The sequence below is a fragment of the Spea bombifrons genome, chromosome 6 (genome assembly GCF_027358695.1).
Source record: "Spea bombifrons isolate aSpeBom1 chromosome 6, aSpeBom1.2.pri, whole genome shotgun sequence".
Classification (NCBI taxonomy): Eukaryota; Metazoa; Chordata; class Amphibia; order Anura; family Pelobatidae; genus Spea; species Spea bombifrons.
In genome coordinates, this window is record NC_071092.1 from 19,188,493 (window position 1) to 19,332,671 (window position 144,179).

At 42.2% G+C, this 144,179-nt stretch overlaps 1 protein-coding gene and 1 non-coding gene across 2 annotated transcripts; one reads left to right on the forward strand and one right to left on the reverse strand.

Annotated features, from left to right (window-relative positions):
- The first annotated feature begins 26,907 nt into the window (after positions 1–26,907).
- On the forward strand, positions 26,908–115,451 carry CHADL (chondroadherin like). Its single transcript, XM_053469059.1, has 5 exons — positions 26,908–27,050; positions 70,708–70,868; positions 72,103–73,758; positions 90,753–90,919; positions 115,080–115,451. Exons 2-5 carry the CDS (start codon positions 70,716–70,718, stop codon positions 115,204–115,206), a joined length of 2,103 nt encoding a protein of 700 aa, XP_053325034.1. The 5' UTR covers positions 26,908–27,050; positions 70,708–70,715; the 3' UTR covers positions 115,207–115,451.
- LOC128501077 (small nucleolar RNA SNORA35) lies at positions 61,807–61,936 on the reverse strand. The gene has a single exon (XR_008355016.1). It is a non-coding gene; the product is annotated as a small nucleolar RNA SNORA35 (small nucleolar RNA).
- Positions 115,452–144,179: the final 28,728 nt, after the last annotated feature.

The following is a 144,179-nucleotide window of genomic DNA, read 5'->3' on the forward strand; positions in this document are numbered from 1 at the left end:
ATAGGGCCGGTCTCGACTCGCCCATCAGTTTGGAGGAGATAGGTAGGGCTATCAAGTCTCTCCCGAAGGGTAAGTGTCCGGGCCCGGATGGCTTCACTCCGCTATATTATAGTAAATTCTTTGCAACCTTGGGCCCCCACATCACCATGTGGGGGCCCAAGGTTGCAAAGAATTTACTATAATATATCTGATGCCATCAGATCAAGTCACCACTCTTTTTAATGCCTTGGCGACTGGGGCACCCCTAGACCCACACACCAACACCGCCCACATCACAGTCGTCCCAAAACCCGGTAAAGATGCGGAGATATGTGGTAATTATCGTCCCATATCGCTCATCAATACTGACCTTAAAATTCTAGCCAAAGTGCTCTCCTCGAGGCTAAATCCCCTCCTCCCCGGTCTTATCCATAGTGACCAGGTCGGCTTCGTCCCCGGCCGGGAGGCCAGAGATAATACCCTCAAGGTCCTTGATCTGATGGCGCTGGCTCAGTCACGCCGCACTCCTCTGCTTTTGGTCTCCATGGACGCCGAGAAGGCCTTCGATCGGGTGTCGTGGGCCTTCTTGTTTAAGGTGTTGGAGCGGCTGGCCATGGGCCCTAGGTTCCTACAACTCGTACGCGCCCTTTATTCCTCGCCCTCTGCCCATGTTCGTGTCAATGGGACCCTTTCTGATAAAATCGCCCTGGCCAATGGCACCAGGCAGGGATGCCCGCTCTCCCCTATGGTTTTCATCTTGATGCTGGAGCCCCTGGCCAATGCTATCCGGACGAACCCATCCATCTCTGGCCTCTCGGTCGCGGGTGCGGAGTATAAACTCTCCATCTATGCGGACGACATGCTTTGCCTGGTCACTGATCCTTTAACCTCCCTCTCACACCTCACTGCCGAATTAAGTAGGTTCCAAGACATTTCCCTCTATAAGATAAATTAGCAAAAATCTGGGCTTGCGTGTCCCTCCCCCTCTGCAGACGCAGATCGGTCGCACATACCCCTTTCGTTGGGCTGCTTCTTCTATACCTTGGGGTCCTTCTTCTGCTTCTTCTATACCTTGGGGTCCGCCTCCCGGCAGATCTGTCCTCCCTGGTGGAGGTTAACTACGTTCCGCTCCTGTCCTCTGTCACGGCCGTCCTTCGGAGGTGGTCATTCGGTCACATCTCCTGGTTCGGCAAGGTGAAAGATGAATATCCTCCCTCGTCTTCTCTATCTCTTTCAAACCCTCCCTGTCTTCCTCTCCCGATCCCTTCTTAAGCAGTGGACTAGGCTTTTTACTAGGTATGTCTGGTCCAACCGCTCTCCTAGATTGGCGCACTCTTATCTAATTGGCACTAAGGACCAAGCTGGCCTCGGTCTCCCGGATGTGGAGGGGTATTGGATTTCTTCCCACCTGCGACGGGTCGTGGAGTTGGTTTCATGTCCACACAAACAGTGGGTGCGCATCGAGAACTCCCTTTTTCCTACCGATATCGCGGCGATACCCTGGCTCCCGCCGGTGTACCGCAGGCTAACCGAACCGGGGCATCCGACCGACAGGTCGACGCTCCGTGTCCTCTCCAGGTCCCTGGCCAGGTATCCCCTTATGGCCTGTGCTGACATAGCGCCCCTGCTCCCGGAGGGGGAGAGGGTACCCCGCGTCACTCACCTATACGCAGAGGACTCTGTTCGCTCCATCTCAGATTTTGTTTCCACGACACCCGTGCCCTTTAGGCTGACTTTTCTCTTTCATCAGATTCGGCACTTTCTCTCCTCCCTGTCCCCCGCTTCTGCCGCCACCAAGCCCCTGACCCCGTTCGAACTTCTGTGTTCGGACTCTGCTGGTCGTTCACATCTCCTATCTATCATTTATAAACTCCTGCTGGCACACCGTACCTCTAAAAAGCCTTACTTCCTTAGTTTATGGGAAAGGGATTTGAACCGTACATTCGAGACCGATGAGTGGGATCAGATGATCTCTCTCACGCTGCGGGGGGTTACGTCTAGTAGGTTACAGGAATCTGCATACAAGCTCCTCACTAGATGGTATAGGGTTCCTGCTGATCTCCATCATTTCCTCCCGGACGTACCTTCCCATTGTTGGCGCTGTGAGTCCGATGTCGGTACTTACCTGCATCTTTGGTGGACTTTGGTCCTCTGATACGTCCTCTGTGGGAGGCTGTAACCGCGGTCATACGGGCCATAGACGATCCCAGTTTCCAGGCCACTCCTGAATTGTTTTTGCTGCACCACACGTCCTCCAGCGTGGGCTCCTACAAGAGATCTCTGTCCATCCATTTCGTTACTGCCGCCAAGGCTGTTATCCCTCAGTTTTGGAAGCAACCCAGGACCCCTCCCGTGTCAGTATGGCTCCGGAGGGTCAATTTTATCTGCCAGATGGAGGACCTAGTCATGACCTCTAGGGGCTTTGGTTATAAAAACGGCCTGAAGTGGCTTCCCTGGAGGCAGTTCCTGGCTTCCCCAACTTTCCAGACTGTTCTGGGTCGCTTTCTTGACGAACCCCCTGACTTGGACTTGGACATGTGACAACTGGGTCTTCTCCCCCGTCCCTGGCACCCTTCCAGTTTCTGGCCCCTGTCTATTTTAGCCCTTCCCGTCCTCCTCTGGGATACCATCTACCTGGCGAACCTAGCTTCCATTTATTTCCGTGCATTGTTTTGTTCGGTTTTGTTTACTTTTGGTTTTTTTTTTTGCTCTTTTCTCCATTGTGGTGCTCCTCATATCACAGTCTTCTGTACTGCCTCCCTGGTGGGGCATTTGTTCCTGGACCTGTATGCATTGTGCCTCTTATTGTTGTTTTTTTTTTGTAAGCTCTGGAGGTATCTGCTGTACGATGTGCGTTTTTTCACATGTGAACTGTTTTCTCGTCTGTATACCTTGCCTGATGTATACTGCTCTGTTACGATGCCTTGTGTACCGGTCCTTGTGTTTATTGCATCACTTTCTTTTCCTTCAATAAACGGAGATTTGATAAAAAAAAAAAATAGCTAAGTATAGTTATATAACTTGTAACTTAGGCATCAGACACATCCCGTAGGTGCTCTATTGGATTGAGATCTGGTGACTGTGGAGGCCATTGGACTACAGTGAACTCATTGTCATGTTCAAGAAACCAGTTTGAGATGATGTGAGCTATCTGACAGGGTGCATTATCCTAGTGGAAGTATCCATCAAAAGATGGGTACACTGTGGTCATAAAGGGTTGGACATGGTCAGCAACAATACTCAGGTAGGCTGTTGCATTTAAATGATGCTCAATTGGTACTAAGGGGCCCAAAGTGTGCCAAGAAAATGTCCCCCCACACCATTACACCACCAGCAGCATCCTGAACCGTTGATACAAGGCAGGATGGATCAATTTTTTCATGTTGTTTACGCCAAAGTCTGACCCTGCCATCTGAATGTCGCAACTGGAATTGACAGGCAACGTTCTTCCAGTCTTCAATTGTCCAGTTTTGGTGTGCCTGTGTGAATTGTAGCCTCAGTTTCCTGTTCTTAGCTGACAGGAGTGGCACCTGGTGTGGTCTTCTGCTGCTGTAGCCCATCTGCTTGAAGGTTTTACATGTTGTGCTTTCAGAGATGGTATTCTGAACACCTTGGTTGTAACGAGTGGTTATTTGAGTTACTGTTGCCTTTCTGTCATCTCGAACCAAACTGCCTATTCTCCTCTTACCTCTGACAGCAACACAGCAATTTTGTCCACACAACTGGTGCTCACTGGATATTTTCTTTTTTTCGGACCATTCTCTGTAAACTGTAGAGATGGTTGAGCTTGAAAATCCCAGTAGATTAGAAGTTTCTGAAATACCCAGACCAGCCCATCTGGCACTAGCAGCCATACCACACTCAAAGTCACTGAAATTCCCTTTCTTCATCATTCTAATGCTCGGTTTCAACTTCAGCAAGTTGTCTTGACCATGTTTAGATGCCTAAATGCTGCCATGTAATTGGCTGATTAGCTATTTGTGTTAACAAGCAATTAAACAGGTGTACCTAATAAAGTGACCAGTGTGTGTGTGTGTGTGTGTGTGTGTGTGTGTGTGTGTGTGTGTGTGTGTGTGTGTGTGTGTGTGTGTGTGTGTGTGTGTGTGTGTGTGTGTGTGTGTGTGTGTGTGTGTGTGTGTGTGTGTGTGTGTATATATATATATATGCCAGGGCCTCAAATTGCATTTTTTTACTGGGCTAGAAAGTAAATAAATGACACAGTTGTGGCCAAAAGTTTTGAGAATTACATTGTCAGAAAGCACAAAACCAGATGAAGACGAGAGTGCAGTTAAATCACATATTTTATTAAAAATAAATAAAAAGACAAAGAACAATCCAGAGATGTGGTAAAAATACACAGCCAGGAGTCAGGAGGCAAAATGGGAATAGTCAGGATACCAGAAAGCAGCAAATACAGGAACAAAGCCAGGCATCAGGATAACAGAGAGCAGAATACACAGGAACAAAGCCAGGGATCAGGATACCGTAGAGCAGCATACACGCGATAAAGCCAGAGATCAGGAACCAGAGTGGGAAGTTAGCCAGGCAGTGATGGGAAGTTCAGATCATTAAAGTGAATCGGATCATTTCGACTCATTCATTGAAATGATCCGAGTCTTCGGATCACTCAGTGTGACTCACAGGAGTTACTGTTTCCCAGTCCCTCCATGCAGGCACACCAACGATTGGCCCGCCCCTTTCATTAGTCAATGAACCCTCCCGCCTGCCTACTCTAGTGATGTCAATGAAGGCTGAGAGTCGTTCAAAGATTCGGATCTTACAGTGATCTGGATCTTACAGGGATCCGGATCTTACAGGGATTGGAATCATTCAGAGAATTTCACCATACTTTTATAAATAAATACATTAATAATCACTGACCCCAGGATTTAGATTCCCCCTTTACCTGTAACTGCACCTTAAGTTAACTTTATTAAATTAATTAAATTAACCCTCAGCATTAAATTAACCCTTAACACTCCATCAACCATAACTGCCCCTAAATTAACCCTAAACACCCCATTAACCATAACTGCCCCTAAATTAACCCGAAACACCCCATTAACCATAACTACCCCTAACTTAACACTAAAGACCCCATCAACCATACCAATTTATTAGGTAATTTATCTGGAGTACATGCAATTAATTTAGGGGCAGTTATGGTTTTTCCACACAAATTGTACTTCAGGTACAATTTATAGCTCCAGGTATATGTCATAAACACAAACAACACCCAAATATGTATTCAGCCATATCTCCCGAGTACCCATGAATGGATTTGTCTGGTGTTTGGGGGCTAAAAGGCCACATTTGGTGAAGCTTTTCTTCCCCCCATTTTGGTCAGTCTGTGCCTATGCCTTATCTTTGAACCTGGCCACTCCAATTTACCCCATCAAACCTTTTTTTTTAAATTAGACACCCCTTGGATATTTGAAATGCTTTTACTTCAACCCTTTCCATGTCTGTTGGAAATAGGAATATTGACCCCTCACTGTATCGGTCCTGTGTTTCAGCAGTGAAAAAAGGAGCTTTCCAAGGCTGATGGTCAGTGTGTACATTTCACAACAGATTTTTGGAGTGCATTTCTTTCCTTGACATTATACTGGTGGCAGCCCTGTGTGTCAAAGGAAGCTGCTGCAGGAGGCTACCGATCATTCCTTCTCCATGCACACTTTCAAAAATATTCTGCATGCAATAAGGAAAATGTTTTCCTTTATCGGTGGAAGCAGAGGCAGGCACCAATGTTGAAGTGGGGTTTGTGGTAACTGATGGAGGTGCAAACATGGTGAAAGCACTGTGAGATGGTCATATTGTTGGTGTGCGCTGTGCAGCACACATCATCCATTTTATAGTCAAGGCAGCAATGGCAGAAGGAAGTGATTTAGCAGCAGTAGTTCTGTCATGCTGTAGGAAGATTGCTGGGCACTTCCACCACAGTGTTAAGGCTAGCCAACTTTTGAGGGAAGAGCAAGAGAGGGCAGGTCTTCCCGTACACTGTCTATGACAAGATGTGAGTATGCGGTGGAACTCCAACTTAGATATGCTGGGGGGAATCCATAATATTGCATCAGAGCACAACATTGGGATTACATCTCCATTGAATAGGGAGGATTGGACAGTGATCGCTCAGCTAGTGGCTGTCCTTAAACCATTCAGGGATGCCACTGAGAATTTAAAAACTGTTTATCGCCCTCGCCCCCCCCCCGTGGTCTCTTACCTGTCTCTGCAGCGGTTCGTTTCCTGTTGGTGGCCGTTCTCTGCGGTGTGAAGGTGACCCCCTCTCCTCTCGAGAGTGACCCCCTTTTCTCCCGAGGGTGACCCGTGTGCGCACACTGGCTGACGATTCTCCTTCAGCCGGTGCTGTCTGTCTGATCGTCTCTGTCTGTATCATTTTCAATAAAGTTCACACACAAAAAAATAAATAAAATAATAAAAATAAGGATACTTAAATATATATTTATCCTGTCCATGTTTTATTATTGTGTGATTACGCATATGCAAGCACTTTATATGTATATACACTAACTACCTCTATGTGCTTTTATGGTTGTTAACCCCTTGTGGGCAGGCCTGATTATCTAAGTACTTTACCTATGTAATTGATTGACAATATATAAGGGAGCTGTAGCTCCAGCTGAGTGTGGTGCCCCCGTGTTCTGTTTATTGAGACCAATATCAACCTCACCCCAGAGGTCTACAGGAAAAAGTTTTGTACCGTGCAAAAGGGTGCTAATGAAAGCTACACTGAGCATGTGGGACATTTAAGCAGTGGACTGGGGGTCTGAGCATCTCTACCCTCGAGGACTTAATAGTAATGGAACAGTTCCTATAGATGAGAAAACCTAAGGTCAGTAAGTAGCACCTGCCCCAAGAAGAAGAAATCTCCACCGGTGGCTGGTGGACACCCATCTGTTTTGCTTGTGTCTACAACCTATAAAAGGTGACTGTAGAGATTGTAACTGTGGGATTAAGGGATACCGGGGCTGCATGCACTTTGGTGAGGCCTGAGGTGCTGAAATCCGAAGATCTCATCCCTCGAAAAAACATGGCCATCAAAGGAATTGGCGGGGTGCACCCAGCAGTGTCAATCACACATATGTACCTGGATTGGATTGAGGTTTGCAGGAGGTGGGGGTGTCTGAGGATATTCCTGTTAATGTTTGATGACTTATTTGCCAGTATGCTCCAGAGGAGAACTCCTGAGAGCTCCTGTAAACCTGGAGGGCTGAAAGATGGCCATTGTCACGGAAGCTCCGTGACTAGGAGCCAAGAACCCTTATTTTTTCCTGACTACCTAAAATATGTAACCGGGAGAAAGAGGCTAAAATCACTAGGTCCCTTGCCCCAGGAACGTATCTCCAGCTGCCGCATACAATAAAGGTTAAGCCCGGCGGCTGGAGTACGTTCTTAGATCGAGCAAGGTAGACACATCTGGAATTGGTCGCTCGGATCACCATATATGGAGCAGGACGTAGCTCCTATTTTCATTGGTCGCTACGTCTGCGCCCCCGGAACTCCATGTCGGGTAGCTCCCTACCTGATTGGCCGAGAGTTTAAAGGGACGACCATGAATACAAATACCTGCCCCTCTAAAGTGATCGGTCGCTACCTTACCTTAGGCTGCAGTGATTGGTGCCAGGCAGGCCCGGACTGGCCATCGGGCACACCGGGCATTTGCCCGGTGGGCCGGGCCACGGCAGGACCGCATTGATTTAGGGACTGATGGAGCTGCAGCTCCAGGCCCCTACCCTACCTACGGCCATATTAACGCAGGGCATAAGGGGCACCTGCCCCTTAAGCCCGCCGCAACTGCGACCGGGTCCGCCACTCTAAGGGGCCGGGAAGTCCCCACCAAGGCCGGCCTTACGGGTCTGCGGCCGCACAGGGTTTAAATTAAAACATCGGGGTTTTTTTAACTTTAGTTAACATCCTCCATGTTAAATAAAGTTTTTTTTAACTTTACACTCCAGGGGGGCGCGATGGGGGGGCGGTCCGCACCGGGTGCCGCTCATCAGGGGGTGCCGCTCATCAGGGGGTGCCAACTTGCGGCACCCCTCCAGAGACGGACAGTTATGTCCGCCGCTGGAGGAGCAGGCTCGCAAGGGAGCGGTATCGGAGGTCTTTAACAGACCTCCGGTTCCCTTGAGTGATTTTAAGCCGGATTCAACCCGGCTTAAAATCACTCAAGGGAGCCGGAGGTCTGTTAAAGACCTCCGATACCGCTCCCTTGTGATCCGCGCGGCAACAGCTGCTGTGCGCCGGGGTTTGTTGTCAGATCCCGGCGCACAACACTGAAGCCGTGCCCACCGCTGTCCGTGCCCTCTGAACCGGAAGAAGACAGAGAAGACAGAAGAACTGAAGAAGAGGAGCGAAGAGGAGGAAAAGGAGCTGTAAGGAGAAAAGAGGAAAGGTAGGAAAACATTCAGTGAGGGTGGATTGGTATATATGTGTGGATTGGTGTATATGTGTGTGGATTGGTGTATATGTGTGTGGATTGGTGTATATGTGTGTGGATTGGTGTATATGTGTGTGGATTGGTGTATATGTGTGGATTGGTGTATATGTGTGGATTGGTGTATATGTGTGGATTGGTGTATATGTGTGGATTGGTATATATGTGTGGATTGGTGTATATGTGAGGATTGGGGTATATGTGTGGATTGGTATATATGTGTGGATTGGTATATATGTGTGGATTGGTATATGTGTGGATTGGTATATGTGTGGATTGGTATATGTGTGTGGATCGGTATATATATGTGGATTGGTATATGTGTGTGGATTGGTATATGTGTGTGGATTGGTATATATGTGTGGATTGGTATACGTGTGGATTGGTATACGTGTGGATTGGTAAGTGTGTGAGAGTGATGGGTGTTATGCTGTACCATTTCCAATGTCTTTTTCATGATCTAATTATGCTCTAAAAGTACATCATAACGCCCATCACTCTATACTGTTCCATACAGTGGCAGAGCTGGGAGGCAGAGGCATTGCAACCCCACCACAGGACTCCTGAAAGGTAAGTGAACTTCAAAGAGGGAGAGAGTAGATAGTTAGAAGGGGGTAGTTGCAGCGGGCTTAAGGGGCTCTGCGTTAATGCGGCCATATAGGACCAGTCAGTCCAGTCCTGACTGGGCCTATTTTAAGGTGGGGGCCTGGAGCTGCAGCTCCATCAGCCCCTAAGTCAATCCTGCCCTGGCACAGGCGCGGTCGCAGTTGCTGCTTGCTCCGGCAACAAGGTAAGTAGGGTGAGGGAGGGGGGTGCAGTGAGAAGGGGCAGAGGGGGGTTAGATAGTGAGAAAGGGGGAGAGGGGAAAGATAGAGGCGGTACATATTGAGAAGTGGGGAAGGGGGTTACATAGTAAAAAGGGGGAACATAGTGAGAAGGGGCAGATAAGATTAAGAGAGGGGGTAGTGTGAATGTGTATGAGAATGAATGAATAAATGTGTGGATGAATTGTGTGAATGCGTATGACAATTAATGAATTCATGTGAGGATGAATTGCTTGAATGATTTGTGAGACTGCATTAATGAATGTGTTAATGATTTGTGTGAATGATTAAATGCAAAGATGGTACGGGTGGGCTTTAACAATAAATAAATAAATAAATATGGGCTGCTCAGGCTTAAATGCCCGGGCCTATTTTTTGTCCCAGTCCGGGCCTGGTGCCAGGGGTGCTGGCACCAAATTCAATGGAAGTTACCATTGTGTTACAGTTATTCCCGTCAAAGTCCCTCTGTGTGAACTGTGTTATCAAGATAAAGTACTGTATAAATATACTGTTGTTGGGATTAATAAACTATTTGTCTGCTGAAACAAGAAAGGATTGTTTGTGTCTCTGTATACTAAGTCCTATCTATTCTATCGTGACTATTGGGGAACTGAAGGAAGAACTAACGAAGCAACGGCCAAGAGTAGCTATAGCTCTTGGGGAACCGTTACAGCCATATACACCCTAAGGTACTCCGTGGGGAGAAATGGGTGGCTGGAGGGGTACAGAAGGTAGAGGAAGGCCCGTCTGTACTAGCTCCTGAGGCTGTTTCTCCCAAAGAGGTCATGGGGGATGCAGAAGGTTTTTTGCATGCATACCAGGGGCCTAATCCCAGGGAATCAATGTTAAAGGGTTGGAGTAACTTAACCCCTGATGTGCCAGAGGTTCAGGAACAGGGAGTCTGCAGTGGCTCTTCTGGTTCTATGTCCATGATACTTAAAACCGTAGTGTAACTGTGGGTGACCTGGTGGCCACAGGATTCAGGGATGCTGGAGGTGAATGTCCTCACATGCCTACAGAATTGTGAGCCCTGAAGGTATTACCATATTTGCCCAATTATAGGCTTTAAAGTGCGGCCAAAAATCAGGGTTTAGCGCAGAGATGCCTGGGACATGCAGTTTCGGGCGCCGGGCAGGTGTTTCTTTTTTCTTTTTCATTTAGCCCTGCTGTGGGAAAGCAGCAGGGTTAGGATCCAGGTCCTCTCTTGATGCAGACAACCCCGCTGCCGGCATTTCCACTGGGGTTTCTATGATGGAGCGCCGGCGTTACCTGACCTTCCGGTGCACCACCATGGAAGCCCCATCTGACTAACTGTATAATAGATACAAAAAATGTTAAGATATATGTATTTCTGTTCATTAGATAAAATACTGTTTTACCATTCTACTCGTGTAAAATTTTTTTCTTTAAAGCAGCACCAAACTTTAAGGATGCGGCCTATAATCGAGCCAATACAGTATCTCTCAAAAAGGCGTGGCACTCACAGGAGTTTGGTACATGTGCTCTAAAATGCCTACGGCTCATAAGTACCTTTATCTGGGCAAATGTTTGAGTGAGGTAGGGGTATTAGCAGCTCCTACTGTCAGTGTGCTCCGAGAAATGTTGCCTACCAACTGGTGACCTCTTGTTCTTTGTACATTTCTGTTAATGAACAGGTCACTGAGCTCTTTATATCGGCCCTGCATATATTTATATAATGTTTTCATATCACCTCAAAGACGCATGTTTACAGTGTATATAATTTTAACTATTTTAGTCTCTTTTCATAACTAGTATCTTCCAATCCCCTTATTAATTTAGTAGCCCTCCTTTGTACTTTTTCTAGTTCCATAATGTCCTTTTTAAAGACTGGCACCCAGAATTTTACCGCATATTCAAGGTGAGGCAAGATGATATCCTCCTCCCACGACTCAATACTTCATTTGATGCATGCCAAAACCTTATTGGTCCTCGCAGCTGCTTGCTGGCATTGCGCATTGTTGTCAAGTCTATTTCTACCATTCTTCCTATGTCCTTCTCATTGCTAGTTTTCCCCAAGGATATTCCATTTATAGAATAGGTTGCATTTTTATTATTTTTACCATAATGCATAACTTTGCATTTGTCTACGTTGAACCTCATCTGCCACTTGCACGCCCAGTCCCCAATGCTGTCTAAATGCTCTTGCAACGAAGAAACATCCAGATTAGTCTGAATTGCCCTGCCTAATTTTGTGTCATGAGCAAAACCTGTGACATGGCTCTCAATGCAGCTTGAGAGATCATTTACAAATTAAAAAGAAGAGAACCCAGGACAGACCCCTGAAGCACCCCACTTAATACCTGTGTACAGTCTGAGAAACATCCATTCACAACTCTGCATTCTATCTTTTAGCCAATTTTCGATCCAAATACAGACATTTGCCCCTAAGCATCTTTCTGCTAATTTGTAGAGTAACCTTTTATGTGGAATTGTATTAAATACTTTAGCAAAGATAAATCACATCTACGGCCACACCCAGATCTATATTTTTGCTAACTTCTTCATAGAATGCTTATAAATTGGTTTGACAAGACCTGTCTTTCGCAAATCCCTGTTGACTTCTATTAATTGGATTCTGGATCAAGATATGTTCTTGAATGTATACCTTTAGCAACCCCTCAAATAATTTTCCCACTACCGATGTTAAACTTACTTGCCTGTAATTGCCCGGTTGATATTTTGATCCCTTTTTAAATATGGGCACAACATCTGCCTTGCACCAATCTAATGGAACTATGCCTGAACTGAAAGAATCCCTAAAAATCAGTAATAATGGTTGGGCCAGAATTAGGCTTATCTCCTAAAGTACCCTTGGGTGTATGCCATCCGGTCCAGGGACCTTAAAAGTATTTAATTGCTTGAGCACTTTTTCTTGCATCACCCAATACCATGTTTGCTATAATGGTTCCTTAAAATTAGCCAGCAGGGGGTCCATCATTGGTTCTTGCTTGGTATAAACAAAAGAAAAAAAACTATTTAAGATGTCAGCTTTCTCTCTGTCCTCAATAACCAAGTTTCCCATTTCAGATAATAAAGGACCAACATTCTCTACCTTAATTTTTTTCATTTACATACTTGAAACATTTCTTGGCAATCTCATTGGCAATTAGTTTCTCATTTTCCAATTTAGCCATTTTAATTGCCTTTTTGCAGGCTTTGTTGGCATTTTACTGCTGATCCCACGCTTTTATAATGCTTAAATGCATTTGCTTATTTCCTGTTTTACTTTCCTTTTTTTACCATAATATTTTTTATTGATTTTTTTTCAACTATAAAATTACAAATATTCCAAACAAAATAATTAAATAAATACATATAATAATAGTTTATAATATAATTCATTTTGTTTATAGTATTGGTTGTTAACAATAATCTTAAATTTACTATGTATAAGTTTCTTTAGCTTATATTATACCTATATGTATATATAATGATAGTGTTACATAGAAATATCTTTCAGACTCAACAGTATGTTTCATAGTAATTAGTTTTAACTCTCATTATCACATATTGCCATAACTATTATAATAAATTATATTCCTATCACATAAAAAGGGAAAGAATATGTATTTGATAAATATCATACATTCATCCTACAATCATAAAACTATAATATATTCTATATGGTAGTTGAAAATGTTTCGCCCCTCCTCTTATGGGGGACACCTCTCCTAAACCGAAAGCCTTCCGGTAGCTCTTGAGTTAATCTGCAGAACTTTCAGAGTGGCAAGCGCAGATATCTGGGAGAAGTAAATAATTCAGACACACACAAGGTGTTCGTTCTCAGTCACTTCTCAATTTATTCATTGTTGCGAGCGGGTTTAAATACTATTACAGGGGGATTGCTACAAAACCATTTACAAAGGGAAATGTAACACTCAGCATATAGTGGGTAGAACTAATCCACATCAAACATAGACTAAGGTAAAAAGTTCTTATTTACACAAGAGTAAATATCTTCCTAGCATCCAGACAGGTAAACATATGTTATCTCGTTACTTAAGGATGAGAAAGAAATCATTAACAAGACTTGTCTACGTTGGCAAAAGTGTCTACAACAACATGTATATTTAATACAAAATGGTGTTCATTTAAATTTTATATTTACAGTAGCGTCTTATTCTGTTTTACTTTCCTGATAAACCACATTGGTTCCGATTTGCTTCTTTTGTATTTGTTTCCCGTAGGTATATATTGGGATGTGTAATTTTGCAATGTGTGCTTAAAGGTATTCCATTTGTCCTCTGTGTTTAGTCCAGAGAACAATCCATCCCAGTCTATACATTCCATACAGGGGCTGAACTAGAAGCCTCAGGGCTCCGGTGTGATAATCTGTTAAGGCCCCCCACACCCAATCCAATCTATCCCCTTTTCACACCATCTATCCCCTCTCCTCCCCATTCTCACTAGCTACCCCCTTTCCCGCCCTTCTCAAGATATCTACCCCCTCTCCTACCCCATTCTCAAGCTATCTACCCCCTCTCCTACCCCCCTTCTCACTATCTACCCTCTCCCTAACCCCCTCTTCTCACTATCTACCCTCTCCCTAACCCTCCTTTCTCACTATCTACCCTCTCCCTAACCCTCCCTTCTCACTATCTACCCTCTCCCTAACCCCCTTCTCACTATCTACCCTCTCCCTAACCACCTGTTAGGGACCAGGAACCAGACGGACACGGAATGTAAAATTCAATCACCTTTATTGTCATAACATTAGTGAACAAAGCCAAATCGTGATCCAAGAGCATATACCAAAAGACAAGCCGGGGTCAGGAATACGGAGATCAGCGAAGTCAGGAACAAGCCAGGAATCAGGAGCTGTGAGGGACGTCAGAGAAAGCCAGGTCATGCACAGGAATTCAGGAACACAGAGATAGCACTTGCAGCCGGAAACAACACAAGGGCAAGGAGGAAGTGAAGTTTAGCTGCTTAAATAGCCAAAAGGGCTGGACAATGGGCTGTATAGCCTCCAGCAATGCAGCAGAAAAGCAGCTAGACCATAACACTACCCTCTCCCTAACCCCCCTTCTCACTATCTACCCTCTCTCTACCCCCCCTTTGTAGGTCACTTACCGTGTAGTCCTGTGGTGGGTGTGCGAGGCCTCTGTGTCGCTGCTCTGCTGTGGTGCGCGCGGCTTCACTGCTGAGCGCTGGCATATGACGTCATATGCCGGCGCTTAGCGTGAAGTGTCGGCACCTGAGACAGACGCCTCACGCTCCCACCACTGCAGTCGGGGCAGCGCTGAGGCAGGCGGCGGCAGGGAGCAGGTTATCTGCAACCGCACGGCACCCCTTGGGCCCCCCTGACTGGCAGAAATCCAGGGCACAGTCGCAGTCGCGACCCCGGTAGTTCTGCCACTGATTCCATAGTTGACCTTAGCCCGTCAAAGTTTGCTTTTCTGAAATTGAGTGTTTTAGTAGTAGTTACCCATTCTTTAATTGTAGTCAGAGCTACTCAATGTGTGCAAAAAAAAAAAAAAAGACAACCACAAACATTGACAAATGGTGATGGTAGAATTATTGCATACAAACTGTTAAATTACCAGAATTTGAAATACCTAAGGTTCTTGAGATTACAAGATTAACCTCTTCGTGACAATGGCGATTTTAACATTTCTGCGGTGCTCATGCTTATCTGTAATTTTCTGTACCCACACAAGTTATATATTGATTTTTTTTTCAGGACGAGAAGGGCTTTCTTGAGATGTCATTATTTGGATTGTATCATATAATTTATTATATAAAAAAAAAAGTATAAACTATGGTGAAAAATGGAGAAAGCGTATTTTTACTTGAAAAATCTTTTACTCATCCATGAAAGTTAATGTAAAAAACTGCTTAATAGATTCTACTATGTGTCCCGAGTTTAGAAACACCCAATGTTTTTCTGATAATTACAAGTAGCGTTTAACTATTTCAAAACCATTTTTTCCAAATCTGGTAATTCTGCAGCCATGTGCAATACGATTTACCCCTTTAAACCATAGATTGTTGAAAACTAGACACCCCAAGGTATTTCAAATCCTGGTATTTAAACCATTTCCAGGCACTAATTCTACAACCAGCTGTAGTCAAGGTTTGTAGTAGTAATTTTTTGTGTTTTTTTTCCCCACACACATTGTACTTTTGGTATTAATTTACCGCTCCTGGTATATGTCCCAATATGTGTTCAGCAACATCTATACAGTGATACCCCCCATGCATGGGCTTGTCGGCTTGTTTGGTGACTAAAAGCCCAAATTTGGGAAGTGTGCATTTTTCAAATTGGAATCTTGACATATTGAAAATTCTGCCCACATATACCGTATTTGCTTGATTATAAGACGACCCCAATTATAAGACGACCCTTCAAAATCTAAATATTAATTAAGGTAAAAAAGAAAAAGCCTTACTATAAGACTACCCTATAGGAAAAAACGTTTTACTATTATATATTAATTCATATAAACTATTTTTTCATATTTAATAAAAGCTATGATTGAGAAAAATATTTTGTTTTTATTTCCTTTATTTGCCAAACTGCCCCCCAGTTATACACGTCTGCCCCCAGGCTTGCCACTCTGCCCCATGATGTGCCTTTTAACCCTCTATATGCCACTCTGCCTCCAGAAATGTCTTATACCCTCCTATATGCCACTGTGCCCCATGATATGCCTTATACCCCTATATGCCACTCTGAGTGGCATACAGGGGGTTAAAAGGCATTTCTGGAGGTATATATATATAATTGCTAACAGCAATCACACTACTATCAAGCCCAGGCAGCCGGTACATGCTGAAACCTGGGGACAATAGAAGTGTGATTACAGCCTCCCTATGCCATGCTATCCCCCCCTTACACATCCATGTTATCACACACACTCATTCACAAACATTTAAATACTCATTCATTCCATTAATCACACATACTTGCTCAAAAACCCTCCCCCACCCCTTACCTGAACTCTCACTCACAGACTTCTGCAGGGGCCCGGTTGTGCGAGCAACTCCTCTGTCCCCGCTAGCATAAGAGACGCTGCTCACAACCAAAGCACCGGAAAGCAGCCTGGCCCCAGCGGACATTTTTTTCCAGCTATTTGAGGTCTGATTAGAAAATGACCTCAATTATAAGACGAGGGGTATTTTTCAAAGCATTTGCTCTGAAAAAAACCTTGTCTTATAATCGAGCAAATAGGGTAATATTTGGCATATATTTGAAGCCGGTCAGTTCAATTTACCCCATGAAATCATAGACACCCCAGGCTGGTATTTTAACCCTTTCCATGAACTAATTTTACCACCAGCCTTTGTCAAAATTTGTGGTGGTATTTCTTGTGTGTTTTTTTTCACACACATTGTACTTCAGGAATTTACCCCTCCTGGTATATGTCACTGTCAAACACCCCATCTAATCATACATTCTTTAAAAATAGACACCACATGGGCATTTAAGACGCCAATGTTTTTTATATTTTTATATATAGCGCACATTTTTTGGATTTGCTCATAAAAATTTACTTACATATATAAATATATAATATATATATAATATATAAATATATACCGCATTTGCTCGATTATAAGACAGTCCCCCAAAATTTAAATATTTGTTTTTTCATATTTAATAAAAAACTATGATTGAAAAAAAAAAATCTTTTTTGTTTTTATATCCTTTTATTTGCCAACCTGCCCCCCAGTTAGGCATATCTGCCCCATGGCTTGCTATGCAGCCCCCCAGATATGCCTCAAACCCCCCTATATGCCACTCTGTCCCCCTGATATGCCTTATACCCCTATATGCCACTCTGACACCCGGATATGCCTTATACCCCCCTATTTGCCACTCTGCCCCCTGATATGCCTTATACCCCCCTATATGCCCCCCCCAACTTACCGATGCATCCATAGACCTGTCCTCCGTGCTCCAGACTCCCTGGTGTTGAGTAGGGGCAGCCGGTGGATGTCACAAAAGCCCCGACAGAAGTGTCGGGTCCTCCTCTCTGTCAGCCGGTGAATGTCTGCTCGATGCGCTGCTGGCCCGTACTTCCCCCGGGGCATCTGTGGTGAAGCACCGAAAGATCAGTTCACGCCGGCACTCCGTCATAGAAGCCCCGGCAGAAGCAGAGGTTGAATGCGCATTTTGCACAGACGTCCACCGGCTGCCAGAGAGGCGGATCCAGATCCCCTGCAGTGCTGCGGAGGATCTGGATCTTAGTCTCGTAGTCAGACCTCTATTTGAAGTCTGGGTATAAGATGAGGGGTATTCTTCAGAGTTTTATAATCAAGCAAATACAGATTGTGTGTGTGTGTGTGTGTGTGTGTGTGTGTGTATATATATATATATACACTAGGGCTGCAACTAACGATTATTTTAATAATCGATTAGTTGGCCGATTATTTTTTCGATTAATCGGATAAAAAAAAATGAATGTAAATTTTTCATTTATTTAAAATAATTTACTAAACAAATGATGTTAAATACAAACAGCAGAATAAAAAAACTTTGATAATACATTTCTTGTCTTTATTTCCCAACCAGCCTCCCAATATATGCACATTTGAGCCCAGGCTTGCTACGCTGCCTCCCACATATACCACTCCACGCTGCCTCCCACATCTGCCACGCCACGCTGCCTCCCACATCTGCCACTCCACTCTACCCCCCACATGCCACTGTGCCTGATACGCCTTATACCCCCTGAAACACCACTCCATCCTCCCCAGACATGCCACCCTGCCCTCCCCACATATGCCACGCCACGCTGCCTCCCACATCTGCCACTGTGCCTGATACGCCTTATATGCCCTGATACCCCACTCCATCCTCCCCAGACATGCCACCCTGCCTCCCAGACATGCCACTTCTCTACCCCCAGATATGCCACTCTACCCCCAGATATGCCTTATACACCCTGATACACCACTCCGTCCTCCCCAGACATGCCACACTGCCCTCCCCACATATGCCTTATATACTGTATATGCCTTATACCCCCAGATATGTCACTTCACTGCCCCCAGGATTTAGATTCCCCTAAATTAACCCTAAACTCCCCATTAACCATAACTGCCCCTAAATTAACCCTTAACACCCCCTTAACCACAGCATCCCCTAAATTAACCCTAAAGACCCCATCAACCACAGCATCCCCTAAATTAACCCTAAACACACCATTAACCACAACTACCTCAAATTAACCCCAAACACCCCATTAACCACAGCTGCTCCTAAATTAACCCTAAACACCCTATTAACATAACTGCCCCTAAATTAACCCTAAACACCCAATTAACCATAACTGCCCCTAAATTAACCCTAAACACCCCACTAACCATAACTGCCACTAAATTAACCCCCACCTCCCCTAACTTTCAGTAGCCCAAATATATATATATATATATATTACATACATATATACATATATATATATATATATATACACATACACATTATATATATATATATATATATATATATATATATACACATATACTTACAGTTAGATGAGTGTCACAGCCATGTGGTTCTGGCCTGGAGAAGGAAGGGGCGGGGCCAGTTGTCACAGTGATTACAGGGAGGGGGAGTAAGTAGGAGCTGCTGCTGTGAGACGGTGAGTCAGACTAAACGGATTATATAATGAGGGGGATTTTTCAGAGCGTTTGCTCTGAAAAAACCCTCATTTTATAATCGATAATAATCGATTCAACTAATCGATAATGAAATTCGTTGCCAACGAATTTCATTATCGATTATTATCGATTTTATCGATTAGTTGTTGCAGCCCTAATATACACATACACACTAACTGGCCACTTTATTAGGTACACCTGTTTAATTGATTTTTCAATTCTCCGTTTATTGAAACAAGCACAATAATAAAATACAGAGGCGACAAGGACAAAGTGTACAGTATGCAACAATCACAGAGTACAGAGTAAATGACAAATACGATCCACGGTAACAAATAACCAAGTACACCAAATCCAATACAGAAGAGGATCGAGGTATGACCGCACACCAGAGTCCGTGAACACCAGCGTCGGCAGAAAACAGGAACAGTAAGTCCGTGAAGCCAATGTGGCGCCAGCAAACGGAGAAACAGGTGAAACAAAAAAAACTGGATAACAACACAAAAGAAAACTGGTCCCTCAATGCAGAGGTAGGACACCAAAAAGTAAATAATGCAATCGGACAAAGGAAGAAAGGATGTGCACACAATACAGTTAATGGTCAGAAGACGGGGTGGGTGGAGTTGTCTGAGAATCCCTGCCAGGGGGCAACCGGGGAGGACGCCCGTAACCTACATCGAAGAAACGGGCTGATGTCATGAAAGACAACCAAGGGAGCCACTTGAGGCCATTTTTGTACTCCCGCCCCCGGGACGCAGCCACAAGCTCCTCCATTTGATAAGTGAAATTAACCCTGGAAAACCAGGCATCCAGTGGAGGAGGTCCCGGCCTCTTCCAGAACCGCGGGATAATCGACTTGGCAGCCTGGAGCAGATGAATAGTTAAGGACCTCTTGCATGCACCGAAGGACATGGGAGTATGGAGAAGCAACATAGATTCAGGAGAAGCAACAAAATCCGGATCAGACACATCTACAATTACCCTGGCCACAGCCCCCCAAAACGGACGGACATCCCCACACTCCCACCACAAGTGAAGAAAGGAGCCGTCCGCCTCACCACACCTCCAACACAGGGGGGAGACCTGCGGAAGGAAGCGGTTTAGCTCCAGTGGCACCCTATACCATCGGGATAACAACTTAAAAGCACACTCCTGTACCTTAGACGAGATTACACTTTTGTGGGTGAGTAACATAATTTTCTCCCAGTCAGCGTCAGTAAACTGGATGGAGAGATCCCTCTCCCAGAGACTAAGATAAAATGGCTTCGAGGTGCAATGAGCATCAATTAAAAGTGAATAGATGTGGGAGAGCAGGTGGGACGGCTCAGTAGACAGGACACATAACTGTTCAAAATTGGTGAGCTCCCTGGTAAGAGAGGCGTTAGGAAGGAGGGAGGAGATGTAATGTTTTAGCTGATGGTGCAAGAATACCGTCCCGAAGGGGGGGTGGGCCCGACCAATCAGATCAGCAACAGGCTTAAACTCAGTGCCCTGTAAAAGGTGATAAACTCTAACAAGGTTCGTCGTCAGACGAGGGAAACACCCAGATATGCCCCGTCGGAGGTCAGCGGGTAGGACCGGATTATGGGTGAGCGGAAACAGGGGGCCCGGTGAGGTAGTAAGGAGACAACGGTTGGCGAGCCTACCCCAGACACGGAGCGTAGCCGAAATCGTGGGATGGTTGTGCAACAGGAGCCGGCGAAATCGGTCCGGTAACCATGGCACTGCTGATATATGATGCGCCAAAAATGAATTTTCTAAAGGTACCCATAGCTTCGGAACCTCCAGCGACCACTCCACAACCCTGCGAAGATGTGAGGCCAACCAATACCACTCCAAATTGGGAACCCCTAGGCCCCCCCTATGTTTGGGTCTAACCAGATGATGGAACGATAGCCTAGGACAACGGTCCCCCCAGATAAATTTACGGAAGGCCCTATTGCAAGCCTTAAAGTAAGCCCTGGGGAGGAAGATAGGCAGACACTGTAATAGATACAAAAACCTTGGAAGTATAGTCATTTTAATCACACCTATACAACCGAACCAAGAAATATGTGGCACAGCCCATCTACGAAGGTCGCTGAGCACCGAGGAAAGTAGAGCGTCAAAATTTAAAGACCGGAGAAGGGAGAGGTCCCCTGGGATCCAAAGACCCAGATATTTGATAGCCGTGGATTGCCAGCGAAAGGGAAAGGCCTGTACCAGATGGTCACGTAGAGGGGGTGGAACATTGATACCCAGAATCTCCGATTTCTGAAGGTTGATAGCATAATTAGAGAGATCCTTAAAAATTTGTAATTCCCTAACGATGTGTGGAAGCGAAGTAGACGGGTGAGTGACCATGCAGAGCATGTCATCGGCATATATTGCAAGCTTATGTGTATGATTGGCAATATAAAGGCCAGTGATGTCGACATTCCTCCTGAGCGCGGAAGCGAGCGGCTCCATCGCCAGTATAAACAGTAGTGGGGAAAGGGGGCAGCCCTGCCTAGTACCGTTGCGAATGCGGATGCGCGCAGACAGGGTGCCATTCACCTTAATTTGTGCGGAAGGGGAGGAATAGAGGGATCTAATAAGATTGAAGAAAGTCCCCCGGAGGCCAATCGAGGACAATGACTGGAAGAGGAAAGGCCAGGCGACTCTATCAAAAGCCTTTTCGGCATCCATAGAGATTAAAGCGAGAGGTATCTTATGTTCAGACGCGTAAGCTATCAGGTTCAACACCCTGATGGTGTTATCCCTAGCCTCTCTCCCGGGGACAAATCCGACCTGGTCCTTGTGAATTAAGGAGGGAATATATGGGCGTAAGCGTAGCGCCATAACCTTGGCCAACAATTTAAGGTCGGTATTAATCAAGGATATAGGCCGATAGTTGGAGCAATGATCAGCATCCTTACCGGGCTTGGGTATGACTACAATATGAGCAAGGTTAGACTGAGGATCAAGCGCCTGGCCCTCCGCCAAGGAATTAAAGAATTTTGTCATCTGAACCCCCAGCACTGGGAAGAAGCGACGGTAATAGCCATTGGTCAAACCGTCCGGGCCCGGGCTCTTGCCCTTAGGGGATTCCTTCAGAGCAAGGGAAATCTCCTCACTAGTGATAGGGGAATTTAAGAAGTCCACAACAGAATCTTGCAATCTCTGGGGTAAGTATTCGTTCAGGTAGGCCTGAATAGAGGCTGAAGACTGTTGGCAGGGGCGGTCCGAAGGGGATAAATTGTATAGGGCCGAGTAATACTCGTGGAAGCACCTAGCAATCTCACTGGTTTCATATCTAAGCGCGCCTTTACTATCCCTAATTCTAGGTATAAAAGAGGAAGAGGCTGGCTAAGTGTTTGCCCGGCTTATCACCTAACTCATAAAAATGTCTCCTGGCCATTAGGAAAGAACGTTTCGTTCGATCCACCAGAAGGGAGGCCAACTGAGACCTCAGGGTGTGTAGTTGTGGGACTAGCTCAGGGGAAAGTGTGGCTTTGTGGGAGTGCTCAAGCCTGTGTATCTGTCTAGTGAGCGACAACAGTTCGGCCAGGCGAATTTTCTTGAGAGTAGCACCCAATTTGATAAAGTGGCCTCTCATAACGGCTTTATGAGCCTCCCAGATTGTAGGGAAGGGGATGTCAGGGGTGGCATTATCAGTAAAATAGTGCTTGAGGCATTCAGACAGGTCCGACATGTGGGACGGATTGTCTAATAAGTTCTCATTAAGCCGCCACGTCCAAGGTTTAAACCGAGGACAACGAAAGAGTAATGTGCGTAGGGGCATGATCACTGAAGGAACAAATATCTATACTAGAGGATCGCAGTTGTAGAAGGTGATGGTGTGAGAGGAAGAGCATGTCTATGCGAGTATATCTGTTGTGAACTGGAGAAAAATACGTATAGTCCCTGTCAGTAGGATGTTGGGACCTCCAGACGTCCACAAGCTGAACCTGATGGAGAGCTTGCCTAACCTTCTTGATCTGCCTAAGTGGAATATGGGAAAATTGAGCGGAGGAATCTCTGGAAGGATCCAATATCATATTGAGGTCCCCTCCAAAGATGGAGAGACCCTCCTGAAAATCCCCAAATTTCGACAGGATGCGACTCAAGAAGGTTGGTTGATTACGATTCGGCGAGTACACATTAGCAAGCGTAACCTTCTGGTTGCCTATATACCCCTTCAGAAAGATGGCTCTGCCCTCTGCGTCCCTCCACACATCCAGAAGCTTGAAGGAAAGGTGTTTATGTATGACAATGGCTACTCCCTTAGTCTTTGAGTCAAGTGAACTTGAAAGAAACACGTGGGAGAAACGGCGGTGAGTAAGTTTAAATTCCTTAGAGGATTTAAAATGGGTCTCTTGTAAAAAAGCAATGTGTGATCTGAACGAATGTAAAGTGTGCAATAACTTGGATCTTTGTTGTGGTTTGTTTAGGCCCCTCACGTTAAGTGAGGTAATTTTAATACAATCAGGAATCGACATCCCTAAGGAGACGAGGACACAAGAGGCCAAAGACACCCCTGCAGCGAGAGGACCAAAAAAAAGGAAAAACTAAACCATAACTAACGGAACAAAAACAAATAGAGTCAGATGTGTGCCAGTGTACAGCAGACATAGACTCTGGATGCCTAAGCATCAAGTAATGAGCCCAAGGACCTAGCGGTAGGTCATGAACCAACACTTCATCCCCACAAGGAAGAGAAGCGGGTCGGCTCCGGGGAGCAAACATGCGAGAAGTCAAGAGACAATAACCGGGAAACAAGTCGGACGACACACCCGGGTCACAGAGGCCACCATGGGCCACGGCGTGTATTAGTCAGGCGATTGAAGCGTCATGAGAACAACCATACACTTATCATAGAATAAAATAATAATATAAACAACGAAATAATAATCATAACAAACCCTCCCTCCCTTGAAGCCAACACGTAGTAAGGCCATCCATACCTGTCGGGGACCCGCGGGGCAAAACAGAAGCCCGCCGGGGGAAAAACGCATACCAGCGGGTAGAGAGAAACGCGGCATCCGACGAGGCGCAGCACCCACATGAAGTGAGGCGAACATACCCAGACAGGAAGATAGCAGCTAAGGCGCCTCAAGACATGTAACACCCCAAGACATGTAGCACCCGGAACCCCCCTCCCCCGAACCCCACCAAAACCTGTTAGAAAGCTGTCAAAGTTCGGCACCCAAGGTCCGCATGAAGTGGTGGAAGTCCAAAGTGTGATGGGTGCGATTATCGGAGAGAGGTATCACAGGGAGCCCTGCAGAACGCTGACAGGACGACTCCAAGAACAAACTGCATCCCCGGGAGGTAAGTCGCGAACACGGAAGGGAGAAGAGCAAGGAAACGTAGGCAAACCGGTATCAATTAGGTGGAGAGTCCTGTTGACAGGAATCATCACGGCCGCGGAACCTCTTCTTACGTTGCGGTCGTGGGGACTACGTCTTAGCCGGATCGGATAGGCTCGCAGGAGGCTGGAAAGAGAAGACCCACGATGGAATGTCACAGCTGGGGAGGCCCAATGCCTCGGTGAAGTGAGGCACATCTTCCGACTGCCTAATGACATGAGTGAGGGCCCCCCTTCGGACTATGAGGGCAAAAGGAAACCCCCATTGATAAGGAATATGTGCCGCACGTAGAGCCCGAGTGACTGGCTGGAGGGCACGACGAGACTGCAAAGTCACAGGTGAGAGATCTTGGAACACAGAGATGTCATGGGAGTCCCAAGCAAAGGTAGGTCGATTACAAAAGGCCCTCACAATGTCCTCCTTAAGCGGAATGTCCTGGAGACAACATATAACATCCCGTGGTGGTTGGGATCCGGACGGCTTTTGACGAAGGGCTCTATGAACCCTATCGAAGCGGATGAGCATAGCTGTGTCCCTATTCAGGACTGTATTAAAAATGGAGTTGAGCGTAGAAGGTAAGTCTTCGTGCGGGCTCGATTCCGGGAGACCCCGGACCCTGAGGTTGTTGCGTCTGCTCCTATTATCGAGGTCCTCAAGTTTCCTCGACAATTGCTGTATGACGACCGCTTGCTCCCGCACCTGCGACGTTAAGGAGTCGACTGTGCCAAAGACTCGAGGTTGTTCCTCTTCGAGCACCGCCACGCGTTCGCCCACGTGGCGTATGTCAGCCTGGATGGCGGTGAGGCTAGAGCGAATCCCCTGGGTAGCCCGATCCACTATATCCGCAATGTCCTTCTTCGTAGGCAGCAGATTGAGCCGTTCACGCCAGGATTCGTCCCTTGGGACCGGTGAGGTCTGTCTGATGTCCGAAACAGCCTCGTCGGCGGCATCACTCTCTGCACTTGCCACAGAAGATGGCGGCCTGTCGAGGGACTCACGAGAATCCTGATCGGCTGGAAGCTGGAAGAACGTGCGCATCGAGGTAAGTGACCCCTTTTCTTTTGACCCCGAAGGTTTTGGGGTGCCTGTAGCCTTTCCATGTTTGCCCATGGTGATCTAATACGCTTAACTGAAGCTAAATTCGGCCCGGGTGCGTCGGAGCTCAGAGATTAAGCGTCCATGTTAGTTGCCGGTCGGCCACGCCCCCGTTTAATTGATTTTTAACACAAATAGATAATCAGCCAGTCACATTTCAGCAACGAAATTCATTTAGGCATGTACACGTTGTCAAGACAACTTGAGCATCAGAATGGGGAAGAAAGGGTATTTAAATTACTTTGAACGTGGCATGGTTGTTGGTGCCAGACGGGCTGGTCAAAGTATTTCTGAAACTGCTGATCTACTGGGATTTTCACGCACAACCATCTCTAGGGTTTACAGTGAATGGTCCGAAAAAGAGAAAATATCCAGTGAGCGGCAGTTGTGTGGATGAAAATGCCTTGTCAATGTCAGAGGTCAGTGGAGAATGGGCAGACTGGTTTGAGATTACAGAAAGGCAACAGTAACTCAAATAACCACTCACTACAAGTATGCAGAATACCATCTGTGAAAGCACAACACCGGGTGCCACTCCTGTCAGGTAAGATCAGGAAACTGAGGCTACATTTCGCACCAAAATTCGACAATGGAAGACTATGGCGTAAATAACATGAAAGCATGGATCCATCCTGCCTTGTATCAACGGTTCAGACTGGTGGTGGTGTAATGGTGTGGGGGACATTTTCTTGGCACACTTTTTTTTTTTAATTAGCATGTGTAGATGAGTAAAATATTTTTTAAATGAAACAGACTTTTTTTTTCAAAATTTCAGCATATTTTACTATTGCTTTTATAGTAAATAAGATGACATGATCAAATAAATGGTATCTAAAGAAAGCTTCTTGTCCTGAAAAAAAAGCTAAGCACTAGCACCTCAACAATGTTAACAGCCTTGGTCACAAAGGGTCCAAAAGAAAAAAATAGCCCGATTCTTAAGTGGTTAAGCTGTATACTTAGTGCAGGCAGTATGTTGTTATTGTTAGTTTATCTCAACAACAGAACATTTTCAAGCCGTGCAAATGATGCATAATCCTTCCAGATTTTAGGATACTGTATGTAAAATGGATAAAACCCTCCTTGCAGAACACAAAAAATATATGCTCCATGACTTAGACTCTTTTTTAAAACCAGCCTTGCTCTCATGTGACTTTATTTAATAGTGGAGATGCTGGGGCTGAAGGCTTAAATCCAAGGACTAGGATGAAGATCTTTAATGCGGTCCTGTAAGACAAAGTCTGAATATGATAAAGGCAAAGAAAAGTTTAGGAAAAAAGATACACAGACATTACAGGAGCATAAATAGAAAAACAAATACATAGAACGAAACCCACGGAGATTGAGAGAAAAATAGAAGCACTCACGGTGTACTCACCAATATAAGTGTACTATTAACGACAACTTTATGTTCTCAATGAGATGCACTGAAAATCCTTTATAAAATCATCGTCTTACCCCTCAAAACACCTTACTTACTTTCATTCCATTCACTAACATGAATCCACATTCCACAGTAGATTTGGAAAGTGTGATTTGCATGCTTTAGATGTCAGGTGATATAGTCTCCTCCTCTTTTCAAGCTTTAGTATTGTGCCACTTTTACACTTTCTGTTGCTTCGTTTATAAGAGTACTTAGCAAATTCCTTGTCACTGGACAGAGGAAATCGTAAATCTGATCCTGCTCATCGAAACTTTTAACCCGTTTCATTTATATTGCAGCTATTGGTCGATCTCATAGTAAGTGAATAACTTTTTGTGCATGCTACGCCCTCAAATTGTAGATGAACCAGCAAGTAACATTTTAAAATTATCGGTTTAAAAAATGAAGTGTTTTAAAAACACCAAACTATATAGAGGGAAATAATATTTTATTTGTTTCAAATTGTTTGGTTCTATGAGGAACCCTTCAAAATAGCATTTAATATGGGACATAAAAAGAACTAATTAAGTCAGCTCTTTTTAATTCTGTAACTGAACAGTTTACAGATTTTGCAAATGAGCCTGTTCCTCTTGCTCAGTGTGGCAGTGATAAGGGAACACAACTAAAACTAAATGTCATAATTTTAACTTACTCCATCTGTGGCAAATTGCCAAATTAGTTGTTTCATTTTACCAGTGGATCACAATAAGAAGGGATAGTCTTAACTACATTACTGTATATACATTAATTATTTGGGGGTTTATATCAAAACGTTTCTCAAATGTATGTCGTGTTTATACGAATCATAGCATCTGTTGCGTTGCATATAAAATGTCCTCAAGGGTACAATATATAACTAACCCTAAATAAACAAGCAGCACTAATTTATTGAGATTAAAGAACCCAATGCTATTTCAAATTATTAAATATGTTTTTTTGGTCTATGGGGAGAAAAAGAAAAAAATGTCTGCAATTATTTGTCTTTAAATAAGTTATTTATTGATATTGCCAGCCTGGCACTTTTCAGGGAGTGCAGCTTACATGGAACAGTACATTGTTTGTATGAAACACACACAAGGTTCCTTCATTTTCACTTTACGGTATGACTTTTTTTTTTTTTTTTTTTACAAAGGTTTCATTCATTCAGAGAAATGTTTGGTCTACAAAAAATGTATTTAGTGTAATGTGATGCACTTATTTCACAACATTTGACAAGAAAAATAACCATATTCACATTCAGTGAATGAGCTACAGAACTAAGATTAACCCCTTTGTGACAATGACTGATTTTATTTTCTGTACCCTTCGTGACAATGGCGGTTTTAACATTTCTACGCTGCTCATGTTTAGTTGTAATTTTATTCTTTCACGTTTACCGTTTACTGAACCCACACAAGTTCTATAGAAGGGCTTTCTTTAGAGTTCGTTGGTTTGATTGTATCATATTATTTACTATAAAAAAAAGTATAAAATATGGTGAAACATTTAGAAATAAAGAGCTTTTTCTATCTTTTACTTGAAAAATCTTTTACTCTGCTGAAAAAACCTGCTGAATAGATTCTACTATTCGTCCTGAGTTTAGAAATACCCAATGTTTTTTTTTGTTTTTTTTTTTTGCCTTTTTCTGCATGTTATTGGCCAATAAGTACAGGTAGTGTTTTGCTATTTCAAAGTCATTTTTCCAAATCTGGTAATACTCCCCCCCATGTGCCCTTTCAGGTATCTTTGAAGCCGGCCACTGCAAGTTACCCCATCAAACCATGTATTTTTGAAAACTAGACACCCCAGGGTATTTCAAATGCTAGTATTTTAACTCTTTCCATGCACTAATTCTACCACCAGTCTTTGTCAAACTTTGTGGTAGTCAGCGGAAGTTGTCTACGCGAATCGCGTAGAGTTTTACACGCTGCCCGGACTAAGCACTGGGGACTCAGATGCAGGGGACCTGGATCCTCCTGTATTATGCTCCCCCCCGACTTACCGGTGCTTCTGAGCCCCCGGTGCTTAGTCCGGGCAGCGTGTAGAGCTCTACGCGATTCGCGTAGACAACTTCCGCTCAGGGAGTGCTCTGTGAAATGCCTTTTAACCCCTTTAATGCCACTCTGCCTCCAGAAATGCCTTTTAACCCTCTATACACCAGTCTACCTCCTGAAATGCCTTATACCTCCCTATATGCCACTCTGCCCCATAATATGCCTTTGAACCCCTTAAATGCCAGAGTGGCATATAGGGGTATAAGGCAGTTCTGGAGGCAGAGTGGCACATAGGGGGTCAAAAGGCATATCATTGGGCACAGTGGCATATAGAGGGTTAAAAGGCGTATCATGGGGCACAGTGGCATTTAGAGGGTTAAAAGGCATATCATGGGGCACCGTGCATTTCTGGGGCAGAGGGGCAAGCCTGGGGGCAGATGTGCATAACTGGAAATAAAAACAAAATTTTTCTCAATCGTAGCTTTTATTAACAAACAATTGTTCACATAGTTTACATGAATTAACATTTACTGGTAAAACTTTTTTCCTATAGGGTCATCTTATATTCAGGCGTTTTCTTTTTTTCATAAATTAATATTCAGATTTTGGGGGGTCGTCTTATAATCAGGGTTGTTTTATAATCTAGCAAATACAGTCGTCCGAAAAGGGCATTATCGGCAAAATGCCAAAACAAAACAAAAAAACGGCCGAAAATAATCGTCCGCAGGGGCTGGGCTGCTTACTTGTGCGTTGGTCGCACAGTGTGCGAGCAGTATCTCGGCCAGGAAAAGCAGAAACCCATCGGATTCACGCAAATGCACATCACATGACCCTGCTCAATTCCTCCTTCCACTGGGGGCGGGGCCAGAGAAGTTGCTCCTACAGCCGGGACCCTGCAGAAGTCTGCGAGTGAGAAATCTGCAGTTTAGGTTAGGTGATGGTGGACGGTGTATGAGCAAGTATGTGTGATTAAGGGAATGAGTGAGTTAGGGCTGCAACTAATGATTATTTTCATAATCGATTAGTTGGCCGATTACTTTTTCGATTAGTCGGATAAAAAAAGGAATGTAAAGATTTAATTTATTTAAAATAATTTAATAAACAAACATGATGTTAAAAACAAACAGCAGAATACATTTTTTCTTATAAAATGCATTTCTTGTTTTTATTTCCCAACCTGCCCCCCCAGTTATGCACATTTTTTTTTTAATTTTTTTTATTTTTTTTTATTTTTAATATACAAATACATAAATACATACATAAATTAGTAAAAGCAGAGTGACGCATAATACGTATAATCCATATCTTATATTATATATTTTAGTATCCGAGGAAGTGCATTATGCCTCTTTATACTTGAACTTAAATCATACATACACATATATAACATACATGTTGTTCAATATATATAGTGTTTTAATACTGGTATTTCTTATAACTCCTATCCATTTTGATACCCTTCTATCTTGCTATCTTGCTTAGTTATCCATAACAGATATTAAATAACCGATTATATAATGAGATATTATTATTATTATTATATTAGGTATCTAAACATCAGCATTCATCAAACATATAATAAATGGAAATTTTGGTATCATTTTTTTTTATTTTAAATATATATGTATTTATCTAACTACTTTTGTTTAGGAGTGTACAAAGGAGATCCATGGAGACAATATGTCTATGTAAGCCAACTTTCTACCGATACTTATAAAGTATCCCTCTTCCATCTTACGCGGAAACTGAATTTGTGTAAAAATCTCTTCCCAGGGTATTCTACCTATTTTTTTCCAGTTCCTAGCGATAACTAATTTACAGGCTAAAAGAAGTTGAATTAGTAAGTTTTTTTGTGGTTTATGTAGCTTACTAAGACCCATATGAAATAAAAATATTTGAGGGGATGGATCTATTTTACATTGTAATACTTTATTAATTACCTCAAAAAGGGTTTTTAATATTACTCCTACCTCCTCACATTCCCACCACATTTGATAAATAGTACCTTCTTTTTTTCCGCATCTCCAGCATTGCCTTGAAGCATTTTTATCAAACTTTGATATTTGGACTCGAGTTCTATACCATCTATGTATAATTTTATAATATAATTCATGCATGTTCAGGCAGTGTGAATGTTTCTTAATGTCTCTATAGGCTTGTAGCCATTCTTCTTTTAAGTATACTTCACCAGTTTCTTTTTCCCATTTTTATTTATTAAGTAAGGGATCTTCTGATTTTATACTTTCTCTCAACATTTTAACTTTATGAATTAATCTTGATGTATGTTGTTAACTGAGAAAATCCTCAAACAGTGTAGATCTTGTAATTCCTACTTGTTGAAGAAAGTGTTTAATTCTTATGTAATTATATATTTCCATATCGGGCAGCTTCCATTTCTCTCTCAGGAGAGACCATGATAGCAGCGTTTCAGAATCATAAAGATCTGATATAAATCTTATATTTAATTGACTCCATTTATTTAAAATTTAGATCTTTTATATAATTTGTTAATACTTTAATTGGAGCAGAGTATAAAACACCTTTCTTAACTTTCATGCTTAATTTCCATTTGTTTAACGATATTATTAGATCTTTAATCACCGAGTTACCAGTTTTTATATTTCTCATTATATCGTGGTTTATCCATACAGTGTCATAAAGATGTAAAGGGTATATATTTTCTTTTTCGATAGTAAACCATGCGGTGCTATCATTTCTCAATTTATCCCATAAAAGAAAATGGGTAAACATACAGTTTTCATGTAGATCTTTTATACTAGGTAGTGAGAGGCCTCCAGTTTGTATACTCTTTATTTGATTTTTAAAAGAAATTCTTGGGAGCTTATCTTGCCAAATAAATGATGTTATTAATTTTTGTATTTGGGAGAGAATCGTATATGGGACTCTCAACAGAATTGCTCTTAGAATATATAATATTTTAGGAATATAGTAGGCATTAATTGCATTTAATCTCCCCAGCCACAATATTTCTAATCCCTTCCAATCTTGTAATTTTTTTTTTCATTTTATTTATTGCTACTAGATAATTCTCTCTAACCATTTCTTTAAGATTAAATTTACAGAGCTGTTATTCCAATCCACATTAATATACGATCTCATCAATCTAGTTTGTTCCTCCGATTGATGGTTTGAAATAATTTGAGTTTTATTAATATTAAGTTTATAGTTCGAAAGATTACCAAATTCTTTAATCACTTCTAATACGTATTTTATTGATTTTTCAGGCTGAGGTAATGTCAAAATAATGTCATCAGCGAATAAAGTTATCTTAAATTCGTTCTGGTTCGTTTTAATTCCTATTATTTCTGATGAATTTCTTATTGCTTGGGCGAGTGGTTCAATTGTTAAAACATATAGTAAAGGGGATAAAGGACAGCCCTGTCTTGTTCCATTGCCTATTCTAAAACCATTTAAAGTGAACATGGGTCCTATTATTTGAGCAGAAGGAGATTTATAAAGCGCTAAGACGTTGTTTCTAAATTGCCCTGAAATGCCAAACGCTTCTAATGTTTCTGAAAGAAATTGCCAGTCCACCCGGTCAAAAGCTTTTTCGGCATCGAGTGCCAAAAATGCAGTATAGATAGAATTCTTGTTAGATAGATCTATGAGATTTATTATTTTACGGGTATTATCTGTTAATGTTCTATCTTTTATAAAACCCGCTTGATCCGGATGGATTATTTCAGGTAAATATTTTTTAAGTCTTTCAGCTAGAATCTTTGAAGATATCTTTATATCAATATTTATCAATGATATTGGCCTATAATTAGAAACGAAACTCGGATCTTTATTTGGTTTTAATATCGGGCATATTGAGGCTTGTAACATCTCAGGTGGAAAATTATTGCCCTCCATAATTTCCTCAAATTATTTAGACAGCAATGGAACAATTATTTCTTTAAATGTTAAATAGAACGCGGCCGTATAGCCATCGGGTCCTGGAGCTTTTTTTTTCTTTATGTTCTCTATTTCTTTCTGGATTTCCTCTTTATTAATTGGGGCATTTAATGTTTCTAAAGCCTCTTCATTCAATTTTGGTAATTTAAGGGAGCTAAAATAGCTCCTAATTTTACTTAATGATTTAGGAGGTCCTTCTAGATTGTAAAGCGATTTATAATAATCTTCAAAACAAATGGCTATTTGTGATGGATTTAAGAAAGTTTGATTTCCTATTACTATTTTTTTTATAACACTTTTTTTTTGATCGTACTTTAACTTGTTCGTTAGATATTTCCCCACACGGTTATTGCCATAATACCAATTTTGTTTTATTCTTGAGAGTCCCTTATTAATTCTCTCCTGTGTTTCTGTATTTATTTCTGTTCTTAATAAATTGATTTCTTTTGTATACATTATGTTGGGATTATTTTTGTTTAATCTCTCTATTTTGGCTAAATTAATATATAAATCGGCTAATTTTTGTCCCTGTTTCTTTTTTATAGTAGAGCTTGTTTTTATTATACATCCCCGCGTAAAGCATTTGAATGTATTCCAAAGCAGACTTCTCCATTATTGTTTTTTTCCATAAATAGATTGGCTTGATTACTCAGAGATTCCCGAATTTCTTCCTTATTTAATAATGAATCGTTATGCACATTTGAGCCCAGGCTTGCCACACTGCCTCCCAGATATGCCACATACCCCCAGATATGCCACACACCCCCAGATATGCCACACACCCCCAGATATGCCACACACCCCCAGATATGCCACACACCCCCAGATATGCCACATACCCCCAGATATGCCACATACCCCCAGATATGCCACATACCCCCAGATATGCCACATACCCCCAGATATGCCACTCCACCCTCCCACATATCAGAGGTCCCTGTGATCTCTGACAGCCGGTGAAGGTCTTCGCGATGGACGCAGACAACCCCCGCTGCTAACCGCACCTCCTCCCGGCTTCAGCGGATGTTGTGTACGCGAATCACGTAGAGCTCTACACGCTGCCTGGACTATGCACCGGGGACTCAGAAGTACCGGTAAATTGGGGGGGGGACAGGAGGCAGAGTCGCACATAGGGGGTCAAAAGGCATATCATGGGGCAGAGTGGCAAGCCAGGGGGCAGATGTTCATTACTGGGGGGGGAGTTTGAGAGAAAAAAAAAGGAAATAAAAACAAAATATTTTTCTCAATCATAGCTTTTATTAACCCCTTCAATCCCAGGGGTTTTTGGTACCTCAAAGCCCAGAGCAATTTTGCAATTTTTGGGGTATGTCAGTTTAGCGATTATTCTCTGTTCCTGTGAATAGTGTACCCATGTAAACTATATATTGTTTTTTCAAGGAGAGATAGAGCTTTCGTTTGATACCATAGTTGGATGATTAGCTGAAAATTTAGAATGAGAAATTTAGTAAAAACTAGGGAAGATTAGAAAAATAAACTCATTTTTTTTTACATTTTCCCTCTGAATCCTCACAAAATCCCCTCCAAGTTTATCAATTCAGGTGTCCTGATTTCAGAAATACCTAATTTATATAGATTTTCCAGACTTTCCCAGCACCAGGGAGCATACTATTAGGTGTACAATTTTGTATAATTTTTATGCCTATGGCTTAACGGGTTTGGGGGTTGTGAACGGGGGCAGGAGGGTTATACTGGCTAGATGTTATGCTAGGGCTATGGGATGTAAGGTTTTTTTAAGAATTTTTTTTAATTTTTTTTAATTTAAATTTTTTTACATTTTTTTTGTATTTTTTATATTTTTTTTTACACAGTAATGGTAAGAGGTCCTCCTAGGGACCTCCTGAACATGCCAGTGATGTCACAGTGACATCACAGCTTACAATATAATTTTTTTTTAGTATTATTTATATTATTATTTTAATGATTTATTTAATATTATTTTTAAATTACTAACCGTTTTTTCCCCCAGCTTTCCTGTTACAGGACAGGAGGGGGAGTGAGATGGTTTCTCACTCCCCTCCCCGTGATCCCCCTGCACCTATCACACTGTGACCTCACAGACCTGCATAGAGATCGTAGCGTCTCTGTGCCTCATCGGAGGGCAGGATATCCCGCATGGGATATCCTGTCCTCCGATGACCTTCCGGGTTACGTCAGCAGTGACGCAACCCGGAAGGGAAAGCCCGATCGTGTGTTTGCAACTGCACGATCATGCGTTCGGGCAGTTTACAGTGTAACAGCTTACCGGCTTTCATGCCGGAAGCTGTTACAGGCGATCGGACAGCGGAAAGCCGGCAAAGCCGGCTTCTGCTGTCAGTGGGGAGTCCAGGCTGTCAAACGACAGCCTGGTCTCCCGTGCAGCGGCAGGGATGTGTCCCTGACGCTGCACGAAGGGCTGAACGTACCGGGACGTCCATAGGGGTTTCTTTGTGGGCGTTTTTTGGACGTCCCGGTACGTCTATAGGGGAACGAAGGGGTTAACAAACAATTGTTCACATAGTTTACATGAATTAACATTTACTATAGGGTCGTCTTATATTCAGGCTTATTCTATTTTTCATAAATTAATAGTCAGATTTTGGGGGGTCGTCTTATAATTGAGCAAATGCGGTAAGTAACACACCAAAATTGGGCAGAACAAACACAATAACAATATTAATATACACAGTATTGGCTCGAATATAGGCCACACCCTAAAAGTTAGGTGTTTTTTTTAAAGAAAAAAAATTCTGCCCCCCCGAGATATGCTGCCACTCTGTCTCGAAGATGTGACCCCCGATATATGCTGCCACTCTATCCCCCCTGAGATATACTGCCACTCTGCCCCCCAAGATGTGCCCCCCTGAGATATGCTGCCACTCGATCCCCCCCCCCGCCAGACTTACCGGTGCAGACTCCACGGGGTCTTGCGGGGCCGCCGTGGGAAGTACCGACAAGGAAGATTGTTAACGTTCACCGGCTGCGGCGATGCGAGCATAAGCAACCTCTGCTGCAGGCATGTCTGCACAATGTGCTTTAACAATCTCCCTTGCCGGGAATCCCCCCGTGGGAATTCCCGGCAAAGGAGATTTTTAAAGCACATCGTGCAGACGTGCCGGCAGCGGAGGCTGTTACTGCGCATCGCCGCTGCCGGTGAACGTATGCACGATGCGCTTAGACAACCTCCCGTGCCGGCACTCCCCCTCCCCCTGTGGAAAGTGCTGGCAGGGGAGGCTGTCTCAGCGTATCCGAGAGAAGGATACAGGAACCCTGCACCGCTGTGGGGGATCTGCATCCTAACCCTGCTGCCTGCCCGGCGCCCGGAACTACATGTCCTGGGCGTCGGGCGCTAGACCGAATATAGGCCGCACTCCCACTTTAAAGACTTAAAGTGGGGGGGGGAAAGTGTGGCCTATATTCGGGCAAATACGGTAAATATGATTAACAGCAATCACACTCCTATCATGCCATGTCAGCCAGTACATGGTGGAATCTGGGTATGCCTGGGCATGATAGGAGTGTGATTGCTGTTTATCATATATATATTAATATTAATGATATTCATTTTTTTTGTCTAATTTTGGTGTGTTAATTACTTTTATTAAAAGTGTGGCTTTTTTTTTTTTTTTTTTTTAAATTTAACGGTTGGGGGGTCATTTTCGGTTTCGACCAAGTGAATCCTGAAATTTCGGTCCAGAATTTTAATTTCGGTGCATCTATATATGTGTGTGTATAATATATATAATGTGTGTAGCATTGTTCAGGACGTAGCGTTTAGAACTTAATTTGATGCAACCCAACTATTTGCTTAAAGCGGAGAAAGCCTGTATTTTATAGTTCTAAATACTAAATAAACAGTGTTTACAGGTTAAACATGCAATTTTTTGTGCATCATAGAAGCCACTCTCTTAATTCTCTGCTCTCAGAATTTGCATAATTCCTCCTCATTATGTTATCGCTCACATCATTTTAGTATATTTATCACTTTTTCCAAGTCAATATAAAATAATGTTCTTAAATATATTACTGTACATATTATTTTTTTTTATTTGGGGCTTTATATCAAAAAGTTTATCTCAAATGTATGTTTTATTAAATACATTTTTGGACTAAGGGGAGAAAAAGTCTTAATGTTTTGATTTTTTTGTCTTTAAATATGCTGTTTTGGCACTTTAGTTCGAGGGCAGTTCACTTGGAACAGTACATTATTTGAATGAAAGATACACAAAGCTACCCTTTTTTCAGTTATTATTGCTTCACTTTTATGGCACTTTTTTACAAGCAGAGGTTTCATTCATTCTGAGAAATGTTTGGTCTACAAAACACTTCATTGGTTGTAATAGTGTAGTGTAATGCGATGCACTTATTTCACATTTGACAAAAAAATAACCATATATTCAGTGAATGAGCTACAGGACTTGGTTTAAAAAGTAATTTAATGCGAGACAGAAGGGGGAGGCGTCATGACGTAGAGACGTAGAGACGCAGGGATGATTGCAGGAGCCACGGCGATGGGAGTCTGCAAGAGAGGGTAGCAGTGTCGGCACTATCTCCTCTATCACAGCTACGAGATCTTGCTCGGACATCCCTTGAAGATAAGAGACAGGAGGTTTGAAACTTGAGATCCTACTCACTAAGGAAGACGGCACAGACAATAAAAGGTCGGAGGTTAAGTGGGGGAGGGGGGGGAGTTCACGAATATATATATATTTTTTTTGGCTGCATGTTCTGATCTGCTTCATACAAATACTTATATTACCTCTGGACCTGGAACTCAGAAATACTTGCCACACTATCTGCTTTGAGGCAGGCAGAGTGAGGATTGCTCCTATTTAGAAGCAGAAATATAGTCTTGATCTTATGTATTAACTTCCATTTTATCTCACTATAAATATATCTTATTAACCATTCCGTTAAGGGTCTTTTTTACGTGCTATATGACCTGATTTTCTTCATAACAGTATCCAGATATCCAGTTTACCTACAGATTTGGAATTTAACAATATCTGCTTTACCACAAGCTTAGTGGCAGGTAGAGTGAGGACTGTTCCCTATGTGTGGAATTTATACAAACAACATAAACTCAACTGTGATCCTACAGGAAACAGTGGGATAAGAGGAAGCAACCGCAGCGAACTCTGGCCTCTATAAACCATTAATTTATGCTCTCTCAACTACAGGATTTAACTCACTTAGAATATATGAGAATTCAATAAAAACTCAACAATAACTCTCCCTCCATCCCTCCCTTCTGGTCTTACTCCTCCATCCCCCCTTCAGTGAGACGTACCATGGGCCCAAAAAGAACGCCCGAAAAAGAGAAGAGACAAAAAAAAGATAAAGAAAATAAACAAGACTTAAAACCAGAAAAACGGTTATCTACGTTCTTCTCTCCTCATGTAGAAAGAGGAGCTACTGGGAGATTGGAAGAGACCATTGGTGATTACTCTAACTTAACTGACCCGACTCCGGCTGAGGAACGGCATGGAGTCTCGCAATCTTATTTAGACCAATGCCTCGATAGACATCTTGAAAAAATTTAAATTGAATTAGGAAAGATCAAAGAAGAGAACTATATCAACACAGTTGATATAAAAAAATATATAAACCATATATTAGAACGGTTGAAAGCCTCGAAGGAAAAAGCTGACTCAGCGATATTACAACTAAAAGCACAGCAAGATGTCTACAAGGGTCTGGAAAAAAGATCAACTCCCAAGAGATAAAATTGGGAGAAATGGAGGATACATCCCGAAGGAAGAACTTGAGAATCAGAGGGATCCCTGAACATATTGCTCCCTCTAATTTAGAGGGTTATGTTGAAACTTTTTTTTCATTTTTAGGCCTGCATCCTAACAAAATTACAAATCTAATTGAAAGTTGTTACAGAATCACGAAACCATCAAACATCCCAAAATCACTCCCTAGAGATGTAATGCTGAGGTGTTACTCCCTCACGTATAGATCTCAAATTCTAAAAGCTGCGAGAGGACAAGATCTAAAAGGCTCCATGTATGAAAACCTGAAAATCTTCCAGGACCTTTCCTTTGAGACAAGAACAAAAAGAAGAACCTTTTCAATACAAACAGAAGTTCTACGAAAGGCTAATATAAAATACAGCTGGGCATATCCAACAAGACTACTCTTGATACAAGAAGGAAAAAGACTTTAATTTTCATCTCCGCAACAGTTAACGGAATGGATAGAGGAGAAGTTATAATTTTTCAACGTCTGGACTGCATTTTTGTACGCTTTTTTTTAAATTTTTTTTTTTTTAATTTTTTTTATAAGTTTATTTTATTTAGTGTAAACGTATAGGCAAAGATTAAGTCTTTTGTGATACCCTCATTGTTACAAATAATTGAGATAAAAGGGACAAGCAAAGAGTTTAATATTTATTTATTTTTTTTAATTGAGCGAAGGCTCTATTTATGGGAGCAGGGATGGGAGGGTTTATGTTTTTTTATGTGTAGTTTGTAACATATGGTTTCAGGTGTGGTCTAGCTCTTCCTTGTTTGGATATGATACAATCGGGATCAGGGAGCAGGGAGGAAATAAATTGGCTAAGCATAATAAAGGAATAAAGTCTGAATATTAAGTTAGCTTCCTTTAACATAAAAGGTCTTAACTCCCCACAGAAGAGATATAACCTACTACATTTCCTAAAGAATGAAAACATTAAGATATGTGCCCTTCAAGAAACACTCTGGAATTTACACTCCACTCCAAATGAAGTCTAAGAAATATCCAACTATAATAAGTGCTGCCCTACCGTATAAAAAGAAAAGAGGTGTAGCTATTATGCTCTCAGACTCAATCGACTTAGAAATGATCCACCTCGATATAGATCCAGAAGGCAGGTACATAATTATGGTGTGGAAATTAAATGGAGAGCTATACACTTTGACCAACCTTTATGCTCCTAATAAATCTCTATTACAATTTATAAATAAAGTTTTTAAAAAAACAGAGTTAAACAAGGCACCTTAATAGTACTGGGTCATTTTAACTGTGTTCCTGATCCAACTAGATAAAAAATCTGCTAAGAGTAAAAAGAAAGATACAAATCTCTACAGTTCTGCTAAAGGGTTCAAGGAATCGATAAAACAAAATGCCCTACTCGATATTTGGAGAATCTTCCACCCAGGTGAGATAGATTTTACTTGCTTTTCTAAAACACACATAGCCTATTCTAGAATAGATTTAGTACTGGGAGGTCTTGCCTTGGCCCAAAGAACCAAAAAATCCTCATATCAATTGTTACATGGTCAGACCATAACTCATTAATTTTTGATCTGAAGGATCAGTTTAAAAAACACAGATCACACTGGAGGCTAAATGAATGGCTTTTGGATAAAAAAATCTATCCAGGAGATGGTGTGCCTATAAAAGTTAGAGGTGAATTGATAAAGATAGGCACAATAGAAAAAAAGAAATACGGACTTAATTTAGCACAGCTATATATATCATTAGACGACCTAATAGCCAGAAACAAACATAGCCCTACTCCTGAAATAACAAATAAAATTACCGAAATCGAGACGGCTATAAATGAAAAACTAATAGACAAAGCTAAAAGAACTATGGAAGTACTTAAACGTAACTGGTACTATAAAGGCAATAGAGCAGATAATCTAATGTCATTAAGAATGAAGAAACAGCGAGCAAACAAGTTTATTGATAAAATCAGAGATGGAACAAATACAGTTCTTAAACCAGATGAAATAGGAGAGGTATTTAGGAAATTTTATTTGAAACTATATAACATTCAGAATAACACCTCCAAAACAGAGATTGAAAAATTCCTGCAGAAGATTCAGCTGCCAAAAATCTCGGAAGAACATCTATTGAAATTAAATTCCCCTATTACCCAGGGCGAAATAGCCATAAGTATTGATAAATTAAAAACAAAAAAGTCTCCAGGCCCGGATGGGTTTAGTAATATTTTTTATAAAATATTCAAAAACAACATTAAGGCAGAATTAGCTTTTAATGCTTTCGGTCAAGGTCACCAAATTCCGGCAGAACTTCTTCAAGCTAATGTGGTCCCGATTCTGAAACATGATAAAAATGCAGAACAGGTGTCAAATTACCGTCCTATTGCGCTGTTAAATGTTGATATAAAAATCTATGCAGCTGTCCTAGCCGAAAGACAGAAGATACTTCTTCCTACTCTGATGCATCAAGACCAAATCGGCTTCATCCCAGGGAGAAGTGTAGCTAATAGCATCAGGAGGTTAATAGATCTGTTTGACTCTGCTCAAAAGAAAGGATTGCCCCTATTGGCCCTTTCTTTAGACGCCGAAAAAAGGCCTTTGATAGGGTTAATTGGGACTTTCTAAGGGCCACATTAGAAAAGTTTGGTTTCAGAGAGAAAATAATAAACTATATTATGGCATTGTATTCAACTCCCTCTGCAAGAGTAGTGGGAAATGGCTTTGGATCAGACTGGTTTACTTTGTCAAACGGCACCAGACAAGGATGCCCTCTATCACCTCTTTTATATGTTCTATCGCTAGAGCCCCTAGCAGCGATGATACGATATAATGATAATATCCAAGGCTTTAGTACTTCGCGACAACATATTTAAATCAATCTATATGCCGACGACATTATTCTTTCCCTTACAGACCCGGCTAATTCTATAGATGAATTAATGAGAGTCATCAATGATTACTCCAAGGTATCAGGATATAAATTAAACCAAGATAAATCTATAATCCTTGGAGTAAATGTTGACATATATACAAAGACTAAAATTAATAAAAACCATGGCTTCCAATGGGCATCAAAGTCTATAGATTATATGGGAATCAAAATATGCTCTGATGTTTCCAAAATGTCGGAGATTAATTTTTTACCCCTATTAAAACAAACAAATAAAAACCTTAAGGAATGGAAATACTTAGAATTTTCATGGCTGGGCAGAATAAACATTATAAAATCGTATATACTTCCCAAATGGGTCTATTTGATGAGATTAATCCCAATCATAATTCCAGATAGCTGGTTAAACATGATACAATCAATCAATTAGACCCCACCAGGGCGGATTGGGTGTACCAAATATAAAAGATTACTCAAGAGCCTCTATATTATCTCAGGCCATACTTACACAACTAAAAGGGTCCGAAAGTGAAGGATGGTATGGACTGGAGCTCGACCTTTTGGGTGAGACTACTCTCCTGCACCTCTTTTGGCCAATACAAAGCTATAGGAAACGACATATAAATAGTTTTATACTCTCAGACATTCTTAAAGTATGGGAAATTTTTAAGAAAAATATAGGAATCAAAAAACATTTGTTACCTTCTCTTTCTTTATCAATTTGTTCAAACTTAGTAGACAGTCTTAATTTAAATACTTGGCAAAGATGTGGTATTTAGACTATCGGTGACATGTACGACTCAAGAAATATCAAAACGTTTGAAGCCCTAACTCAGTCATACATGATTCCTAAAACAGAGCTGTTTACGTATTTTAGACTAAAGGGCTTCTTACTCAAATACAAAAATAACAACATGTCTGAATCAACTAAAAAATTAGAACAAATGTTAGGCCTACAATTACAAAAAATTTCGGTGTCATCAGCTATGACTTTGTCATCAGCTATGGCTTTGTTGACCTTAGCCAAACATAATTCGACACATCCAGCACTGGAGAAATGGAATGAGGACCTAATGTCAGCATTTACCAGGGAAGACTGGAATAGGTCACTGAAAACAGTTCATGAATCTGTTCACTGCCTCAACTTAGTGGAGCTGCACTATAAAATATTAAATTGATGGTACTTAGTTCCCACCAGAATAGCTAAAATGTATCCGCAAGCCTCAGAGAGGTGCTGGAGATGTGAGGCTGATCAAGGTAATTTTACTCACATCTGGTGGTCCTGTTACAAATTACTAAGTTTTTGGCAAGAAATCGCCACACAACTTCGAGAAATAGTGGGAGTGAACTTGAATTTCGAACCTGCAAAGTTCTTGTTACATCTAAATTTTCCTCCCATGACAAAAGAACAAAAAGCAATAACTGTCCATTTATTAGTTACAGCTAAACTAAGCATAGCAAGGTATTGGAAATCTAAAATCACTCCATCCTGGCTCTTGGTCCGGATTCAATTGATTTATCAACTTAAAATGGAATCTGGAATCAAATACTGTAAAAGATCAGCTAAACCAACAAATTGGCACAATTGGATAAAGAAGTTTTCTCCTTTAGAGGATAGGGAGTAGAAAAAAGTGGAAAACGCTTTTTTTTCCCCTGCATACCAACCTTATTAATAGATCCAGGGACCATTACTGGAGGAGCACTTTCTTTTAACCCACCTGAACCATTTGTCTGTTTACTGTTTTTTTTATGTCTTTCTGGTTATCTCCAAATTATAGTCCCGATCTTCGTTAAAGATGTGGATAATCTGAAATAAACTCTGCAAGCATCTATAATATCTTATATAATCAATGCTTACTTGTTTGTAATATCATTTGTAACCCAATTAAAAAAAAAATCTAAAAAAAACAAAAAAAAAAGTAATTTAATGCTGAAGTATTTCTGCTGACTGCATGTACAATCATTTTACAACGTATATAATTATATTTTTTTTAACTTCATATGTCAGTATGCACTTATTTATAATATATTGTGAGCTACAATCATATAGCCACACAGTCTTAGGGCTGGAAATACCATACAAGGTTGTATCTCTCTAGAAATCATAGTCCATATATTAAAAGGTCTGTCAAACAAAACATAAATATAAAACCAACAAAAGAAAAGCATTGCTCTCTGAGCACTAACATTTGTAAATTACTATACAGTGAAGGAAAACATTATTTGATCCCCTGCTGATTTTGTACATTTGCCCACTGACAGACATGATCAGTCTATAACTTTAATGGTAGGTTTATTTGAACATTGAGAGATAGAACAAAAAAAATCCAAAATAACGCATTTCAAATAAGTTATATATTGATTTGCATTTTACTCAGTGAAATACGTTTTTGACCCCTTTGCAAAATAGTACTTGGTGGCAAAACAGTTGTTGGCAATCACAGAGGTCAGACGTTTCTTGTAGTTGGCCACCAGGTTTGCACACATCTCAGGAGGGATTTTGTCCCACTCCTCTTTGCAGATCCTCTCCAAATCATTAAGGTTTTGAGGTTTGGCAACTCGAACCTTCAGCTCCCTCCTCAGATTTTCTATTGAATTAAGGTCTGGAGACTGGCTAGGCCGCTCCAAGACCTTAGTGTCCTTCTTCTTGAGCCACTCCTTTGTTGCCTTGGCCGTGTGTTTTGGGTCATTGTCATGCTGGAATACCCATCCACGACCCATTTTCAATGCCCCGGCTGAGGGAAGAAGGTTCTTACCCCAGATTTGACTGTACATGGGCCCCATCCATCATCCCTTTGATGTGGTGAATTTGTCCTGCCCTCTTAGCAGACAAACACCCCCAAAGCATAATGTTTCCACCTCCATGTTTGACGGTGGGGATTGTGTTCTTAGGGTCAAAGGCAGCGTTCCTCCTCCTCCTCCAAACACGGAGAGTTATGAACAAGATCCTCCTGTGTAGTTCTAGGCTGATTCCTCATCGTTCTAATGGTCATTGAAACTCCATGAGGTGAGATCTTGCATGGAGCCCCAGACCTTGGGAGATTGACAGTTTTTTTGTGTTTCTTCCATTTGCGAATAATCGCACCAACTGTTAGCACATTCTCACCACATTCTCTACAGTTGTTACCTCGCCGGCGGTTCCCGTGCTGCTTCGAGCAGGGGAGCCGAGACGCAGCCCGCGCGTTCAGCCCCGTGCTCGTTCCGTTCGCGGGAGACGCGGTGAGGTCCGTTCTGCTGCTAGACGCGCGCCCCCGTGTGGATCAAAGGATCTAGACGGGACGCGCGTCTCAACGCATGCGCAAACGGCTACCTCATGAATATTCATGCCGCGTCTTAAAGGGGTATTTATCTTTTTTCCTCCTCCCCCTAATTTAGGGGGTAGGAGGATCCTGGAGCAAGAGGGATATTTAAACCCTCAGTCTGCAAGTATCCCTTGCCTGTGATAGTGCCTTTATTGCCTTCACTAGCGTTCCTGAACCTTATTTGCCTTTTCGTTGCCTGACCTCTGCTTGAACCTGACCACCCGTTGTTTGCCGCCTGCCTTTACCTGAACTCAGCTTGTACCTGACTACCCGTTGTCTGCCGCCAGCCTTGACCTTTGCTCGTGACCCCGACTATCCGATTGCCTGCTCCTAGTATCATCTGTTCCTGCATTGCTCGTCATCACCACTTGGGGGCGCCTTTCCTTGTACTGCAGCGTGGATCCACAGCCTGAACCGCCGTTCGTGACAACAGTCAACAGGTCGGGTAGGAGCCCAATTGCAGGGGATATCTGACAAGTGCAGACAAAAGATAGCAGGCACACACCAGGCTGGTATACAAGAACAGAGTAGCTATTATGATAGCTAAGGAAGTAAAATATGAACTGTTCCGTGAGATAATGGTCTCTTTTGAAATAAACTCAAAAAAGAAATTGCCCATGGGGAATACTAAAACATATAATTTTAAGAAGGCCAATTTCAATAAGATAGGGGCAGCTTTACAACTTATTGATGGGCATAAACTCTTTAGGGATAAAAACACTGAGGAAAAATTTAGTATTTTCAAACAAATATTAGCAGGGTACACTTCTCAGTATGTACCACTAGGAAACAAATATAAAAGAAACAAATTGAAACCGATGTGGCTTAGTGGGGACATTAAGCAGAAAATTAAAAATAAGAAAATGGCTTTTACAGCATTTAAATCAGACGAATCAGAGCCATCCTATATAAGATATAAGGAAGCCAATAAAGAATGCAAAAAGGTGATTAGATGGGCTAAACTAGAAAATGAGAGAGTGATAGCGGAAGAGAGCAAAACTAACCCCCCCCCAAATTCTTTAAGTACATAAATTCTAAAAAAAACAAAAAATGAAAATAAAAACAGAGATGGGAATGTTGGTTAAGGAGGACCAGGAAAAAGCAGATACTTTAAATAACTGTTTTTCCTCAGTATATATTAAGGAGGAACCTATGGCAATGGATATACATAGGACTACTGAAAAAAAATTGCAGTCAGACTGTGATTGGATGGCTCAGGACAAGGTGCTGCAGCAACTAAAGACAGTTAATTTTAACAAACCTCCGAGGCCTGACGGTATTCACCCACGAGTACTTAAGGAGCTGAGTCAGGAAATAAGTGAACCTCTGTTTCTAATCTTTCGGGATTCTTTTCTTTCAGGAATTGTACCAGATAATTGGAGGAAGGCAGATGTGGCTCCTATATTCAAAAAGGGTTCAAACTCTGTGCCCGGAAATTATAGACCTGTGAGCTTAACTGTGGTTGGGAAAGTATTTGAAGGGCTGTTTAGGGATAACATTCAAGAATTCATTGGGAAGAACAGTATTATTAGCAAAAATCAGCATGGTTCTATGAAACATAGGTCCTGTCAAACTAATTTAATTGCAAGAGCTAAGTAGAAGTGTAGATCAGGGTGTTGCAGTGGATGTAATTTACTTGGATTTTGCCAAGGCATTTGTCACGGTTCCACACAATAGCTTAGTATTCAAACTGAAGGAAACTGGTCTAGATCCAAATTCTTGTTCTTGAGTAGAACACTGGCTTAGAGATAGAGTACAGAGAGTTGTTATAAATGGTACATTTTCAAGCTGGTCAAAAGTGGTAAGTGGAGTCCCTCAGGGTTCTGTTCTGGGACCAATTTTATTCAACATATTTATAAATGACCTGGCAATAGGCGTTGAAAGGCATGTTTCTGTGTTTGCAGATGACACTAAACTATTTAACGTAATACAGTGCGAGCAGGATATTACAGTGCTGCAGAGTGATCTAGATAGACTGGGGGACTGGGCACACAAATGACAGATGAAATTCAATGTAGATAAATGTAAAGTTATGCACTTCGGGGTAGGGGAATGCACAAGCAACCTACACCCTAAACGGTAGTGAATTAGGGCTAACGACAAATGAGAAGGATTTGGGAATTGTTATAGACAACAAACTAGGCAACAATGGGCAATGTCAGTCAGCAGTTGCTAAGGCCAGTAAGGTATTGTCGTGTATAAAAAGGGGCATCAAGCCGCACCTTCAATATGCTGTGCAATTTTGGGTACCTATTCTAAAGAAGGATATCATAGCACTAGAAAGGGTGCAGAGGCGGGCTAAAAAATTAATAAAAGGAATGGAGCACTATAGTTATGAAGAAAAGTTAACAAATTCAAATCTGTTTAGTTTAGAAAAACGGCACCTCATAGGGGATATGATAGCATTATATAAATATATTCGGGGCCAATACAAACCATTGTGTGGAAATCTGTTCATAAACAGGACTATGCATAGGACACGTGGTCACACGTTTAGACTGGAAGAAAGGAGATTTAGTCTAAAGCAGAGGAAAGGGTTTTTTACAGTAAGGACAATATAGATGTGGAATTCTCTGCCTGCAGAGGTAGTTTTATCTGAGTATGTACAGACGTTTAAACTGCAACTGGATGGATACTTGAAAAAACATAATATTCGGGGATCTTTAATTATGGCGAAACTGCTTATTGATCCAAGGAGAAATCCGACTGCCATTTTGGGGTCAAGAAGGAATTTTTTCCCTGGTTAGTGCAAAATTGGAAAGAGCCAAACTGGGGTTTTTGGCCTTCTTTTGGATCAACGGCAACAAATTAACAGATATAGGAAAGGCTGAACTTGATGGACGCATGTCTTTTTTCAGCCTATTTAACTATGTAACTATATAATATATCAGGGCTTGACAAATTTGTTATAAATCCAGGAGCCAGCTAAAAAAGTTAGGAGCCAGGACTTTTTTTGCCCAGCACCCACACTTTGCCCCAGCACCCACACTTTGCCCAGCACTCAGTCTCACACTTTGCCCCAGCACTCACACTTTGCCCCAGCACTCATACTTTGCCCCAGCACTCATACTTTGCCCCAGCACTTTGCACTGCACCCACACTTTGCCCAGCACTCAGTCTCACACTTTGCCCCAGCACTCACACTTTGCCCCAGCACTCAGTCTCACACTTTGCCCCAGCACTCAGTCTCACACTTTGCCCCAGCACTCAGTCTCACACTTTGCCCCAGCACTCACACTTTGCCCCAGCACTCACGCTTTGCCCTCACACTTTGCCCCAGCACTCAGTCTCACACTTTGCCCCAGCACTCAATCTCGAGTTATTGATTTTTAACACTAATCACAGTCCTGCCCAGACATACCCAGGTTCCAGCATGTACTGGCTGACTTGGCATGATAGGAGTACATGCTGAACCCTGGCTTGCTGCCCCCCTTGTGCAGCATCAATACACATCATCTAGAGTCCCATGTGCCATGTGCCATGCTCCTCCCCCCACTTACACAACCATGCTATCACACACACATTCATCCTCCTTCACCCCCTTACCTGCGCTGCAGATCTCTCACACGCAGACTTCCATAGGGGCCCTGCTGCTTCTGTCTCTCTGCACGAACTTCTCTTGTCCCGCCCACTGGGAGGAGGAACAGAGCAGTCATGTGACTCCTCTGGTTCCCTGCTTCCTGTGGCCACTCCAGCACAAGAGACGCTGCTTGCACATTAAGAGCAACGCACAGCTAAGCAGTGCGCCCCCCGCGGGGATTATTTTCAGCCGTTTTTTTTTTTATTTCACCATTTTGCCGAATGTGGTTTGGCTCACAAACACCTAGGCGCCAGGATAAAATTATCAGTCGCCATGGCGACCTGGCGTCTGGGATTTGTCGAGCCCTGTAATATATGGAAGGAAGATATATTCTTCTAGTCTGTAAGATAAATTATAAAGTGTACTCAATTCTGAATATTTACACCAACAGAGGTCAGATTCGATTCCTGAATGGTGTCATGAATCAGATACATGACCTCATTCAGGGAACGTTAATCTTTGCTCGAGACTTTGTCTAGCTGACCCAGATATTGATAAGCTCCTAGCAAAGGGAGTAAAGATAAAATGGTCAATTTATGGCCTAGCAAGAAAATTTAAGAACTTTATAGGTAAACATAAAATATAAGACTTATGACGAATGCTTAGTACCGAGGTAAAGGAGTATACTTTTTTCTCTAAAATCTTTAATTCTTTTTCCAGACTGGCTATGGTGATAGTGAAAGATGAGACAATCAGCTCAATATCAACCCAATATCGTGGTCAGACCATAATCCAGTTATTTTAGAGCTCAAAACAAATTATAACCCTGTAAGAACAACATGGCATAAAGGGATAAAGATTATATAACAGTATTATTAAAAATATCCGATCACTTTTTTAATTTAAAACTTGACTGTGTAAGCCTAAGTAATATTTGGTGTGCTTACTTAGAGGACACTTAAGTAGTAAAACCGCATATCTCAATAAACATAAGTCCAAAACCCTGGCGGAACTATATATATTACATCTGATAATATGACCCCGGGACATGTAAAGGAACTGGCTCGTCTCAAATTAGAGGTTAATGAGCAGCTGACGAGCAAACACCATCTTACTTAGAGTTAAACAGGAACGGTATTACCAGGGAAATAAACCAGATAAATTACCGTATTTTGCTCGATTATAAGGCTAGGTTTCCACTTGGGTTTTTGTCCTGCGTTTTTTTCTTGATGAAAAACGCCAAGAAAACTGCCACTTCATTCTCCTGCGTTTTGGCGTTTTTTCTGGAGTTTTCTCTGGCGTTTTAGCCTTCCTGTGGAAATTGCTTTTTTTGACCTTAGGCAGTTTTTCCAGCCTTTACAAGTTAGAAGTTTCACCCAGCTAAAAGGGATTAGGATAAATGGCAAGTATCTGCCCCCTCCTGATGTCATTTACTTGGTAGAGTTCTACTTAAACGCCCCAGCGGACCCTTTTGTCTCTTTTCTGTGATTTGTAAGGCATGCTTTATTCCGAATGTCTGCTCCTCTAGAAAGATTGGCCCCAAATGATGGTGCAAATTGTTTGCTGTTGCTTTCGGCACGCAGGATCCAGTTGGTTTGTTTGTTTGTAATGGCATGTTTGTTCCAAATGGTGTAAAATTCAATATGAACTTTGTTTTGTGTGAAACTGTTTGTTTCCAGCCTATTTCTTGTAGGACACACAGATACTGGGTCCATCCTCTGCATTGTAACTGTGGAAAAAAACGCCATAAAAAACGCCAAGGCAAAAAACCCACCTGGCTTTTTCATGGCGTTTTTTCTCTCCCATAGACTTCTATTGGAGAAAAACGCCAAGATTTCCTTGCAAAAAACGCCAGAGTGTCAACATGCTGCGATTTTGAAAAACTGCCACAGACCCCAAAAAAGCAGAAAAACGCCAAAGAGGACTGAAAAAACGCCAAACAGAAAAACGCCAAGTGGATATGGCATTGTGCGATTTCCTATTGAAGAACAGCTAACATCTGGCTGCAGTGTTTTTTCACAAAAAAACGCCCTGTGGCTGAATTGGCGTTTTTATGGGCATTTTTAGCAAAAAAAAAACAAGTGGAAACCTAGCCTAAGACAAGTTTTTTTCAAGAGCTCAAGAGCTATCACCCAATATCTCTAACATAAAAAAGAAAATCTATTATGTGATTATATTGGAGGACTTGATGCATGGCAACCAAACAGGCTTCATTCAAGGCAGGAACTCCTATAATATTTGAAAGATGAAAAATCTTTGAGGATTCAGTCAGATCCAGGGATCCCATGTTGGCTCTGTCACTAAATGCTGAGAAGGCCTTTGACAGAGTCAGCTGGGTCTTCCTGGAGGAAACAATTAGGACTATGGAGTTTGGCCCCATAATCCTTAACACAATTTTATCAATGTATACGAATCCAACAGCAAAAATAGTGGGCCAAGGAATTGAATCAAATTGGTTTAATGTAGGCAATGGTACATGCCGGGGATGCCCCCTGGCCACAATGTTTTATATTATCTCCCTTGAGCCTTTGGCGATTAAAATAAGGGGAAACCCTCAGACAAAAGGGAAATAAAATGGAAAAGAATTAGAAATTAATGTCTTTATACGCCGACGACATGCTCTCGACGCTGGTGGATCCATGGACATCAATTCTAGCATTGATGGCCGAGATTGAATCATATGGAGCTTTATCGAGTTATAGACTAAACATAACTAAATCCCAGGCAACATGTATATCAATATCAAATGAGGAACAGGCATTAATTGAACACAAATTCCCATTTATGTGGTTGTCACGTCCTACCCAGGCTGTGGAGCTGCATATCTCACTCTTGCTTCAGTTTCCCTGTTTTGCTTCAATCCATTCCTGGATTTCCTTTTGCTTTGTTCTGATCTTCCATTCCTTGCTTCTGTTTCAGCTCTTTGCTTCAGCTTTGTTTCCTTTATAAGGTGTGTCCCACCCGTGTGTTCTGTTTGTCTGAGTCTGCAGTATAAAGGTATGTCTCAGTGCTATATGTTTGGATTTCATGTTTGGCTTGTTTCGTACCACTGTCAGCAGGGATTAGCGTTAGGACCCACCGTCATTGGAGTACTTTGGCTTAGTGGTAGGCTAAGCATACTATGGCCATAAAATGTGACGGAATCTCCAATAGTTATCAAATAGTCCTAGGCTAGTTTATGTATTTGTGTGTCAGTCTGGTATGAAACCTGTGGGGTGTCCTGTCCTGTCTTGTATCCCCGGTAGAGGGGTGTCCTGTCCTGTATCCCCGGTAGAGGGGTGTCCTGTCTTGTTCGTGTCTGATCTTGTGTATTCCTTGTCTTGTTCACTTTTGTGCCCTGTAACATGCATATCTTGTCTGTTATGTTTCTTGCCTAGTCTCCCTATACCTTGCTTGTTATGTTTCAGCTATATACTCTGCTTAGCTTCCCCTGTCCCAGCCTGCAGCATCCCGCACATGAGTCTTGTGCAATGTCTCATGCCTGTTCCAGGGTGCTTGCAGGATTTATCTTCGTTTTGGACTACATCCGCTGCTAAAGCAGGGCACTGGTATGTGTCTGCACAACCCTAGATGCTCAACACCCGGGTGAGTGCAGTCGCCCTGCACCAGGCCCTGTCCTGAGACTCCACTACTGCATACTGAACTCCTGACCTCCATCTTTGGGCGCGCTGGGTCATTACAGTTGCCTGTATGGACCCAGTTTCCTGAGAGTGGTCAAAAAACAAGATTACCTGTGTATACAAATTCAAAACTAATATTATGAATCTGAATACCCGTAATTTATATGGGAAACAATAGCTAACCTGGGAAGATGGATGAACCTCGCGATCTCTTGGATCGGAAAAGTTCATAAAATAAAGGCTTACCTCTATCATCTGGAACTGCACCATCAGCCTTCAAGGATGCGCTAATCACACCCATTCTAAAGAATCCTTCCTCAGATCCCGTCTGTTTGTCTAACTACCGCCCTATCTCTGCTTCCTTTTACCTCTAAGCTGCTTGAACGGATTGTATACAATCACCTTACTAACTTCCTCTCCTCTTGTTCCCTCCTTGACCCTCTACAGTCTGGTTTTAAACCCCTTCACTCTACTGAAACAGCTCTAACAAAAGTCTCCAATGACTTGCTCTCTGTCAAAGCAAAATGTCACTTCTCTATTCTAATACTACTGGATCTCTCTGTTGCTTTTGAGACTGTTCATCACCACCTTCTTCTAGACTCACTTGCTTCTATAGTCATTCAAGATACAAGTGTCTCCTGGATCTCCTCATATCTGTCTAACCGTTCCTTCTCTGTCAACTTCTCTGGCAAGACATCATTGCCCCTTCCACTTTCGGTTGGTGTTCTCCAAGGTTCAGTTCTTGGCCCTCTGCTGTTCTCTCTTTATACTTAATCTCTTGGCAAACTAATCAACTCATTTGGCCTCCAGTATCATCTATATGCAGATGATACCCAAATCTACCAGTCTTCTCCTGATCTCTCTCCATCTACTCATGTCCCGTAATTACCAATTGCTTGTCTGCTATTTCTTAATGGATGTCACAACACTACCTGAAACTTAATCTTTCTAAAACTGAACTTATCTTCCCTCCCTCCATCTCCACTCCACTACCTGAATTCTCTATCACCATTAACAACACGACTATCTCTCCTACTAACCAGGCCCGATGCCTTGGTGTCATCCTTGACGCTAACCTTTCCTTCATCCCTCACATTCAGTCCCTCGCCAGAACTTCCTTGTCATCGATACAACCACCACACTACCTCTCACCCTTTCTCTGTGCCTTATGTTTGTCACCCCATTTCCCTCTAGATTGTAAGCTTGCGAGCAGGGCTCTCTCCACCGAATGTATCGGTTTGTCTTGTCATATCCCTTGAATTTATGTATTGTATTAAACGCTGCGTAAACTGTTGGCGCTATATAAATAAAATATAATAATAATAATAACCTGCTCCCCAGATGGCTTTATGTCCTCCAGCTGATTCCGGGAAAGTTACATAAAGAAATGATAAGGAATTTACAAAAAAATATTTTTTAATTTATCTGGCGGGGCAAAAAACAGTTGGTACAAATACCCTATACCTTGATCTGAACAAAGGGGGGACTTGGAGTACCTAATCTTCAAGAATATTGGGAGGCCAGAAGTGAAAATGTGTTAAGTTTCAGTATTCAAGTTGCTTAGCATTAGCTAAGCAGTTAAAGATCGTTAGAGTCTGTCCCAGAGGTTAATCTACATGTATTTTATATGTATCACTGTATAAATTGATAGAAGCAGTTACTCAGAAATCCATAGACTTTCCTCTTTATACAGCAAATTGCATGTTGCATAAGCTATCTGCTCTCAGCTGAACTGACACTTAAGCGGCTAAATCACGCCAATTCGCTGTTAGGAATAAACCTTTAGTTGCGGATTTCCAGTCAGGTGAGATGTAATTAGGATGTAATTAAGATTTATACGTAGCCTGGGCTTGTGCTTTAACAACTGTAGGGGACAGCTCACGCATGGGGCGGCAATGACAGTTTCACACAGGTTTCCAACGTAAAAGCGCGTTTATTTAGATGTTGTAGTCACAGAGCACCTTGTAAACAAAACAAACTATAAGCCTGTCCGGCTCTAACTAAACAGCAGGATACCTCTCTAGCAGCCTAAGGTCTGACGCAAAGCAAAGTAACCAGTTTTGTATGGGGTAAAGCTTCATACCTGGTGAGCTGCAGCGCTGGCTGTAGCTGCTCCTTCATTCAGTTTCTCCCTTCACCTGCAAACTTAACAGCCCTCTCTTTTAAGGCTTCCTCCCCAGTAACGAGCTTAGGAAGCCTCACCTGAGAGCACCTGGGTTTGCTACCATGCCTGGCAGAGGTAACCAGGTGAGATATATATACCATCAACCACGCTCCCATACACTTTACCACATATCCCCCCCGTCGACTCCAGACCAGAGGTCTGGACAGCGTCAGCAACCATACAGTACACCCTGGACAACGCATCCGCATTCCCATGTAACTTCCCTGGTCTATGCTCCACTGTAAATCTAAAGTTTTGCAAGGAGAGAAACCATCTCGTCACTCTTGCATTCCTCTCCTTATTCTGTTTCATCCATGCCAGAGGAGCATGGTCAGTCACCAACACGAATTCCCTGCCCAGGAGATAATATCTCAGGGACTCCAACGCCCACTTGATGGCGAGACACTCCCTTTCCACTATGGCATAATTTTCCTCGGCTGGGGTCAGTTTCCTACTCAAGTACAGCACTGGGTGTTCTTCCCCATTAACCACTTGTGACAAAACTGCCCCCAAACCTCTAGCAGACGCGTCTGTCTGAACCAGAAATGGTTTCCTAAAATCAGGGGAAACGAGCACTGGCTGGTCACACAGGACAGACTTCAGACTCTGAAAAGCCCTTTCTGCCTCGGGGTTCCACTTTACCATCACTGACTTACCACCCTTTGTTAAGTCTGTCAATGGTGTGGCCATGGAGGCAAAATTGGGCACGAACCGACGGTAGTACCCGGTTATGCCAAGGAAAGCCCTCACTTGTTTCTTTGTTACTGGCCTAGGCCAGTTCTGTATCGCCTCAATCTTATTGATCTGGGGTTTAACCAGCCCCCTACCAATGATATAACCCAGGTATCTTGCTTCCTCCAGACCCACTGCACATTTTTCAGGGTTTATGGTTAGGCCTGCATCACTAATGGAGTCTAACACGCCCTGTACCTTACCGAGGTGACTTTTCCAGTCAGACGAAAAAATTACCACATCGTCCAGGTAAGCAGCGGCATAATCACGATGTGGTCTCAAAATCAGATCCATCAGCCTCTGAAAGGTAGCAGGGGCCCCATGTAACCCAAATGGCATCACAACATACTGGAACAGGCCCTCTGGAGTGGAAAAGGCAGTCTTCTCTTTAGCCTCCTCAGTTAACGGTATCTGCCAATAGCCCTTTGTAAGGTCAAGTGTTGTAATGTACCTTGCCTTCCCAAGCCTCTCAACCAGTTCATCCACTCGGGGCATGGGGTACGCATCAAACTTTGAGACCTCATTTAATCTCCTGAAGTCATTACAGAACCTCCACGTCCCGTTGGGCTTTGGGATTAGCACTATGGGGCTTGACCACTCACTAGTAGATTCCTCAATAACACCTAATTCAAGCATGCGCCTGACCTCCGTGGATACCGCCTCTCTACGGGCTTCTGGTATCCTGTATGGCTTCAGGTTCACTTTACTGTGAGGCTCAGTTTTAATATGGTGTTTTATGAGGTGGGTACGGCCAGGTAGGTCCGAAAACTTTCGTCTGTTTTCCTGCAGGAACTCCCTCACCTCCTGCTTCTGGGGCACTGACAGTGCCTCTCCTATGGTTACTGGGGGAACTGGTTACCCCACTTCTTTGACCCCTGCCTGGGTCGCCCCCAAAGACTCCCGCTCTTTCCACGGCTTGATCAGGTTTACGTGGTAAACCTGGAAGGGTTTTCTCCTGCCCGGTTGATGGACCTTGTAGTTCACCTCACTCATCTTCTCTACAACCTCATAGGGACCCTGCCACTTGGCTAAAAACTTACTTTCAACGGTGGGCACTAAAACCAGGACCCTGTCCCCAGGATTAAAGGCCCTCAACCTGGCAGATCTGTTATAAATTCTGCTCTGGGCCTCCTGCGCTCTTTGCAGATGCGTTTTAACTATAGGCATCACCGTCGCTATTTGCTCCTGCATCTGAGCCACATGTTCAATAACACTCTTATATGGGGTGGCCTCGGTCTCCCAAGTTTCTTTGGCAATATCTAACAAACCCCGTGGATGTCGGCCATACACTAACTCAAAGGGGGAAAACCCTGTAGACGCTTGGGGCACCTCCCGGATAGAGAACATGAGGTAGGGTAATAGACAGTCCCAATCCCGACCATCCCTTTCTACCACCTTTTTTAGCATATGCTTTAGGGTTTTGTTAAACCTCTCCACTAACCCGTCTGTTTGAGGGTGGTACACTGAGGTACGGAGGTGAGTGATTTTAAACAACTTACACAGGTCTTTCATGACCCGTGACATAAAGGGCGTACCCTGGTCAGTAAGAATTTCTTTAGGGATCCCCGTGCGAGAGAACATGTAAAACAACTCCCTAGCAATATTTTTGGAGGCCATGTTTCTTAAGGGTACCGCCTCTGGGTACCGGGTAGCATAATCCAAGACAACCAAAATGTATTGGTGTCCCCTAGCAGATTTGACAATGGGCCCTACCAAATCCATGGCAACTCTCTCAAATGGTACTTCAATGATGGGAAGTGGCACCAAGGGGCTACGGAAGTGTGGTGTTGGGGCACTCTTCTGGCATGTGGGGCATGACTCACAATACCTTTTTACTTCTTCATATACCCCAGGCCAATAAAACCTTTGGAGGACCCTCTCTTGTGTTTTATTAGTCCCCAAGTGCCCCCCAAACACATGGTTATGGGCTATGTCCAGCACCAGGTGTCGGTATGGTTTTGGCACCAGAAGCTGTTCCACAATTTCCCTGTTAACTTTGGTGACCCGGTACACTAGATCCCCATTCATGGCACCTCCAGCACTGGGGGGTCCCTGGCCTCCTTAGTAGGGAGCCCTTTCTAGGATTGTGGGGTCCCAGGGGTTCAGGATCAGTCTTTTGCCCTTGCCCAAACTCTAGAGCCCTGCTCTCTCTCACATTTTTCCATACACCTCCAGCTGGAACTCTCTTACCCAAAGATGTCGCGGGTCTGACAGTCTTGGAAGGTGTTGGTGCCGCAGGGACCTCACGGAGGAAGTCCTCGGTTGCTATGAACCTTTCCACCATGTTGACAAGCTGCTCAGCAGTTCTGGGGTCTCCATGCCCAACCCACCGTTGTAGCTCCGCCGGGAGGGCGCGGAGGTAGTGGTCCACTACCACCTTTTCCACAATCTGGGCTGGTGTAGTGGATTCTGGTTCCAGCCACTTGCGTACAAGATGAATCAGATCATACATCTGGGACCTGGCAGGCTTGTCCATGGTGTATTTCCAACAGTGGACTCTCTTGGCCCGAACAGCGGGCGTAACACCCAGGCGAGCAAGGATCTCCATTTTTAGTTTTGTAAAGTCCCGGACATCCTGCTCCCCGAGGTCATAGTAGGCCTTTTGCGGTTCACCAGTCAGGAAGGGTGCAATCACTTCTGCCCACTCTGCAACTGGCAGTCTCTCTCTCTCCGCCACTCTCTCAAATACGGTGAGGTATGCCTCAACGTCGTCGTCGGGTGTCATTTTTTGTAAGCCCCGCTGAACGGCCCTCCTCACGTTAACAGTCTCAAGGGGGCTTGCCTCCACTTGTTGGGACTGAGCCACAACAGTCTCTCTGAGCGCAGCAATCTGCTCCATTAACAGGCGATTCGTTTCCTGTTGTTGGGCCATAGTCTGCTGTTGCGCATGTTGCTGGGCGTGAAAAGCCTCTGCATGAAACTTCCGTTGCTGTTCCAAGGCCTGCTCATGTCTCAGGTTAGCCTGTATCAGCTGCTTTATCACTTCCTCCATTGTGCCGGATGGGCCTTACAGTGCTGCAGCCTTCACTCAGGACATATGCTTCCGGCCCTTTAAATGTCCACAAAATTCAGATGCAGTGTTTTGTCATGCCGTTGCTCCTAGCACCACTGTGCCCGCATTCTCCACCAATTGTAGGGGACAGCTCACGCATGGGGCGGCAATGACAGTTTCACACAGGTTTCCAACGTAAAAGCGCGTTTATTTAGATGTTGTAGTCACAGAGCACCTTGTAAACAAAACAAACTATAAGCCTGTCCGGCTCTAACTAAACAGCAGGATACCTCTCTAGCAGCCTAAGGTCTGACGCAAAGCAAAGTAACCAGTTTTGTATGGGGTAAAGCTTCATACCTGGTGAGCTGCAGCGCTGGCTGTAGCTGCTCCTTCATTCAGTTTCTCCCTTCACCTGCAAACTTAACAGCCCTCTCTTTTAAGGCTTCCTCCCCAGTAACGAGCTTAGGAAGCCTCACCTGAGAGCACCTGGGTTTGCTACCATGCCTGGCAGAGGTAACCAGGTGAGATATATATACCATCAACCACGCTCCCATACACTTTACCACACAACAAAGCAAATCCGTAATTAACATTATAGCTTTTAGGCTTTTTTCCGGTTTTCCCACAAGTATAATGCTTTAAGTTTCGGTATTCAAGTAACTTAAAGATTGAAGACTAATGAAGTTTGTCCCAGAGGTTGATCTACATGTGTATCTGTACAAGGCATTTAATAAGGCTGGTTACTCACAATTCCATAGACTTTCTTCAGGGAGGAGTTATTCTGCAAGTTGCATAGGGTATCAGCTTTCAGCTGCCATATCGTGGCTTTTTGTGTCATTAACAGCTGGCTCACGGCAGTAAAGCTCCCAGGGTGGGGGTGAGGGACGGCAAGGTATGAGCGGTTTTGAAAAGCAAAATGTCCTGGGCCTGACAAACGCGAGGTATTGATCGTAGCTAGACCGGCTGGGAACCGAAGGTACGCTGCATATTGCTGCGTGTTGTTGCTCGCAACAACCCCCCCCCCCGCTTGGTCGGCACTCAACCAGAAGAGGAAGGGAGGAGGTTTATTTAACTTTTATTTATTTTTTTATTATTAGTGCATTGTGGCAGTGAAGTGTGTCTTTAAACATAACATAACATAACATCTTCATACATTCCCATAGTTTGATTTTTCAGCACTCTAGATCACATATAATCCCTTAACTCAGATTTGTTGAAGATTACCCCTAAATCTCTCATAAATGCTTCCAAAAATGACAAGGAGAGAGAAGGAAAGAGACAGAGAAAAGGCTCATAACCTTAAGTCAATAATTGGATATTACTCTCCTAAAACAGACATCGCAGTAAGAAAATCACTCCGAGGTATAATGGCAACTTCTGAAAGACCCAATTTAGACCCCACTTCATACAAACCCCTTGAATCATCATTTAATACCACTTTAGAGAAAGCATTGGACAACCTCATAGAACAGATTAAAGGGGACTTTAAGGATCACTTGACAGAGTTGAAGCATGAGATCCAACTGATCTCACAAATATGTCGCACTACTGAGACACAGAACCTGAGAAGCGAAATCGATCACCTGCAACCCCAGAATAAATTATTGAAAGAGGATTTATATAAAATGGAACTCAAAGTCATGGATTTGGATGATCGCTGAAGGAAGAGAAATCTACGCATAAGAGGAATTTCGGAGTCTGTCAAAAAATTATCGATTAGATACATTTTGCAAGAAATGGATCACCACTGTGTTTAATGAAGATAAACTGGGAAGTTTCCCATTTGAACGCTTGCATCGATTATCCAGACCCAAAGGCCTTAACGCATCAGATAATCCAAGGGATGTAATTATTAGTTTTAACCCCTTAAGGACCGGGCTTTTTTTTCTTTATGTACCCTTTGGGACCGAGCCTGTTCTAACACTTTTGCGGTGTTCTATTTAAATGTAATTTTCTCCTCACCCATGTAGTGTACCCAGACAAGTTATATGTTTTTTTTTCAGGACAAGATGGGCTTTATTCAGATACCATTAGTTTGATCATATCATCTAATTTACTATTAAACAAATTAATACAACATGGTGAAAATTTGAAAAAAACACCTTTCATGACTTTTATTTGAAAAATCTTTTACTCATCTACAAAAGGAAGTAAAAAAACAGCTAAATAGATTCTACTATTTGTCCTGAGTTTACTGTAGTTTGGGGTAGCCATATTAGTCCAGGGTATAAGAATGCAAGCAGAATCTTGTAATATCTTTTTTATTGGACTAACAGTATTTAAAATAATAGACAAGCTTTCGGGAGTCCTCCCTTTATCAAGTCAAAAGCATTTCTGACCAAGCAAGTGAAAAACAGTTTAAGACTGACCAGTACATGTTCTGATACAGGGTTAAAACAGGGGTTAAAACAACAGTAGAGAATTTGCAGACAAAAAACAAGAGGGTCGTAAATAGTAAATAGTGGCATATACTGCACAGATAAGGCTGGGGGGGGAGCAGGGGTAAGCGTGTAGGAGAGAGAGAAGAAGAGAAAGAAGAAAAAAAACCACAGGTTATAGGAAGTTTTGATAGTGTGCTAAGAAGCTCAAATCCACATTAAGTCCTCTGTTTTTACAATCATAAAAATGTATCATTTTGCCTTCAAATGTCTTTCTTTCTTGGGTGTTTTTGAAATGACCTCTCAGTGTTTTGATTTTAAGGTCATATATGGAGTGACCTGTTTGGGTGAAGTGGTGCCCAACTGGAGTGCAAAGCTTTTCTTCATCATGATGTTTGATGGAGTATCTTTGCAGATTCATCCTTTTATTGAGTTGCTGGCAGGTTTCACCGATGTAACACCCTATAGTACATTTGGTGCATTGAATCATGTATACAACATTTTGTGAAGTGCATGAGTATGATCCTTTAATATTGTATGTCTTGTTGTTGTGGGTGGCTGTGTTATTGGTACAGATGTGTTGACAAAGTTTGCATCTGGCTTTGTTGCATGGTTTGCTTCCATTATCTGTGTGTGTTGTTTCAGTATGTAGTTTCCTACTCACCAGCTTTTGTTTGAGATTAGCTGGTTGTCTGAAGGCCAAGATGGGGGGTTCAGGGAAAATTTCTTTTAACACCTCATCCTCTGCTAGCATTGGCTGCGGATCCTTGATGATTTTTCGGATTTCTTCTAGGGCAGGATTGTATGTGGCTACTAGAGGTATGCGTGAGGATGATTGTTTGTGTATTGCAACAGGTGTTCACGTGGTGTTTGTAGAGCAGAGTTAATTTTCTTATTTATGATCCTAGGTTTGTATCCTTTTTTGAGTGTCTCAGACAGTGTTTTACAGTGTCATCACTGTTGGAGCAGATGCGGTGGTACCTGGTGGCTTGGCTATGGTCGATGCCTTGCTTTGTGTGGGATGGATGGAAGCTGGATTTGTGCAGGCAGTTGGATCGGTCTGTGGGTTTTCTGCATAGGGATGTATGTAGTGTGTCCTTGTTTATTCTGACAGTTGTATCCAAGAAGTTTACATTTTCTGTGGAGAAGTCCATTTTGAGTTTGATAGATGGGTGAAATGTATTAAATGCGTTATGGAACTTTCTGAGGTTTTCTTTTCCGTCCGTCCAGACAATGAAAATATCATCAATGTAGTGATAATATTTGTAGGGTTTGTGAAGTTGTGTTTCCAAGAATCGTTGTTCCAGGTCAGCCATAAATAGATTGGCATATTGTGGTGCCATTCTCATCCCCATGGCAGTGCCCATGGTTTGCAAATATATATTGTTGTTAAAACTGAAGTAGTTGTGCGTGAGGATGAATTCTATGAGTTTAGTAATGGTTTGAGGACTGTATTTCTGGTTATCTGGTCATTCTGCCTCCATCTCCTCTTCGGAACATCTTTGAAGCCGGTTAACTAAATTTATCCCCATGAAACCATATATTTTTGAAAACTAGACACCCCAGGGTATTTCAAATGCTGGTATTTGAACCCGTTCCATGCACTAATTATACAACCACACTTTGTCAAACTTTGTAATAGTCATTTTTTTTTTTTCCCCCACACAAATTGATTTTAGTTATAAAAATAAATATATATGGTGTATGTCCCTGTCAAACAACACTCCAATATGTGTTCAGCAACATCTCCTGAGTATGGTGATACCCCACATGCATGGTTTGTCAGGTTGTGTGGGGGCTAAAAGGTAACATTTGTGACATACGTAATTCACGGTTTCAATTTGAAATTTTGACATCCGTTAAAAACTTTTTTTGTACCCAACTTTCAGAAGGGGCAGGCTACGAGAAAGCCTGGCCTTTCTCCAAGAGGGGATTTGATCTAGCACCGTTAAGCGATCCCTCAGCCATGGGAAAGACACATGGGACACTTGTCAGTGCAAATAAAGGCTCAAAAATGGTGAAGCAAAAAAAGAGCAGTAAATGTACAAAAAATTCAAAAAAAATACAAAAGTGGAGTAGGAACAAAAAAAAATAAAAAATGGGCAGTTGTGTGGTACAGCTTGAAGCCGTTACCAAGACAGAGTGCAGGTTCTCCAGGGCAATCTGGACAGTAGAAAGTGGTGTCCTTTCTTTGCCCCCTGCTGTAGCATACCCTGCATCTTTTTGGGGGACTCTGCTTCTTCTTTGTAGGAGGAAGTCTAAAAATAAAATGGGTAGCCCAATTCTGCTAGACTCCATCACCGCCTGGGGAACAGGTGCATCTTGGTACAAGATACCCGAAATAACTTGAAGTTGAAACTGCAAAAAAGACAGTTGCATTCCGGGATTTGCTTTTTTGTGCAACGAAAAAGCATTGTTGGTTGCAATTTGCATGATATAAATTGCAACCTTCTTGTACCAGGCCTTTGCCTTCCTCATAATGAGGTAGGGCTGTAGGAGTTGAAGTCTCCCCCTTTAGTACTCGGGTTTGTGCCAGATCTTGTGGGAAACCCACGTGGTTCTTTCTAATAGTACCGCAAGCTACTGTGTCAAAACACAGCAGCTTGAACAAAGGGATGCTTGTATAAAAGTTGTTAACATACAAGTGGTAGCCTTTGTTCATTAGGAGGAATATTAGGTCCCACACAATCTTGGCACTGGTGCTCAGATGTTCTGGGGGGTCAAGATGGCTATCCTTTCCCTCGTATACCCCGAATGCCTGAGTATACCCAGTCTTGCTTTCGCAGAGCTTATACAATTTTATGCCATACTTGGAGCGCTTGGAAGGAATATACTGCTTGAATCCCAACCTTCCTTTATACTTCATCGGGGGATTCATCCACGCAGATATCCCTTCCAGGTGTAGAAGCCTCTGCAAACTTGGCAGCGAGATGGGTAATCAGGGGGCGGATTCTATAGAGCCTGTCAAACTGTGGGTGCTTCTTAGGGGGGCACAGGCTGTTATTGCTAAAGGGCATGAAATGAAGAATCATTTCATAATTTCTCCTACCCGTCAACTGGGTGTAAATGGGGGTACTAAGGATGGGACTGGTGCTCCAGTAGGAGTGGATGGAGGTTTTTTTTTAATAATTCCCATCAGCATAGTTAATGCCCAGAATTTAAGAAATTCTGGCACGTCAATGGGGGTCCATGGCTGCTTTGTTTTGTTTCTTAAACAAAGTTTCTAGCGGCAGAGCGCCACCATGCTTACCTTACCTTCCAAGCTTGCTTACCTTACCTTCCGAGATGGCGCCGCCATTTTTAAATGAAACTCCGTCTTTTTTATTAACGATTATAAACGCTCCGGGGAGCGATCTAACTGCTCCCGGCGTTTTTTTTCGGTGTTGCTCAATGCCTCTATGTCGAGGCATTACATCAACACCATCTGAATGAAGAAAGCAATCTTTGATTGCTTTCTGAAAAAATGTAACGCCATGACGTGTCAGGCACGTCATAGGTCGTTAACTAACCGTTTTGAATGATGTGCCCGACCCGGCAATGGACGTTAAGGGGTTAATAACGCTAATATAAAAGACCTTGATGAACGCAGCTAGGGCAAAGACGTTTGCAGACCCTTAGAGAGATCTGGTTTTATTTTCAGATATCTCTCTCATTACAAGAAATACATAGAAACATAGAAACATAGAAAGTGACGGCAGATAAGAGCCAGAAGGCCCATCCAGTCTGCCCAACCTCTGAGTACTCTCCTTTAGTACTTGCCCTTATCCTATATCTAGCTTGGCATTATGCCTATCCCATGCTTGCTTAAATAACTTTACTGTATTAACATCTACCACTTCCACTGGGAGGCTATTCCATGCGTCCACTACCCTTTCCGTAAAGTAATATTTTCTGATGTTACCATTAAACCTTTGCCCCTCTAGTTTATGCTTGTGTCCTCTTGTTGCGGTTTTATTTCTTCTTTTAAATAAACTTTCTTCCTTTACTTTGTTGATTCCCTTTAAGTATTTAAATGTTTCTATCATATCCCCCCTGTCCCGTCTTTTTTCCAGGCTATATAGGTTAAGATCCTTTAACCTGTCCTGGTAAGGTTTATTTTGTAATCCATAAACCATTTTAGTAGCCCTTCTCTGCACTTTCTCCAACATATCTATATCCTTCTGGAGATATGGTCTCCAGTACTGTACACAATACTCCAAGTGAGGTCTCACCAGTGATCTGTACAGCGGCATGAGCACTTCCCTCTTCCTACTGCTAATACCTCTCGCTATACAACCAAGCATTCTGCTAGCATTACCTGCTGCTCTACTGCATTGTCTACCTACCTTTAAATCCTCAGAAATAATTACCCCTAAATCCCTTTCCTCACACGTTGAGGTTAGGACAGTACCAAATAGTCTATACTCTGCCCTTGGGTTTTTATGCCCCAGGTGCATTACTTTGCATTTATCCACGTTAAATGCCAATTGCCACAGCTCTGACCATTTTTCCAGCTTACCTAGATCGTTTGCCATTTGGCTTCTTCCTCCAGGAACATCAACCCTGTTGCAAATTTTTGTGTCGTCGGCAAATAAACATACCTTTCCATCAACACCATCTGCAATATCACTAATGAAAATATTAAAGAGAATGGGTCCAAGTACAGATCCCTGAGGTATCCCACTGGTAACAAGACCTTGTTCTGAATATACGCCATTGACTACAACCCTCTGTTTTCTGTCACTCAGCCACTCCTTAATCCATTCAACAACATTGGGATCTAAACCCAGAGATTGCAGTTTATTTATAAGTATTCTATGTGGGACAGAGTCAAAGGCCTTACTGAAATCCAGATACGCAATGTCTACTGCACCACCTTGATCAATTACTTTAGTCACCCAATCAAAAAAATCAATAAGATTTGTTTGGCAAGATCTTCCTGAGGAAAACCCATGTTGTTTTTGATCTTGAAAGCCATGTGACTTCAGATGTTCAACAATCCTTTCCTTTAACATTGTTTCCATTAATTTTCCCACTACAGATGTAAGACTAACTGGCCTGTAGTTGCCCGACTCCTCCCTACTGCCTTTTTTGTGTATAGGCACAACATTCGCTACTTTCCAATCCCCAGGGACAACTCCCGTTACCAATGATTCGTTAAATTTATCAGTTAACGGTTTTGCTAGTACACCCCCAAGCTCTTTTAATAACTTGGGGTGTATCCCATCAGGCCCCATCGACTTATTTGTCTTTACCTTAGACAACTGAAGTAAAACCTCCGCCTCGATAAACTCACATATTTCAAATGATTCAGTCTTTTTTCCCAACTGAGGTCCCATTCCATCATTCTCATCTGTAAAAACTGAACAGAAATATTCATTGAGACAGTCAGCTAAACCTTTATCCTCTTCTACATATATGCCTTTTGTTTTTAGTCTAACTAATCCTTGTTTAACTTTCCTTTTCTCATTTATATATCTAAAAAATGTTTTATCTCCATTTTTTACTGATAGGGCAATTCGCTCTTCTGCCTGTGATTTGGCAGTTTTTATAACTTTCTTTGCCTCTTTCTGCCTAATTTTATAGATCTGTCTATCTTCCTCACTTTGGGTATTTTTGTATCTACTAAAGGCTAACTTCTTGTCTTTCACGATTTTGGCCACTTCTGCAGAGTACCACAGCGGTTTCCTTAATTTTTTACTCTTACTGACCAACCTAATACAATTTTCTGTTATCTTCAATAAAACAGCTTTTACAAAATCCCATTTCTCCTGAACACCATTTAAATTGCCCCAGTCTGATAATGACTCCTCTATACATTTTCTCATTTTAGAAAAGTCAGCTTTTCTAAAATCTAAAACTTTTGTTTTTGTGTGGTGTGACTCAGTCACTGTTTGTATATTAAACCACACAGACTGATGATCACTAGATCCCAAACTTTCACCTACAGAAATATCTGTTAACAAATCTCCATTTGTGAACACTAAATCCAATGTGGCCTCCTTACGAGTTGGTTCCTCAACCACCTGTTTTAAAGATAATCCCAATAAGGAGTTTAGAATATCCGCACTCCTGGTACAACCAGCTACTTTCGTTTTCCAGTTCACATCAGGGAGATTAAAGTCACCCATGATTATAACATCCCCCTTCACTGTCATTTTAGCTATTTCCTCCACTAGTAGATTATCGAGTTCTTCTACTTGTCCTGGGGGTCTATAAATCACACCTATGCGAGTTACTTTACTTTTGCCAAATTGTACTGTAACCCAAACCGACTCTAAGTTCTCTTCACCAACTTGTATTAAGTTAGATTTTATGTTATTTTTCACATATAGGGCCACCCCTCCCCCTTTCCTGCCCTTTCTATCTTTTCTATATAAAGAGTACCCCGGTATTGATATGTCCCAGTCATTTTTCTCATTATACCATGTCTCAGTAACAGCCACTATATCAACATTCTCAGTTGCCACAACTGTTACAAGTTCATGGATCTTATTCCCTAAACTGCGAGCATTTGTAGACATGACCTTCAGCTTGTCATTTAACACCGATGCTGCAATCACTTTCTGTCCTTGCTTTGGGGGGCAAAACATATGCTTCTCCCTATTATCTTTATAGACCAAGCCCCCAGATCCACCCACCTGGTTACTAAGTAAATCGCCTTCCCTTTCTATACTGTCTAACCCGGTATTTATTCCCTCCCCCCCCATTCCTAGTTTAAAATCTCCTCCAACCGTCTAACCATTCTCTCCCCAAGCACATTGGACCCTCTTGCATTTAGGTGCAATCCATCACGACTATAGAGATTGTACCCCAAAGCAAAATCAGCCCAGTGCTCTAAGAACCCAAAGCCCTCCTTCTTACACCAAGACTTCAGCCATGCATTTAGCTGCCTAATCTCCCGCTGCCTTTCTGGTGTAGCACATGGCACAGGTAGTATCTCTGAGAATACTACCTTGGAGGTCCTTTTCTTAATCTTACTACCCAAGTCCCTAAAATTATCTTTTAGGACACTCCATCTTCCTCTTACTATGTCATTGGTGCCAATGTGCACCAAGACAGCTGGATCCTCACCAGCCCCTCCCAATAATCTATCCACTCTGTCCGCAACATGCCGAACCCGGGCACCCGGGAGACAGCAAACCATTCGGTTGCTGCGATCAGAGCTACAGATTACCCTGTCTGTTTTCCTGATTATTGAATCCCCTACCACCACAACCTGCCTGGGCTTTCCTTCCTTTCGGATCCCCTGCACATTGGATGAGCTGCTCTCCCGGCTGTTAGGGAGAACAGCTTTTTCCGCAAAGCCTACCTCTGAGTCTGCCTCCCCAACATGCTCACTTAAAAGGGCAAATTTGTTGGGAGGGAGAGACTCTGGGCTGGCTTGCCTCTTCCTCTTCCCTTCCCCACTGCAACCACGTCTTACTGTCACCCAGCTATGTGCCTGACTCCCTTCTGACTGATCTCCTCCCTCATTGCTAGGGGCCCCATCTAAACTTTGCTCAGTGAGCAACAGACTCCTCTCAAGGTTGTCAATCTCTCTCAGTGTTTCAATGTGCCTCTTAAGAGCACCAACCTCAGCTTCCAGAGAGACCAATTGATCACACTTACCACAGCGATATGGACCCAGGAACTGCTGTTCCAAGCATGCATACATATGGCATGATGTGCACTGAGTGAAATCTCCAAGCTTGCTCATTCTTTATAAAGGGACGCGAGTATAGAATTTAAACAGTTGCTTTATGTCACTTACCTGTCAATACCATATTTGCTTGAATATAGGCTGCACCCCCCCACACACACACTTTAAGTCTTTATAGTAGGGGTGCGGCCTATATTCGGGGTTTAGCACAGGAATGCGCAATTCGTATCGCCCGGGACATGCAGTTCCGGGCGCCGAGCGGGCAGCAGGGTTAGGATACATCCTACTCTCCGATACGCTGGGACAGCCTCCCCTGCCAGCACTTCCCACAGGGGGAGTGCTGGCACGGGAGATTGTCTAAGCACAATTGCGCAAACGTTCACTGGCTGCGGCGATGCGCGTAAACAACCTCCGCTGCCGGCACGTCTGCTCAATGTGCTTTAACAATATCCCTTGCCGGGACTTCTCTAAGGCAATAAACAGTAGACACAGATTTAATAAACTCATACTTAGTAGTAAAGTACTTTTGGATCCATCTGAAATTGCTAAAACCTTTAGAGATTACTATATGTCATTATATAACCTGAGACAGAGCGATATTCCAATATCACGCATAGAACCTTCTATCTCGAAATTAAAAAAGGGGAAATTCGTGGGCCCGGACGGTTACTCAGCTTTATTTTATAAGGTACTAGACCCGCTGATTTCCTCCTTACTGTTAAGGGTGTTCAATAACATAAGTGAAAAGGGAGTCGTTGTGAAGGAGATGCTGCAGGCCCCAATCTCCAGAAATGCCTTTTAACCCTCTATACGCCACTCTGCCTCCTGAAATGCCTTATACCTCCCTATATGCCACTCTGCCCCATAATATGCCTTTTACCCCCCTTAATGCCATAGTGGTATATAGGGGTATAAGGCAGTTCTGGAGGCAGAGTGGCACATAGGGGGTCAAAAGGCATATCATGGGGCACAGTGGCATTTAGAGGGTTAAAAGGCATATCATGGGGCACAGTGGCATATAGTGGGTATAAGGCATTTCTGGGGCAGAGTGGCAAGCCCGGGGGCAGATGTGCATAACTGGGGGGGCAGGTTGAAAAAAAAGAAAATAAAAACAAAATATTTTTCTCAATCATAGCTTTTATTAACAAAAAATTGTTCACATAGTTTACATGAATTAACATTTACCGGTAAAAGTTTTTTCCTATAGGGTCGTCTTTTATTCAGGCTTTTTCTTTTTTTCATAAATTAATATTCAGATTTTGGGGGGTCGTCTTATAATCGAGCACATACGGTAATAGAGTAATTTAAGTGTGGATTGATGAACCTAGAGGATAGTCTATGGCTGGATGAAGACATGGCCAACCTATTTAGACTGGATACAATATTGGGGGAAATCTGGGATATTTGAAAACACTTTAAAAGAAAAATGGAATAGCGAACAAGATACTAAATTCAACCCCCATATCAATAGGTGAATATAATATTCCAAATATTCCAAAGTTTGAAGGGGCAGAGGGGGGGGGTAGTTTGAAGGGGCAGAGGGGGGGGTAGTTTGAAGGGGCAGAGGGGGGGGTACATTACAATTTGGTGAGCATACAGGAACCGGTGTAGGTGTGATTTATAGACCCCCTGGACAAGTAGAAGACCAGATAATCTACTAATTGAGGAAATAGCTGGAATGAAAGGGGAGGTTATAATTATAGGCGACTTTAATCTTCCTGATGTGAACTGGAAAACTAAAGTAACCAATTGTGTCTGGAGTGCAGATATTCTAAACTCCCTACCGGATATTACTCTAGGTCAGGCGTGTCCAAGTTTTTTCTGCAGTGGGCCACTTCATCAGAATTATATACATGCAAGGGCCGCGCTCATTTTTCACTGTGAGAAAATATGGCCTTTAATAAAATATTCAGATTAAAATAAAGTAAATGATACAAAACCTTTACTTTTGCTCTCATTGATTTCTGGGCTCAGAAAGTTTTATGACTACAAATTCAGGATTCTGGATAAGTAAAAATGAAATGGTTCTATTTATCCTAGGGATGCACCTAAATGAAAATTCTGGACCAAAACCAAAAATTCAGGGACCCCCCCCACCTTTAAAAATAATAAAAAATCCCACACTTTTAATAAAAGGAAGTTACACACCAAAATTGTACAAAAAATGTAATAATGTTAATATATATATATATTCCAGATAAACCATTCCAGATCCTATCCCTCCCCGTCTCTCTGCCTTCACAGCTATATACTCTCACTCATTCACACAATTCATCCACACATTAATTCATTCTCACTCATTCACACAGTTCATCCACATTAATGTATTAATTTTCTCACTCATTCACACAATTCATTCTCTTGCTCACTCTTTATTTCAATATTTTTACTACCTCCTTTCTCACTAGCTACCTCTCCTCCCTTTTCTCACTTTTTCTATCTACCCCCTCTCCCCCGTTCTTACTATCCCTCCCCTGTCTCACTATCTACTCCTTCTCCTCCCTTCCTCATGATCTACCCTAGTTCACTTACCTTGCAGAGGCCTCTGTCTCGCTGCTCTGCCACGGTGCGTGCAGCTTCACTGCTGAGCGCCGGAATATGACATCATATTCCAGCACTCAGCATGAGGAGAGTAAGGGGCACCGAGCGGTTGCTGAAAACTTATTCATGAGCGACCGCTTGGCGCCCCTCTCTCTCCTCCAAAAAATAAAATAAAAAAAATCGGGGAGGCCACTGATTCTGGGACAATGACTGGGACCCGGGACTTAAAGTCCCATTGCGGGACTGTCCCGGGCAATCTGGGAGATGTGGTCACCCTAATTCCCACAAGTAATAGGTTCTCGTGGCGCATCCATCCTAACGCTTATTGGGGCTAACTTATTATCTAAACAATGCGTGTTCCAATTTTCATGTGGTAAAATGCAATTAAGTCAATGCAACATGAATTAAACATATAATGTTGGTGACTAGACTGTTTGTTTAAACACACTACTTTGAGTACTTTATTTATATGAAAGAATAAACATGTATTATCACTAGAGCAACTATATAAGCTCTACTAACCTTTTGAATATAATTAACTACATAAGATTAACCCTTCTCAAATAATATGTTGCATCTCACATTTTTACATTTGTATGTTCTCTTTAGGTACCATCATGTTATGGCTACTTCCCACTCTTCTGGTCCTGCCTTGCATTTTACCTTTGGAAGCTGAGACCTGCCCACAGTATTGTATATGTGACAATATCCGATTGTATGTAGCATGTGCCAATAAAAACTTGACTTTAGTTCCTTCTTCCATCCCCCAGGTCAGTATGGCTTGTATCTTTTTTCTGCAATATGATTAATAATATTACATTATGTTCCATTCTATTTATAACGTACCATCATATTATGTAGTTCTATTCAAATATAGGCATAATACAAGGTTTTGCAATAATATGCAGGACATAACTGATACAGGAGGGGAAGAGTGCGGTTGTTGTAAAGGGAGAATTATTGAGATACAAGAAAAGGGGAAGACAAGGATAAGAACAGCAATAAAAGAAAATGACAGCTAGTAAGAGCAAATAAGTAAACTAAACAGAATATCTAGTCTTGCCAAAGAGAGCTGGTGTTACAGTTCCCTTGCGTTGCGCGCAGTCTGTTTGAACTTCTCTTGACCTGCCCAGGGAAGCAGGAACGGAGCAGAGTCACGTGAGGTGACGCGCATTCACGTGACTCTGCTGGGTTCCTGCTTCCCCTCGACGGAGCAAGAGATGCTGCTGAGCAACGCGGAGTGAAGCAGCAGGGCCCCTGCGTATTATTATTTTCGGTGGGTTTTTTTTTTTTTGTTTCGGAATTTTGCCAGATTAACCCTGTATTAATATGCATTATGAAGCTAAAAGGCCATATTTTCTCTCAGTGAAAAATGAGTGTGGCCCACGCACACATACATTTCTGATGAATTGGCCCACTGCAGAAAAAACTTGGACACCCCTGCTCTAGTCCTATAGGACTACATCATAGGTGGCCAGATAGGTTCAGTATATGCAAGCAGCTGATTATTCCCACCTAATCAATGAACGTATTATATAGAAGCCAGATAGGAAGGCACAAAATGTTAAACGCTTCAAATCAACAAGTAAAAGAGGCATGAGGCAGGTGATATCAACAACAAAGACAGTGTTGGAGTGTGAAATAAGGAGTTCAGAAGCAAATTAGATTTGTAAAAGTAAAATACCTGAAAACTATAGATACAGGGTGAAGAGAATAAGTGGTTCCATGTTTTCAGATTTGTCACAGGAAGAAATGCAGGCGAGCAAATTTGCAAGGTAAAACTGGAAGAAAACCTCCATACATAGACCTGTAGATAGGCCAGTGTAACGCAATCTGTTAATTTATGCTTAGCTCTTTTTTGTGAACAAGTAGGTGGGCAGGGGTTATGCATATCATACATATTGAGAAGATCTCTGTTGTTGTGTCACATACCGTAGTTGTATTGGAATGTTGCATTTCTATTAACACAGTAGAAAAAACTGTAATTTATGTATGTCTTTACAGTACACCAGAAAACTAGATCTCCGAGGCAATGATCTGAAGTTTATTCCTAGTCGAAACTTAGCAGCTGTACCTTACTTATTGCACCTTAACCTTCAAAAATGCAACATTGAAAGACTAGAGGAAGGAGCTTTTCGTGGCCTTGGGCGTTTGGTGTATCTTAATCTTGGCTTCAATCATATCCGCTTCATACTCCAGGAGTCATTTGATGGGCTATCATCCCTCCAGTATCTAAACCTGGAGAAAAATAATCTAGAAGAGATCATGCCCGGTGCATTCAGTCAATTAGGTTTTCTAAACTTTTTACATCTTGGAGATAACTACTTGGTATATTTGCCAGATATGTTATTTCAGGGACTACAGCAAGTGAAATGGATACGTCTTTCTAACAATAAGATTAACATCATAGCTAATGAGGCATTTTTAGGCCTGGCAAATCTAAAGAGGCTAAGCCTGGATCATAATGAACTTCAATTCCTGCCTACAGAACCGCTTTCAAGACTGTCCGGACTTATCAAGCTTGAAATGGGATGGAATCCAATCACCTTCGTTGGAGAGGAAGCTATTCAGATGGCATCTCTAAAACAGCTTTTTCTTAATAACATGGTACTACAAGATGTTTCCTTCAAAGCATTTGAAAATAGTCCACAACTGTCTTTGATTGACTTGAGTAATAACCAAATAAGGACAATCCAGGCCCTGGCTGGCTTGGAGAAGCTGAATCATTTGAATTTGACTGGGAATACTTTACATTGTGATTGCTACCTAAAGTCTTTCAAAGAGTGGGCCAATTTATTAAGAGTAAAGGTTGATCTTATTTGCTCTGGCCCAGTCCACTACTTTGGAGATCACTTAGATTCTCTGAGATCTAAAGATTTGAAATGTACTAGTCATTTTGATGAAGAGGATCACGTATTAACATCTATGGAAACTATAAATCAAAGTTCCTGCCCACAGGGCTGTGACTGTAAACCGGATTTAAAACACTCTAGTTGTGCAAATAAAGGTCTCAATGAGATTCCCAAAGGTTTTCCTGAGGACACAATCCTCCTTGACCTGCATGGAAATGCTTTTAACTCTGTACCCAAGAGAATGTTTTTAAAGATGAAACATGTGACATCTCTTCATCTCCAGAACAGCCAGATCAAAGAACTACGATTAGGGGCATTATTTGGTATGACCAATTTGGTCTACCTTTACTTGTCTAATAACCAGATTTCTTCTATCAATCCAGCTTTATTCCAGGACACACCTAAAATTGGCTATTTATACCTGGATCACAATAGATTCACTAGGATTCCAAAGGGAACATTCCAATTTCTTCCTAACCTTTTTTCTCTCCATATGCAGCACAATTCAGTTAGCTTACTCAATGATTACAGTATGTATGGAGCAGAAAAGCTTCACTGGATCTACTTAACAGGAAACAATATCAGCTTTGTTGCTCCTTTTGCTTTCAGAAACTTACAAATACTGAAGAAGCTTCATTTGGATGGGAACTTGTTAACAAAGGTGCCAACTGAAGCTCTTAAACAAACCTCTTTCATTGAAGAGCTAAAGCTATCAAGGAACCCCATTAAATACATAGGGAACAGTGCCTTCTTGCCAATATCTCAATCATTACAACACTTGCATCTTGATGGCATGGGGCTGGAAAAGGTAGGTGTAAGATACCAAAAGATAAAATTCAGATTCTTGTAATTTTAACCATTTCATCATATAAAATATTTCTGTACTGATGCATTGCCAAATGATTATATAAATAGCAAGTCAAATAATATCCATTTGAGTAGTTTAACTTACATACATAACTTTTTTCTATATCTTTGGGACCTCAGCGATTATAACATATGTCTTATTAAAATGTGTTTCATTAAACTTAAAGATTTATTTCATACAAAATCATTGATTTATATTATTTTTAAGTTGTGTCAACAAAGTATGCAGTGCTGTACTACCAGATTATACATTAAGTTACAAGTTAAAGCAAACAGAAGTAAATGTGGAAGACACAGTACATTAAATAAATACAATCGTCTGAACCAGATGAGGACTGGTAAGGAAGCAGATGGCATATACACCTTGAGCTGATTTGATTTGGCTCATTTCCAGGTTAATAATTCTGGAGGTTTTAAATCTAATCACACCTGTAATCACTGTGTTGTATTAAAAATCAAGGACATTGACCACATTTATGCCAAATTTGAACCTTTTTTGCTCCTGTGGGTTTTCTATGCAATTCATTTTGATGATATTGAGTTTTACAGGAGTGGGAACTGCACATGAATTATGCTGCCTCACAATTGTGTCTTTGAGCTGCTACATTAGTGGGCATTTTAGATGGGTTTGACCAGTTATCCCATGCTGTATGGAGAAGTAGTGAGATGTGGAAATCGTTAGGTAAGATTTACATTATGTAAGGCAGGGCTCGACAAATCCCAGGCGCCAGGTCGCCATGGCGACTCAGAATTTTGTCCTGGCGCCTAGGAGTTTGTCAGCCTCTTACATTCACAAAAAAATACCCCCGTGTCACCACGCAGGGGCGCTGCTGTTGCTGTCTGCCCAGGAGTCTGGGCAGACAGCACAGCCACTCCGAGCCCGCCCCCGAGCCTGTGATCACTCCCACGGAGTGATCCTGTAGGCTGAAACCGCGATTGCAGAGAAACCTGCAATAGCGTTTTCAGCTGCCACAGGCAGCTTCAGGAAAGGGGGTTCAGTGTTGATTGGGTCCCCACACAAGTGTGGGGACCTGACACAACATCCCCCTGCTGCCTGATCGCTCCATGAGAGCGACAGGGCAGCGTTAACCCCTTCAATGCCACGATCGCGGCATTTAGGGGTTAATTCCCATTTTTCAAGGGGCTCTGCTGCTGGTGGTCTGCCTGGAAGTCCAGGCAGACCAGCAACAGCAAAAAAGAGCCCCCACAAGCCCTTTGATGACTCCTGTAGGCATGGAAGCCTACAGCAGTCATCAGAGACTCCCCCCTGCAATGGCTTCTATAGACCAGCAATTGCTTCCCAGCTGCCAGAGGCAGCTTCAGTGACAGGGGGAGAGGGTTCTTTGGTCTCCACATGAGTGTGGAGACCAGCCCCAACACCCCCCTGCTGCCTGATCGCTCCATGAGAGCGACAGTGCAGCGTTAACCCCTTCAATTCCACAATTGTTTATAACACATTCGTGGCATTGCAGGGGTTAACATTTGTCCCCACAAGCTTGTGGGGACTAAATATCAATCAATGCTGTGCTCCAATGGAACATCAGCATTGAAAGTGTTAAAAAAAATATATATATCAAAAAAAATTATTTAAAAAAACCAAAAAACCCAAAAAAACAGCACTGACCTGAAAGTCCAGGGTGCTTCCAGGTCAAATGCTGTGAGTTTAGTAAGTGGGCTGATGATGATCAGAACACTCCTAACCAACTGTTAGTTTAAAAAAAATCCTGGCTCCTAACTTTTTTAGCTGGCGCCTAGATTCACAACAAATTTGTCAAGCCCTGATGTAAGGAGCAAAAGGAACTATTAGAACATAATTTTGTGGGCCTGTAGATAAAAAGGTTTTATAGCAGGCTGTAAAGATTCCTGTATAATATGCACAATTTACACTTTATACCAGAGTACAAATTGTGCATTATTAATCCCGTTCAAACTACATAATTGTGGAGACCAGCTCCGATTTTCCCCTACTGCAAAATTGCTCCATGAGAGCGAATGTGTGCTCCACCATTGAAAGAGATAATAATAATTAATTATAATAGAACAGCACCTCCAGTTCAGCAGTTCATACTGATCTAATTGCATTCACCAATGGCGGTGCCCTAAACTTGTCACTAACAAGTGATCTGATTTTTTTTTTTACTTTACAGCATATACCGTATTTGCCCGATTATAAGACAAGGTTTTTTCAGAGCAAATACTCGTCTTACTCGCAGCAGCGGAAGTTGTCTACGCGCGTCATGGAGGTTGTCTACACGCATCGTGCAGATGTTCACCGGCAGCCAGAAAGGAAGATCCCCCGCAGCTCTGCATAGGACCTAGATCCTCCTCTCTGGCAGCTGGTGAACATCTGCACTATGTGCGCAGACATCCTCCGATGGTACCTGACACTTCCGCCAGGCCTCCACAGACGGAGCACCGGTGTGACGTGAGCTTCGGGTACTCGGTCATAGCAGTCCCAGGTAGCAGCGCGGAGGTTGTCTGTGCGCATCGCGCAGATGTCCACCAGCTGCTCCCACTTGACACCAGGGAGTCTGGAGCACGGGGGACAAGTCTAGGGATGCATCGGTAAGTCGGGGGGGCATATGGGGGGGTATCAGGGGGACAGATTGGCAAATAGGGGTGGATAATGCATATCTGGGGGTCAGAGTGGCATATATGGGGTATAAGGCATATTTGGGGGAGAGTGGCATATAGGGGGTATAAGGAATATCAGGGGGGCAGATGTGCATAACTGAGGGCAGGTTGGCAAATAAAAAGGAAATAAAAACCAAAAATACATTTTTCTCAATCATAGTTTTTATTAAATATGAAAAATAGTTTACAGGGAATTAATATTTACTAATAAAACTTTTTCTTTTTTTTTCTAAGTTAATATTCAAATTTTGAGGGGTTGTTTTATGATCAGGGTAATCTTATAATTCAGCAGATACAGTATCAGCCAGGGACCTAATCTGGTAATTATACATTAAGGTGTGTACTTTATTTTTTCCAAAAAATGGAGTGTAAAGTTATACCTACACATTTGACATGAGTGGTTATTACACAAAAGATTTTAAGGTAACAGTGCCCACCACTCTATTTGGTTGGAATAAAAGTAAAGGAGCCTGCAGGAATTAAAATACCGTATTTGCTCAATTATAAGATGACTCCCCAAAATTTGAATATTAATTTAGGAAAAAAAGAAAAAGCCTGAATATCAGACTACCCTATAGGGGGGAAAAATGTTTTATTAGTAAATACTAATTCACATGTAAACTATGATTGAAGAAAAAAGTGTTTTTGTTTTTATTTCCTTTTATTTGCCACTCTGCCCTAGTTATGCACATCTGCCCCAAATATGCCTTATACCCCCTTATATGCCATTCTTCCCCCCAGAAGTGCCTTCTACCCACTATATGCCACTCTGCCTCCCTAATAAGCCACTCTCCCCTCAGATATGCCTTTTTAATTCCCTATTTGCCACTCTGCCTCCTAGATATGCCTTATACACCCATATAAATGCTACTCTGCCTTCCTTACATGCATTTTAACCCCCTATATGCCACTCTGCCTCCAGAAAACCATTGAACCCCACCGATGCCACTCTTAATCCCCCCATGCCACTCTTAACCCCCTCCCTGCCACTCTAAACCCCCCCAACTTACCAGTGCATCCCTTTACTTGTGACCCATGTTCAGACTCCCTGGTGTCTAGTGGGGCAGCCGGTGGAAGTCTGTCCGATGCAGACCTCCGCTGCTGCTGCCAGCACTTTCTCTGGGCCTTCTATGACTGAGTGCCGGCATCACATGACCTTCCGGTGCTTCACTTTAGAAGACCCAGCGGAAGTGCCGGCAGCAGCAGAGGCTGCCAGAGAGGAGGATCCGGGTCCCCTGCATCGCTGGGGATTAGAAGACTACCTTTAGCAAATACGGTACTTAAGCATTATATAAAAAAGATTCCTATGCACAGTTTACTACGATTAACAAGGTCAGAATGTTGCTGATTAGGTCAGTAAACAACCCAAGTTATTAAATCTCCATATTGACCAGTCATGGGGATCCTGTGCATTCTGACATCACATCTTTTTTTACCTCTACCTTGGGGCAGGCCTAGGCATCATTCAACATAAATACAAAGATGATACCCACTTCAGGTGGCTTCTTAGTCCTCCAACCTGTAAAAGGAAGTCTGCATTGGTGAGTCACTGATGCTATTTTGGGGTCATACTTTTAATCATACAGTGCATCCTATTATTTCACTCTAAATACGGGGAACATTTTATAAACTATGTACCTTATCTCTTGGGGTTCTCAACAAATGTAAAGGTGAGTCCATACATAAACTTTCTTGGTCTCTGTGTGGCATTAAACACATCTCCTAGTCTTTTAACCCCTTCAATCCCAGGGGTTTTTGGTACCTCAAGTCCCGGAGCAATTTTGCCATTTTTGTGCTATGCCGGTTCAGCGATTATTCTCTTTTCCTGTGAATAGTGCACCCATGTAAACTATATATTGTTTTTTTCCAAGAAGAGATAGGGCTTTCTTTTGATACCATAGTTAGATGATTAGCTGAAAATTTAGAATGAGAAATTTAGCAAAAACTAACGAAAATTAGAAAAAAACACCTAATTTTTTTAAAACTTTTCCCTCTGAATCCTCACAAAATTAGGTAAAGTGATGGAAAATCCCCTCCAAGTTTATCAATTCAGGTGTCCTGATTTCAGAAATACCTAATTTATATATGTTTTCCATACTTTCCCAGCACTTATAAGGAACATACTATAAGGTGTACATTATTCGTAGAATTTTTATGCTTATGGCTTAGTGGGTTTGGGGGTTGTGAACGGGGGCTGGAGGATTATACTGGGTAGATGTTGTGTTAGGGCAATGGGATGTAAGGTTTTTTTTCTTATATATTTTTTGTATATTTTTGTATTTTTTTTTGTATTTTTTTAATATATAATTTAAAAAAAAATGGTTAGAGGTCCTCTGAGGGACCTCTTGAACATGTTATTAATGCCAGTGATGTCACAATGACTTCACTTAGCTCACTATTTTTTTTATTATTATTATTTATTGTATTATTTTAGTGATTTTTTATTTTATTATGTTTTTTTTCAGCATGGGAGGAGAGTGAGAAACTTGGTTTCACGCTCTCCTCCCTACGATCCCCCTGCACTGATCACACTGTGATCTATATGCAAGTCCCCACAGACTTGCATAGAGATCAGTGTCTGTGCCTCATCGGACCTGATCAGGTCAGAGAAAGCTGACTTACAATCGGATCTGAAGAAAGACCTTGCACAAGTTACCACCGAGATTACAGACCTAGGCAAGAAAACACAAACCCTGGAGACCCATCAGGCCCAGCTGAAAGAGGCACAAGGGACCACGAGGGAAGATCTTCATCATTTCCACAATAAACATAGAGAGCTTCAAGATGCCTGCAAGGACCTCGATAACGGTTCCCAGCACTCCAAGAGTGTGAGGGATCCCCGAACAATTGTCAGATCGGTACTAGTTTTTTATTACTTACCTACAGAACTTCCACAATTTATGCTCCATAGGGCCCTGCGACCTAAACCCAGTCCCAATAAACAACCTAGAGACATTGTCATGAAGCTATACTCCATGCAGTGAGAGACAATACCCCAAAGCTTCAAGGAGTGACACCTCATGTCAGGCCCCACTGTGGATTGAACCAGCAAACCCGCCTTTGGTAGGCACTATACATACTAGTATATATAAATGATTGTTAACAGCAATCATGCCCCTATCATGCCCAGGCATACCCAGATTCCAGGCTGACTCACCATGATAGGAGTGTGATTGCTAACAGCAAGTACATGCTAGAACCTAGGCATGATAGGAGTGTGATTACAGGCTCCCTATGCCATCCCCCCTTCACACACACTTAGACATCCATGCTATCACACATTCATTCACATACTCATTCATTCACAGATACTCATTAATTCCCTTAATCACGCATACTTGCTGATACACCCTCCCCCACCCCCTTACCTGAACTGCTGATCTGTCACATGTAGACTTCTGCAGGGGCCCTGCTGCTTCCCTCTGTATGAACAACTTCTCTTGCCCTGCCCCCAGAGGAAGAAGGAACGGAGCAGAGTCATGTGACATGCGTTCACGTGACTCCGCTGGGTTCCTGCTTTTCCTGGCCGGCACAAGAGACACTGCTCCCACACTGTGCAAGCAACGCACAGGTAAGCAGCCTGGCCCCTGCAGACGATTATTTTCGGCCATTTTTTTTTTATTTCGGCTTTTTGCCGATAATGCCCTTTTCGGCCGATATATTTCGGCCACCGATATATCGGTGCATCCTTACAAAGTAGTATTTAATAAACAACTAAATCCTGCTGTGTACAAGCAAAGTCAAATGCCTAATACTCTGCTCTAAAAAAATGTCTGATACAGTCGTCGTATGTGGTATATATGAATTACATATGTACACTACAGTAGTACAATACAGCTTCTCCAATCCACCCCACACCAGTAAATGTTCTGCACTAAAATAACCTATTACTTTATTAATTAACTTGTAGTCTTGTTTATGAGCAATGAGCATCAATCTCATCCTCTGTTAAGCTGTCACTGTCTCACACTCCAACTCTCATCAGTCTGTAATTGCTGCTACTGACAAGTTAAAATGACGTTCCTACACATATATCTAATGCTTGTCTGTCCTTTCACTTTGTAAATTCTGATTGGCCAGAGTGAAAAAAAGTAAGGAAAAACCACAGTTGTTGGACATAGTAATCACAGCCATGACCATCAATGAGACCACCTCTCTTTTTTTGTTGGCTACTTCTACCTATCAGTCATTTATATGTACCCTCCTACAGACAGTCCCTTCTTACTTTACCTCATCAAGGAGTTACAAAATGGCTTGTAATAGCAATGGGTACATGTGGCAATAAATAATGAAATTTTTTTCCCCATATTTTACTAATCACATAGTGATTAGAAAGCTGGGCTCCATTGACTTGCATGGTTGAATGCTTTACCTGAATTCAACCTGCAAGGGGAGACAGAGCTCAAGAGGGTATGGAAACTTTCTCTTGAAAACTTTGGCAACTTGCCAGTGGCAAATTTTCCAGAGCAGTCACAGCACTTCCTGGGGTGGGTGTTCGGTGTTGCTGTATGCCTCCATTGAGCTACCCCATTGAAGTTTAGGAGGCGATTTTAAGATGAGGCATTACAGTAATTCCGTTAAAGCGAAGAAAGTGATTGTAGATCACTTTCTAAGCTTGTTTAATGCCATAACATGCCAGGCACGTCATTGGTCGTTAACTGAACATTTTTATGTGACATGTCTGACCCATCATAGGTCGTTAAGGGGTTAAATATACTCTCCTCCTTTATCATGTTGATTCGCTTTATTTACTTGAATAGCATATTAGGGCTGCAACTAACGATTATTTTCATAATCGATTAGTTGGCCGATTATTTTTTCGATTAATCGGATAAAAAAAATGAATGTAAATTTTTCATTTATTTAAAATAATTTAATAAACAAATGATGTTAAATACAAACCGCAGAATAAAAAAAACTTTGATAAAATGCATTTCTTGTCTTTATTTCCCAACTAGCCCCCCCCCCAATTTATGCACATTTGAGCCCAGGCTTGCCACACTGCCTCCCACATATGCCACGCTGCCTCCCAGACATGCCATGCTGCCTCCCAGACATGCCACACTGCCTCCCAGACATGCCACGCTGCCTCCCAGACATGCCACTCCACGCTGCCTCCCACATATGCCACTCCACGCTGCCTCCCACATTTGCCACTCCACGCTGCCTCCCACATATGCCACGCTGCCTCCCACATATGCCACTCCATGCTGCCTCCCACATATACCACTCCACCCCACCTCCCACATATGCCACTCCACCCCCACATATACCACTGTGCCTGATACGCCTTATACCCCCTGATACACCACTCCATCCTCCCCAGACATGCCACACTGCCTCCCAGACATGCCACGCTGCCCTCCCCACATATGCCACTCCACTCTACCCCCAGATATGCCACTGTGGCCCCAGATATGCCTTATACACCCTGATACACCACTCCGTCCTCCCCAGACATGCCACACTGCCCTCTCCACATATGCCTTATATAATGTATATGCCTTATACCCCCAGATATGTCCGATATCTCAAAGTCCCCTCATAGAGTCACAGACCCGTTCGCATCACACTGACACCATACTTTTATAAATAAGTACTGGGTTAATCTTCACGGCCCCCAGGATTTAGATTCCCCTTAGTCTGCCCCCGCCTTTACCTCTAACTGTGCCTTAAGTTAACTTTATTAAATTAATCAAGTTAACACTCAGTCCTCATCATTAAATTAACCCTAAACACCCCATTAACCTTAACTACCGCTAAATTAACCCTAAACACCCCATCAACCACAGCATCCCCTAAATTAACCCTAAACACCTCATTAACCATAACTGCCCCTAAATTAACCCTAAACACCCCATTAACCACAACTGCCTCAAATTAACCCCAAACACCCCATTAACCACAGCTGCTCCTAAATTAACCCTAAACACCCCATTAACCATAGCTGCCCCTAAATTAACCCTAAACACCCTATTAACCATAACTGCCCCTAAACACCCCATTAACCATAACTGCCCCTAAATTAACCGCCACCTCCCCTAACTTTCAGTAGCCCAAATATTACCGTATTTGCTCGATTATAAGACGACCCTGATTATAAGACGACCCCCCAAAATCTGAATATTAACTTAGGAAAAAAAGAAAAAGCCTGAATTTAAGACGACCCCAAAGGAAAAAAGTTTTACCAGTAAATGTTAATTCATGTAAACTATTTTTTTTAATAAAAGCTATGATTGAGAAAAATTTTTTTTTTGTTTTTATTTCTTGTATTTTCCAACCTGTCCCCCAGTTACGCACATCTGCCCCCAGGCTTGCCACTCCAATATGGCACTGTGGCCCATGATATGCCTTTTAACCCTCTATATGCCACTGTGCCCCATGGTATGCCTTTTGGCCCCCTCTGTGCCACTCTGCCTCCAGAAATGCCTTATACTCCTATATCCCATTCTGGCATTTAGGGGGTTAAAATGCATATTATGGGGCAGAGTGGCATATAGGGAGGTATAAGGCATTTCAGGAGGCAGAGTGGCATTAAGGGAGTTAAAAGGCATTGTATAGAGCACTCTGCCTCCAGAAATGCCTTATACCCCTATATGCCACTCTGGCATTTAGGGGGTTAAAAGGCATATTATGGGGCAGAGTGGCATATAGGGAGGTATAAGGCATTTCAGGAGGCAGAGTGCTCTATTAAATGCCCCCTTAACGCCACTCCAGAAATGCCCTATGCCCCCATTTAACACACACACACACCCTATACCCCCATTTAACTAACACACACACACTCTCTCTCTCCCCCCTCTCTCACCCCCCTTCCCCCTCTCTCACCCCTCTCTTACCGGTGCTTCCAGCCGGGGCAGCGGGTTGACGTCGCCTTCCGCTGCAGCCGGAAGGAGGTGGAGTTGGCAGCGGGGGTTTGTATGCGTCCGTCGCGTATACTTTCCCCGGCTGTCAGAGATCAGAGTTCCCCGCACCGGTGCGGGGAACTCTGATCTCTGACAGTCGGGGAAGGTCTACGCAACGGACGCAGACAACCCCCGCTGCTAGCCACACCTCCTTCCGGCTGCAGCGGACGTTGTCTACGCGGATCGTGTAGACGTCAACCCGCTGCCCCGGCAATACAGCAGGAAGCACCGGTAAGTGTGTGTATGATGGGGGGGGGTGAGACAGGAGGATCCAGGTCCCCTGCATCGGTGCGGGGGATCTGGATCTTAGTCTCCTAATCAGACCTCTATTTGAGGTCTGATTAGAAGACGACCCCGATTAGAAGACGAGGGGTATTTTTCGGAGCATTTGCTCTGAAAAAAACCTCGTCTTATAATCGAGCAAATACGGTAATTTTATACTTACAGTTAGATGAGTGTCACAGCCATGTGGTTCTGGCCTTCTGGGAGAAGGAAGGGGGCGGGGCCAGTTGTCACAGTGATTACAGGGAGGGACTGGTGAGTAGGAGCTGCTGCTGTGAGTCACTCAAACGGATTATATAATGAGGGGTATTTTTCAGAGCGTTTGCTCTGAAAAAACCCTCATTTTATAATCGATAATAATCGATTCAACTAATCGATAATGAAATTCGTTGGCAACGAATTTCATTATCGATTATTATCGATTTTATCGATTAGTTGTTGCAGCCATATAGCATATACCCCTGTCATGTTTTTCTTACAAGCAATACATGTTAGGATCCTTCAAACTTTCCTAGTAAGTTTTATCCTGAAATCCTTGAGTCTATTTAGTAGCCCTTCTTTGAACTCTCTCCAAAATACGCATGCAGGCAACTTCTATCCTTGTTTTGGCAATACCTCCTAGCGAGTTTGAAGTGGTATCTGAATATAAACTAAAATGCCTTCTCTTTCTATACTGTCTATACTGTCTTTCTATACTGTCTATAGAAAGAGACTGTCTATAGACAGTAAGGAATGCAAAACCTTAGTTATGAAGAATGGCTAGAGAAGTTGAATTTGTTTACATTAGAGAAAAATGTGTCAGAGTGGGATATGATAGTGTTATACAAATACATACAGGGGCACTAATAGGACTGTGCAAAGAGGCACATCCGTTCAGAATTGAGAATGGCAAAAAACGTTCTCTACAGTACAAACAACAAATACAGTATCTCACACCCCCCCACATTTTTGTAAATGTTTTATTATATCTTTTTATGTGACAACACTGAAGAAATTGCACTCTGCTACAATGTAAAGTAGTGAGTGTACGGCCTATATAACAGTGTAAATTTGCTGTTCCCTTAAAAATAACACACAGCCATTATATCTAAACCTTGGCAACAAAAGTAAGTACACCTCTAAGTGGAAATGTCCAAATTTGTCCCAATTGGACATTTTCCATCCCCGGTGTCATATGACTCCTTAGTGTTACAAGGTCTCAGGTGTGAATGGTGAGCAGGTGTGTTAAATTTGGTGTTATCGCTCTCACACTCTCGTACTGGTCACTGGAAGTTCAACATGGCACCTCATGGCAAAGAACTCTCTAAGGATCTGAAAAAAAGATGTGTTGCTCTACATAAAGATGGCCTAGGATATAATCACTACCCAAATATATTCTACAATCAATGGGGATTAGGACTGCTTTTTCAGCAGTGTTGGCTCACTTTACTCACAAGAGAAAACAGGCTGGGGTACTCATAGGGTTGGACGTTTAAAGGGCGTTTAACACAATATTCTGGGAACATTTGAGACGTATCTTAAAATACTGTTTTTTGGGGCACGATTTCTGGGATTGAGAGCCACCTTGCTATGCAATCTAAACATCTCAGACATTATCAGATAGGTGATTGAGGAATTGAGGCTTTGGAAACCACTTCATTTCTCTCTGATGGGCAGGACCCACCTTGTAAAATTGGTCAGTTTCCCAAAGCTACTGTATCCCTTGCAACAACTGCCAATACTATTGACCCCTAGGGATGTGGCCTGAGTACATAAACAATTAAATCTCTTCCTATGGAACAACTGTAGGACTAGAAGTCTGATTCCATTGGAGCAACAACAGCCAAACATTATGGACCAAATATTAACATTTATTTTCAGAGTAAACTACACTTTCTATTTTCAATGGATTGGACAAACCCTTTAAGATGCAAGGAGGAGGCAGCCAAGAGGTTTCTTGGTACCTGGAGTGCATATATTAACCCAGACACAAAAGGTCAGGTAACAACCAATGACGTGCCTGGCACATAATTTCATCATAGATCACTTTCTTCGCTTAAATGGTGTTGCTATAATTCCTTGATGTCAAGGCATTCAGCAACACATAGATCGGCATCAGGGGCTATGTCAGGGGGCGCCCATTTTAAAAGAGTTTAGGAGGCCTCCTAAACCTCAATGGTGTCGCTGAAATGCCTCAATATCGTGGCATTCATTGACACAGAACACTCACCCCAGGATGCGCCGTGACCGCTCCAGAGAGGGTCACAACCGCCAATGTGAGAGACCTTGCCACTCACAAGATGGCGCCGCGTCCATTAAAATAAATAACAAAGTTGGGAAAGTTCGCTAGAGGGTCTCCAGACTAGGGTGCCATTCAGGGACTGGCTCACATATGCATACCGTCACATACACACATAAAATACATTTTATATATTATATACATGTACACCCTGATTCACAATAACTATTACCGCATTTGCTCGATTATAAGACGACCCCCCAAAATCAAAATATGAATTTAGGAAAAAAACAAAAAGCCTGAATATAAGACTACCCTATAGGAAAAAAGTTTTACTAGTAAATATTAATTCATGTAAACTAATTTTCATATTTAATAAAAGCTATGATTGAGAAAAATATATTTTTATTTCCTTTTATTTGCCACCCTGCCCCCCCCAGTTATGCACATCTGCCCCCAGGCTTGCCACTCTGCCCCCAGAAATGCCTTATACCCTCCTATATGCCACTGTGCCCCATGATATGCCTTTTAACCCCCTATATGCCCCTCTGCCCCATGATATGCCTTATACCCCTATATGCCACTTTGGCATATAGAGGGTTAAAAGGCACATCATGGGGCTGAGTGGCATATAGGGGGTTAAAATGCATTTCTGGAGATATATATACTGCTAACAGCAATCACACTCCTATCAAGCCAAGGCAGCCAGTACATGCTGGAACCTGGGGATGTTAGAAGTATGATTACAGCCTCCCAATGCCATGCTACCACCCCCACCCCCCTTACACATCCATGCTATCACATACACACACTCATTCACAAACATTTAAATACTCATTCATTCCATTAATCACCCATACACACACATGCTCAACCCCCCCACCCCCTTACCTGAACTGCAGTTCTCCCACTCGCAGACTTCTGCAGGGGCCCGGCTGTGCGAGCAACTTCTCTGGCCCGCCCCCAGAGGAAGGAGGGGGAGGTAGATTATGTGAGGAGTTATGTGCTACCTTCCTGTTCCCCTGCTGCTAAAAGCAGAGACGCTGCTCGCGATCAAAGCCCGGTAAGCAGCACGGCCCCAGCAGAATGAGGTCTGATTAGAAGACGACCTCGATTATAAGACGAGGGGTATTTTTCAGAGCATTTGCTCTGGAAAAAACCTCGTCTTATAATCGAGCAAATACGGTATATATTAATTATTAAGAAGCCTTGGAAACCATGTTGATTTCAGATTTAATAATATACATACAATCATTACAGACATGAATAGATATAGAATGTTAACCCTTCTAATACCAGACATGAGTAGATTCAGAGAATTAACTCCTCTATTACCAGACATTACACACACAGTCACACAAACACAGTCACACACACACACACAGAGTCAAACACACATACCTGGTGCTGGCTGCAGCATACTCTGAGTTGGTGTGAAGGAGGGACTCAGCCTATCAGGAGAGGCTTCTGAACTCTCAGGCAATCAGGAGAGTTGAGAAGTCTCTCATGATTGGCTGAGTCCTCTTCACTCATTCCTCATTCCGGGACATGTGGTCACCCTCCTCCAGACCCTCTTGAGAACTCTGGCTCCACTTGCAGGTTGAATACAGGTACTGCAAATTGCAGTTTGATTAGTAAAATATTTTTAAAAAATAATGGAAAAAAAATAGCTAAAAGTTGTAACATTTAAAAGTAATTATGCAGTGATGTCACCATCAGAGGAACCATCCAGCAATTTTTTTTTTTAAAAGTCTAAATTTAAAATTAGCGCTGTATCTTCCCAAAAATCTTGACATGGAAATGAATGGTTTGAAGGGGCCGGCTGGAGTGGCCAGGTTCAAAGATAGGGCAGAATCACTCGCAGTGACGCGTCCTGGGGTGGGTGTTTGGTGTCGCTGAATGCCTCGCTATCGAGCCGTTTCAGCGACACCTTTGAGTGACACCAGCGACACACTCTTTTAAAACGGGCGTCCGTTGACTCCCCGGGGAGGGGCCAGACATGGCTCCTGATGCCGATCTCGGCGTTACTGAATGCCTCAACATCGAGGCATTACAGCAACGCCGTTTAATCGAGGAAAGTGATTGTTGATCACTTTCCAAGCTTTTTTAATTTAATGACAGTTCAGGACCGTCAAAGGTCATTAACAGACCGTTTTTGCGTGACGGCCCTGAACCGTCAAAGGTCGTTAAGGGGTTAAAGCAGGCCATCAGGTATACATACAGTGAAGGAAAAAAATTATTTGCTCCCCTGCTGATTTTGTACATTTTCCCACTGACCAAACATGATCAGTATATAATTTTAATGGTAGGTATATTTGAACAGTGAGAGACAGAATAACAACAAAAAAAAAACAGAATAATGCATTTCAAATAAGTTATAAATTGGTTTGCTTTTTACAAAAATAAGTATTTGACCCCTTTGCAAAACATGACTTAGTACTTGGTAGCAAAACCCTTGTTGGCAATCACAGAGGTCAGACCTTTCTTGTAGTTGGCCACCAGGTTTGCACACGTTTCCACTTCCATGTCTGACGGTGGGAATGTTCTTGGGGTCATAAGCAGAATCCCTCCTCCTCCAAACACAGAGAGTTGAGTTGATGCCAAATAGCTCGATTTTGGTCTCATCTGACTACAACCCTTTTACCCAGTTCTCCTCTGAATCATTCAGATGATCGTAGGGAAACTTCAGACAGGCCTGCACATGTGCTTTCTTGAGCAGGTGGGGCTTCCAGGCAATGCAGGATTTCAGTCCTTCATGGTGTAGTGTGTTACCAATTGTTTTTTTGGTGACTATGGTCCCAGCTGCCTTGAGAACATTGACAAGATCCTCCTGTATAGTTCTGGCCTGATTCCTCATCATTCTCATGATCATTGAAACTCCACAAGGTGAAATCTTGCATGGAGCCAAAGACTAAGGTAGATTGACAGTTATTTTGTGTTTCTTCCATTTGCAAATAATCGCACCAACTGTTGTCACCTTCTCACCAAGCTGCTTGGCAATGGTCTTGTAGCCCATTCCAGCCTTTTGTAGGTCTACAATCCTTGGACAGTTCTTTGGGCTTGGCTATGGTGGAGAGTTTACAATCTGATTGATTGATTGATTGCTTCTGTGGACAGGTGTCTTTTATTTAGGTAACAAACTGAGATTAGGAACACTCCCTTTAAGAGAGTGATCCTAATCTCAGTTGGTTACCTGTATAAAAAACACCTAGGAGCCAGACATCTTGCTGATTGAGCAAATACTTATTTCACTGAGTAAAATGCAAATCAATTTATAGTTTTTGTGAAATGTGTTATTCTGGATTTAAAGGCCTGCAAATCAGTCCAAGAACCGGTCCTCTTTCTTGAAACAGCGTAATGGTCCACCCCTAAAGGTACTGTGACAGAAACCTCCATCACTGGGGCCACTGGAGAGGCCTGACAGCCAGCCTCCTCCCTATTGACTATGGGCCCTGACTTTGCAAAGACTACCCCCATCAGTATCTACCCCCAGCAGTATCATCTCACCACTTGCTGAGGAGATTATCTCCGGCAGACAGCCAGGATCTGTAAGCAGGGAGTGACCAATATTGTTTCAGTTTAATATCAGACCCCCCCCCACCCCATGGTGCATTAATGTGTTTATAAGTCAGCCTTATATTTGTCTTAGATGACTGGCTTGTATGTCCATTTGGTGGTGTCAGTCTACTTCCGCTTTTTGTCTAGACCTTGCATTATGTCTCTTTCTTATGTTTTGGTAATGATTTTCTGTCCATTGTTTTTCCATATGATTTTATCACCATTTGGTAACGCAGTGAAGGAGAGGTTAACAATTTTGTGACATTCGTCAATACTAATGACTGTAATGTACAGTGTAGCTCATAAACAGATTAATTATCTAAGTATAAATTTACAGCTGATAACCATAGTGGTGTAATCTTGACACAGGTGTATTGCAAGCCAATTTAAGGCAATATATATCTTCATGCCTCTTCTCCTCATCCATAGGTATTCCTAAGGGGCAATTGAATCACCACTAATGATTTATATCAACAACATACAATACAAACAATGGAATTAGCATGAGTGTTTGAGTAAGTGTGTGTGTGTTAGCACGGGAACCAGGGAGTCTACCGGGACATCCCTGGCCTTTTGCTGCTACCTTCCATAGTGAAAACTGGTTACAAGATGAGTAGTCACTCTGGTTCTCTGAGCTCCTCTAGGGAAAAGGGTCTCCCAAAGAACTGTATCACCAGTCAACACACCAGAATGTAAAAAACACATTTTAATAGCAGGCTGGCGGCTTGCAGCAGAGGCAGGCAGATGGCAGAGGCAGACAGCAGCGCAGGCTGGCAGACAGAGTCAGATGCAATTGGGCAGTAGGGGAATGTTGAGGCTGGCAGCTGTGAACATGATCCCCGGTTTACTGGGGGGGGAGTATTTTTTTGGCATCACATACCAGGTATGTCACAGAACCAATGACTATGTGTATATGTAAATTTCCCCTCCCCTGGTAAAATGGCTATACAAACTGTGCCCAGTCCCAATAAAATGTGTTGTGTCTGGTGGTACAGTTGTTTGCTTTTTGCCTTGAGGAGCACCTTTACTCTGAGAACTGGAGCAGCTACCCATCTTGTAGCCAGCATTTGCTACATGGAAGCCGAGATCAATGGCCAGAGACTTCTTACTAGACCTACTGAGGAAATTACAACACAAATTATACCTTGTTTATAGTTATTTCAAATGGTTAACTGTTACAGGTAGGAAAAACAGCACACTAAAGCAGATGGGGTTCACTGCCATTATTTAATCGATGAGATGCAAAGGTCCTATGTTTATGGTACACATTATGTTTATTCATTAATTTTTTGTTAACATAAAAAAATGTAACATTTTTAAAATATATTTTCTTTTCAGATTTCAAAAGATGGATTTTTGGGACTAGGACAGAATATCAAAAGCCTATATTTGGAAAATAATAAATTACAGAACCTTCCCAACATGAAGAACTTTATTAATCTAGAAGTCATTAACTTGGCCAATAACCCATTTCAATGTGATTGCCAGCTTCTCCCTCTCCGTAGGTAAGCTTGTTTGATACAAATAGTTCGGTTTTAGTCATACAGTAATAACCTTAGTTTTGGGATTTAGATATTAAACCCTTTACTATTTTTTTTTTATTATGGGGGGGTAGTAATGGGGCAGGAGGAAAATTGCACTCTAATGTAAAGTAGGGTCACTACCAGAAACTCTTTACTTCAGTTGTGAGTTTATTCTATTTGTTTTTCCACATGCGGGTGACGCCTAAGATATGGAAGATTTTAGGTAACATTTGCTTTCTGTTTGGATCCCTTGGGTGCACCCTCAATGCGTTTTCCATATTTCCTAATTGGTAAATGTCCTGCGCAACCTTCTTTCAAGTGTACAAACTGCTCTCTTCATATCTGTATTATCAAACCAAGGTGCATTGTTGTACACATGCAACATGCAGGTGTACAACAAAGCACCTTGGTTTGATAATACCAAGGTGCTATACTCTCTAGGATGTCTCTCATGGTTTTGTTGTAGAGTTGGACGAAAGAGCTGGGTTCTTCACAAGTGCCCATCAGTTCACTTAGATCCACATTTGAAGTTACATGCAACTCTTTTTAATGAGCAGTGTTTGACCAGGTTCTGAAGCTGGGGTCTGGCCCATTCTGATAGATAAAACAGCATGCATGCAGGTCAGATTACGGCATTTTAAAACCAATATGCTTCAGTGCAGAATATTTTCTTCTTTCATAAGTTTTCTGAGCGTTAGGAACTGGGAAATTGAATCTGAGCATTACTGAATGAATGATCATATTGAAAACTTAATTAACAACGGGAGGGGTAGTAATACCATCCGTTAAAACTTGGTAAATGTGAAATGTGGAGTCCAAATTGGTCCTTGAATATTTGTGGTAAATTTTAAAGGTAAGGAGGTTAAAATTAACATACTTCCTGTAGCGGTCAGGAGCATGAGAAAAGTGTGGCAGCCAAAAGGGGCAACTGAAAGCATTGTCCCATGATCTCCTCACTCACCTTTCTAGGTGTAAGAAGCTATGTTGTTCGCACTTCCAACAAGCAGGTGTTACCCTCTTCTTGAACTGTTGTATCATCGAAGATGGCTGCTAAAGCTGACATTTTTTGCCTCCATTATTGAACTCCAGCAGGTAGTGAGCCTGTCTTTGGAATTCCATCCACTATTTAAAGTTCCTTGCTGGACCTACTATTTGCCTTTGCAAGGGATCTACATAGAAACACAGAAACAGATAAGAACCATTTGGCCCATCCAATCTGACCGACCTCTGAATACTTTCCTTAGTCCCTTGCCTCATCCAATATCTAGCCTAGCCTTATGCCTATCCCATGCTTGCTTAAATGTCTTCACTGTATTAACATCTATCACTTCTGCTGGAATGCTATTCCATGCATCCACTACCCTTTCAGTAAAGTAATATTTCCTGTTGTTACTTTTAAACATTTGCCTCTCTAGCTCTCTAGTCCTCTTGTTGTGGTAGTATTCCTCCTTTTAAATAAACTCTCTTCCTTTATCTTGTTGATTCCCTTTAAGTATTTAAATGTTTCTATCATATCCCCCCTGTCACATCTTTCTTCCAGGCTATATACGTTAAGATCCTTTAAACTTTCCTAGTAAGTTATTTTTTTTTTTATTTTTTTTTTAATCCTGTAATCCATGAACCATTTTAGTAGCCTTTCTCTGAACGTTCGCCAACATATCTCTATATAATTGTGGAGATACAGTCTCCACTACTCAAGTGAACTCCAAGTGAAGTCTCACCAGTGCTCTTGTAGAGCAGCATGAGCAATTCCCTCTTTCTACTGCTAATACCTCTCCCTTTACAACCAAGCATTTCCCAGTGGTGGGATTCAATTTTTTTTAGTAACCACTTCCGAGATTTCGTAATAAAAAATGAAAACCTCTCACACACACACACACAGACTCAGGCAGTCTCTCACACATGCACACAGACTCAGGCAGTCTCTCTCTCGCACACACACAGACTCGGGCAGTCTCTATCTCTCTCACTCACACACACACAGACTCAGGCAGTCTCTCTCACAGACAAAGAGACTCAGGCAGTCTCTCGTACACTCACACAGGCAGTCTCTCGCACACTCACACAGGCAGTCTCTCGCACACTCACACAGGCAGTCTCACATACACACAGACTCATGGCAGTCTCACACACACACACACAGAATCACAGTCTCTTACAGACACACACAGATTCAGGCAGTCTCTCTCTCTCTCTCTCACACACACACACACACACAGAGACTCAAGCAGTCTCTCTCACACACGCACACAGAGACTCAGGCAGTCTCTCTCTCTCTCACACACGCACACAGAGACTCAGGCAGTCTCTCTCTCACACATGCACACAGAGACTCAGGCAGTCTCTCTCTCTCTCTCACACAAGCACACACAGACTCAGGCAGTCTCTCACACATGCACACAGAGACTCAGGCAGTCTCTCTCTCGCACACACAGACTCAGGCAGTCTCTCTCACACACAAAGAGACTCAGGCAGTCTCTCATACACTCACACACAGACTCACAGTCTCTCACACACAGACTCACAGTCTCTCACAGTCTCTCACAGACGCACACAGACTCACAGTCTCTCACAGACGCACACAGATTCAGGCAGTCTCTCTCACACACGCACACAGAGACTCAGGCAGTCTCTCTCACACACGCACACAGAGACTCAGGCAGCCTCTCTCACACACGCAAACAGAGACTCAGGCAGTCTCTCAAACACACGCACACGCAGACTCAGGCAGTCTCTCACACATGCACACAAGACTCAAGCAGTCTCTCTCTCTCTCACACATGCACACAGAGACTCAGACAGTCTTTCTCTCTCTCTCTCTCTCTCTCTCACACACACAAGCACACGCAGACTCAGGCAGTCTCTCACACATGCACACAAGACTCAGGCAGTCTCTCTCTCGCACACACACACACACAGACTCAGGCAGTCTCTCTCGCACACAAAGAGACTCAGGCAGTCTCTCATACACTCACACACAGACTCACAGTCTCTTACACACAGACTCACTGTCTCTCACAGACGCACACAGATTCAGGCAGTCTCTCTCTCTCTCACACACACGCACACAGAGACTCAGACAGTCTCTCTCACACATGCACACAGAGACTCAGGCAGTCTCTCTCTCACACACACACAGAGACTCAGGCAGTCTCTCTCACACACACACACAGAGACTCAGGCAGTCTCTCTTACACGCGCACACAGTGACTCAGGCAGTCTCTCTTACACACGCACACAGAGACTCAGACAGTCACACATAAATAAGTAAAATCTACTGTAAAAAATGCACGTTGAACAATTTCAAGCTGTTTAGCATATATATATATATAATATAGCAGTTAATCAAAGTGTTCACTAGAAGTCTGGAAAAAGTATGCACTGGTGCTTTTTAGATAATTGATTGTGAATTGTTTATGTGACAAATGCTATTAATAAAACAAAAAGCCACTAAACATTTTTATAAATCTTGAATTCTTGAAAACAAGGTGAAAACTGCAAGAAACAATTTGACTCAAATTGGTATATGCCGTTTTCACCTTTTTTTCAAAAAGTATTTTTTTTTTTTTTTTTACAAATCTATGATGCCTCCTTTTGATGTTTTATCAATTGCATTTGTCACATTAAAAAAATCTCAAGCAATCATCTAAAAAGCACCAGTACATACTTTTAATTACCATTAATTAATCCCATTAATTAACTCTGTCCCCAGCTTCCCATAGGCATCTTTGTCACTAAATAGCTTCCCATAGTCCCATGTTTAGTGACAAAGATGCCTACGGGAAACCGGGGACAGAATTTGCCTTTGCCCCCAGTTTCCCATAGGCATCTTTGTCACTAAACATGGGACTATGGGAAGCAATTTAGTGACAAAGATGCCTATAGAAAACTGGGGACAAAGGCAAACTCTGCCCCCAGTTTCCCCATAGGCATCATTGTCACTAAACATGGGACTATGGGAAGCTATTTAGTGACAAAGATGCCTATAGGAAATTGGGCACAGAGTTTGACTTTGCCTGACTGAAGACCCCGATGTGCACGTTGGATTCCCGCTGTCAAACATCTGTGTGATGCAGACAACCCCGCTGCTGATGCCGGCGGCTCCACCCATCCTCCTCACAAAGGTCATTGAGCATCGCTGGTGCCGCCCACGAAAGTTATTGAGTGGCGCCGGCTGACTCACTTCTATTTCGAATCGACACGGGTGGCATTTTAGGAAGCCGTCCCCGTTGATCCAAAATAGAATTGAAACAGCTGGCCAGCGCGACTCAGTGACCTTCGTGGGCGGTGACAGCCCCGTTCAGTGAGGAGGGTGGGCAGAGCCGCCGGCAGCAGCGGGGTTGTCTGCATCGCACAGATATCCGCTGCTGCCGGAAAGGAGGATCCAAGTCCCCTGCAGCGCCGCGGGGGATCTGGATCCTAAACCCAATTATAGGCTGCACAACCACTTTAAGTGGGGGGAAAGTGCGGCCTATAATAGGGTAATTAAGAAACGTTTCACGCGAACCATCTGAATCCCACCACTGCCCTAAATCCCTTTCCTCACCAATTGAGGTTAGGACAGTATCAAATATTCTATAGTCTACCCTTGGGTTTTTATGCCCTAGATGCATTACTTTGCATTTATCCATATTAAATTCCAGTTGCCCGGCTCTGACCATATTTCCAGTTTACCTAAATCATTTGCCATTTGGCTTATCCCTCCAGGAACAACAACCCTGTTGCAAATTTTTGTGTCATCAGCAAGAAGACATACCTTACCAATATCCTTCTGCAATATCGCTAATAAAAATATTAAAGAGAATGGGTCCAAGTACAGATCCCTGAGGTATCCCACTGGTAACAAGACCTTGCTCCGAATATGCTACAGCCGCTGCCTAATCCATTCAATAACATTGGGATCTAAACTCAGAGATTGCAGTTTATTTATAAGTCTTCTATGTGGGACAGTGTTTTTTTGCATATGTTGCAATGTTGCTTTAGATTTCATATTATATTTTGTATAGAATATGTGCAACTGCCTGGGCAGACCACCAGCAGCAGAGCCCCATAAAAAATGGGAATTAACCCCTTCAATGCCACGGTCGCATTGAAGGGGTTAACGCTGCACTGACGCTCTCATGGAGCGATCAGGCAGCAGGGGGGTGTTGTGTCAGGTCCCCACCCTTGTGTGGGGACCCAATCAACACACCACCCCCTTCCCTGAAGCTGCCTGTGGCAGCTGAAAACGCGATTGCAGGTTTTTCTGCAATCACAGTTTCACCCTACAGAATCACTCCGTCGAAGTGATTGTAGGCTTGGGGGTGGGCTTAGAGAGGCTGTGCTGGTCTACTCCTGGGCAGACAGCAGCAGCAGTGCCCCCGGGATCACCACGATTGTGGCGATTTGGGGGCGGTTTTTGGGGATGACGTACCTGGTACGTCCAGGTCTACCGGTGACCTGTAACCAGGAAGTACCAGGTAAGTCCCGGACCTGAAGGGGTAAAAAAAAAAAATTATTTAACATGGAGTATGTTAAATAAAGTTACAAAAAAAACAAACAATGTTATAATTTAAGTCCCGGACGGCGCCCCTGTTGCCATGGCGCCCTGTGCGGCCGCACAGGTCGCACACCCCTAAAGCCGGCCCTGCCTGCAGCCAATATATATTAATATTAGCCCCTGCTGCCAATATGAATATTTATACTAGACCCTGCTGCCAATATATGTTAATATTAGCTCCTGCTGCCAATATATGTGAATATTAGCTCCTGCTGCCAATATATATTATCACCTGCTGCTGATATATATTAATATTAGACCCTGCTGCCAATATATAAATAAATATTAGCCCCTGCTGCCAAAACATATATAAATATTTGACCCTGTTGCCAATATATTTTATAGTGAAAAAATTTGACCCTACCCAAGCATTTCCTTGGGCCCCGCTCAATGTCCCCTTGCATGCAATCACTCCCTCCACTACCACACCAAAAAAAATATTTGCCACACTGACTGCAGATCAGGGGAAGACTGTGAGAGTCAGTCCTGCACCGAGAGGTCCTCTCCCCTGTAGAGGACCTCTCGGTGCAGGACTGACTCTCACTCTCCTTTGTCCCCTCGTTCACTAAACCATACCGCTCTTTTACTTACACCCTGTAGTTCAGGTATAGATCAAATAAACAACACATGGAAACAGCACATGCAACTGAATAAGATAAAAAAAAACTTGTATTTGCAGGTATACATAAATAATGTATGGAAACATAGCATTGCAGGTATAAACCAACAGAACACACAAACCTAGCATTGCAGGTATAGATCAACTGGAAATCACATGTACACTCAGCACTGAAGGTATAGATCAAATAAGCAACACATGGAAACAGCACTCCAGGTATTGATCAACTGAATAAGACATACAAATCCTATATTTGCAGGCAAACATAAATAATGTGTAGAAACATAGCCGATACAGAATAACACAAAACCCAGCTTTGCAGGTATATATCAATTGGAAATTACATATAAACTCTGCATTAAAAGGTATAAACCACCCTAAATTACAGGCATAGATCACTGGTCGCACACCCTAAAGCCAACCCTGGCATCCACATTGCCCACATAGAACCTGACCAGCACCTATATTACACATACATAGGATGTGACATTTTTGTCGCCAAACAGCCCAGCATGAGTCAACATTGTCCCCAAACAGCTGAACGTACGCCATGTTTGTCCCATAAACAAACTACCTGTGCCATCTTTGTCCCCAGTGCTTAAACACCCTGCTTATACCATCTTTGCTTTTTTGACAAATCAATAATACACCTATGATTCACACAAACACTTTTACAGTCACTCACTAATTCACTTTCATTCAATCACTTATTCTTTCACACAAATTATTTGCAAATATTCATTAATGCACCCACACATTAATCCATTCATTCTCTCTCTCATTCTGACTCTTTATTTCAATATTCTTGCCACCCTCCCTTCTCTCCCTCCCACCCTATCTACCCCCTCCCACCCTATCTACCCCCTCTCCCTCCCACCCTATCTACCCCCTCTCCCTCCCACCCTATCTACCCCCTCTCCCTCCTTATCTAGGGAATTTAGAGTTTACTTCTTAGAATTTAGAGTTTGTATGACCTGCACTAAGGGGCACTAATATCAACTTCTGCTCTAGTGATACATATATTGTACTTGCTTCAGCAAAAATGGAGTGGAGTAAACCAATATTTAAATGCAGTTGTTGTAATCCAAGAAAGCAACTACACAAACACTAGATAAAGAAGGTCAGTAACTAGCACTGGAGGGTCATTACAGCACAGAGGACAAGTATGACCGACATGTTCAATGTGCACCATCCAACCCTGTCCAGAACACATTTACAGAAAATGAATACCGGTACATAGAAAGTCCCCCACAATGGGGCACAGAAAGGATCCAGTCGTGCATGTCTGTCTAGAAGTGTCGCAAATGGAAAATGGGTTACCTATCTACCTCTTCTCACTCCCTATCTACCTCTTCTCACTCCCTATCTACCCCTCCTAACTTTTTACCCTCTCCCCCCTTTGAAGTTCACTTACCTTGTAGAAGTCCAGCAGTGGGATTGTGAGGCCTCCGTCTCCCTCTTCTGCCGCAATGTGCGCGGCTTCACTGCTGAGCGCCGGATATGACATCATATTCTGGCGCTCAGCTTGAAATGCCGGCACCGCGACCAAGGCAGAGGCCTCGCGTGGAACAGTGAGAGGCGCCAAACGGTTGCTGAAAACGTATTCATCAGCGACCGCTCGGTGCCTCTCTCTCTCCTCCGCGTCCAGGGCAGCCTAAGTCAACTGGCCCATTGCGCCATCAAAGCGGCTGCGAGTGACAATGAAAGGGGCCGCCGTGCGGCAGTCACTCCACCAGTGCCTAATGAAATTAAAGCGGCCGGCGTGCACGCACCGCCCAACGGCCGTGCCTCAGCTCTTCATCCCACCCCTTTTAAGACGTGGGACGAAGAGCACAGCCATGCACGATGCAGGGGTGTACCTAGAGTATTTGGCACCTGTGGCAGATCCTGTATGTGGCACCCCCCCACACACACACACTTTAAAAGTGCATAGTTTCTATGGTTAGGCAAACATTGACAGGGGTACAGCATAATTGTTATCATTATATACTTAGGGATTATGCGGTACCACCGTCAATGTGTGCCTATACATTGTGCCAGACACTGACAATACTGCAGTACAACCCCTATCTCTATATAGTAAGCCAAACATTGATGTGGGGTAGGCTTACCACTTTAGTGACTGGCATAGTATATAGTAGGGATGCACCGAAATGAAAATTCTGGACTGAAACTGAAAATTCAGCATTCACTTGGCCAAAACCGGAAAAAAAACAACAACAAAAAAACAAAACTTTAAAATACTTTATTAAAAGTAACACCAAAATTAGACAAAAAAATCAATAACAATATATATATATATATATATAAAACAACAATCACAATCCTATCATGCTCAGGTTCTAGCATGTGCTGGCTGACTTAGCATGATAGGAGTGTGATTGCCGTTTGCAATTATACATATATATATATATATATAATATAAATACTGTTATTGAATTATTCCATCCAATTAAAGTGTTAACACACCAAAGTTGGACCAAAAAAATAATTGCTGACAGCATTCACACTCCTATCATGCCTAGGCAGCCACTACATGCTGGAATCTGGGCATGAAAGGAATGTGATTACAGCCTCCCTATACCATGCTGCCCCCCCCCACACTTACACATCCATGCTATCTGAAACCTTCATTCACAAACATTCAGCATAACACCCATCACTCTCACACACTCACTAATCCACTCTCCCTGAATCTTGTCCTACCTTTCCTCTGTCACTGTCACTTTTCCTCCTTCGTTCTTCCTCTTCTTCTTCTTCTGGATCCTGGCTTGGTGGGCGTGGCTTCAGTGTTGTGTGCCGGGATTTGACATCAAGCCCCAGTTGCCGCGCCCATCTTTTCTGGAGGCGTGGTGGCACCCCTCAGATGAGCGGCAGCCGGGGCGGACCGCCCCCCCCCTGCCTACGCTACTGGCACGATGGCCGCATTCAAACCTTCTCGCAGCCGCTTAGTTTTGAACTTTGCGGCTGCGTTGAATGCTCGTCTGCCATCCGTCCGGCCCACCGGCCCGGATTTAGGGCGGCCTATTACAAAATGATGTAGGGGGGCCCCACCCTGCCGACGCCACTGTCCAGGGTGCCTGCAGGATATCTCCAAGTTTTGTTCGGATTTCCACATCCAGCCAAGTTTAGTTCTGCTTTGTTCTGGATCTTTACAGTTGTCTGTATGGACCCAGTCCCGTGACATATGGCCGCAGGCAAAAGGCCAGGAGTTTGCAGAGCGGAGACTGCAGCGCTTTCAGCTCATCTGCTTCTGTGCTATGCTGGTTCCGGTGTTTTGTCAGCTCTTCCTGCCGGTTATGATGCATACATGTTTGTGGACGTGAGTCTGCAAGAGTCGGCTTCCTCATCCCTATTCTGTTACCCTGATTACAGAGGGGTGTCTTGTCCCTATAACCTTTGTTCCTGATTCCTTTCTTGGAGGAGGTCAGTCTGCTAAGCACTGTTCTCGTCATCTGGTGGTCTCTTCTTCTGGTCTGCATGGGTTCCAGACCCATGAGTACGTGCTTCCAGTGTTTGATTCTTGTGTTTGACCCGGCCTGCCTGACTCCTATTCTGGTGCCAATTCCTGCTTGATTTTGGACTACGTGGATTTCTGGACTCCTGACCTTGGCTCGTGTGACTACCCGTTCTGGCTCCTGACCTTGGCTTGATCCACGACCATCTGCTTCTCTTGTTTTGGATTCTTATTTATTTTATTTTAATAAACATTTTCACCAGTACCTTTTTGCCTCTGTCCTGATTCACTGGTACCCTTACACTATCTTCTTTATCTTTCCCAATTCTCTTCATCTATCTTCTTTCTCTCCCGTTTTTATCTCTCCTCTTTCTATTTAACTTTTTATCTTTTGCATTTCTTTTCATCTCTCCACTTACTTCTGTCTCCCTTTTCTACCTAAACTGCCTTTCTCTTTAATCTTTCCCTTTTCGTTTTTATCTCACCTCCCCTTTTCTTTATCTCTCCCCTTTCTCCATATCTGCCTCTTGTCTCAATGTCTCTGCCTATTTTCATGATCTCACATTGTTTTATCTCTCCCTTTTCTCCATCGCCATCTCACCTCTCTCCTCATATTTCATTATCTCACTCCTTTCTCTTTTTCATCTCTCTTCTTTCTCTTTATCTCTCCCCTTTGTCCCATCCGTCTTCCTCATTATTTCTCCCCTTTCTTGTTATATTTCTCCCTACTTCCATATCTTTCTTCTTTCTCATTATCTTCCCATCTCTCCTCATATAATTTTCTTTATCTCTTACCTTTATCAAGACAGTGGGGAGAGCTCAAGATCTGTTAATACAGACCTCTGTCTCACCATTGTTGCTTCATTGTTGAGTGCTGGGATATGACCTCATATCTTGGCACTCAGCAAAAATAGTGACAGGCATTGCAAGGGAGCAGTGAAGCAGTGGTTTCTATGAACAGACCTCCCATCCCTTTAGTTAGGGATTACCTTTGGAAAGAGCTGACAAAGTGGGGGACACCGGTGTCCAGCTGCCTGCCTGCCCATGCAGAGAGAGGGATGGTGAGGGCATATCATTTGATCTCTCCAGACAGCACCTTAGGCAGAGCCCCAGAGGCTGCACATCCCTAAGACAAATAAGTGGTCCATACCTGCCGCACCTTCCTAGTGAAGCCACTGTTGCTGATGCACCAAATTATACTTTAGGTAAATCATATTTTATTGTTTTCAAAGACATAGAAACATCAAACAAATAAGTTTGGGAGAGGTAAAACAAACGGTGACTATAACAGAAAATAAAATGAAATAGACCAGAATAGGTACAAAAAAAAAATAAAAAAAAAAAATAAAAAAAAAAATGCTTGAAGTACACACTGGAGCACAGACACCGCTCTGTACTGCCAGAATAAACCAAGAATGAGCATGGTGTAAAGCATTGTGGTTAATATGTAAAGGAATCAAGCTCCAGCGAAGAGTGAGAGGATATATATATAAAAAAAAAATAATTATATACACACTGTGACACAATACCGCTTTACTTTGGTACTCTGTCCGGGAATCTTTACTTACACGCCGTCTACCAGGCTGCAGAGACGTCTCAGACACAAGGAGGGTAAAATAAAAGGCTGGGCCTGTTTTTATTTTAACACCACAGGCATTACAGGAAATAAATAAACCAAAACAAAAAGCCTTGCTCTTGTGAGCACTAACTAATACAAGGTTCTCCAACCTAACTACAGTTGGACGGCTTATCCGTTCCCAACAACAAAATAACAGATTGTATTCAATAATTGCAGCAGTCAGTATTTTTGGCAGCTCTCTCCCTCTCTCTCTCAGGGAGCCAAATGATCTCTCCTTTGCTCTGAGACCAGGAGGCTACTTAACTGCCTCTCCCATTCATTAGTGGATACAGGTGAGTGCTAGGAGAGTATCCGATAATCTCCGGACTGGATTCCCACCTGCTGGTCTTCAGCTGCTCATAAACTGTGGAGTGGAGCACTGGCCCGCCCTACTCTCCAAATGCTCCACCCCAGGGACCCAAAACACATAGATAATAACAGACATTAATAATTCCATTATTAACAAAACATCTCCCTGGGGCTAGTAAAACTATTGTGGGTAACCACCCTGCAAAATATAAGGGGATATATAAACTCCTTCCATTATCATCCCCTGCTTTCTGTCACACATCCTCCCCCCCAGCTCAGACCTGATGGGGTGAGCGACCATAGACATCAGTGAGTGCATTCTTGAGAGCCCATCAGCATTCCCCTGTTTGCATCCAGCCCTGTGTTCTACTGAAAAGTGATAGGGTTGCAAACTCAGAAACCAGCGTGTTACTCTACTGTTTTTCTCTTTGTTCTGGCACATCCATGTAAGTGGTGCATGGTCAGTTACCAGTCTAAACTTCCTCCCTAGCAGGTAATATTTAAGATGATCTACCGCCCACTTTATAGCAAGGCACTCTTTCTCTACAATAGAGTAATTCCTTTCGTGTGGGTTAAGCTTCCTGCTTATGTACAAGATCGGGTGCTCTTCCCCTCGGCTTTCCTGAGAAAGGACTGCCCCCAGTCCAACATCAGATGCATCTGTCTGCAAAATGAATTCTTTGGAGAAGTCAGGGGTTACTAACACTGGTTGGGTACAGATGATTTCTTTCAACTTTTTGAATGCTTTCTCAGTTTCTGGGGACCATTTTACCAACACCGGGGCTTTTGCTTTTGTCAGGTCAATTAAAGGACTTGCAATTGTAGCAAATTCAGAGATGAACCTCCGGTAATAACCGATTAGACCAAGGAATGTTCTCACCTGTTTCTTAGTGGCAGGTTGTGGCCAATCGCGTATGGCTTCTATTTTTGCCTGCTGAGGTTTCACTAAACCCCTTCCAATAGAATACCCCAAGTATTTGGCTTCCTCTAGGCCAATTGTACATTTACTTGGGTTAGCCGTCAACCCAGCATCTCGAATTGAATTTAACACGGCTTGCACTTTTGGAAGGTGAGATTCCCAGTCTTCACTATGTATGACTACGTCATCCAAATATGCAGCTGCATAACGCATATGTGGTTTCAATATCCTGTCCATCATCCTTTGAAAGGTGGCAGGGGCCCCATGTAACCCAAAAGGTAAAACTTTATATTGAAAAACACCGTCGGGGGTAGAAAAAGCAGTTTTTTCTTTCGCTCGCTCTGTTAGTGGAACCTGCCAGTATCCCTTGGTTAAATCAAGTGTAGTGAGGTAACGGGCTTTCCCCAGTCTTTCTACTAGCTCATCAACTCTGGGCATGGGATATGAATCAAATTTTGAGATGGCATTCAATTTACGGTAATCATTACAAAATCTTATTGTACCATCCGGTTTTGGTACAAGTACAATAGGGCTACTCCAATCACTGCATGACTCTTCAATTACCCCAAGATGTAGCATTTTTTTAACTTCTGCCCTAACTGCCTCCCTGCGAGCTTCAGGTATTCTATAAGGTTTGAGGTAGATCCTTTTACCTGGTTCTGTTATAATGTCATGTTTTATAACATTTGTTCTGCCTGGGTTTGGAGAAAACACATCTTTATTTAATCTAATAAATTCCTTCACCTCACGTGTCTGGTGTACGGACAGGGTTACTGGTATGTTAACCTCTGGTTCAACATTATCCTTTAGGGGAAAGGTAGAGGCTTCCACTGCAACTAAGACTTCCCTGTCCTTCCATGGCTTAAGTAGATTTACATGATAAATTTGCTCAGGCCTCCTTCTGCCTGGCTGTCTCACCCTGTAGTTTACTTCTCCTACCCTTTCAATAATTTCATATGGTCCATGCCAAGTTGCTAGGAATTTATTTTCTACGGTGGGGACAAGGACTAGGACTCTATCACCAGGCTGAAACACCCGAACCCTGGCGTTCCTGTTATAACTATTCTTCTGATCCTGTTGGGCCTTTTCCATGTGCTCTCGTACTATGGGCATAATGGCCTCCATACGTTCCTGCATTTGGTTTATGTGGGAAATGACACTACGATATGCAGTACCTTCTTGTTCCCAAGTTTCCTTAGCTATGTCAAGTAGCCCCCGGGGATGCCTACCATACAATAATTCAAATGGTGAAAAACCCGTAGAGGCTTGAGGCACTTCCCTAATGGCAAACATTAAATAGGGTAACAAGAAATCCCAATTTTTCCCATCTTTATCAATTACTCTCCTTAGCATTGCCTTTAAGGTTTTGTTAAACCGCTCTACCAAACCATCTGTTTGTGGGTGATACACAGACGTTTTCAGGTGCTTTATGTTAAGGAGCTTGCATAACTCTTTAGTGACATTAGACATGAATGGTGTTCCCTGGTCTGTCAAAATTTCTTTTGGGATCCCAACCCTGCTAAACATCATCCACAATTCTTTGGCAATAGACTTTGCAGAGGTTGTACGCATAGGTATCGCCTCGGGATATCGGGTGGCGTAATCCAATATTACTAATATATATTGGTGTCCTCTCGCAGATTTCACCAACGGGCCAACAAAGTCCATCGCAATACGTTCAAATGGGGTTTCAATGATGGGTAAGGGCACCAATGGACTACGGAATGCTTTAAATGGGGCAGTGAGCTGACAATCAGGACAGGATGCACAGTAATTTGTTATGTCTGCAATCACCCCTGGCCAATAGAATCTCCTGAGTATCCTTTCTCTCGTTTTGTCCACTCCTAGATGACCCCCTAAGACATGGCTATGTGCGAGATTTAACACTGTGCGCCTATAACTTTGTGGCACCAACAACTGTTTTGTCGCCTCTTTTTTATCAACTCGATATAATAAGTCATTGTCAATTTCAAAATACGGATAGGTAAGTGGTTTTCCTGGGTCAGTGGGTGCTCCGTTTCTTACTGCAATAGTGCTTCTAGCCACTGATAGAGTAGGATCTGACCACTGTGCACTATGAAAATTACCTGGGCTAACTTCTAAATCAATTAACCCCATGTCTTGTTCCTGATTATTCAAAGAATCATGCTGTTCTGGATTATCGCCCACTAGTGTTTTAATGGGGCATGACAGCTTATTTCCAGGTTCCTCATTGTTGTTCAGCTCATCTACCAATATGTCTGCAAAAGGAAAGTCATCCGATAAGCTAGATGCATTATTTTCAGAGGACTTCCACAATCCTAAAAAATGTGGGAAATCTCTACCGATTATCATGTCGCGCGCTAATTTTGGTACCAGGCCAACTTGACAGTCTACTGTGCCACAATGCGTCTCAACCTGTACCATAGTAGTAGGATAATTATGTATGTCCCCATGTATGCATGCGATATCTACCTTTTTGCTGTTATCAATACAAATGTCAGGAACCAAAGACTTATCAAGCAGAGTTACCATACTTCCAGAGTCTAGTAAGGCCTGCACTGTTTTCCCTTCCACCGTTACAGTACACCATGGATGATTTTTTCCACAACCACTTTTGTTTGCCGAACACACAGATCGTGAATATAATGCATAACCATCCCTATTATTACCCAAGTTACATTCCATTGGTTCAATATTATCAGGGCAGTCTTTTGCTATATGTCCAAATGCCCGACATTTAAAACATTTTATCATTCTAGTGTCTCTTGTAGGTTCTTCCTGCATAAAAAAACCTCTTTCTCTTGGCGTTATGTCCCTGGAATTGTAAGAGCCTACTTGCTCTTCAAAAGTCCCCCTTTTCCCAGGAGCAGTCTTACCATATTTGCTGGGGGTTTTTAGGTTTCGAGGTCGCTCCGCTGCAGGATGTTGGATGACTTCCTCGGCTGCAATGTACCGCTCTACTAAAGCAACCAACTGGTCAGCTGTCTGGGGGTCGCTCTGACTGACCCACCGGCGGAGAGTAACTGGTAAACCTCTCAAAAATCGGTCCATCACTAGTTGCTCCACTATGTAGCTTGATGAATTGACCTCCGGCTGTAACCACTTTCTGGCGAGATGTATCAAATCAAACATCTGTGAACGAACAGCTTTTCCTGAGCTGTACATCCAGGCGTGGAATCTTTGTGCGCGGATAGCTGCTGTAACTCCCAAACGTGCCAGGATCTCCAATTTTAGCTTGTTGTAATCCCTCGCTTGGTCTGGTTCCAGATCGTAGTATGCCTTTTGGGGTTCTCCACTTAGGAACGGTGCTATTAAGCTTGCCCATTCAGCCACAGGCAAGACTTCTGTCAAGGGGCGCTTGAAATTCACGATCTCGTGTAGCTCGATAGAAACAGATAAAAGATAAAATATAGTGTAGTACAGTAACGCTATTATGGAAGCCCAGGGCTATACTTCAATGGTTACACTCACAATGTGTATGACCTTTAAAGCCTCCAGAGTCAACTCCTTGGTGTGTGTGTCAATCCATCCATATCATGAAACATATAAAACAGAAATCTACCATAGGGTGATATCTTTCTATATAGATGTACACGGGCCAGCCACAGGCCAGCCTTCTCTCTCCGCTGTTCGCTCAAATGCCATAAGGTAGGCCTCAACATCATCTGTAGGCACCATCTTTTGCAGATAGTTACTTGCCCTGATTACCTTGGGACCTTGCAGTCCTTCTGCAGTGTCCCTGGTAATCCTCTCAGATAGGACCTGGATCTCTTGCTGCATGGCACGAGTGGCATTGTGCTGCTCCTCTCTGAGCATTTGATGAGCTTCAGCTTGAGCTAATGCGGCTTGCCTGATCATAGCCTCTGTGTTTTCTTTTTGGGCTAGCACCAGTTGCTGTAGCGCAGCGATATTCTCCTGCTGTATGGTATTAGTCTCAGCTGCCCTTTTGTTGGTTTCTTGCTGCACTGTGGTGCACTGGATAAGTGCTTTAATGACATCCTCCATTTTCTTTAGTCTCTTTTGCACCTTACCGACTTGTTCGTGTGTTACGCGCAATCTCCACCATATGTGACACAATACCGCTTTACTTTGGTACTCTGTCCGGGAATCTTTACTTACACACCGTCTACCAGGCTGCAGAGACGTCTCAGACACAAGGAGGGTAAAATAAAAGGCTGGGCCTGTTTTTATTTTAACACCACAGGCATTACAGGAAATAAATAAACCAAAACAAAAAGCCTTGCTCTTGTGAGCACTAACTAATACAAGGTTCTCCAACCTAACTACAGTTGGACGGCTTATCCGTTCCCAACAACAAAATAACAGATTGTATTCAATAATTGCAGCAGTCAGTATTTTTGGCAGCTCTCTCCCTCTCTCTCTCAGGGAGCCAAATGATCTCTCCTTTGCTCTGAGACCAGGAGGCTACTTAACTGCCTCTCCCATTCATTAGTGGATACAGGTGAGTGCTAGGAGAGTATCCGATAATCTCCGGACTGGATTCCCACCTGCTGGTCTTCAGCTGCTCATAAACTGTGGAGTGGAGCACTGGCCCGCCCTACTCTCCAAATGCTCCACCCCAGGGACCCAAAACACATAGATAATAACAGACATTAATAATTCCATTATTAACAAAACATCTCCCTGGGGCTAGTAAAACTATTGTGGGTAACCACCCTGCAAAATATAAGGGGATATATAAACTCCTTCCATTATCATCCCCTGCTTTCTGTCACAACACATACATATATACACATACAAATATACACACATATATATACACATATACATATACATACATATATATGCACACATACATACATACATACATACATACATACACATTAGAAGGGGGGGCTCACAAACACAGCACAGAGAGGGTAGGGAGATGGGAAGAGGAGGAAGGAGGGGAAAGAGGGCAGCGGGAGAGAGGGAAAGCCTGGAAAAAAAAAAAGGAAGAGAGCACCTAGTGGAAGGAATGGCAATGTCCAAGTAGGTCAGGGCCAAGGCGAGTCAAAGGTGTTACAGCCGAAGGAGGTCAGACAAGACCGCAGAGGACTGGAAGGTAATCCAGCATGTCCAGGTCCCCGTGTAAGCCCCCATCCTGTCGTAGGACAGGTGGAGCAACTCCTCCATTACTCGTATTTCCTCTACCCGGGACACCCATTGGCCTAGGGAGGGAGGCTCAGGGCGTTTCTAGCACAGGGGGGATCAGGCAACGCGCCGCATTGAGAAGATGCTGTATAACTGAGCGTTTCATGGTACCCAAGGACCTCTCGGAGTGAAGAAGGAGACCCAGCGTCGGGGAAGGTGCTATTGATTCGCCCACAACCTCCCCCAGACAGCGAAAAACACCCGCCCAGTAGGACTTCAAGCGGCCGCATTCCCACCAAATATGCAGGTAGGTACCAGGTTCGAGGCCGCACCTCCAGCAGGACGGATCACTTCCCGGCAAAAACCTGCTAACAGCCACAGGGGTACGATACCACAGGGTCAAGAGCTTGTATGCAGTCTCCTGGACCCTGGAAGCGATGGAGCATTTGTGCGTCAAGACACAAATCTTCTCCCACTGGTGGTCAGAGAGGACGACACCAAGGGCAGATTCCCAGAATCCCATAAACGACGGGGACACCGAAGAGTCCTGCAGCAGAAGAATGCGGTAAATAAGGGAGATCCCACCCCTGGGCAAAGTCTCCCTCCCTGCGAGATGTTCAAAAGGGGTCAGCTCTCTCTTGAGATTATGTTTACACGGAAGTGAAGTGACATAGCGCGCAATCTGATTATAGCGGAAGCACTGCAGCACTGCAGCATGGAGCATGGAGCGTGGAGCAGTGGGAGAAGCCCTTTCGAAACATATAGGGGCCGACCCATCCCAGACCTCAGACAGCTTCAAAGTGGGGGACAGACCTAGAGACTCCAAGAAGCTTCTCTCCAGACCCGGAACAAAATCCGGGTTACCAGCTATGGGAGTCAGCGGAGACGGAAAAGAGGAGACGGACCCACCAATCCGCCTCCGGCGCCAAACTCCCAAGGAGGCACGCACAAAGGGGTTCGAACAAAGCGCGAGCCGGAGAGCACCAGGACGAAGCCCAACGACAGATGACAAGGGAAATGGCAAAGAGGCCTTCTCCATCTCAATCCATATCTTAGGGGCAGGGTGAAATCTCCACTCAAGTAGTCGGAGCAAGTGGGCAGTGCAATAGTAGCGAAAGAAATCAGGAAGGGAGAGACCACCCCTGTCCTTTGGGCGCGTGAGCACTGAATACCTCAATCTGGGGAGCCTCCCCCTTCATACGTAGCGAATGATAAGAGTACGGAGCTCAGAGAAGAGCGACCTCGGGACACAAATCGGCAAGGACTGAAAGAGGTACAGCACCCTCGGGAGAACATTCATCTTGATGACGTTTATCCGACCAAGCCACGACACATGAGGGAGAGCCCATCGTTGCAAGTCACCTTTGAGCCGATGTAGCAGTCCGGGGAAATTTTCCCGATAAGCGGAGGTGAGATCCTTTGGTAACCAGACCCCCAGGTACTTAATGCGTCCCGAGCACCACCGATTGGGGAAGGAGGCCTGAAGCGCCCGCACCTCCGCGGAGGACAGGGAGACATCCAAGATCTCAGACTTATCCCTGTTGACCCTGAAGTTAGAGAGGGAACCGTAGGTTCCCAGTTCGTCGTGTATATGTGGGAGCGAAACAATGGGCTGCGACACCGAGAAAAGCAAATCATCCACATACGCAGCGACTTTAAGCGAACGACCAGAGCACATCAGGCCGTGAATGCTGCGGTTGTCCCTGATTGCCTGCAAGAAGAGCTCCAAGGTGATGGCGAACAGGAGGGGCGAGAGGGGACAGCCCTGCCGCGTTCCATTGCGAATCGGAAAGGAGTCCGAATGCGCGCAGACGGGGAAGAGTATAGGGAGGTTATACAATGGAGCCAGAAGCCACCAAATCCCATGGTCCGGAGGGTCTGGAACATAAAGTCCCAAGCGACCCTATCGAACGCCTTCTCCATGTCAGTAGACAGGAGAAGAAGCCTCTGGCCAGAAGCCTGGGCATGATAGATGGTGTTCAAAGCCCGAAAAGTCCCATCCCGCCCCTCCCGCCCCACAATAAAGCCCGACTGGTCTGGGTGTATTAAAGCTCCCAGGACCCGCTGAAGCCTGGTAGACAAGACCTTCGCAAAGAGCTTGAGATCGGTGTTCAACAGGGAAATGGGCCTATTACTCTGGCATAACAGTGGATCCTTACCCTCTTTGGGCAACACTGTAATGGTCGCCATTAGTGAATGGGGATGAAAGGACTCGCCTCGACGCACAGCGTTGAGGAGAGCCACGAGGGGGGCCTGTAGTTGCTGCCAAAATAATCGATAGTACCGAAGCGGGAGACCATCCGGTCCCGGAGCTTTTCCGGTCGGCATAGATTTGATAGCTGCCCACAATTCCTCTGTGGTGATTTCCTCGTCGAGTTCCTCCGATTGGGCCACAGTGAGCCTACGGCGCACGTGTGTCTCCAAGTAGCCGCTAATAAGTGCGCTCCGATGAGCACCCGTACCATCAGCCGGGAGGTTGTACAAGGAACGGTAATAATTACAGAAGGAATCGGCTATATCCATGGGAGAGCAAGAGATCAGGCCGCTAGGCAGTTTAATTTTGCTGACGTAAAGCGATTGTTGCTTAGTTCGCAATGCCCTGGCTAGCAAGCGACCGCATTTGTTACCATGCTCATAAAAAACAGCCTGTGTGCGCAAAAATGATCTTTGAATATTATAATTGAGAAGTGTGCTCAGGCGACGTCGCAGCTCAGTCAATTCCAAGTAGCACCTGTGCTCATCACACGTGCTTTTGTGGATGGATTCCACCCTCGCGATACGCTGCGTGAGATCCGAGATCTCTCGCGTTCTCTCTTTTTTCCAGTGTGAGGCCTTACTGATAAAGAGGCCCCGAATCGTGCACTTGTGTGCCTCCCAGGTAGTGGAGTGGTTCACCCCCGAGTCCGCGTTTTCTTGAAAGAAGCATTGCAACTGCTCCGCAGCAGCACTAGTTACGTCTAGGGACTCATTGAGATGCGATGAGGTGGAGGTCGGTCTATAATGGTCAGCCCGGAGACGCAAGAGAACTGGGGAGTGATCTGAGACGTCAGCAGCGCCAATGGTGCAGCCGATTCCCAAGCTTAGATGATAGTGTTCCATTAGGAGAAGGTTGATTCGGGAGTAGGATCTGTGCGGGGCAGAAAAGCAGGTGTAATCCTTGTCACCCGGGTGAAACGCCCTCCAGCAATCAACCAATCTATATTGCCGAAGAATAGAATTAAATTGTTTGATGTGAGAGGGTAGCGTACGAGAGGATCCCAGGGAAGTGTCTAAGCGTGGTTCCGGGGGCATATTAAAATCTCCACCCAATATGAGTATGCCTTGTTTAAACTCCATAAGGGAGCGGAGAATGCGGGACAACACCTTACATTGCCCCCTGTTGGGGAGATAGATGGAGGCGAAAGTGTAAACCTGATTAGAGATGGAGCCCTTAACAAATCCCTAGAGGCCGACAGGAGAAAAGGGACATGCCTGGAGAGTAACACGGCGGTCCCCCGCGATTTAGAGTCCGCAAAATTAGTAAAGACCTGGGGGAAATCTGGACTGCGAAGAGATGGGGCTCCAGCCCCACGTAGATGAGTCTCTTGCAATAAGACCACCGACGGAGTTGACCGACAAAGTGATCTGAACACTCTGGACCTTTTCTCTGGAACATTAAGGCCACGGACATTGAGGCTCAGGACCACCAGGTCCGCGGGCTGAAAGGGAGCGCCAGGGCGGAGCATGGTAAGATGGACAGAAGCGAGAGAGGGGAACAGGGAGAAAAAGTGTGAGCAAAGAAAGAGCGAGAGAGGGGAGAAAAGAGAAAAAAAAAAAAAAAGGGGGGGGACGGAGGGAGGAAAGGAGCTAGGAGGGGATTATATAGGGAAGAGGAAACAGGAAGGGAAGGAGACAACAGACAGGGAACAGACGTAACGCCGTACAGCAGATATCGGGATGAGCGAGGACCTAGAACACCGGGACAAGTCCGGAGCCTGTCGCCCAAAAAAAAATCCGAACTGCAAGGGAGCCGTGGAAGCCCCGTCCAAGACAGCAGCAAAACAGCAATGAAAAGAAAAATGAAAAAAAAAGGGATGCAATAAAACGAACCACAATACTCCACAGCCAACACTCACATTTATGAACAATTATCAGTAAAACCATCCATGAAACAAGTGAAGTGTAGCCACAGAAACAACCCAAGCCCCCCAACCCCCCCATGTAATAAAGCAAACAATATCCATGCGTGAACAGCGCCGAGATGGCAATATAAACATAACATGTATATCAAGTCGTAGAATGAGAGAGAAGGAAAAAAAAAAAAGGGGGGTGCATGCGTGTGTAAGCATGCAAACGCTGCAGCCCTGCATGGTAGCCAGACAGGGCAATCCTGCACAAGCGACAATACCCGTCCACACCACTTCAGACGGAAACTGAGCGCATTAACAAAAGTAACTGGTAACGTGGTAGCAATACGTGGTTATACAGACAAAAGGAAGTAAAGGCTGTCCTGTGCAGAGAACATATGGCCAACTTCGCCGGGGGCGAACTTCTATATACAAAAACAGGCAGTCAGGTGCGGGAAGCATATGGCCCTTGGCAGCGAAACCACCTCAGTCGCCCGTGACACTTAAGAACCGGTATTAGGCAATTAGGCATGAGAAAGCATAGAGAAAAAAACAAAAAAAACAAAAAAAAAACAAAAGGGGTGTGTGTGTGTGTAAGCATGCAAACGCCGCAGCCACGCATGGTGATAGCCAGACAGGGCAAACCTTCACAAGCGGCAGTTCCTGTCCACACCACATCAGACAGCCACTTTGTGCGTTAACAAATGTAACAGATAGCTCGGTAGCAATACGTGGTGGTACAGACAATAGCAAGGAAACATGAGGACAGGCGTTCATGTGCAGAGAATGTATGGCCAATGAAAGTGAAGCCACCAGGGGGCGAACCCCTATATACAAAAACAAAAACAGGCAAACAGGTGCAGGAAGTATATGGCCCTTAGTAGCGAAACCACCTCAGCCGCTCATGACGCTTAAGAACCGGCATTAGTCATGAGAAAGCATAGAAGAAAAAAAAGAAGGGGGTATTGTTACCCATAGATATATACACGCATATACATACGTACAGACTTGTGCATACAGATACATACAGGCACATATTCACTACGAGTCAAGTAAAGAAAAATAAATCCCTGAGAGCATATGTGTAGTTGGGAACATCACTAACGCGTGAGTTAACCAGATTGCATCACTCCTCCCGAGAGTGTGTGGGGTGACTGCCATCGGCCGCTGCGTCTCCACGGTGCGGTCTTGAGCGCCGAAGCGCCGGAGGCTCACGTGGGGTTCGAGCAGGAAGTGCCGGCATGAGCGACCAATCTTCCACTCTCGGCGTGGGAACCCCGAGGGCATCTGCTACATCCAGCACGTCGCGATGCTTCTTCACTATATGAGTAGAGCCGTCGTGGGTGATGATAAGCTGAAAAGGGAACCCCCAACGGTATCGTATACCTCTGTCTTGAAGCAGTGACGTCAGCGGTCGGAGTACGCGCCTGTTACGTAGGGTGATGGAGGATAGGTCCTGGTAGAGCGCCAAAACCTGGCCTTCAAACGTAAAGGTGCGGGAGTTCCTCGCTCACGCCATGATTTCCTCCTTTAACAGAAAGTCTTGAAAGCAGCATATAACGTCCCTGGGGGGTCGGAAGGTCCTCCACGTCGCCGTAAAGCCCGGTGTGCCCTATCTAGGCGGATAGGTGTGTCAGGTGCACGGCCGAGGAGATGGTTAAATATACGCTGAAGTAGTGCCCTTAGGTCCTCGGGGCCCTCAGATTCCCGTAGGCCCCGGACCCTCACATTGTTACGCCTACCTCTATTTTCTAGGTCTTCCACATTTCGAAGGAGTTCGGTAGTCAGGCCGCTCAGGAGTGTTGTGGTCTGCCACAGCTCCGTGACCAGATGTGAAACACGGGTGTGTGATATCTCAAGTTGAGAGGTGCGGTGTTCAACTCCTGCGATGTCCGCTCGCAAGGCAGTCATCTCCTCGTGCAGTGCCTGCTTCACTTCAGCAATAAGATTGCTGAAATCCGCTTTGGTGGGGAGAGAACGAAACATTGCTTGTAGGTCCCCCACAGACGGAGGAGCATCCCCCAGAGATAGTGAGTGGGGAGCGTCGTCCGATGCCGATGTGCTGGCCGGGGAGGGCGCCATAGTGGGTGAAGGGGGCTGTGTATCGAGCGCCGCCGGAGTCTGAAAATAATCGCGGAGCGAGTGACCCGATGGTACAGGTGGTATCTCCGGGGCCGCCTGGCACTGTGACTGTCGTTTCTGTTTGCCCATGGTGAACGAGAAGGGCGGATGGATGCGGATGATAGTGAGTGTGCTGGGGAGCTAAAGGCTCAAGCTGCCATCTTCAACCAAGGCAAGCCACGCCCCCCAAATTATACTTTACACATGTAACTCATATTTAATCTTTTGCTTTTTAATCTGTTTACTAATAAGATAAATCACAAAATCATCTCTGGAACTGTAATTGAAAATCTTTTTATATGACTAGACTACAGTAAATCTGAAGGTGGAAACTGTTTGTAGCCAATAATTACTTACTGTCAATGTTTAAATTTTCAGGTGGATTAACACTCTAAATCTGAAGGTAGGGGCAGTTTGTGCAGCTCCTAACACAGTTAAAGGTCAAAAGATCAGACATGCGCCCTTCCTAGTCTGCTCTACTGGGAATAAAGGACTACAAGCGTAAGCAAAACCAAAATCAATTCGCAGGACAAAGCAACCCTTGTCATGTGACAGAAAAAAACAAATATTTGTGGGGGTCACAATGAGGAAAATGTATTTTAATAAAATATAAATTGTGATAAAGCATAATTTAAATGGCATGTAACAATATTTGATATAAAAAACCCAAGTAAATGTGTCTTAATATGACAAATGTTTTTGTTGTTCAGCCAAGGTCATTACACATGTAATAAAAAAAAAAAAAAACAATATTTGTTTTCTTTTTTTATCATAAAGATCCTCACTGCTTAAAAACAATGGGCAAATACAATGTATTGGATGACAGGCCCACTTATACTATTAATGGGTCAACAAATGAAATGATACAAACTTAATCTCACTGTGTCTACTTGCTGCAGTAGACCAGCTTCATATAGTTTGAGCATCAGAAAACAATATTAAGTTCTGAAGTTGCTTCTAAACTGGTTTACGGCTGTTCCTGCATCTTAAACCTTTCTAATCAATGGTTTCCTGAAATATACTGAGTCTAGGTTGTGGGTTTTTTTCATGAAACCACCATTATCAGCCAGTAAGCAGAAAGAAATTTTAACACATTTTCTGATATCAAATAATGTATTTCCCCTTTATGTATGCCCTATGTTGCTTTATTAATAAAAGAAAAGAAAATGTGTTCTTAGGTGCAGACCAACAAAAAAATCTCAAGCCTCATACAAACAAATTTAAAAGAAATGGAGCGTTATATAAATAATAAATAAAAATTAATATTTGGAAAATCACCCAAGGTTCAAAATAAGAATATTTATGTAGGAGCTAAGTTAGTCTTTTACTTTTCCACATGATTCCAGAAATTGTTCTAATCTTCTTGTTCCACAAAATATTTTACTAATCTACAAAAGATAATGAAAAAATCTGCTGAATAGATTCTAATATTTGTCCTAGGTTTTGAAATACCCAATGTTTTTATGGGTTTTTTGTAAGTTCAAAGGGAAATAATAAGTGGCGTTTTGCTATTTCAAAATCGTTTTTTCTCTCTTCCAAATCTGGTTACCCTCTGCCCATGTCTTATTTAGGACATCCTTGATGCCGGCCAATTCAATTTACCTCCATAAAACTATATATTTTTTAAAACTAGATATCCTAAGATATTTTAAATACTGGTATTTTAAAACTTTTCATGCACTAATTCTACCACCAGTCTTTATCTAAGTTTGCAGTAGTATTTATTATTATTATCTTTTATTTATATAGCGCCAACAGTTTACGCAGTGCTTAATACAATACATAAATTCAAGGGATATGACAAGACAAGAATTGACAGACTAAGACAAACCGATACATTTGGTGGAGAGAGCCCTGCTCGCAAGCTTACAATCTAGAGTATTTTTTTGCTGTCCAAAAAATTGGATTGTAGTGGCACACCTATAGATACATAGTTATATAGGCTGAAAAAAGACATGCATCCATCAAGTTGATGTTAATTGCTGTTGATCCAAAAGAAGGCAAAAAAAAAACTAGGGGAAAAAAATCCTTCTTGACCCCAGATTTCTCCTTGGATCAAGAAGCTGTTTCCCCATAATTTAAAAATTATATCCCTGAATATTATGTTTTTGCATCCAGTTGCTGTTTAAATGTCTGTTCAGAGTCTGATAAAACTACCTCTGCAGGCAGAGAATTCCACATCCTTATTGTACTGTAAAAAACCCTTTCCTCTGCCTCAGATTAAATCTCCTTTCTTCCAGTCTAAATGCGTGACCACGTGTCCTATGCATAGTCCTGTTTACGAATAGGTTTCCAGACAATGGTTTGTATTGGCCCTGAATATATTTATATAATGCTATCATAATGTGCCATTTTCTAAACTAAATAGATTTAAATAAATTAACCTTTCTTCATAACTAAAGTGTTTCATTCCTTTTATTAATTTTGTAGCCTGCCTCTGCACCTTTTCCAGAGCTATAATATCCTTCTTTAGAATAGGTGCCCACAATTGCACAGCATATTCAAGGTGTGGTCTTACCATTGATTTTGTTTTTCACTGCGTTTGTCTGTTTGTCACTCTATTTGTCTGTTTGTGTGACTGTGTGTAATGTCTGGTAATAGAGGAGCATCTAGCAGTCGGTGAACATTTGTGGGATGCGCACAGACAACCTCCTCTGCTTCCGGCACTTGCGCCAGGGCTTCTATGGTGGAGCATTGGAAGGTCATGATGCCGGCACTCCGTCATAGAATCCCCCCAGAGGAAGTGCCGGCAGCAGCAGAGGCTGCCAGACAGGAGGATCAAGGTCCCGTTTAGCGCTGCGGTGGATCTGGAACTTAGTCTTGTAGTCAGACCTCTATTTGAGGTCTGATTATGAGACAACCTCGAATATAATACGAGGGGTATTTTTCAGAGCATTTGCATATATTATATATATATACAGTGAAGGAAACATATTTTATCCCCTGCTAATTTTGTACATTTGCCCACTGACAGACATGATCAAATAAACCTATTATAGACTGAACAGTGAGTGACAGAATAGCAACAAAAAATTTGGGTATGTTTTTCTGCTAAGGGGACATGACAACTTCACCACATCAAAGGGACGATGGATGGGGCCATGTACCGTCAAATCTTGTGTGAGAACCTCCTTCCCTCAGCAAAGGCATTGAAAATGTGTTGTGGATGGGTATTCCAGCATGACAATGACCCCAAACAAACGGCTAAGGCAACAAAGGAGTGGCCTAGCCAGTCTCAAGACCTTATTCCCATAGAAAATCTGTGAAGGGAGCTGAAGGTTCGAGTTGCCAACCGTCAGCCTCAAAACCTTTTTTTTAATTTTTTTATTTAATCAAAATATAACATGTTATTGGCGGAATGCGAATGACGTAGGACGTACGCGTCTACGAGGGGTGTGTCCCGAGCAGCATGTTTGGCGGGGGCTCACTGACCTGAGAGCTTGCGAACTGGGCCTCGAGAGCCGGGCCCCAGAGACCAGGGAGCCGTGACTCGGTTGATATCCTGGAAGGGTCACCAGAAATTTGGCAGCAGGTCAGGAGAAGGGCATCACAGCAGACCAAACGTATGGGTTTAGGAGTATGCCTCACCAACGTACAGCCAGTATATTTAAATAAATATTATGAAGAACCGACGATTTGGTAGGAAACCATTTTTTTTTTTTTTGATTAATTCATGCTGGACTTTTTTTTCTTGGGATATATCATAAACTAATAACCTGAACATGCTGATGAATCATAGTCTCTGAGAACACTAAGCAAAATCTTGTATATCTTGTATTTTGCATTTTCATTAAAACACAGGCTGGAGAAATTCAGCATTGAAATTATATAATTCAGTATGCCACTTAAGAATAAATCTGAGAGATTAGATAAAATGGATAAAACGGACAAATCCAAGAATATTAATAAATCCAAAAAACTGCAATCAATTAGCACCTTTTATTCTCCTCGCAGTCAATTAAGTCTTTCTGATTCACCTGATAAATCTTTGTTAGATCACGGTTTTGATGAAACGGATTTTTCTCACCAATCTTATATATCTCAAAAGGACTTATCAGTAGCTTTGGAGTCATTATATTTGAAAATAAAGTCTGATTTAGATAACAACCTTAGAGATTATAAAGAAGAGATATCTACTTTAAAATCAACATTGCTTTCCCACACTGAAGAGATCTCCATACTACAATCAACAATTAGAGACCTAAAAATACAAAATGGAAATTTAAATATGGAGATTAAGAAAATGGAACATAAACTAGCCGACTTAGAAGATAGTTCTAAAAGGAAAAACTTGAGAATAAGAGAAGTCCCAGAGGAAATAACCCGCCTTGAACAATACATGAAAGAACACCTAGCAACGTATATGGATCTTAAAAATTGTGGCCCATTACCAATTGAAAAAGCCTATAGACTTCCTATCCCGCCTAATCTTATCCGAAAGTTTATTGGAAGGGATATTATTGTCACTTTTTCTAATCTCTTGATTAAAGATCAATTCCTTAAAATGGAGGAAGAATCCACAAAAAAATAAAAAGTTTGCTTCCTTAACCACTTTTCCGGATCTTTCACAAACCACAAGACTGAATAGGAAGAAATTCGCTGAATATACAGCATGTTTAAGAGAAAATAATATACCATACATATGGGGTTTCCTATAAAAATTCGACTTATATATAAAGAAAAAACTTATACTTGCCTGGACCCAGAACAGTTGAAAATGAAATTAAATAACTGGGGTCTATTAAAGCAAAACCCTCCTCCATGATTTTGGAGAGTTAATGTTATATATTATTACTAATTTATTTATTTATTTATTTATTTATTTATTTTTTATCTCCTCTTCTCCGTCACGAGTCACTTATGGGGATGGTATTAGGAAATTATGTAGATATCACATATATAATTAAGGTAAACAATACTAATTAAAAAAGAAAAGAAAGGGGAAAGGGAAAAAAAGACGGAAAAATCATAAGTACTATCTATGGGGAGGGCACTAGGAAATCATGTAGACACTATATACATAATTAAGGAAATATTGTTAAATAACACTAAAGGGAATTTTATGCCCTTACTGGTTACTGAGATGTAAAACAGTCTTTTTTTTTTTTTTTTTTCTCTCTCTCATATATTAACATATATAAAACATTACCCCATATGCAAATCATCCCGGATAGCGAATCGCGTAGAGCTCTACACGCTGCCCGGACTAAGCACCGGGGACTCAGGTGCAGGGGACCTGGATCCTCCTGTGCTACCCCCCCCCCCAACTTACCGGTGCTTCTGAGTCCCCGGTGCTTAGTCCGGGCAGCGCTTAGAGCTCTACGCGATTCACGTAGACAACTTCCGCTCAAGCGCGTAGAGCTCTACATGCTGCCCGGACTAAGCACCAGGGACTCAGAAGCACCGGTAAATTTGGAGGAGGGAGAGGGAGGGAGTGTTAAATGGGGGGGGGCATAAGGCATTTCTGGAGGCAGAGTGCTCTGTGAAATGCCTTTTAACCCCTTAATGCCACTCTGCCAAAACATATTTTTCTCAATCATAGCTTTTATTGACAAACAATTGTTCACATAGTTTACATGAATTAACATTTACTGGTAAAACTTTTTTCCTATATGGTCGTCTTATATTCAGGCTTTTTCTTTTTTTCATTAATTTTCAGATTATGGGGGGTCGTCTTATAATCAGGGTCGTCTTATAATCGAGCAAATACGGTATTCTAGGATTCTAGGTCATATACTTCAAAAGATTATTCCAAACATTATACATCCGGATCATTATACAGCAGAAAAAGCTTTTGATAGGGTTAATTGGAAATTTATGAGAAAGACTCTCCAAGTATTTGGCCTAAATCCTAGATTTATAAAATTAGTCATGGCATTATATTCTACTCCTACGGCCATGATAAAAGGAACGGCCTTTGAATCAAAATCTTTTCCTATCAGAAATGGTACTCGTCAGGGTTGCCCTTTAGCACCTCTGATCTATGCCTTATCTATCGAACTGTTTGCGGCATCTTTAAGGAATTCACAGGAGATTCATGGTATAAAAATTGGCTCGCAGGAACACACAATAATACTGTATGCAGACGATGTATTGCTAACATTGTCCTCCCCTGTAAAGTCATATCATTTTCTTTTAGAAGAAATAAAGAAGTACTCGTTTTTTTCCAACTACAAGATAAAATTAACCAAAACGCAAATGATTACGTTAAACCTGAGTGAAATTCAACAACAATTTTTTATTAAAAAAATTAACCCGATAAAAATTCAGAAGACGGTAGATTACTTAGGCATTAAAATAACTAAGAATGTATTTGATATAATTTCATTAAATTTTGATATGTTACTAGAGGAATTAAAAGATCAAACCAATAAATGAAAGAAATTAGAACTATCATGGATGGGTCGAATTAATATTATTAAATCTTATTTATTACCAAAAATATTATATCTATTTAGATCCATACCATATACTGTTCCTAAATTTATTTTGAGAGGCTTCGATAATCTGTTTTCCTCATTTGTTTGGGCAGCAAAGAAACCTAGAATCCCTAAAAACATCTTGAGGAAGAGTACTTCCCAAGAAGGACTAGGCTACCCAGATTTATATAGATTACATGATGCTACACAAATTTCAAACATCTTGGCATGGGGCCTAAAAAATAAATACAATTTAGGCTGGTATAAAATAGAGAAATTCTTATGTAATAAAATAAACCTATTTATATTAATCTGGCTCGATAAGAATACAATAAAAAAACTGGGCATAACCAGCTCTATAGTGAAAGATCTATTGAAAGCTTTACGTAGAATCCGGAAAACATGCGGATTACCAACGACTCTTTCTGAATCTTCTCCAATTGAAACTCTTTGTATATATTTAAAAGATCTGAACATCCATGAATGGACTCGCTGTGGAATCTCTAACATCGGCGACATCATTGAGGACCAAAGAGTGATCTCATTCTTGGATGTTCAACTTAGATATAACATTTCAAATAGAGAACTATTCTCATTTCTTCGTATAAAAAATTTTTTGTTAAAAAATCTATTAAGAAAACGAGATAAATGGGATTTTTTTTTTGAAACCCCCTCAAACAAACATGATATCCAAAATATTAAAATTATTAGCAAATTCTTCTTCACCCTGTGATAAAGTAAAAACAATTCTAATGTGGGAAAGAGATCTACAGAAAGAGTTCCCATTACAAAATTGGTACAAAGCTTGGCAATACACTAGGAAAGCAGTTCATTGTTTAAATCTTCATGAACAATCTTATAAGCTGTTGCAGGTATATGGTTCCATCCAGACTCTGGAAATATCTAATAGTATGAGTGATCTATGTTGGCAATGTCACAGAACAACTGGAAACCACTTCCATATATGGTGGGAATGTGATTATCTTCAACCAATTAAGGAAAAAGTAATCTCCTTATTCTGCTCAGTTACAGGAACTAATATTGTTCTTACGCCACAGATTTTTTTGTTTCATTTAGATATACCCCAAATTTCGAAATATAATAAAATATTATTAGTCAATATATTATTGGCATGTAAAATTTGTATCGCACATTTTTGGAAACAACAGGAAATTCCACCATGGAAAGAAATTTCCAATCAAATAAAAGTTCAATCAATATCAGAAAAATATTTTTTCCAGAACAACTTAGATTTTTATACTAAAATTTGGGCTGGATGGAACCAATTTAATTATTCTATTCCTTAGGGGGGAATGTTCCTTATGTTTAACCCTATTATAATAAGTATACGAAGCTAGGTACCCCAACAGCTCCAAGGTCTCATATGGATAGTTATATAGGGCATTGTGTTTTTTTTTTTGTTTGTGTTTTTTTTTTTATGATTGAAGGTAAATGATACGAACCTGTTAAATTAGTGCTTGAAGATATGTCTCTTTAAAATAACTTTATTAAGTATATTATCATCCATAGATTGTGTATCAAATATCTTCTTGTCTTTGTATGTTTTAGAGAGAATATGATTGTTTGTTGAGTTTTTTATGTTTTATAAAAGAAGAAAAATTTAATAAAGAATAATTTAAAAAAAATATATAACATGTTAGATCGCATCAACAGAAGCTATAAAGATATGCTTACAATACATGGAACAACATGTAAATTCACATACATATTCACAATTTCGATAGATTTACAATACATAGAACAGCATATAAATTTCCATACTTATTCACAGATTCACATATATAATGATGCGTCTAAGAGTACAAATAATATAAAACACAATTAGACTAGGATTACAACAAACTTCCTAGCCTAAACCCCACAAAACCTTAACATGCTGGCATACCAAGAAGAGAAGAAAAAAAAAAAAAAAAAAAAAAAGGAAAGAAAAAACTCACTCATTCAATCCATACTGAACCATCCAAGGTCTCCAAATGTTATGGAATTTATGAAGTCGCTGATGAGATAGAAAAAAAGCCGCGTTCCATTAAACATGGTGTCTGATTTGATTCACTACATGATCAAGAGAAATAGGTGATGATTGCAACCATTGTCTGGCTATGATTATCTTCATAGCCAGCAAACATTGTACAATCAAAGCCCTTTGATTGAATTGAAATCCATTTAAATCAAAATGTAGGAGAGCTCTTTGCAAGGTGGGTACTATATCAGAGTTCAAAGTTTCAGAAATGATCTTAAATAGATCTTGCCAGACACATTGGATCTTTAAACATTCCTACCAAATGTGGGTATACGATCCTAATGTCAAACCACATCTCCAACACAAGGGAGACACGTTATGATTAAATTTAATCTGTTTCGCCGGGGTTATATACCATCTCCACATTATCTTATAATGCAGTTCAATCATGTTAAGGCATGCAAGATTTTATTAATTTCTAAGAGACTACTAATCCAAATATTTAGATCGATCGGACTTTTTAGATCTGATTGCCAGGTAAGTGTAAGTTTTTATAGTAAATAAGATGATACGATCAAAATAATGGTATCTGAAGAAAGCCCATCTTGTCCTGAAAAAAACAATATATAACTTATGTGGGTACACTAAATGGGTGAGGAGAAAATTACAGCTGAACACAAGCACCACAAAAGTGTCAAAACAGCCTCGGTCCCACAGGGTACAAAACGAAAAATGAGCCCGGTCCTTAAGGGGTTAAGAAGGCCTAATCGGGGCTTAATAAACTCCCAAAACTCCATAGAACTATGGAGGGTGATCGGTAGGTTCTTTCTAATTAATTTTAGCTTAGAGTATTGTAGCCAAAGTATACATTCTAAGTTTGAAAGTCCTGTCAGCTCTTGCTCTATCATAAACCAGTCTACGTTGTTGCTCTTATATTGTAATTTCAAAATATGCGAAAGCATGCTTGCTTGGGCATATCTACTTAGCGATGGTCCATTAAGTCCTCCCTTACTTTTACTAGCTGCTAATGTTTTCCATGCTATTCTAGATCTCTTACCTGCCAAAATAAAATTATCGATATTTTTTTGAAAGACTGTAGTCCAAAACAGCGGGAGCCTGACCGGAATCATTTGAAGAAGGTATAACCATTTTGGGACTATGTAAGATCTTATAACGTTCATCCTCCCGAGACAAGAGATAAAAAGGCCTTTCCACTCTTTAGTTTGTTTAATCAATTCATCCCGTAGTTTACTAAAGTTAGCTTCTATAATTTCAGAAATCTTAGTTGGAATTACAACCCCCAAGTAGATCTTATCAGCTGCCCAAGAAAATTCAAAGGATTCCTCTAAACTGGCTTTTTATGAAGCCGAATGGTTCATTATTACGGCTTGGGTTTTTTTGATGTTCAATTTATACTTTGAGAAAGAGCTAAATAGATAAATTTCGGCCATCAAACAATCAACTGAATTTAACAGATCATATAGAGATAGTAATATGTCATCCGCGTATAGACAAAGTTTATTTTCCAGATCACCGATTCTTATTGCTTTAATTCTATTATTGGACCTGACTCTAGACGCTAATGGTTCTAGTGTGAGTATGTATAGTAAAGGTGCCAACGGGCAACCCTGTCGGGTCCCGTTATTTAGTCTGAACCATTCCGATCTAAAGCCTTGACCTACTACCATCACAGTGGGTGTCGTGTACAGGGTCATAACGGCTCGAATAAATCCTTCACCAAAGCCATAGGACCTCAATGTCTGATCTAAAAAAGTCCAGTTAACCCGGTCAAAGGCCTTTTCTGCGTCCAAGGCCAGGAAAATCGAGGGAATTTCATGAGTTGTTACATATTCAACTAAGTCAATAATCTTTCGAACGTTATCGCTGGATTGCCTTCCTTTTATAAAACCAGTCTGATCTCTATAAATTAGTTGTGAGCATAAAGGTTTTAAACAAGCTGCCAGTATTGAAGAATAGATTTTTGTATCCAAATTAATCAAAGAGATTGGTCTATAATCGGACACAGTCTTTCCCAGCCTTGGGTATAGGAAGAATGATATCCTCCAACATGCCATTAGGAAAAGACTTATTTACACTAATTTCATTGAACGTGCTAGTTAAATGCGGAACTACCAGTTTAGACAATTTTTTATAAAACAATGCTGTGTATCCGTCAGGACCAGGGGCTTTACGTATTTTTCACGTCTCTTACTTCACTCTCCAAAAATGGAGTGTCCAATTGTTCCGCCAATGTATCAGATAATTTCGGCAATCTGGAATCTTTCAAATATTGTCTCATCTGTGCATCATCTTGGGCTTGGCCATCAATATTATACAGAGTTGTATAATACTTGCCAAAAGCACTCCCAATGTCATCTGGGCTAGAAAAAATCTTATGTGGACCCGAAAAAAATGTACAATCTTTATCTGTCGGTCTCACCGTCCTCCAAATATCATAAAGTTTATATTTACCAAGAGTAGCACTGAAGGCTTTAGATAAAGTAACTTGATTTCTATTAGAAGTTCCTCCGCGGGAACTAGTGCTGTTCTACAACAGGAATCAGGAAGGTAAACGCTATCTGTGTGCTAGCATAAGGCATAGACGACCATCAGAAGGCAAGGTGTAACAGGTCTGAAGGGTTTAAATGGAGAACCGCGGAGGAAGTCTGAATCGCCTATCAGCCCCTCATGACATCACTTCTGGTGTCCGGGAATCGCGACCATTTTGAGTGTGGCGAAGTCTCCCTTCATAAAGGCCTGCAGTTAGGGAGCAGGATGCCGTGAGCCAGGAGGTCTGCCTCTCCTGCACGGCACTTCGGAGAACGTCAGCGGAAGTGGCCGTGCGGTGGAGGGGGGTCTCCCTCTCCCTCGTGGCGGCTGCTGCGGAGGTGGCCGTGCGTTGGAGGGGGGTCTCCCTCTCCTTCTTGGCGGCTGTTGTGGAGGTGGTCGTGCGTTGGAGGAGGGTCTCCCTCTCCTTCGTGGCGGCTGCTGTGGAGGTGGCCGTGCGTTGGAGAGGGGTTTCCCTCTCCTTCGTGGCAACATGGGAACCGAGGACAGGTGAATAACACTTAGCTTTAATTTTGTTAGAAATTAAGATGGCTACTCCTCGTTTTTTTTTACTGGGTAGTGATGAATATTCAAACATAGTATGTCTTTTATTATTCAATCTATGGATATCTGCATTTTTCAAATGCGCTTCTTGGATACAGCATACATCTATGTGATGGTTATTTATATAATTAAATAAGGAATATCTTTTATGAGGCAGATTTAAACCTTGGACGTTCAGCGAAATAATCTTAAGTAATTCTTCCATGTTTCATATAGATTTTATTAATACCTTATTTGCTCGATTATAAGACGACCCTGATTATAAGACGACCCCCCAAAATCTGAATATTAACTTAGGAAAAAAAGAAACAGCCTGAATATAAGACGACCCCAAAGGAAAAAAGTTTTACCAGTAAATGTTAATTCAGCTAAACTATTTTTTTTAATAAAAGCTATGATTGAGAAAAATATTTTTTTTTGTTTTTATTTCTTGTATTTTCCAACCTGTCCCCCAGTTACGCACATCTGCCCCCAGGCTTAGCACTCCAATATGGCACTGTGGCCCATGATATGCCTTTTAACCCTCTATATGCCACTGTGCCCCATGGTATGCCTTTTGACCCCCTATGTGCCACTCTGCCTCCAGAAATACCTTATACCCCTATATCACATTTAGGGGGTTAAAATGCATATTATGGGGCAGAGTGGAATATAGGGAGGTATAAGGCATTCCAGGAGGCAGAGTGGCATTAAGGGAGGTAAAAGGCATTGTATAGAGCACTCTGCCTCCAGAAATGCCTTATACCCCTATATGCCGCTCTGGCATTTAGGGGGTTAAAAGGCATATTATGGGGCAGAGTGGCATATAGGGAGGTATAAGGCATTTCAGGAGGCAGAGTGCTCTATTAAATGCCCCCTTAACGCCACTCCAGAAATGCCCTATGCCCCCATTTAACACACACACACCCTATACCCCCATTTAACTAACACACTCTCTCTCTCCCCCCCCTCCCCCCTCTCTCCCCCCTCTCTCCCCTCTCTCCCCTCTCTTCCCTCTCACCCCTCTCAGCCCTCTCTTACCGGTGCTTCCAGCCGGGGCAGCGGGTCGACGTCGCCTTCCGCTGCAGCTGGAACGAGGTGGAGTTGGCAGCGGGGGTTTGTATGCGTCCGTCGCGTATACTTTTCCCGGCTGTCAGAGATCAGAGTTCCCCGCACCGGTGCAGCACCGGTGCGGGGAACTCTGATCTCTGACAGTCGGGGAAGGTCTACGCGACGGACGCAGACAACCCCCGCTGCCAGCCACACCTCCTTCCGGCTGCAGCGGACGTTGTCTACGCGGATCGCGTAGACGTCAACCCGCTGCCCCGGCAATACAGCAGGAAGCACCGGTAAGTGTGTTTATGATGGGGGGGGAGACACGAGGATCCAGGTCCCCTGCAGCGGTGCGGGGGATCTGGATCTTAGTCTCCTAATCAGACCTCTATTTGAGGTCTGATTAGAAGACGACCCCGATTAGAAGACGAGGGGTATTTTTCAGAGCATTTGCTCTGAAAAAAACCTCGTCTTATAATCGAGCAAATACGGTAACATATAACTGATAAAGCTTGACTGGGAATAACCCTACTAATACATACACACATTCCATACACCATACATCCTCACTCATATCACAAAAAAACACAAAAATTAATGGAAACCCAGATACTATTCAAACACCGGAGAAAAAACCCGACAATCTCCGGGGGCATAGTATCTCCACCTTGTTGAGGAGCTATGCGAGAGCATTTCATCTATATTCAAGAAAGAATAAGAGATAGACAGAGGGGGGAAAGGAGAAAAAAACAAAAAAACAAAAAACAAAAGGTCATTAGAATTGTTAAATTAATGTATTGAATTATGTATACATGCTAGGTTATTTTTCAGTCAAATCTTTTATCAGCTACGGCCGATCACCAAGTAAGCATCCCTCCTATACTCCTTTGAAACCCAAATATAAGTGAAAATCTAGAGTGTTCTAACCATCAATCATATATATACCAGATTGATCCTAAATAGTTAGTGAGAAAAAAAATTATTGAAAAAGTGTATTCCCTTAAGTTTATTAATTATAAAAGATACCAATAATTATGTTAAAAAATATAAGATGTAATCAGAAGAAATTAAATTATAGCCAGATATGATAACCACAGCTCATACAAGTGTTAATAAGTTCATTCCCAAATACAGCATGCAATAAACACTAAGCTCCAGAGGTCAAGTGACAATTTACATGTCCTCAATAGAGAGGCATATAATACCTTGTACCTAATTAAGTAACAGACAAAATGTCGTTTAAATTATAAGATTAATATGTGTGTGCATTCCCTTCTAGTGGACATCTCAAATTCCATTTACCCCCCATTACTTATAGTTTATTAGTGACAGCCGTCGCACTACGTGGTATTTAAATCAATTCATTAATCAACTACCGTAGATCAACAGGTAGACACCCCTCCTATGCTCCTTTAAAGCCCATATATAAGTGAAAGTCAGAAAGAGTTTTAACCATCAATCATATGCATACCAGATTGATCTTGAATAAATAGTACTAATATATTAAAGAAATATATTCCAAATAAAGATACCAATAATTGTATTAAACATAGCCTAATAAAACTTCAATACCATAGACTTTACGTGCAGCAGAAAAAAAAACAAAAAACCTCCCACTCTTGGCAAATACATCCTTTAAATTATTATTACAAAACATGTACTGATTTTTCTTTTAGCCAGCTTCTAGCTTCGTCAGCCGTTGGTAACTTAATTGGTTGATGTTGAGCAGACATAATAATCAGTTTTACCGGGAATCCCCAGGAATATCTAATATTTTGCTCCCTCAATTTCTTAGTCACCTCTTTAAATTTAAATCTCTTTTGTTTAGTATGTAAGGATAAATCTTGAAAAAACATTACATTTTGAAATTTATCTACTTTCGGGACATAATTACTCGCTGCCATTAATATTTTCTGCCGCATAAAGAATGTTGAAAAGCGGATAATTATATCTCTGGGTTTCCCTTCAGCAATGTTCTTTGGTTTTATTGTTCTATGTACACGTTCAATTATATCGTCTCTATCAATGTCACGGATGCCCATATCTAAGAACAGTTCTTTCAGAAAAATTCTGATGGAGTCCTGCTTTATATCTTCCGATATGCCATGTATCCTTAAATTCTTCCTGCGCGTACGATCCTCGGCGTCGTTCAATTTTTGTTCCAAATTTCTTATAATATTCTCTTTATGATTAAGGTCATTTTTAATTGATTTTAACTCTAATTCGAGATGCTCGTTCTTTTGCATGATTGATTTCAGACATTCTTCCGTTTTTTGGAATTCGCTTTTCCACTCCATGTTCAGTTTCATAAGTTCATCTTTGAATGAATTAAGCTGAGATTCCATACATAATTGAAGGTATTCTTTGGTAATCATTTGAGTAGATTGTGCCCCAGGGCTTAGGGAATGTCTTCCAGTTTCATCTATAGTGATATCAGATAGGCACACGGACTCCTCCATTTTCCTATGCCCCTGGGGTGAAAATAGCGTGGAGATCTTTTTTTCTTTTTTTGGTCTAAATCTCTTTTTTCTCTTTTTTTCGATTTTGGATCCTCTCTTTTTGAAGACATCATATACTCTATTCTTCCAAAAAATGTAAGAATCGAAGTGAACTAATTTTTTTTTCTTTTTTATAACAAAAAATTCAAAAAATAACTGATAATCAAAATATATAATTCATTAGTAAGATGAAAATCAAAATATACAATTCATTGATGAAATAAAAAATAAAGAATAAATAAAGTTTAAAGGTATAAGAAAAAAGAAAAAGGTCTGATAAGCCCAATCAGAAATAAGTTGGTTGATCCAAAAGTTAATAATTTGTGTATAGCCCAAAGTCCACCTTCTTGATTAAATACACAAGATAATTAATTAATAAAACATGAAGACGAATCAATTTTCTAGCTCCTCCATGGCTTGATTAGATTAGAATATCCGTTTCCAACATGATTATAGTAATTAAATGAATTGATTAAATATAAGCATATTTATGATTGCTCCAAGCTGCCGCGGAAGTTGTATTGCTCAAGAATTGATATAAATTAACTAATTCAATAGGAGCATGACATCCTCCTTCTAAATAGTTAACTTAAGCCTTTCAACATGATTCTTAATTTGATTGGAATATGCAATCAGTATTCACATGATTAGAATGAGCAAGAAAACCGCTTTCTGACTATAAGTAAAGATAATTATCTGTCCCAAATGGTACAGGACCCAACCAGAGGGGGCGCTCTACTGGACTTAATATTAACCAACAGACCTGACAGAGTAACTAATGTGCAGGTCAGAGGGCACCTAGGAAATAGTGATCACAATATAATACATTATAACTTGTCGTTCAATAAGGGAACTCTTAGAGGAGCCACAAGAACTATGAACTTTAGGAAGGCAAAGTTTGATCAACTAAGAGAAGCCCTTAACACTGTAAATTGGGAAAATGTCCTCAAAAACAAAAGCACAGATACTAAATGGGAGATTTTTCAAAATATCTTAAATTCTCACTGTGAAAAGTACATACCGTATGGGAATAAAAGTGTCAGGAGCAAGAGAAAACCAATGTGGATAAATAAAAATGTAAAGGTGGCAATAAATGGCAAAAAAAAGGCATTTAAGCTACTAAAACAGGAAGGCAGTGAGGAAGCACTAAGAAGCTATCGGGAAAAAAATAAAATATGTAAAAATCAGATAAAAGCAGCAAAAGTGGCGACAGAAAGACTCATTGCCAAAGAGAGTAAAACAAACCCCAAAATGTTCTTTAACTATATAAATAGTAAAAAGGTTAAAAATGAAAGCGTCGGCCCCTTAAAAAGTAATGAGGGAGACGTTATAGACGGGGATCAGGAAAAAGCGAATCTATTAAATATATTCTTCTCTGCTGTATTCACAGAGGAAAATGAAATGCCAGGTAATATACAGCAGGATGAGATAAATGCCCCAGTACATGTCGCCTGTCTAACCCAGGAAGAAGTGCAGTGCCGCCTAAAAAAAATCAAAATAGACAAATCACCAGGTCCAGATGGCATTCACCCCCGCGTTCTAAGGGAGTTAAGTAATGTAATAGACAGACCCCTATTTCTAATATTCAAGGACTCTATAGTGACCGGGTCTGTTCCCCAGGACTGGCGCATTGCAAATGTTGTGCCAATATTCAAAAAGGGGACAAAAAGTGACCCGGGGAATTATAGGCCTGTTAGTTTAACTTCTGTTGTATGTAAACTGTTTGAGGGTTTCCTAAGAGATGCTATTTTGGAGTATCTCAATGAAAATAAATGTATGACTCCATATCAGCATGGGTTTACAAGGGATCGGTCCTGTCAAACTAACCTGATCAGCTTTTATGAGGAGGTGAGCTCAAGACTGGATCGGGGAGAATCGCTGGATGTCGTATATCTTGATTTTTCCAAAGCATTTGATACGGTGCCACATAAAAGGCTGGTACATAAAATGAGAATGCTTGGGCTGGGGGAGAATGTGTGTATGTGGGTAAGTAACTGGCTCAGTGATAGGAAACAGAGGGTGGTTATTAATGGTACATACTCTGAGTGGGTGACTGTTACTAGTGGGGTACCACAGGGGTCAGTTTTGGGTCCTATTCTTTTTAATATATTTATTAATGACCTTGTAGAGGGATTGTATAGTAAAGTATCAATCTTTGCAGACGATACTAAGCTCTGTAGCGTGGTTAACACAATAGAGGACAGTGCACGATTACAAATGGATCTGCATAGGTTGGAGGCTTGGGCTGGGATGTGGCAGATGAGGTTCAACACGGATAAATGTAAGGTTATGCACATGGGGAAGAAAAATCCAGGCTGGGAATATGTATTAAATGGGAAAACACTGGGGACGACTGACATGGAAAAAGACTTAGGAGTCTTGGTTAACAGTAAATTTACCTGTAGCGACCAGTGTCGGGCAGCTGCTGCTAAGGCAAATAAAATCATGGGGTGCATCAAAAGGGGCATGGATGCCCATGACAAGGAAATAATTCTACCATTGTACAAGTCACTAGTCAGACCACACATGGAATACTGTGTACAGTACTGGGCACCAGTGTACAAGAAAGATATAGTGGAGCTGGAGAGGGTTCAAAGACGGGCAACCAGAGTAATAAGGGGAATGGAAGGACTGCAGTACCCAGAAAGATTATCAGAATTAGGGTTATTTAGTTTGGAAACAAGACGGCTTAGGGGGGACTTAATAACTATGTATAAATATATAAGGGGGCAGTACAGAGATCACTCCCAGGACCTATTTATACCCAGGACTGTATCTATAACAAGGGGACATCCTCTACGGCTGGAGGAAAGAAGGTTTCTACACCAGCACAGACGGGGGTTCTTTACAGTAAGAGCGGTGAGACTATGGAACTCTCTGCCAGAGGAAGTGGTAATGGTAAACTCAATAAAAGAGTTTAAAAGGAGCCTGGACGTGTTTCTTGAAAGCAATAATATCACAAGTTATGGATAGTAAATTAATAGGGACAGAACGTTGATCCAGGGATTTATTCTGATTGCCATATTTGGAGTCGGGAAGGAATTTTCCCCCTGGTATGGGGCAATTGGCATCTGCTTCATAAGGGTTTTTTGCCTTCCTCTGGATCAACACGGTAGGGACACAATATGTATATAGGTTGAACTTGATGGACTTTGGTCTTTTTTCAACCTTATGAACTATGTTACTATGTTACTAAGATAATCAATAGAAATGTCACTTAAATTCATCGAGGTATACATTTATAATATAAATATTAAAGATTGATAACATGATTCCAAGTGGCCAAGATCAAGCAGATTAGAATGTCCTCTACCATCATGATTATAATGTAGACAAATTCCAAAGTTGATTCCAATATTGATTCATAAACATGATTAAAGAGAAAATAGATAAAAAATACTTTTTGGACGAGTCCGGTAGCTCTGGGGGTTCCACTCAAACGCCTGCCTCAACAGCCTCAACATCAAAAATCTGTGGCACGTTTCCCCGCCTGTAAGGCAGTCAGGTAGTGAATTTCCTCAGGTCTCAGGTCTCACTCCTGTTTCAGGCATAACAGCAACCTGGCCAGCTCCACCGAGCGGGACATCAATCGGGGACAGCCACACCTCAGGATACTCTCCCGGGGTTGCTGCGTCCGAGGACCTTTTGACGAAGCCGATGGGTAGGACTTTTAGGCCTCGGCCGGAGAGAACCGCACAGTGAAATTCCCAGCAGAGTTGCGGGGCATATCAGGGAGACAGATCGCAGGACGCCATCACCTAGAATTCATCTCGTGCGCTCCAGCGCTCCGCCTCGTGAGCGTCTCACGTCATCACGCCCAGCCTAATTGGTCATTCAGCCTCGAAACCTTAGTCACTTCCAGAGGATCTGCAAAGAAGAGTGGGCCAAAATCCCTCCTGAAATGTGTGCAAACCTGGTGGCCAACTACAAGAATAAGTCAGACCTCTGTAATTGCCAACGAGGATTTTGCCACTGAGTAAAATGCAAATCAATTTATAATTTATCTGAAATGTGATAATCTGGATTTTTTTGTTGTCATTCTATATTCTATATATTCTATATATTTTTTGAGTTATTTTGAGGGGACAGCAAATTTATACAGGCTGTACACTCACTACTTTACATTGTAGCAGAGTGTCATTTCTTCAGTGTTGTCACATGAAAATATAAGAAGTATTTACAAAAATGTGAGGGGTATACTCACTTTTGTGATCTACTTTATGTGTATAAATATATATATATATATATATGTGTGTGTGTGTGTGTGTGTGTGTGTGTATATGTATACCTGCTGTTTTTCTAAATGTAGCAATAAGAACAAAAGCCAGCAAAAAAATTTTGGGCAGTTGATATATCATTAGATAAGCTAGACAGCATGCAAGAGAACTGCCTGATCCCTGCTAATATGCTGGTAATAGATTTGGTGCCAAAGTGCTTCCTAACTGGCTAATTATTATTATTACCTTTTATTTACTAAGTTACGCAACAATGTACAATTTAATTGGGGCAGTTGACACATACATAACAAAAATACATTAATGCATATACACACATCAGGAGTTAAGAATCTTGCTGTGAGCTTGCCATCTAGCCTTATGGTAGTTTATACAAAGTTCATGGCAGGAATGGTGGGCTTATGAGGGCGAGCTTACAGTCTACTGGAAAAGTATAGGTATTTGAAACAAATGGATGGGTAAAGCTCTCTTGTAGCAATAATTAGGGCCAGTAGCGTACCTAGCGGGGGGCGGGGGGGGCGGTCCGCACCGGGTGCCGCTCATCAGGGGGGTGCCAACTTGCCGGCACCCGGCACCCCTCCAGAGACGGACAGTAATGTCCGCCGCTGGAGGAGCAGGCTCGCAAGAGAGCGGTATCGGAGGTCTTTAACAGACCTCCGGCTCCCTTGAGTGATTTTAAGCCGGTTCCCTTGAACCGGCTTAAAATCACTCAAGGGAGCCGGAGGTCTGTTAAAGACCTCCGATACTGCTCCCTTGCGATCCGCGCGTCAACTGCTGCTGTGCAGAGGGCACTGTGGGCGCGGCTTCAGTGCCGCCGGAATCTGACAACAAACCCCGGCGGCACTGAAGCCGCGCCCACAGTGCCCTCTGACCCGGAAGAAGACAGAAGAAGAGGAGCGAAGAGGAAGACTGCTGTAAAAAGAAAAGACTGCTGTAAGAAGAAAAGAGGTAGAAAAGAAGGTAGGAAATCATTCATTAAGACTGAGTGACAGTGAGAGTGGATTGGTATGTGTGGAATCTGTGGATTGGTATGTGTGGAATCTGTGGATTGGTATGTGTGGAATCTGTGGATTGGTATATGTGTGGATTGGTATATGTGTGGAATGGTATATGTGTGGAATCTGTGGATTGGTATATGTGTGGAATCTGTGGATTGCTATGTGTGGAATCTGTGGATTGGTATGTGTGGAATCTGTGGATTGGTATGTGTGGATTGGTATGTGTGGAATCTGTGGATTGGTATATGTGTGGATTGGTATATGTGTGGAATCTGTGGATTGGTATATGTGTGGATTGGTATATGTGTGGATTGGTATGTGTGGAATCTGTGGATTGGTATGTGTGGAATCTGTGGATTGGTAAGTGTGGATTGGTAAGTGTGTGAGAGTGATGGGTGTTATGCTGTACCATTTCCAATGTCTTTTTCATTATAATTATGCTCTAAAGTACATCATAACTCCCATCACTCTATACTGTTCCGTACAGTGGCAGAGCTGGGAGACAGAGGCCTTGCACCCCCACCGCAGGGTGCTGGTCAGGTTCTATGTGGGCAATGTGGACGCTGGCTTTGGGGTGTGCAATCTGTGATCTATGCCTGTAATTTAGGGTGTTTTATCTATAACTTTAATGCTGAGTTTTTTATGTGAATTCCAATTGATCAATACCTGAAAAGCTGGGTTTGTGTGTTAATGTGTTGGTCTGTATCTGCTATGCTATGTTTCTATACATTATTTATGTTTACCAGCAAATACAGGATTTGTATGTCTTATTCAGTTGATCAATACCTGGGGTGCTGTTTCCATGTGTTGTTTATTTGATCTATACCTTCAGTGCTGAGTGATTTCCAGTTGATCTATACCTGCAATGCTGGGTTTGTGTGTTCTGTTGATTTATACCTGCAATGCTATGTTTCCATACATTAATTTATGTATACCTGTAAATACAGGATATTTATGTCTTATTCAGTTGCACGTGTTGTTTATTTGATCTATACCTGAACTACAGGGAGTAATTAAAAGAGAGTTGTGGTTTAGTGACGTAGGGGACAAATGGACTTTGGGGATGATTACGGGGAGAGGACCTCCCAATGTCACGGTGCAGTCAGAAGAAGGGAAGGCTGTACTGACTCTCACAGTCTTCCCCTGATCTGCAGTTGAGGGCAGTACAGCATAATCCCTATCACTATACATCGATCTAGACATTTACAATAATGCAGCATAACCCCTACCACTATATACTAAGCCAGACACTGAAGTGGTAGGCCTACACCACATCAATGGCTTTGTATATAGTGATATGGGTTATGCTGCATTATTGTAAATGTCAGGCTCAATGTATAGTGATATGGATTACGCTGCCCCACCGTCAATGTGTGCTCAGTATAAAGTGATAGGTGTTATCCTGTATCGCCGGCAATGTGGGCCTCAGTATATAATAACAGTTATGTTGTACCACCGTCAGCTTGTGCCTCAGTATATAATGGAAACAGTTATGTTGTACTACTGTCAGCGCGTGTCTCAGTATATAATGATAGCAGTTGTGCTGCACAACTGTCAATGTCTGCCTCAGTGTATAATGAGAGTTATGTTGTACTACTATAAGTGTCTAGCTCAGTATATAAAGATAGCGGTTATGCTGTACCACCATCAATATCTGGCTCAGTTATAGTGATAGGTGTTATGCTGTTCCACTGTAGTATCTGGCTCAGTGTATAGTGATAGGAGTTATGCTGTTTCACTGTAATGTTTGCCTCAATATATAATGAAATTACTTAAGCTGCACCACCGTCAATGTCTGTCTCAGTATAGAGTGATAGGCATTATGCTGTACCACCGTCACTGCCTGGCTCAGTATATAGTGATAGGTGTCATGCTATACCACAGTCAGTGTCTGGTTCATATGGTGTATATATAATCATGAGTCGACATGGCAACACCACTATATATGCAAATGCTTAAATGAAAAGAGAACAATGTTATGGTGACTCCTGATTATAATATCAGAATTTTTTTTAGTTTCTTTAGCTGCTTAGCCAGTACTTAATTTGTAATGTTTGTCACTCATTTGTTAGGTCTTCTTAGAAACTTGTTGTGTTTGTTGTTTTTTTGGGGGGTTATTAAAGAAAGCACTATTATATGTTCAGTAAATGTTATTTAAACATATTTATTTTACTTATAAGTTATTAATTTATTTTTTCAGATTTCTTGTTGTTTACAGTTGACATACAGTTTACAAATTATATAAATTGTTATATAAATATAACAAGTTTATAAATATTCTTGCCAACATAATTTTGTAGATGTCTTTACGTTTGGGGGGGGGGTGCCACTTACAGGATCCGCCCCGGGTGCCAAATACTCTAGGTACGCCCCTGATTAGGGCTAAGTGGTTTCAGAATGCAAAAAAGTATAAATAAAATGAACAGAAGGGTGGGCTAGTGCGTGGCTTCAGATGGTGTTCTGCAGAAGGCTTGATCCTCAACAGGAGAGGAAAAGAGAGATAAATAAGAGAAAATAGTTTTAGGTGATACAAAGGGGCGGGGCTATATATAAAAGCGGTATAGGAGGCCAGAGGGGGAGGGGTTTAAGATAAAGGAATGTACTTTCCTAAGGTAAAAATTTGGCTAAAAAAGAAACAAGGTTCCTAAAATACATATTTTTTTTTACATATACAGAAAACAACATGCATAGTAATACAAAATATGAATTTGTAAATTCATATTGCTTGCTGATCTGGCATACCTTTTGATTCTTGCAAGGGCCTCAGAGGGTGATCTGCAGTGTCCTTGGGGATGAAAGAAAGAAACATAACTCTCTCTTTTCCAACACAAATAATGTGAAATTCTATTTTTTTTTTTAAATCATACAATCCCTAATATATTTATATAAATATCCTTATATTTAAATAAAAAAAGTGAGAAATGGGCAACCCCTATTATCAACAGCTAAAAAGGGGATAGCATACCTTGTATTTTATCTATAGATTGTTTTTCTGTATTATATATATATATATATATTAATATATATATATATATATATATATATATATATACACATATCTATTAATATATATATATATATATATATATATATATACATATATATATGTATGTGTGACATATGTGGCATATGTTGTGTACTGCCATCTAAACGGGATTCTTGTGCAATCTACATGCATTTAAAAGAGGAATTACAGCTGAGCACGAATATGGTAAAATGGCAAAAATCTCCAGGATTTAAGGAACAATATACCAAGAGAGAAAAGAGGGATTAAAATGATAAGGTTTTGACCAACCTAATATATATATATATATATGTATATATATTGTAAATGTCTGTGGAATATGTATGTGGAAGCATAAAACATGGGCTATTGTTCTAAATCACTGTGATGTCACAATCCTATGTCATCGTGGTCATCACATAAACTGGGTATTTCAGAACTGAAATGTCATTTGATGCTCCTGCTCTTAGAGATTTGGATTCAATACATTTAATTTTGAGAAAGGAACTGGAGAACGGCCAAATGAGGGTGTTTGATCATCTTCCAACTGATGTGGAAATGGTGGACATTCAATATTATTTAGGCAACAGGAGAGCACTGAAACAACTCCGGGATGGAGAAGATGATGGCTTTGCTGTAACTAAAAAAAGAAAGATTGAAATCTTTGAGGAAACCGGAAAAGCTATAAAGAGGCAGTTGGAAGGTGAAGAGGATGAGATTTTGACACAAAAAGGGAAAAAGGGAAAGTATTTTGGAGAAGGCACGACTCCTGTGAAGCGGTCCAGGGATGGAGAGGATGGGGACACCTTTACCCCAAAGTGGAGGAGAGTGTTCTAGCTACAGCACTTAGCTTTACTTATGTGATGCTGAATAAAATGTTTGACTTAATTTGGTTCTCTTCTGTGAATGTGATATCTCATATATGTGTATTTAATATGTACATAATACATGAGAAACCATTTTTGGCCTTTTGCCACATACCCAGTGAACGCCCCAACAAACCTGTGCAGCCAATCAGCCAGCTAATGCTATACATATGATGGGGGTCACATCTCCCATCATGCTCAGCCACACAACAGCTTCTTCAATACAGGAAAGAATGGTGTTCCCTACGTTGAGCTCAGCTAAGTTAGGACTCTGCCAGTATTAACAGAAATAAAGGGGTGAATAGGTTTACTCATTAAGGTCAATGCCAGCGCTTACTAAGAGTTAAAAAGTACAACTCAGAAACATAGAATTTGACTGTGGAGAAGAAGCATTCGACCATCTAGCCTGCCCATTTTTCCTGATGTAATGATTCAGACCTTAATCAGCCCTCGGTCTTGTTGATTCTGGATAGTTTTATGCCGGTCCCATGCATGTTTCAAAGGATAGTTTGATAAAAACAATTCTGTTACAAAGTCTCAGCTCCAGAGGCACTCAGCTGATGGTATTAAAATCTATCAGACTGCCAAAACACATAGTGGCCACAATAAAACCAACTGATTCAAAGACTTAACTCAGCTCAGGAAAGTCCAATCGAATGGGCTTTCCCAGCCCGGGTCACAACAATCTAGAGATTAACACCTCTATGCTGAGATAGAGATACAAGAATACGTTTTTTTAAGGTATTGTTCCACCTACGTTGCAGAATAAGACGTGAATGCAGAATTAGAACTGTAATTCTAAGTATTGTGAATGGCTCAAACTTTTACAAAAATGTGTTTCATTTGTGTCATTTTTTTTCTCAGACTTTTTCAGAGAGTGCACATCGTGTGACATAAAAGTAGGCACTGACAGGTTTTTGCCACAGAAATTCAAACTCCTTATTAAAGGTTTCTGTTATGTGCCATCTTACATTTTTAAGTAATTCATTCTTCTTGAAAGACCATACTTGGGAACCTGCCAGGCTGGGATACCCAGAGCTCCCCCTCTTCTTCTGAAGCAGCTTGTAATGGTATGATGAGGCAGGACCCCAGATGGCAGAGGTAGCCAGGCCAAACAGGAACCAGAAAGTCAGAGAACCAACCGGGTCAGACAGGTAATCAGGAGAAGCCAAATCAGAATCCAGAGACGAGGTCAACAAGCCGAATCAATACCAGACGAGCAGGAATCAGAAGCCGAATCAGGAGACAGGAACGAGGTCAACAAGCCAAGTCAAACCGGAGCAGTAGTCACAATCAATGTACAAGCAAATAGCAAAATACACCAACCAAGGGTGATCCAGAAGAGGAAGTCCGGGTTTAAATAGGGAGAGGAGGAGGCGTGTCCTGCATGAAGAGGTCACCCGAGGTTATAAAAGCATGTTACAAATGTAACGTGCAATATTAACTTTTGACCACACAGTGGCGCTGTGGTACCCGTCCGCCCGGGTACTCGCTGCCCGGGAAGCCGCCTGAGGAAGCGTCGTGGGAGCAGCCATGGAGCGGGGCCGGAGAGGCAGGTAAGTCCTTACACAGCTATATGGGGGACGGAGAAAGATTTCACCAGGCATGGCATGGTTATAGCCCGAAACAGTCTTAAGTGGGCCGACAGTTGAACAGGAAGTGGGTGGGGAGTGGGTGTGGCCAAACATGGTTCCCCTGCCCATGTGTCTGGAGGTAACATACAGGTCACAGCTATTCTGCACGGTCATTTTTTTCTCTACATGGTAGGTAGGTATATAGGTGAAGCTGATGTTACGCAGTAGAAAATTTGGTGTATTAGCGAATATCACAGCAAATAAATAGCAAAGTCACAACAAATAATATAATCTACATAGCAGGCTTTTCATCGGATTTTATGGATGAGTAAACTATTTTTTAAATTTTATGATAACATTATATAAATAAATGCAGGGCCAATATAAAGAGCTCTTCAGTGACCTGAGGTCTCCCTCTGAGACTGGAAGAGTGGAGATTTCATAGTCGACAAAGGAAGGGATTCTTTACAGTAAGGACAATAAAGGTTTGGAATACACTGCCTAGGGAGGTGGTGGTGGTGTTATCAAATACATTAGATGCCTTCAAAAGGGGTCTGGATATTTTTTTTTAGAAAGTCATGGCATACAGGGTTATATATAGAATTAATATTTCAGAGCTTCTTGATCCAAGGAGAAATCTGGTTGCCTTTTGGAGTCAACAAGGAATCCCCCCCGATGGCAGAATTCGAAGTAGCTTAATTAGGGGTTTTTTGGCCTTCTTTTGGATCAAGAGCAGGAAGGTTAGGTAGAAGGGTTGAAATTGATAGACTTAGGTCTTTTTTCAACCTTATGTACTATGTATGTAACTGTGTAAAATAAAAGTGAAAAAAGGTGCTTCTTGTGTGGGTACACTAAACGAGAGAAGAAAATTACAGCTAAACAAAAATGTTAAAACAGACTCGGTCATGAAGGGCACAAAAAGAAAATAAAAAAAGCCTGGTCCTTAAGGGGTTAATCCTGTCTAAATGTAGCAATAAAAACGAAAGCCAACCAAAAAATTTTGCCGGTTGGAACTATCATTAGATAAGCTGGACAGCATGCAGGAGAACAACTGCCTGATCCCTGCTAATTTGCTGGTAATAGATTTGGTGCCAAAGTAAGTTCTTCCTAACTGGCTAATTATTATTATTACCTTTTATTTACTCAGTTACGCAACAATGTACAATTTCATTGGGGCAGTTGAGACATACATAACAAAAATACATTAATGCATACAGACACATCAGGAGTTAAGACTCTTGCTGTGAGCTTGCCATCTAGCCTTATGGTAGTTTATACAAAGTTCATGGTAGAAATGGTGGGCTTATGAGGGCCCTGCTCGTGAGCTTACAGTCTACTGGAAAAGTATAGGTATTTGAAAAAAATGGAGGGGTTAAGCTCTCTTGTAGCTATAATTAGGGCTAAGTGGTTTCAGAATGCAAAAAAGGATAAATAAAATGAACAGACGGGTGGGCTAGTGCGTGGCTTCAGATAGTGTTCTGCAGAAGGCTTGATCCTCAACAGGAGAGGAAAAAAAGAGAGATAAATAAGAGAAAATAGTTTTAGGTAACAAAAAGGGGCAGGGTTATATATAAAAGGGCTATAGGAGGCCAGAGGGGGAGGGGTTTAAGATAAAGGAATGTACTTTCCCAAGGTAAACAAAATTTGGCTAAAAAAGAAACAAGGTTCCTAAAATATATATTTTTTTTACATATTGTCATGTACAAGTAGTTAGGAGATACCGTGGTCAGGTAGGACTCCAGGACAGAACAGGTCAAACAAGCCGAGGTCAGGTTTCCGGAGAGCAGGATAGTCATATAACGTAGCCGAGGTCAGGATTCAGGAAAACAGGATAAACGTAGCCGAGGTCAGGAATCAGGAAATCAACGAAGTCAGACAACGAGATCATACACGAGAATACAGAATCAAAACGCTATCTGGGTACTAGCACAGGGCATAGACAACCAACAGAAGGCAATGTCAGACAGAACTGAGGAGGTTTAAATAGGAACCGCAGAGGAAGTTCAAATCTCCCGCCAAACCTCATGACGTCACTTCCAATGTCCGGTAATCGCCACCATCATGGTTGTGGCGTAATCTCCCCTCATATATGCCTGCAATTTGGGAGTTCGCCTCTCCTGCGCGGCAGTTCAGAAGACGACGGCGAAGGAGGCACCGCGTTGGAGGGCGGCCTCCCTCTCCTGCGTAGTGGCTGCTACGGTGGTAGCCGTGCGTTGGAGGGGGGTCTCCCTCTCCTGCGTGGCGGCTCCGGTGGTCGTGCGTTGGAGGGGGGTCTCCCTCTCCTGCGTGGCGGCTGCGGAGGCAATGTGGGAGCCGGGGGCAGGTAAGTAACACATATACAGAAAACAACATGCATAATAATACAAAATATGAATTTGTAAATTCATATTGCTTGCCGATCTGGCATACCTTTTGATTCTTTTTTATTTCAAATATTTATTTATTGAATTTTTTTCCATAAAAAAGAGAAAAATAAGGGATACAGAAGAGAAGAGGGAAAAGGGACATAGCACATTGTATTCAGGAAAATATATACCATACAATACAATTAATATTGTATTATATAATACAATATAATTATGTTATCTTCTTTTCATTTTGACCGTCCAAAAGAGGATAAGAAAAAAAAAAGGGAGAGCCGATGGTCACTCTATTATTTGTAATATGTTTAAGTATTATTTATTTTAAGGATCCAGTCCTCATATATTGCTATTCTTCTATAATAAGTCTGACTGATCCATCCTAACCCTTTTTCCATTTGTAATTGAAATAATAATTGATTTTTAAATTGTATCCAAAGGAAAACATGATTATTTTTCCAAAATGTGAAGAAGAGCAATATCAGGAGATTTATTTATTTAATAAATAAGTCAAAGACTATATACCACAACTAGCTAACAACACTGCATGTCTACCATATACGTATATAATCACCTTTCGCTCTAATACATGTCGAACACATCTCTGATGCCCCAGGAAACATTGAAGGGGTCAGATACCAATGAGTTAATAATTCTCTCTAATTGAGATTGAATGTATAGTATTGCACATAAAGGATATTGCGTTTTGCCAGTTTTTTTAAAAAAAATAGGTTTCTGAAGTTCCTTAGACCATCTGGAAATAGTATTAGAGAAATCTGCTTCATCTAACTTTTTTATTACTTCATATGTTTTTTGTCAATATGTTCTTAGTTTCTTTCCCATTAAATATATGACCTAATTTTAATTGGATGTCAGGGTCTTCTATAGAGTGTATGTCTTAGAATTTTTTTTATCCTTAAATAAGGAAAAACCTCAGTGGATGGTAAGCGAAATTACTGAACTATATGGGCATATTTTTTAATGGAATTATTTGTCAAGATATCTTTTACATACATAATACCTGCATTTTTCCATTTCGTCAGTGATATGTCTGATAAATTAAGCTCAATAATATCAAGTCCTGCTGTGTCCAATATTCTATCTTTAAGCCCAAGTTTTTTCTTAATTTTATTAATTTTATTCCTGTATGATATCTCTAATAATAATATTATTTCCTGTTTGAATCTTTGTTTTCAATTTTGATTGAAATTCCCATACTCCAATAGATAAATTTCTAATACCAGAGAGATGTTGTTCCATTTTAAACCATGGTTGGCTCTTACTTATTTCTAATCCAGGTTTAAATGCATGAACTGGGTGGCTTGTGTCTTGGTTTACCTGGTTGCTAAAAATAGCTTTTTTCTCCCTCACCAAACAACAACAAAACAACACAATGTAGA

What these genes read in the sequence shown, in the direction of transcription:
- CHADL (XM_053469059.1), top strand. Translation starts at nt 70,716, where the DNA reads ATGTTATGGCTACTTCCCACTCTTCTGGTCCTGCCTTGCATTTTACCT. An exon ending in TTCCTTCTTCCATCCCCCAG is followed by an intron (nt 70,869 to 72,102) that starts GTCAGTATGGCT and finishes ATGTCTTTACAG; the next exon opens with TACACCAGAAAACTAGATCT. An exon ending in ATGGCATGGGGCTGGAAAAG is followed by an intron (nt 73,759 to 90,752) that starts GTAGGTGTAAGA and finishes TTTTCTTTTCAG; the next exon opens with ATTTCAAAAGATGGATTTTT.